At 36.1% G+C, this 144179-nt stretch overlaps 6 protein-coding genes across 8 annotated transcripts; 3 read left to right on the forward strand and 3 right to left on the reverse strand.

Annotated features, from left to right (window-relative positions):
• The first annotated feature begins 7601 nt into the window (after window positions 1-7601).
• Window positions 7602-24549, forward strand: LOC121731504 (troponin C, isoallergen Bla g 6.0301-like). 2 transcript variants are annotated; one of them, XM_042120937.1, is made up of 6 exons: window positions 7602-7705; window positions 9974-10004; window positions 19887-20030; window positions 20500-20619; window positions 21973-22104; window positions 24374-24549. In XM_042120937.1, exons 1-6 carry the CDS (start codon window positions 7682-7684, stop codon window positions 24400-24402), a joined length of 480 nt encoding a protein of 159 aa, XP_041976871.1. In that variant the 5' UTR covers window positions 7602-7681; the 3' UTR covers window positions 24403-24549. The 2 variants fall into 2 exon arrangements, with proteins under 2 accessions (XP_041976871.1, XP_041976872.1); XM_042120938.1 differs by lacking the exons at window positions 7602-7705; window positions 9974-10004 and adding an exon at window positions 19658-19748.
• A 3569-nt stretch (window positions 24550-28118) lies between these two features.
• LOC121731499 (BMP-binding endothelial regulator protein) lies at window positions 28119-116808 on the reverse strand. 2 transcript variants are annotated; one of them, XM_042120932.1, is made up of 8 exons: window positions 116410-116808; window positions 74260-74437; window positions 61235-61320; window positions 42164-42440; window positions 31526-31735; window positions 30827-31056; window positions 29503-30656; window positions 28119-29167 (listed from the first exon to the last, which is right to left on the reverse strand). In XM_042120932.1, exons 2-7 carry the CDS (start codon window positions 74354-74356, stop codon window positions 29559-29561), a joined length of 1998 nt encoding a protein of 665 aa, XP_041976866.1. In that variant the 5' UTR covers window positions 74357-74437; window positions 116410-116808; the 3' UTR covers window positions 28119-29167; window positions 29503-29558. The 2 variants fall into 2 exon arrangements, with proteins under 2 accessions (XP_041976866.1, XP_041976865.1); XM_042120931.1 differs by having other exon boundaries at window positions 28120-29167; window positions 30806-31056; window positions 116410-116807.
• On the forward strand, window positions 85851-87980 carry LOC121731502. Its single transcript, XM_042120935.1, has 2 exons — window positions 85851-86056; window positions 87209-87980. Exons 1-2 carry the CDS (start codon window positions 85879-85881, stop codon window positions 87910-87912), a joined length of 882 nt encoding a protein of 293 aa, XP_041976869.1. The 5' UTR covers window positions 85851-85878; the 3' UTR covers window positions 87913-87980.
• LOC121731501 (protein ALP1-like) lies at window positions 86058-88463 on the reverse strand. The gene is made up of 2 exons (XM_042120934.1): window positions 88031-88463; window positions 86058-87063 (listed from the first exon to the last, which is right to left on the reverse strand). Exons 1-2 carry the CDS (start codon window positions 88336-88338, stop codon window positions 86157-86159), a joined length of 1215 nt encoding a protein of 404 aa, XP_041976868.1. The 5' UTR covers window positions 88339-88463; the 3' UTR covers window positions 86058-86156.
• LOC121731500 (protein ALP1-like) lies at window positions 88467-90974 on the forward strand. The gene is made up of 2 exons (XM_042120933.1): window positions 88467-89001; window positions 89969-90974. Exons 1-2 carry the CDS (start codon window positions 88694-88696, stop codon window positions 90873-90875), a joined length of 1215 nt encoding a protein of 404 aa, XP_041976867.1. The 5' UTR covers window positions 88467-88693; the 3' UTR covers window positions 90876-90974.
• On the reverse strand, window positions 89052-91181 carry LOC121731503. Its single transcript, XM_042120936.1, has 2 exons — window positions 90976-91181; window positions 89052-89823 (listed from the first exon to the last, which is right to left on the reverse strand). Exons 1-2 carry the CDS (start codon window positions 91151-91153, stop codon window positions 89120-89122), a joined length of 882 nt encoding a protein of 293 aa, XP_041976870.1. The 5' UTR covers window positions 91154-91181; the 3' UTR covers window positions 89052-89119.
• Window positions 116809-144179: the final 27371 nt, after the last annotated feature.

Raw genomic sequence — 144179 nt, forward strand, 5'->3', positions numbered from 1 at the left:
CGATAAAAGTTGCAAAATTTGACTCCGAGTTTTATAGTAAGATATTGGAAAATTCGTCAAGACCGATCGAATCTTTGACGTTGTTACTATATGAAAACTCGTTTGTGCCTCAAAAAATTTTGATCGAATATGAAGTAAATAGTATCTTCTTTAATAAGTTTTCAGTTTTGGCGAGGTACAAACGATAACAGTTGCAAAATTTAACTCCGAGTTTTATAGTTAGATGTAAGAAATTTCGTCAAGACCGATAGAATCTCTGACGTTGTTACTATATGAAAAATCGTATGTACCTCAATTTTTTTTATTTAAATATGAAGTGAATAGTATCTTCTTTTATAATCTTTCAATTTTGGCAAGGTACAAACGATAAAAGTTGCAAAATTTAACTCAATGTTTTATAGTAAGTTATAGGAAAATTCGTCAAGACCGATCGAATTTCTGACGTTGTTACTATATGAAAAATCGTTAGTACCTCAAAAAGTTTGTGTGAATTTAAAGTGAATAGTATCTTCTTTTATAATCTTTCTGTTTTGGCGAGGTACAAACGACAAAAGCTGCAAAATATAACTCCGACTTTTATAGTAAGATATTGGAAAATTCGTCAAGACCGAACGAATCTACCTCAAAAAATAACTTCTTTTACACATTTGAACTGCTTTATATACTTTCTTTCCTTCTACTCCATACAAAGCCTTATTTTTAGGGAAAAAATTTTTTTTGTTTTTTTTTTCGTAAAATAAAAAAAAAAATTAACTTTAAAAACGGGTACAATCCGGTACAAACGATACTCTTCCAGATGGCATCATTGAAATTCCGGTATCTTTATGTCGGTTGCTAAGCAAATTTTACCACCCCCCCATTTCTACCCTATTGAGGTACAAACGATTTTAATTGCGGTACAATCGGGTACACTCCGGGTACAATCGAATGACATATATAAAAATCATTTACCTTGAACTCGGTTGCTAACTTCACATAGGTACTCCTGGGTCCTGACATATTTTACACTAGCGCGCTATCGTGCTGTGAGTGGTGACTTAGATGACTCAATTTGTATAATATTTTGGTTAACGCGATTTTGATTTGATAATAATTAATGGGTATCTACGGACATAAACTTATCGTGTATCGTAATCAAAATATCTCAAACCTAGCAGCAAGCAGATCAAAAAGCTTTTGTGTGCGTGCGCTCGATTGAGACGGTCTATCATAAAAGTGTTCTACTGTATTCTATTTACACTGTGTCTTAATTGAGTCATCCATTAGGCCGCAGCCGGTCAGGAGTCGATACTGTTATCGATAAAAAGAGGCCAAGTGCGTGTTGGCCACTTATAAACTTGGGTTCCTTAATCATCCATAGTGGCACGAAGACCTGTCTTTTAAGCGATATGTCTCATGTGTAAGAAGCTTAATATTATAATGCACGTCTATGTAGTTACACCCGTAGGAGTTTAATAGGACTTAGGGAATATTCTATTTCGATCGTAAGACATTTCAGGCAGGTATCATGAAACCCAAACATTCCCTTTTAGACTGGGTTGCACCAGAGGCGTGAGTAAAGTTAAAGTTGAATATGGCGTCCAAACACCCCATATTCTCATACATCTGTCAATTTTTCCGATTATAGTTAAGGTTAAAGTTAAAGTTAGTTGGTGCAATCCAGTCTTATTTGCTGTAAAACAGTGTTCCGGAAAAAGGTATGCCGGTACACTGTGGTACCGTGTCCAGTAGTTGGTGTGCCACAAAAAATGACATTTTACCATTTTATTTACTTATTTCTAGTTTGTAACAACCAAAAAAGGAAACACCACGGGACGATCGACGAAAGAAATAAGAAATGGGAACAGAGCACTCCAAAAAAATTCATTTTTTTAGCTGTTCATTGAACACAAAAAGTGTGCGTACTCGTAACACAAATTATTATAATGTATAAGACTGCCTCAATGTCGAAGTGTGGAAATTGGCAGTGCGAACTGCGAATCAATCTGGACTCTGGGGTAAAATTGCGATTTTGATCTTCTAAGCCCCATCTGCTTTGAAGACCTCAACTTTCTTAAATCTTAATATCCAGAAGTTTCTCTATAACGGGTATAACCTATAGAGATGAGTCCCATATAGCACCTATACAAATGATTTTCTACTTTGTATTGTTATGTTTTTAAACATTTAAGTAATTAATTATTATTATTTACCAAAAGATAATTACAATAACAAAAGTCAAGTATACGTCTTTATTTATTATCTTTAATTACTAAGGTCCTATACACAGAACTCTAAAACAAAATACAATCGCGCGTTAAAAACGCTAAGCATTAGTCTATTTATACTCTCACAAGCAGCTGTACGGTATAAAGCCGGAGTTCACAATAAAACTGGACTACACATTCGCCGAACATTTATTTTACGCTAAAACATATCCCACGGCCGGCTTCTCTAAACATACGCGGCGTATGTGTGCTGATAAAAGAATTCTACATCAGTCAAAGTCCGAGAGAGATTACTATTTCGTATGCATAAAGAACAGAGGGAAAGAACTGAAGTGATTGAGATAATTAAAAATAAAAACCGGCCAAGTGCGTGTCGGGCCACGCGCAATATAGGGTTCCGTAGTACCGCTAATTGATGTGTAGGTACGGGAGGTCCTATTATATAATATATAATATTTTTTCAAGATTTTATATACTATTTTGTCGGCACCATTAATATGTGCATTCATGACGAATTACCTACAGCTTCACACAGCTTTACAGCGTCCCATTGTCTCTGAGCAAAACCGCGGACAAACAGACAGACAGACAAACAAACAGACAGAAGGACAGATAGACGGACAGACGGACGGACAGACCGAAACTATAAGGGTTCCTTGTTGACTACGGAACCCTAAAAATACTTAATTGCTTTGCGAGTCGATCTAGTGTTTAACTTGAACTCTCTTACAGAAGTGATAAGAAGATATCAGTGTAGGCATAATAGGTATTATAATACGTCATTGGTAGACATAATATCGTTATTCATATTATTTTCTAATTTTAGAACTTCTGTATAATATAATTAAAATAAACCGTTAATTTTCTTACTCGGGCAGGTAACTTTTATGTCTATCTATTTACATTAGACGAAACCTAATATTAAACCTTTAATATGGATAACTTCTAGCTACAAGGACATAGTGATATATAATATTTTAAATTTATCCTAATTTATGCTTTTCCTGAGAAAAGTTAAAATTTTCTCAATCATCATTTCAAGCAGTGCAAAAAAACCTTGTGCAAAACGCTAATTAAATGCTCACATATTTTTAACTTTTCTGATACTGTCAACTCATTTGTAAGCTAAAAATATATTATTTTATAAAATTTCAAGAAACTCAAATATAATATCAAAATGATAATATTTTTGGAGAACGTCCAAGAAATATATGATAGCCGGCGTATGAAATTGTCTCAAAAATGTTGTCGATGTAAAACACACTCGTGTTCTCTTTTTAATATTTTATGTATATAGGTAAGTCTAGGGAAGGGAATTATATGACTTCTTTAGAAACAAAAAATGTTTCATTACGAAATTTGAAAGTATTTTTTTTAGTTTAGATACTACAAATTATTCATGAACAAAATAAAACATCATTTAGATTCAATAGCAGGCATAAAGCTCTACCTAAAAGTACCTAAAGCTATTTGATTACCTAGGTACCATCGAGGAAATTGATTCCTTGGCAATTGACGGACCTACGTCATTTGGTCGGCTTATGTCAATTTAATGTTAGCTGCATAAAGTTATTGGCATATTAACTTTATGATTAGCTCTGATCGGTTGGATGGGTTTGACTTAACGCGACCAAATTACTGAAGTCCGCCATCTGCCTAGGAATCAACTTCCTTGATAGTACATGTTCGACTAGATTCTAGACTCTAGATTCTAAAAAAAATATTTCAAAATCAAGGCGAGACACTACATTGGTGTATTCGGCAGAAAAATCTCAACAATATAAAAATTTACCAATACAAAAAAGATAAAACATTGTCCTCAAAATTATCCTTCAAATTGCCTCAAAAATACCAACATGGACCAATTTTGGTCACGCTCATGTCATGGCTATAATTACAATCTGAAGAGATTGATCGATCGCCTCAAAACAACTTGCCATATTATCGATATACTTAAGCTGACTCTTGGAAGATCCATAGAATAGATCCTATTTAAGTCACCGAAAGTTATGGCAGTATATATATATGTATTATCTATGGTTATGGCCTGCGTGGTCCTACTCTTTAATTACAACTGTGCGTCTTTGCGAGAATTGGTCATTCAACTCTCAAAACAAAAAGCAACATTCGAAGATAATATGACTTCATCTTTTTATTTTTGTGTCGTTATTTTTGGCTCTGTATATTTATATCACTTTCTTTTCAGAATATAATTTACTGCCCGTTAGGGTTTATTTATATTTTGTAATTAAATTAAGAAATTCAATGTAATCATCACAGATTTGCTGTCGTGAATATATCAGCTGACATACATTTCCTTAGTATCGTCTTGGAAAATGAAATGTAAATATTTGTTTCTAAATAATTAGTTAGAAACTAACACTGTTAGAAGTTTAGAACGTCTACCATGAGGTCTGTTTCAGAAACTAACCCTGAGAAAAATTCAGCGTCTATAATATGAGGCCTGTAAATATCTGATTCAAGAACTAACCCGGCGAGTAGAACCAACGTAATACACTTGCAAGGAGCCACCATAACTAAAAGATGGGAATATTGTTCTTTGAAAAAAGTACAATATTCCCATCTAAGATATAAATAATAAACTATTATTATTTTGTTTTATTACAACATTCTGTTTGTTGCTTTCAGGGCTATAATGGCCCTTCTAAGAACTTTGTTTCATTTTTGATACTCCAACGTGTGAATCAAATCCGCAGCACGACTTCAAAGATAAATTAATGATTTAATAAACTACTGGACTATAAGGTAGTCTTTGTCATATATCGGAACAATAACTCAGATTTTATGGTATGTCGTACAAGTACCTATATATTTAAAATAATGATACAATAAAACTATTTACATATAATAAAGATTATAAATGTGTCAGTTATAATACTCGTAATGCCGTGGACATTAATGAGTTGGAAATACGGGACGAGACGCGTCGACAGCTTCTTGTCAGCTCAGATGGCGTCTATTGAGATAAATGAAGTCAGGGTAGAATAAAGGAAAAGCTACACTAGGACAGAAACGCGACGCTACATTACACTTGATGTGACAGTGCGGCGCATACGTAGATGTCGCACAGTCACAAGACACGACAGGAACTAACTAGGCCTTTATATCCGTTATGGATGATTTATACAGTATTTTTCAGAGCGAAGTAACCACTCCTCAAATACTGTAGTGCCTGGGACAAGATTTTTAAAAGTCCGTATGGTTGCCCAAGCGCATACGGCATTCTCGCATCATAGTCAGCCTAGTCCAGAGAAAAGAACTAGTCAATACGTCTGGGACCAACTATGTGCGGGTTTGCTCACGATATTTTCCTTCAACGAGCGTCCGTATTATGTACCTACTTGAGATCAGAAAACGACACAACGAAACAACGACAGGAATACTGCGCGATAAAACAGCACAGTAATTATCTAAGGATAGGTGTAGGTCATCAAAATAACGAGGCATAGAATTTCATGATAAAAAAAACAATTTATATGAAGTTTTCCGAACTTAACATAAGGCCAATATCATAAAACATAAAGCATTTTGAAGTTAACGTAAGGCCAGGTTCATACGGCACAATCCTGCACGTTTCCTGCACGGTTTGGTGCAGTTATACAATCGGCGCGCGGCGTATGAATGTTTAGACGTATACTGCAAAAAAAACGTGCAGGATTGTGCCGTGCGAACCTACTCTAGTGGTTAACTTCAAATGATTAGTGCTAAATTGTGGTGCTAATGACGTTATAAATTGACGCCATACGTTTATTCAAACTTAAACCTATAAATTCATACAAACTTTAAATTTTGGCTGCCTTGTGTTGACGACCTCAGTGGGTCAGTTGGTGGGCCTTTGGTAGCTCATGCCGGGGGACGCGGGTTCGAATCCCGCCGACGGAACAAAAAGTTTTCAAAGTTCCTGGGTCATGGATGTGCATTAAATAATATGTGTATCATATAATAAAAATCTTAAATATATAGATATACAGTATAATATAAAAGTATTCTTACTTTCTTTCGGAACATTGATATTAATCTTCAGAATATGTAATACCATTGGAATCAGATTGGAATGTACTCATCTTACTTCTAAAAATTTCGTACAGAGACGTAAACTGATAACTTGTACTACGTCATTAAACCTACGTGGTTTTTCTGTTAGTACTAAATTATATTTTTTTCATCTTGTTGTATTAATAAATAAATAAATAAATATATATTAAATATAATATTTCCGTTGTCTGGTACCCGTAACACAAGTCCTTCAGGTACTTACCACGGGGCCAGGCTGACGTGGTCTGAAGCGTCCATAGATATTATTATATTATTATGTACACTATGTCACTCCCCTATATACATTTCATACAACAATACATTTCAGCGGATTGACAATATACTCTACATGTACACGTCACTCCGCTGAAATGTATTTACGATTAGGCTCACTTGTGTGGTCTGACCTTAAGCTGATCATGTACAGTGCTGTGGCTAATGATCATAATGGTAAAAAATATTTTAACGATTTGGGAACACGAGACGAGACGCCTCGACAGCATCTTGTCTGTTTTCTATTAAGACAAATGAAACTAGTAAAAGTTTTCATTACATTAGCAGTTTTCTTCTAAATAAATCGTTATCGGAATTTGTAAAATGTTTGTACATTTTAAAAATGTCGATAACAATCATTATAGCCACTATACACAGTAAGTATCAAAACTGTTGAAGCATATTATATGAGAACATGATAAACTATATTCGCTACTGAAACACTCTATCAATTTCGTAGAATTACTCAATCCAAGACTCTATAATACACAAATCCGCCAAATATCGATAAATTTACTGTGTTTATACACGTCATATTCGTGTCTAATATTTCAAGAATATGAAACGACTACACGGCAAACAGGCAAACCGCTCGAAATATGTTAAATGATGCAAACATCGCTCTGAAGGACAGGGTGGGTGGATTTGCTTACAGGAAAATCCAGTACAGGGCTGTCCACTTCGCGGAAAACTCATTGAAATACCATCAGAGAAGTTGATTCACTAGCAGATGGCGGATCAATATAATTTGGTCGCGTAATGTCAACTCAATCACGACATATTGAATTGACATAGTCCGACCAAAATATGACGTGATCGTCGACTATGAATCAATTTCTTTGATGGTACATAATATCATGTGAAAGGATAAAAGTGCCGAAATCGGCAGCCCTGGTGTACCGCTTGTTTACGTTTTTACAGACCACGTTTCCAACTAAAAATACCTTAGCATCCTACCGTTTGGGCCTCGTGCGATTGGCCGGCGCGCGGGCAGGAACTGGAACTGCCCCCCGCACCCCGCGCCTCGCCTCCAATTTTATGTGAAAGTATACGAAAGACCGAAATCGTAAAGCAGAAAATAACCCTGGACGCTGGAACTGCGGTCAGTCGTGTTGTGCGTCTCATAGTGCTAACTAGTGATCATCATGGTTCTCGACACAGAAGACTGGGTAGGTGTTGCCTGGACCCGATAATTGTTTAACACCAACAAGTTGAAAAAACCGCTTACTAATGGAAATTTTTAGTCACATATTTTTAATAACGCTGCAGTCAGCAAGTTTTTTCGGCGTACCATATGTATCAGACAAAAGCACAGGATCAGGATATCGTTGAATCCATTGGATACTTTTTTGTCGGTATTTCTAAAGCAGATCTCTCTCAAAAATCTTTTTTAGCGAATTCATGTTGTAATTAATACACACCCTGTTTATTTCAAATAACGATGGTAGGCATCATTGACTTTCCAGAAAGAGTTACTTCGTATCCTATTCGGAAATAAATCATTTTTTTAAGATCTAAGTGCAAGGTATATATAAGTACAATAGTTATTACTTCAGTGATGTCCACGTAATTTACGTAGGAGTCATATTAGTTGATCGAACAGTTTGATTGACTGGAAAATTACTACTTTTAATTAAACATAATGGACGTGGAACAATTAACGTATCTATTAAAGTACTATTTAATTACATGATTGACATTATAATGGCAACAAATGCACAATGCTTTTTACTTGTAGTAGAAGTATGACAGCATCTTATCTAAACTAAAAATAATGGACATTTCATGGAAATAAACGTCGCATAAGCTCGAGTAAAAAATAATTTATTGGCCAGAGAAAAAAGAAAATGATATAAATAATAATTGAAATAAGGATTGAATACAAAAACCTCCATTTGCTTCTGTTAGTAACTATACTCTTAGAATATTATTTCTTATTCAGATTTTTTTTTTAATGCTAATTATTGAGTTACTAATTATTACCAATTTGCATGTAAAAATCCTTAGTATCGACGTGAGCTTTATAGAGTTGACGCAAGTGTCTATTTCAGTTGGGATTGCAGTTAAATTTTATTGCGTGCCTCCACGGTCTACGGGAATATGACCTACATACGCGAAATAAACTTTATAATTGGGGGAAGGCCACAGATACAGTTACACTCTGGATTCGCGACAATTATATTTCAAAGTCAATTAATTTTATCGTCCAAGCGTTGGTGTTGAGAAGTCCCAAATTTTATTACATGATGCGCTTCGGATTCGCACAGATGCAATACATATTGTAGTCTCTCTCTTCCTAATCGTATCCTCATGGCTGAGGGACGTGATCACCAAAATTTGATCACATATTGTTGTAAACTTTCTTATAATATATTGTGTGTATGCGCACAGAGTGGTATGCGTGTATAATATAATACACGTTTATTATTATGAAGTGAACACTGCATAAGAATCTGCTAAGTATTTAGAAGATGTAAGAAGCGAATTTATGCTGTACCTACTTTGTTAACCGTACTATTAATGAGTTAGATACCTTCGAACTGAAACGTCACTGAAATGAAAACAGATATAATAAAGTACTATGCAGTTTAAATTTTACCTTATTTGATAACTTAAATTATCAGCTATTTTATCACATCTCTAAACTTCTAGGCAATTGGTACTATTATCTACATATAGAGGACCATCTAGATTCTAGATATTTAAACATCTGTGTCTCAGTACTAAACTAAATATTTAAACAAGCCGCGGTTCAAAAGGTAAGGCTCTCGTATAAACAGCTGTATAACGTTTCACGATACGAAAATAAAGTCGAATTCGTTCTCCAGATTGTATAAGCTAAAAATACCGAAGAAATTATAAGAATGTTTCTTTCATTCGCCTCTATTTCGGGAGCACTTTGGCGTTTTTATTCATTCGTATAGGTGGAAGATTTATTTCATATTATATTGGACGATAAATAACTTTCGTCTGCGAGTAAATAACCCATCATTTTGTAAACAGACATAAAATGAGATAAACTTTCATAGATTTTTCGTACTCCTCGCCAACTTATGTTTTGGACTTATCCAATCTGTTTGCAGTTTACAATGCAGAATCTTTATACCAAAGCACAACCGAAAATAGCTTTGTTCTTCTCCTTAGTCTATTCTGACCCCTTCATGGAAAAAAATTAGCGAATAAGTTATGCATAGTTGCCTCGCACAACATTGGCCGTTATAATGCTTTATTTACAATGTAAAGTTGTAATGTCATTTAAAAATAAGTATTCATTGTAAAATCCAACCTTACTATAATTTAGTTTATACCTTACTATAATTTACAATAATTTAGTTTACATTTGGATCAAAATGAATTGAACGGGAACAAGAATAAAATCTAATATCGCATGTCTAATCATAAAGGACAATTCTAATTGATATGTTTTTCAATTTCAGGCTGACGAGCTTCCCCCAGAACAGATCGCCGGTAAGTGTTCCGTCGCTATTTTATAAATATCAAATTCTCGTGTTGTGGTGTTTATTGCAAAATTCATCTAAAACGACTTAACTGATTTTGAAGAAAATCGGTGCCGTTAATCGGTAGTTATAAGTTAAGAGTCAACTAACATATTATTATTATCTTTCATAGTAACGTTTATGGCAAAACAATATTCGCCGGTTCAGCTATATTATATTTCATAAGTACCGTTATATTTAATTAAAAATGTGCTTATGATAAATATCTCATAAAAATTTAAGAAGCGGTTTTTGTACGAATGTGAAATTCAACACAGATAAAGTTAATGTCCTTTCAGGGCTTGATAAGGCCCAATTTTTTTTTTAATTATGTCCGAAATTTTGACTACTAGGTGAGACCCCCCAGGGGTCGCGATCCACAGGTTGAAAAACACTGCAATAGGGTATAGTATAGGATTTTGAAAATGCGAATTTTAGCGTAGCATGAGTTAAGAGGATACACCAGGGGCGAGAGAAATTGAAAATAGGTATTTGAAAATGTATTGCTGTCTCACCAATATCAAGTCTCCCACCGCAGAGCGCGATAGAGACAACACGACAAAAGTTCTAATATAAGAACAGAAAATCTTCGATTCGTTGTCCGCTGATTCCTTCTCCAAAACTTAACTGATTTAAGTACTTTTTTCATTAAAAATTAAAAAAAGGCTTGAGCTGTGTTCTGTTTTACTTTTTTTGTATATTTTAGCCAGTTTTGTTTTCTACGTGTTTGAATACAAAGGAAAATCTTGCCTTTTTTTGGGTTTTTGGACGTTCTTATCTTTTTTAATAATAAAATTATTAAAAAAAAGAAAACATAGGGACATGCTAATACTGGCCATAGATATTCAGGGAAAAAATCATAACTCTACCGGCATTATCCAGGGAGGAAACAGGGGACAGCGTTTGTATGGAAAAACGGCGGTGTGGAATACTCTTAAGCGCTACGCGCTACGGGCTACGGGCTACGCGCTACCCCCGCGTAGCAGGCCGCGTAGACACTCGTAGCACCTACGACATGTCCAAAATGCAAAACATGTTTTCTACTTTTGTTGTACCATTTTAAATAAACACTATTTTAATAAAGTTGTAAAGAAATAAAAGATAATCAATGTCAAATTAACGTTAGTTTATGAAAGCATATTGTATATATTTGTTTAAATGTAAACAAATAGATAGTAAACTTTATGTAAATCCAATTTGCTGTGTCTATAAATAAATTTTGTGACAAACTTTACATTTCGAATATATTAAATAACATGTTATAATTATATTATTTCAAGGCAAAGTGCATAACTGATATAAATCTGCCAAAATCGAGTGATTTAATTATAAGCGAGATGTTGTGTTATATTTGTTTTTATGTGAGATGCTGGATAAAGTTTTGGCGACCTCCCAACAACACAATAACCGTCATTTTTAAGAACATCCATGCGTTATCTTTAATGCCGCGAATCGCTATTTTTCCTCGTGAAAGCACGCGCCACGCTAGAATTTCATTTCAAAAAGTTTTATAATGCGTAACAGAAACAGTTTTTTTGTATAAAATCTGAGTTCTTTTCGATAACACAATAATATTTAGAGCTGAACTAGACTGCAGTGAAATTTATCATAATATTTTAAATAACATCGGTTATAACTAAACCTTTATAAATTATAATTTATAAGTAGTCAATGGTAGTGGTAGCATACAACATTATGGTATATATAATATTCTAGAAGCAAAACTGTATCTATTCTTTGATTACCTTTTCACGCGGTTTTACATGACTTTTATAAATTTTTACAGTCTTGTGTCTTTTCAGTTCAATATTATTTAACTAATACGTATTTTCTTAGTCTATACTAATACTTAACCTTTGGTATCCCGGAAAATGTGCGGTTCCCCGCGATAAATTAATTTTGGTGCAACAGGTGATCAGGCGCAGACGCATCATCTAGTCTAGTATATTATATAAAAGTCCCTTAGATGCACTAGAATCTAGAAAGCTAGATTTATAGATATAGATATAGACTAGACTAGTGAGGTGTTGGCACGTCTGTCCCGCCGTGTCCCGCTATCGGTGTCACGCGAGCACGCCTAGTGACCGCGAGACGGACGTGATTAATTGTTGTTGCAACATTATTGCTGACTAAATATTGAGATTACAATAATGGTTGTGGACCAAGTAACGCCATAGATTGCGCTATCGAAGTTTACCACGTTTGTGATTAGTTGATTACAAATAATTAATTTATCGCCTTAACTGACAAGTTATGGCCTTACACCGGTTCGGGAACTACCCCACCGAGAAGAACCGGCGTAAGAAACTCGCACGGGGCCACCTTTTACCAAAAAGGCGGAAAATAACAATGATATTTATATATTATAATCCATCAAGCCCCATAAGCTCACCGGCGAGCGAGACACAATAGAATAACAATAGATTTCCAAGAATCCACGATCGAAGGATTAATTATATAAACATGAGCTTGAGAGAAAATGTGAATGTTGGTTTCGGTCTAGCCACCAATATCCGTTTAGCTACCAAGAATACTGAAGAAGACACCAATAAGACTTCTAAGCATTTATTCACAATATTGTAATATTTTAATAATTACGTTGTAGGATAGGCGGTAGTTTAATACCAATATGGCACCGAGACAAACCCTTGTCGGGCTTAATGGTGCTGCCATTAGATTTAAATAAAATGTTTGTGTATCTTATGCTTAATAAATAGAAATAAAAAATAATACACAGCTCTACATCACATTCTTACATAAGTCACAATTTATATACGTTCAACCATAAAGTTAATATACCTAGCGGAATAGAGCAACAATCTCGAGCTGTCAAATGAAACAGAATTGGTTTCATCTGTGTGTAAAAATATGTGTACGTATACACTTACACAAGCATGATTGAACATGATTTCAATGAGATTAAATTGTCAACGTGCGGCACGTGCCGACTGGACGTCAAAAAAAGAGTGCTGCTGTCATGTATCACACGTCTCTTTTTAGCACGCAGTGTTACTGATAGTGACATCTCTCTTGCTCAGGCCTTTGTTTCTCTATTCCGCTAGAACGTTATATTAACATTATGCGTTCAACCTACCGTTCAACACATTCGATCTCCCTTGCTGGAAGATCCCCCTTTGAGTCCACTCTTATTCCCATGACAGTAATTATTTATTTGATAATTTGCAAGCAAACTTCAGGATTCTTTCGAATGACCTCTTCAATATTTTTACGCAAATAAAAAACAGGCAAGTACCGAAAAACTTTTTTAGACTTTTTATAGCTATTATTTAAATTACAAGATATTGTAACTTAAGTCATAAACAAAATCTCAAAAATATAATATGATAAAATTGCTTTTATTGTTTTTCACCTATATAAACAGAAACTTAACACTCTCGTCGACAGTCAGACAGACGGAAACAACGATTAACAGCTGTCGAGGTGACGGAGTGACGTGTCGACATATTGAGATATAGATGTCTTTAACACCCAGTGGACAAATTGACTATTGAGACAACTTGTATTTCCAGACAAAAATTGTACAATTTTTTATTTATTTATTTATTGTTAATGAGCTAGCAGCATTTAGCTGATAATGACCATATCACACAGTGTTGTAATTCACACCCTCGTTATTAATTTCTTTTGCAGGACCATTTTACATTCAATTGGGCAATTTTATATTATAAAATGAAACAATTTTATATTAGATATTTAAGCTAAATCCTTGACTAAAATTAAATTATTTCTTTAACTATGTAATATTATAAACGCGAAAGAATGTATGTTACTTTTTCATACTTAAACCGCTAATCTGACTCAGATGTCAAAAGTTGCGGAAATCATAATAATATAATAATTATTTATCAAACCTAAAATTAAGCTATACATCATACAGACACCTTGACCATGACCGTATCAGACACCTTGTGGATAGTTAATTTATATAATAAAATTAGGCACTTGATTTGAATGAAATGAATCATGGACATAAGTAAATTACTATGCGGGCGGCGCGCCACCCCTCCCACGCGCGGTGTTTTTTTTTATGAAAATAAGGGGGCAAACGAGCAAACGGGTCACCTGATGGAAAGCAACTTTCGTCGCCCATGGACACTCGCAGCATGTGAAGAGCTGCAGGTGCGTTGCCGGCCTTTTAAGAGGGAATAGGGTAATAGGGGAGGGTAGGGAAGGGAAGGGAATAGGGGAGGGTAGGGAAAGGAATAGGGTAGGGGATTGGGCTAACTAACTCACTCGGCGAAACATGGCTCTCCCACGTATGGGTGTCCATGCGTTGGGTAAATAATTATTTAACTTTAAGCTACATTTACTCAGTGATCAATTGATATTATTTTTTTATATATTTTTTTCATCTATATATATAAAAATGTATTTTCAAATGTGTTAGTCGCGCTAAAACTCGAAAACGGCTGAATGGATTGGGCTGATTTTAGTCTTAAAATATTCGTAGAAGTCCAGGGAAGGTTTTAAAGTGACACGAAGTTCACCGGGACAGCTAGTTTAATATAATACCCAAATATCACGTCCTCGAGTATTGAACATGTCTCACCAGTCATGTTGTATATATCTTTTCTGCAGACTGTATTTATCTAAATAAAAGTATTTTAACCAAAAACAGCAAACATCAACATTGGCACTCATCCATAAGTGACAACAACAAAAATACTCGTAAATCTTTATTTAATTAAAAGCGTTCTTTCATTCGAAATGCACTTTCGAGTATTGAGTGAAATTAGAGTTCAAATAGTATATTTTATTAGTTTAAATAATTTAAACGACACAACACTTGATAAACATTTATCATAACAATAATACACTGTAATGACTACTTTTTTAGGGTTCCGTAGTCAAGACTTCTATCAGCCCTTCTACCAGCTAAACTGTTGCTTCTGGAAATGTGAAAAAATTGACGGAAGTAGGAAATATACTGAATTTAAAAGGAAAACTATCACGTCTAAGAAGACTTCTTAAGTTATTGAGTAATAGTCGATCAACCAAAACAAATGTATTTGGAGAAGTATAAAGGAACTTTTCATTCAAATTTCTTTAAACGTAACTGAGGTGATGTTGTTAGTAGTATAAAACACGTTATACATTCATTGACCATTAAAATAAACTCACAAAAGACTAAATTCATACATATTCATTCTGCTCATAATTTGCCTCTCACCTCCCCCACGATTATAGCACATACTCATGATTGTTTCCATTCAAATGTAGTTTATAATGCATGTAATTGTCCAGCATTGGAAAAAGTAAATCAACATACATACCTCGGTCTCATAATTGACAACCGACTGAGTTGGAAGCCACACATAGACCATGTATGCTCGAAATTAAGATCTGTACTCAGTAAAATCTATATTCTTAAATACAAGTTACCCTATAGAACCTTAAGATTATTTTATTTATCGTTGGCCCAGTCGGTTGTTAACTATGGTCTGAGTAGTTATGGAAGATCGTTTGAAAGTCACTTACTTAATATACATTCATTAACGTTACGCATATTAAAAGTGATTGTACCTAAAACGGTTAAAAATAAATTTAAAACAAATGAGGAAGGCTTATTTGAGTATTGTAATGTCATGCACATTTTTGATCTTGTTAAATTTGCAGTTTTAAATGAAGTTAATGACCCTACACTTTTAATAGAAAAAATAAGACCCAGCATTTTAAGACAAACCTGTAAAACAAAATTTGTTAAGCCAAACTGTAATAATTATTATGGAAGCAGAATGCTTAAGACATTAATACCTTCATTTGTAGAAGAGCTGCCAGAAGACCTACAAAAGCTGTATCGGGACAAGTGTAAATATAGACGGCAACTTAAAAAACATCTATTGAGTAAACTCAACTAATGCGACCACATCTTGTCCAGATAAACTCTTTGTAGTTTTTGAGGCAAGATTTCTTGTATTCTGTAGTATCATTGTATACAATATTGAACAAAATAAATAAATAAATATAAAACGCGTGGCCCGACACGCACTTGGTCTGTTTTTATTTTTGTAGTTAAAGCGTTTTGTACAACAAAATATAAGCGGATTTTTGTTATATAATATATTTCCAAACCAAATCATTTCTATTTATTTATTTATTTAAAACTCTTGCACGTTTCTGTACAAAGGCGGGCTTAACGCCTTGTGGCATTATCTTCTAGCTAGGTGTTGCAGAGAAAGTGAGGTAGATGCAAACACTTAAAGGACAAGTGATTAAAACACCTTAAAATTAATAATACAATTATAGATATTTATTTATTTAAATCAGGCTTCGTAGGCCCATACAATATATACCTTAATGACTAACATACATAAAAATTATATAAACTTAACAACTACACATTATCACGAATTAACGGCGACGTGACGCGCGCTTCATTCCGGAGTCTCCCCCGGAACCTTCGGTAAACCACATCAGTCGGCCAGAATTCCTCCGCCCGACGTCTTCCACCTCCATGGACCAGTGCAGGCGGGATATGTACAGAGGCGTCGCGGGGACCTCGCTCCGCAGACGCAGCTCAGGTACATATGGCGCGGTGCCGCGATGGTTGCGGACGGCGGGCTTCTTCTTCCTTCTCTCCACCAGTACGAAGCCCTCCTCATCGCACCTCCTGCTCTCGTCCTTGCCAGGTCGAGAAGACTTAGCCTTGCGGCTCTTCGTAGCCTTGCGGCTCTTCGTAGCCTTGCGGCTCTCCGTAGTCTTGCGACTCCGAAGCCTTACGGCTCTCATTTTCCCAATTTTTATGCGCCCGCGGGGGAGGCGCAGGGCGACCAGCAACAGTTGCGTAGTTTTGCTGAGTCGCCTGTGGACTCGGCGCGGCGCAACCGGGAGGGGAGCGCGGGCGGGGGCGGCAGCGGCGGTGTTCATTGACCCGCCCGATAATGCTGACGGGCTAAACGTGATCGCTTGTGTGCCTCGGCGATGAGTGACGAATGCGGCGTCAGGTGACCTACATAATGAATTATTACTTTTTAGTTGTTATAATTCATTACGTAGATCACTAATGATAGCTTCTGACGCCTGAAATCTACCCCGAACTCCGGTCAGCTCCTCCTTCAGGAACCTGATGTCCTTCAGTAGGCTGACGACGTCGACGTGGTCCAACGTGACGGGCGGCGGCTCTTTAGCAACAAAAGCCGGTACCTCATCTGGATCAGTCTGTTTCAGCAGGGAGATGATGTCCTGCACGCTCAATATATATTCATTATATAATATACATTCATATTTCTACTCTAAGAAAAGCTACTACTGAGTACTGACTAAGCTAAATATTTCCTAATATTTAGCCTAGTTCAATTTAATCACAGCACTAATTAATCTCAAGGCATATTTTCAAGAAGAAATCGCGTATAAAAGCTATTCTTAGATAAAAGTGAACGATGAAAAAGTTTGAGCAGCACGGTTGGATTACTGCCAATTCAGCGGAAACCAAATAACGCCGATCATCTCCCTCCATCTAACGAAACTTCCTTCCATTAACCGATAGCGAGTTCAAATATTCTATAAATAACTTCATTCATAAGTCAAGATTACAAGAGATTTGATAATAAAGTCTGCTCCTGAGAATTATGAACAGTTATTTGGTTAAAGCTACAGCATATCCTATACATATTATGTTATACACAAATTCGAAATAGTTTCAGCAGTTTAAGCTTGTCTCTTCACAATAGGCATGATGACTATTTTTTTTCTTATCGGTAATTGAAATACACTTAAAAAATAGAAACATCGTTGAAAGAATGACTCTGTTAGCTTAAAAATTCACCAAGATATGACAATTCAAATATCTCATAAAAAAAGACCTGTCCGAAACGCTCCATACAAAGTGCTACGAAAGTATGACGGCAGTCTTTCGTAGTTTGTACGCATCGGGAGACAACTTTGTTCGACAGGTATATTGAATATTGCGTTTATGAAAGTGGTTTCATAACAAAAGTTGCTTTTAATTGCTTAAGTTATCGAATTGTATACAAATATTAAGAAATTTAATTGAAAAAAAATTCGACTTGAATATCCAACTTTGAAGGCGCATAACAAAAAAAAATACAAATGCTATCAAGCTGAAATTTTGGGAACACTTATTTTTACGGTGATTTCTTTATTTTATTAACAAAATTCGCTAATCTTTGACCTTGTCATCATCCCTATTAAATTGCTAAAACGATTTCGATGTACGAGTACAAAGTATTTGAGTCCCGGAAAAAGCAACTTGTGATGAAAATAAATATCATAAATTGGTACAAAGATCATATTTTTCATCGTCAAAGACCATTTTACGAAAATGAGCTTTTTAACATTATTTAATAAGATATAATATTTCTTACAAACAATTTTATAGGCAGCAGGAAGCTTTACATAAGTACTGCCTAAGTGCCTACTTTGGCATATACTGCAAACACTGTACTGCGTACAAAATAATAGGACAAGGTATTTTTTGCAAAAAAATACCAAAATGTAAAAACTATAAACTGAATCGGGTCCGTTATGACATGTGTTGATCTATTGTCAGCATTAAGGTCGTTTTGTGGTGGTTTTATTTATAATTTGAACGTTTTTACAAACATTTTTTTATAATTTATGGGTGTTTGTTTTATGCGCAACAGCTGTTTAATTATGATTCTGGCAAAGAAAGCTTTATCATAAAATTAAGTCACTTTTTTATTACTTGTATATTTTTAGCAGTTTTCTTCGGTTTGTATTTTCTATTTTTGAAAGTTATTCTGAAATTGGGTTAGGGCACGTTCTATGTTTATGTCTAGCAATAAAAGTTTATTATAATTTCGGGTGTCGCATAGTCGTCGAGAATAGTGCTAGGTCATGTTTCTCTTTAGTAGACGCCATTAAACCGACTTACGCAAAACGTGAATTATTTTCGGTACATTTCGATGTTGTCGACTTTGAATAGGAATAATAAATCTTGTTATGTACTGATTTCTATGGAAATTTATTTACTAATAAACATGAGAGGATACTACTTGACGACAGTAATAAATAGCTTTTGGAATCTCTCCCATCAACTTTATTTATGTCTAACTAGTGTCACCCGCAACTCCGTTGCGCCAAAACTCGGTTTACCTACATTTTTCCGGGATAAGCAGTATCCTATGTCCTTTCCCGGGACTCAAAGTATCTCCATGCCAAATTTCAGCAAAATCGGTTTAGCGGCTTAGGCGTGAAGAGGTAACAGACAGACAGACACACTTTCGCATTTATAATATTTCACATTCATCCATAGTTCATTATAATATGTAGTATGTGTGTATACGTTGCAAAGTTGTCTCTAATAACATTTAGTGACTTCCAAAAGAGGAAGATAATCTATTTTTTTATTTTCCTTTGACGTTGGTATTCCCTATACCTAATATAATTATGATGTAAACTACACAAAATTTTCTATCATTTCATGTAAACTTTATTTCAGTCGCTAAAGACTTTATTCAAATGCAATCACATATTTTAATAACTAAGGCAAACGAAACAGGGTTACTAACCTCATTATAGTCGTTTTCGAATATAATCGGCCTATATAGCGCGTTACGCACGGTGCAGCGCCCAAAATAGCACGTTGCACAATATTCGCACTGCATAGAGCATTGAACTGCTGTCCTAATCCCAACCCGCCTCTCGACGGTGCAGTCTAAAGTGTATTCCGATAGTATCAAGTGTTAATCCGGGATGAGTCTTAACGTAGAAGGTAATACAGAGAGTTTCTACCAAAATTTCGGACGAAGGAGAGTTTCTGCCAATATTTTGGGCGAAGGAGAGCTTCTGCCGATTTTGGACTGAGAAATTGATTTTTTTTGGGTTGCGTAACAGTGGTCGTTTCTTACAGTTCTACGTAAGGCGTTCGATGGCTTCGACCACAACCGCTCGGGCAGCATCCCGTGTGACTTCGTAGCTGACATTCTGCGGATGATGGGGCAGCCCTTCAACAAGAAGATCCTGGAAGAGCTCATCGAGGAAGTTGATGCCGACAGTGAGTATCCATACAAATATTTAAAGGGGTCTGTTTTTTTCTGGCTGTATGATTTAGCGTCTAAACGGTAAGGTTTAATGTCTAAATATAATGTACGGTGAACCATATTATATACCGATAAAATTAAATATGGAGGTACATTTAAGTCCCGTAAAAGGCCATGGGATGTTTTTATTTCAGAAAAATTAAGATTTCCACATGATAAAACATTTACCTACTGTAAAACGAAATTACGAGTAAAATCTAGTTTTTTCTATGTATTATAATATATAAAGTAAGGTAAAGCGCAATAAATGCAGGTTATTAGAAGTCGGCCTGTGTAATTTTTTCACGGTCCTATATTTATATGTGCTGAAAATCATTAGGTCATCTTAAAGTTTTTGTTGTTAGTCCCTATGTAAAGTTTTAAGTATTAAGTATCCCTTTATTTATTAGTAAAAATACTTTAGTACCTAACGTATTCTTCTAGAATCCGGTCGCCTGGAGTTCCCAGAGTTCGTGACGTTGGCCGCCAAGTTCATCGTGGAGGAGGATGCCGAGGCCATGCAGAAGGAGCTGAGGGAAGCCTTCAGATTATACGACAAAGAAGGTAAGAGAATAATACTTTTTCAGGCGTGAGACGAAGGATCGCTAGTTCATAGCTGCTGTTCAGGCATTTTCGCAACATAATTTACAATGGATGTGGAATACATAATAACTCCCATACCGCTTTCGGTGACGGTGGTCGGTTTTATTGAAAACTGGCCAGGTACGCAGGAGTGACTGTATAGTACCCAGGTGTGTGCGCACTGCGCAGTACACAAGAGTCTATCTTTACTTGTAACCCAGTGGGACGACCGACATGTCTGGCGAGAGATCAGGCGCAGACGCATCATATTATATGTTGTGAATAAACAGGTCTGCTCAGCCCTCCATTTGTGATCAAATCTGTAATGAGTACAAAATGTCATGTAGGTACTGTGTGTGTGAGTGGGTGAAAGTAAACTTAAACTCAAACTCAAATATTTTTATTCAAAATATTTTTTTTCAAATATTCTCTGAACGTCGGGACTACACTGGTGCCTACCACCGGTTCGGGAACTAACCCGGCGAGAAGAACCAGCTAATAAATAACGAAACGCTCATTTGTAACAATGTAATTTAATTTCGTTTATTTCAAAAAGTTGGGTACAGAAAATTTAAAAAATTAATGATGCTCTTAATTCACAATTTTATTATTATTATGATGATGATGATAGATTCGTTTAACGAATTACTTAGTTGCAGTTACAAAGATTCTCAAAACAAATAAAGTAACCCTAATTAATGTAATTATAGTACAATTAGCAGAACTAAATAATTAAATTGTTGGCAAGTTCGATAAACTCTTGAAGGTTGATGAACTCTCGCTTAAAGAGAGTAAAAATAAATGAAGGCTAAAATTTTTCTTGCGCATTGTGTAAAGTACTAACTGTTTGGTTTTTAGCTGATAATTTTCATTCAAAAAGGTTCAATTACAAACCTTTTATCAGGCGTAGCACAGTGACGGATTTACCTTTAATGAAATAATCAAGCAATTGCCTAGGCCCTAGGGCATCACGTCAGAGAGGGCACTAAAAGTCTGACCACAAGTAAAGGTTCAGAGATGGATTCTAGTTGACATACGGATAGGGGGCCCACAGGCATGGATTGCTTATGGCATCAAGTACTTAGTCTTTATCCGTCACTGACGTAGCTGCAATATAACTGAATAAACAAACCAAAAATATTCTACACCCTGCTATTTTATCTTAACTGCTACTTTACCCTGCTACTGCTACGATAATATGGTTTCGACGAAGTTTCGTAATAAGACTACAAAAAGGTATTATTGAATGTCAAATCATTAATCAACGTCCACTGAGTGGTCCAAAAAGGAGTATACTTAGCTTCGGCCTCAATTACACGCTGCCATTACTTCCAGGCAATGGTTACATTCCCACGTCGAGCCTGCGCGAGATCCTGCGCGAGTTGGACGAGCAGCTGACGGACGACGAGCTCGACGGCCTCATACAGGAGATCGACACCGACGGCAGCGGCACCGTCGACTTCGATGGTGAGTCACAAAACACCATTATAACTATATAAGATTAATGTCAGTAGAAAATGGTACCTATAGTGTATGTCATAGAGTAGCATATTATTTGAATTTTTATCGGTCGCGGACGCTCGCGGCAAAGATCCGAAAGCCACCGCGTGTGACCATTTTAGCCCCGCGCGCACTAGCGGCCCGCGGGGCTAAAATGGTCACATTTAGCAATTCCTCTCAATCAATTCAGCAAATGAATTGTCAAAACTGTCAAACTGACAAATGTCAAATCAGTACAAAAATACATAAATGAATTGCAAGCAGAGTTGCATTTTGCGATTTTAGAAAAATTAATCATATTATGATTCATATCATGATTCTTCAAAGCGACCATTTTAGCCCCGCAGGTCGCGGCAGCCATCGAATGTATGGTGTGGCCGCTGGTCGCGTTGCGGCCAGGTGCGCGTGGTCTATGGCGGTTTCATACTAAGCTATCTATCTCGATGGCCACCGCGGCCTGGTTGCCGCGGCTTGGCCGCTACTGCTCGCCCGGGCAAAGGGTCAATTCAGACCGCAACGCGACGCGTAGATGTATTTCTGTATTGAATTGACAGACTTCAATTGCGTGAGTCGGTCAATTCAATTCAAATTTGGAAATGCATCTACGCGTCGCGTTGCGGTCTGATTTGGCCCTAAGACTTCTCACTGCCAATATTTTACAGACCAACAAAGCATAATAGTCCCACAATTTATATTTTTGATGATTGCATTGCTTTAAACATCGCGTTGTAGAGTCTTTAATAGTTCAGACAAGGCACATAAGTTTGACACACAACATTTCTGTGAAGTCCCAAGTATTTGGCTGCAGAAAATGTAAATGTTTATCAAGTTGCAAGGGCGTCGCCATGCCCCCCCGCCTTAGAGATTCTAAAAAAGTTGCCAAATATAATGCAAACAACGACCACTATAATATTAAAATCTGCATAGCTGGGCACCATTAATCAAATAGTTAACTTCGTTAATCGTTAATCCGTTAAGAAAAAAGTTAGCTTCGTTAAACGTTAAAGCGTTGCATTGCGAATTAACGCAAGTTAACGTTAATCGTTAATCCGTTAATATGTGTAATATGGCCTTTATCTTTATATTTATTTATTATCTTTACCTTTATATTTATTATGACTTATATCATTGCGTTAGTGTACATACAAAACTTGTTGGTTTAGGTTCTGGAAGTTAACAGGTTAGGGACAAAACAAAAACTTTTACAATTATTGTATTCTACCTAACTAAATTACACTGCACTCTTCTTTGTCAACATGAAAATGATTTATAAGAACAATAAACAAATCACTCTTCACCCTATAACAGTGGTCCCCAACCTTTTTTTCATACGGGCCACAAACATGTTTTGGTCTTGGTGTCGCGGGCTGCAACAAAAAAATTTTGGGGTCAAAAAATAACATTTTTGAAAATTAACGGTTTAAAAGTGGACAAAAATTACGACTTTCACGACGAATTCACATTATTTTGCCGGTGGCTGGGTGTAAATTTCAAAATGGTTTAACAGCACGGCACTTGTTGTTTCATACTAACCTGTTTTCGCGCCGCGCCGCAGTGCCGTGCGGTAAATAGTAGGCATTGGATTAACGATTAACGGACTTCTGCTTTTTAACTTTTAATATTTTTAAAAGTTAACTTAAAAGTTAATCCGTTAATCAAAATGTTAACTTCGTTAATTAACGATTAAGGGATTAACGAGTTAATGCCCAGCTATGAAAATCTGGTAATTTAAAAAAAATACGCTGTACGCTGGTCGCTGAACACTTATTCAACTTCAAACTCCTTTTTATTCTATTTTTCTAATAAATGTTATTATAACTTATATTTACAAGTTTTTTATTGCATAGTCAAGAGCTCGTGCTCGTGTAGCTTTACACATTGGACTCTGTACTGTCACAGAATATATTATATATGTTACATATAGTACTAAGATACTGTTGTTATTACAATTGCTGTAGAGTAGATGTAAGGCTCGTAGTACAAGTGAAAAGCTTCATGTGCTGTCGACTCTACCCACAATTCATGTACTTTTCTCATTTATAGATAATGAGAAAAGTATGAATTGTAGTAGGTAAAGTCAACTTGCCCCCCCTTGCGCCATCGGCTGGCGACGCCCTTGTAAAGTTGTATAGTCAAAAATTTACAACTGTATCGTTATACAATTGTAAATTTTTGACTACAGTTGTAAGTTTGTAAAGCTTTACAGTGTTTAAAATGAATTATATTTTTGTTTCAGAATTCATGGAGATGATGACCGGAGAATAAACTTTTTCCTATCTTATTATTATTTTATACTTTTTTATGCTTTAATTTAAGATTTATCATTTATATTCTTACACATCTTGTACAGACTACATCTTCTGTTGACCTAAAAAGAAGTTACATTACTGTAATATTAAAACACTTAATTTATGACATTCTTTTACTGAAATTCCCAATATTCAAAATGCCATTTTATTAGATAACAATTTAATTAATATAATTATATTATCTAACTTATTTTGATTTGTATTTTTAGCAGAAATTATTTAGCAGCATTATTTAGCACCTTGGTAATGGTCTGACCTAATTTACATTAACAATAAGTGCCTAATGCTATATGCATACCTAGAGGCTGTAAGTTGTAAGAATATAATAAAAATTTTGATGTTTTCATAAATACAAAATTACGAGAAGATAATATCCAAACAGTCGGAAAATCCAATAAATTATAAAGAAAAATCTCGAAATAACAGCAGGCAAAATATTATTTTAGAGATTTTATGATAAAAATAATAGTTTGTCTCCGTTTGAAATAGGTGCCAAATTGTCCTAGATAATTCTGACGTCACTGCACTGGCCGGCAGCCAGCCTCGAATAATCTAATAAATGCTACACATTTATAAGTGACACAATATATAATAAAAAATAAAAATGATATTCAGTTATATTGTTATACTTTCGTATGAGTAATCTTAGTTATTTTAAACGATTCTTTCCATGACAACAAGTTTTCAGCGTTCTATTTCGTTTGATAATGATCTCGTTGACAAGGTGCCCTTGTGAGCTTTAGGTATTAATATTAATAGAATTTGTTAAGTTCCTTGTGTTCTGCATTAAACATGCCACTCCTGAAAGCATACACTTTTTAGGAAGAGTGGTGAAGAGTATAATGTAATCACTCATAATTCTTCGTGTTATACCTACATGTATGTATTGACGACCTCTGTAGCTCAATTGGTTGAGTGTGTGGCGCTCAAGCCGGGGGTCGCGAATTCGAATCCCGCCGACGGAACAAAAAGTTTTCAATGTTCCCGGGTCTGGATGTGTATTAAATATGTGTATGATATAATAAAAAAAATAAATATACATATGTATAGTATAAAAGTATTAAATATATTTCCGTTGTCTGGTACCCGTAACACAAGTCCTTCAGGTACTTAGCACGGTTCCAGACCGACGTGGTGTGAAGCGTCCATAGATATTATTATTATTAAAACCTATCCTACCTACCTACTCTAGGCATATAATATGCTTTGTTATAAACTGTTTAGGACGTCCCGCGACACGATGGACGGACGATTTGAAGGAAGTGGCAGCGGATGGATGAGGGCTGCCCAAGATCGGGATGGTTGGCGCTCATTGAGGGAGGCCTACGGGCAGCAGCGAACGGCAATAGGCTGATGATGATGATGATGAAACCGTTTTTACCTGTCCTACAATAGCTATGTCCACCGTGTGCACTTTCATCTTCAATTTTCGTCATCAACTTTCATATTTGCGCATTCAATAATTGAATGCGTTAAAGAACGCAATATTGTCCTTTTTGAAGTTTTGGATACGGTCAGAGGGCATACGTCGCGGACATGCCTCACGTTTGCTGTTGACTGCGCTATAACGCATGCCCTTGATGAACAGAAAAAGGCACAGTGTAGACAAAGCTATTGATTACTCCATTCTGAGGTGATACATACATAAATATGCAAAGGTATCTATATATTATGTCTGTCTATCCGTTACAACTTTACGACTGAACCGCTGAGCGGACTTTTATTAAAATTTATTTATTTTCTTTTACACTTTTTGCACAATGAACAATGGCGAACTTAATGCTATAAGACATTTAATCTGCCATTCAATAGAATAATATAATTTGATCCCTCGAAAAGGACAAGTGAAGTCCCGGGGAAGGTAAGTTTCTTCTTGGAAAAATATAAATATTTGTCCCAAATTAGAAAACGAAAATAGTATCATAATAAGTAATGACTTAATAAGAAAACAAAAGACAGTGAACATTATTTATTTATTGTTAATTATTATTTTCATCGTAATACAAATATTTTACATAAGCATTCATTTGACAACAATTATAGGATATACAAGTTCCATCGATCATCTTACTAAATGGTAGAATCACGGTAGAATAGAATAATTTATAGTTTTGTACATAATGACATAAGTGTGATGACGTACATGACGCCGAAAGTGAGCGTTACGCAGTTTATGGTACATATTTCCACAAATATTCCCAGCAGTCTGACAGCATAGGCCGAAGGCTAATAATATTTTTAAAAAAACATTCACAGCTAACCGACAATACGTAAAACACTTATCACCTTTAATCGAGATTAGATTAAACTTACAGTCAGCGGCTGAATTATATTATATCAGTTTAATGTAAACGGAGCCTATAAGGAGTGGGCACACTGAAACGGGCCGTGCCGGGGCTCAGCGTGCCGGTTTTCATCGCAAAAATCCGCCTCCATACAATTTGTATGGAAGCGGATGCGCGTATCGCACACTGTGTCGGGGCGCAGCGGATTTCCGCTTCCATACAAATTGCATGGAAACGGATTTTTGCGATGAGCCCCGGCACGCTGAGCCCCGGCACGGCCCGTCTCAGTGTGCTCACTCCTTTAACCTCCTTTTTGGAAGTCGAAAAAATTATGGGCGCGTAGCTTGTTTCGCTGAACTAAAAGGAGAAAATTAAATACACAATGCTTTAGAAGTAAGCAAGATACAATCCTTATTTAATAATTAAATATAATACATCAGTAATATGGCGACACTTTAAAATCTAAAAATAAAATAATATTTCCAAATAATTTACAAGTCTACCTAAAACGTAGACCCGACTTAAAACAAACGTTACAAAAATAAAAATTATACGTAAAAACATACAGTAAGGTAATAGATCTGTTATAAAACGTTTAAAATTAACTATTACAACAAAGTGTTTCCGAAATATTTTTTTAACTTGCAGCAAAACATGTTTAGAATGTTACAATTTAACATCAAAGAAATTATTGGATTATACGGTGGCAGACCTTCCTTATTTGGTTGGGTTATGGTCAAGTTAGTTCTAGACATCATAATATAAGGGCCTGGCTCGGCAAAATCCGTCCATTTATGTAGGTCTGCCATCAGCAGTCCATGAATCAATTTTATAGTACCTCAAGAGATTGATTGCATTATAGAGGCAGTAAACATCAGACTTTAATAGGCACATAAAAATAAGAAAATAAAACCTTTGAAACTTGAGTTCATCTGGGATGTAATGTAAGTATTGGAATGTTAACTCAATTTAAAGGATTAAGTATAAATAAAGCAAAAAATTTTTAAAATACTATCAGCTATTATTGTCTTGATGCATTATTTTGCTAACTATAATAGCGTTTTATCATAATGAAGCTATAGAATATGTTACTGAAGTTATATTTTAATAACTATAGTTAGGTATAGTTTGAGAAGCAGATTTTTAAATGTAATAATGTATTAACTTTATTTTGTTTTAAAGATACAGCAAAGTACATAATATACTTGAATAATATACTAGTATTTGCTTTATAGTACAAAACCTTCTTATTCAGATGTAGTTTATGGTAAGCTAGAGTAATAAATAGATATTTTGATCAAAGGCTTTCTTTAAGCTTATGGTAAAGAGATTGGCATGTTTTTCGTTTTACCTTATTATTATTATATAATTTTATATTTTTTTTGCGAAAGTAAGATCGAAAAGTATATAAAATTATAGTTACTTTTCTAAAAAGATGTCTACTTTTGTTAATTGCAGACAGAAAGGACTCTACAAAAAATTATATCAATAAAATTTAAGAACCACACGTCAATTTAAATTCATTGGTAACGCTTTCATACTTAAAGTACAAATAATTCTAATATTAACTTAAAGTGTAACTTAAAATAAAAGTAAAATAAGTGGAATAGATCAAATTATGTACAGATGATACACTTGTCAAAATATTACTACAAGTTTGTGTAGTTCTATTCTGAAACTAAATGTCCGTTGTACCATAAGGTGGGACAGAAAACCTAATGCACATTTCTGTAATTTTTAATTCATTAGAATATTATATTATGTAGTTATTTTTACGTTACAAGTCTCATCAAAAGGAGCTATTTGGTTGTTCTGCAAAGTTCTCAATAAAGCTCGATCTTTGTCATACTTCTCTCAATACAATTATACATTTTTTTAAATTTATTAAGTTACATTATATTACTTAGTTAAGTAAAAACACATTCAGTTTCAGAATAAACTTAACGTAAGACGTAAAGAGAACTCATTCTAGAAAACAAACTTTTTACATTAGAATCTTATTAGCATCTATGCTTCGGATGTTTCGTATAAGATTTCATAAACTAACTAAATGAGATCTCACTTTGAACTATTAACCGATCTGAAGTCAAATGCAAAAACTAATTATCACAATTTTTGATAAATAGCCGAGTCGCATCTACGCGTAACATACTCATGTAAAAGCTAGAATCTTACAAGATTAATATAACTGTATACTAGGTTTTACGTTATATACCTTTAACATCCACGATACGTTGAAATAAATTAATCTAAAATATATAACATTGTCTATTTTACATTGTCTATTGCCGCATTTGAAAAAATATCTGCGAGGCAATAAATTGTAATATTTAAAGTAAAATTATAAGTAGATTACGAATACTGCTCAAGTAAAAGATCTTGATTCCTCACGCACGTCAACTGCTCGCACACGCTTCACTATCCTTCCGATACACTCTGAAAATACATACAATTCTGTTAGTTGTTATGCCGAAATCACACAACACAGTTTTTATAAAGATCGCTAACAGGTGTTTAAATCTTTTGATTAGAGAAAAATTCATAACAAAAATGATCTCAAAACAACTGTTCAACAGATGTTTAGTTTTTTGTGGTAAGACCCAAGGGGTTTAAGTTTTAGGGGTACGCTGATTAAATTCAATATTGGTATATTCAGCAATTACGGCTCTCATAAGTTACATCGATTAAAATTTTGTAACTAGTTCGTGGTTTGGGGTATAGTAGAGTTTAATTTGTAAATGTAGTTTGATGGATAGGCAGTAAACGCTCACCTTGTTATGCCACGATGGCACAATGACTAGTAGGTATGTCGGTTGCCCTTATCTAACTATTGTAATATAGGCGGTGGGGGCCGAGAGCGACTGGAGTTCCGCTTGGGGATAGAGCCCAACTCCAACAGACTCTGGTTTGGATCTTTGGATTTGTTAGCCCGGTTCATCCCTTTTCTTCCTCGACTGAGCCAGGGCGGCGGTGGGCCTTCGCACCACACGGCCTGCAGCCAGTTGCGAGGCTCCGCGCCGACTCGAGTGCACTCCCTGGCGTAGGCTCTGTACGCTGCGCAGTGGCACCTTACCCCGGTGCAGCCGCACGCGTCCAGAAGACACGCCTCCTTGTAGTTGTGCGGGTTCACTTTGGTACCGCACTCCGTGAACACCTCATGCCGCTCGAACTCCCGACACAGTCGTCGAACCTTCGTCAGCTTCGACTGGCGACACCGTATGTTAGCGCCGGGCCGCTCCTGGCGTCTCGTGCAGGCGTGACGGCCGCCGATTCTCCAGGAGGACCCGAACCGCCACGTGTCGTTCACCAGCCTGCCGTCTCGAGTCCGCATGTCGTCCCTGGCCACCGAGTTGAAGTTGCCGCAGAGCCCGCATAGTTTACCCTTGTAAGATCTGGAGACGGTCACCTCCAGGAACCCGTCGCCGTCCCATAGGATCTGCACACCGATGTCGGAGGTCAGGGTAACCGCTCCGTTGCTGCGGGTTATCTCCGCGACACCGTCTATCTTGTGAGGGATCGATATTCTTTGGCCGTTAACTTTTATCCGCATCTTCTTGCCCATGTTGATTTTGGTGGAGCCTATCCGGAGCGTCGCGGTGCGGGTCCACGAGGAGTGTGTGGTGTTGCGGGCGTCGTTGGATATTCTTATCGAGAACGTGTGGTTCTTGCAGTCCGATACCAGCTGATACTTGCACGATCCCTGGAAGCTGTAGAATTTGCCATCGAATGTCTTGTAGTGTGGGTCTCCGAAGACGGTGCAGATGCCATCCCTGTCCTCGCATTTGGGGCAGCATTGTCCGGGTAACAGCTTTAGGACCTGATCCGGGGCACAAGTTAAGGTTGGACACTGCTCCATGGCACACCGCGGCTCTCCTCCATGACACTCGCAGGACTTGCACGCGTCCAACTGCCAAGTTTCGCCATCCTGAAAAAATAAATTTTAATGTAAGTACACTTGTACGAAAATACATTTTTCGACAGTTGCCAATAAAGTTTAAGTGGTTTCTGGATCTGTGCAGTGTCCTTATCGTGCTTTTGTCATGCTTCTAACTACTTCTATCATCAAGAACAAACCTGATAAGTTTTTCCACCTACAACGCAAGCGGCTTTCGCCTCTTCAATGTTGGGGCATTCCGGGCAGCATTTATCCGGGGGTGGGGGGAGGGCTCGGGCTCCGCAGGTGAGGACTGGGCAGGTCTGTCTCGTGCACACTGATGTGCCGTTCATACAGGTGCAGTCCGTACAGGGGTCCACTCGGAACGCGCTGAGATGGCTGTGGTACTCCTTGCCCATTACGCATGGTTTCAAGTCGGAGATGCCTGAAACTGAGATAGACATATTATTTGATTTAATTATTTTGGTGTTTACCACTGATGATAATTTTGAAAGTAAAGACTATAGGATATTTTGAGATCACTACTGGAATTGTATATGGAGTCTTACTAGACTAGATAAGGGCTAACTACCAAAACTTTTGAAAAAAATGTTTTGAGAATTTTAAATTTGCTAATTCAAACTCTTTACAACGGAATAATTATTTCGTTAGCATTACTAATGAAACAATTTGTAGTTTTTCGCATTTCTACTATAAGTTATAACCATACTAAACAGCCACGGCTTTGTAAATAGGCCGTATAGGCCTAAGTGCGGCAGCGTCCAAGCCGGGAGGCGGCAGCGTTCATCGGGTGCCATATTTCGTACAAATATTTCGGCGGCGGAAATAAAATGGCCTATCATAAGAAAAACGGCTCTGATTCATTAAAAATTCGACACTGACTGATCAAAAATACGTACTCGGTAAGATCTTATCAGCGATCGGGTGCAAGCACCGCGGGCAGCACTCCCCCGGCTTCTTGTACTGCTGGCTGGCGACGCAGGGCAGAACGGGACAGGCGCGCTTAGCGCACGACAGCGCACCGTGCACACAGCGACACGACAGGCACGGTTCCTCGGGGATCACCACGTCGCGACCCTCCGACACGCGCTGACCGTTGATGACGCATTCTGGAAAATACGTGTGTAAATTAAGTAATTAAATTAAAGGCACAACACAAGAGATACGCAGTACAGATATTTTGTTTTGAAGAAACACTTAGGGCCTGTTTCACCACTTCCTGATAACTACGAATAGGCTATCCAAATTAACTTGACAGATCAAGTATGGAGAATCTGTCAAAAAAGTTGTGAATAGCCTATTCGCCACTTTATCAGAAAGTGGTGAAACAAGCCTTTAGAAAAGGGAATATTATATTCGCTACCGTAATTGCAACCTTAATTGATAAATTGAGAGATGCGGTACTGAACTATGCTATAGCTTATCATTCTAACTTTACAATCGTGAATAGGCGGGAGCGAGCAGCCTCGAGAGGCATTCTTCTCGCGCGGCTACCTCGCGAGGCTACTCCCTCTGTGTGGACGCGCCTCACGACGAAGCGCGGCAGCCTCGGAGTTATTGCGATGCTACCTGCAAAGTGCAAACGACTGAGCAAATCAAAAGACGCGCGCGCTTGCCTCGAGCGAGGCACCACACTAAGTACTAACCGAGCTGCTTCGCGCGGCAATGCCTCACGAGGCTGCTCGCTCTATTATGTGGACGCGCCTAATCGTGTATTATTCTTGACTAATGAACAAAGTTAAAATTTTATTATGTATCATGATTTGTTTCATCTCAATGCTATGTTAACTGAAATTCACAATGATTATTATTTTAAAAAACTGTGAAAATATGGATGAATATTTCGGTGACAAAAAATATTTAAATAGAATTGGTCAATTTGGTGACTAATTGACCATTTACGTAATGACTCGATATGAAGATTAAGTAGATGATAAGGGTATAAGTTCCCAGGAGCGTGTTAGAGGGGTTTCAACCCTGTTTGTTTACATTACTGACGCTTAGTCACGCTAACGGCTAAGATAACGGCTACAAAAACTGACATATTTTTAAACAATATAGTTACAAAAAAAATGTTATTTATACTTAAAACAAAAATATTTTAGGAGAATGTAAATCAATTACAGCCATCAGAAAAACAGTTTTAAGTAACAACTCAAAACACAATAAATATCTTAGTCATCCTTTATCTTACAATGTTTTAGCAGGAACATAATAAACATTATCACACAATTTCCAATTTAATTTAAATCCTCCGATAATTATCTTCGGCTGGTTGTAAAAACGACAACAATGGCCATTGTCCGGCGAGCCTAAAAAAATGGAATTCCTTCACAATCGTGAGCCAGCGCACCATAAAGACTAGCGATGAATCAATCAGTGGCTTAATGAATGAGAAGCCTGGCCTCACACAGAGCTCCAGGGCTGCCACCCGACACAGGTTCACGATCACATATTTTAAGGATACGGTAAAGTTGTAAGATGCATGATAGTTTTGATAGCGAGCTTACTGCCATGCGTTACATTCACATCCCATAAAGTGATATAAGATATCACTCATTTGAGTGTCATTATTGAATGCTATTTGACTGTCCGTCGCGAACGTAGAAATGAAGTCAGTTTTTTCAGAGCAAAGCAGAGCTGCATAACACTGGCTGTAATACGATAGTTTGAAGAGCAATGTTAGAAGCCAAAGATTACCTACGGAATTTGACTTAACGTGGGAGGACCACGCTTCGGCACGAATGGGCTGGCTCGACTGAAGAAATACCACGTTCTCACAGAAAACCAGCGTGAAACAGCGCTTGCGCTGTGTTTCGCCGAGTGAGTGAGTTTACCGGAGGCCCAATTCCCTACCCTATTTCCTTCCCTACCCTCCCCTATTCCCTTCCCTTCCCATCCCTACCCTCCCCTATTCCCTCTTAAAAGGCCGGCAACGTACCTGCAGCTATTCTGATGCTGCGAGTGTCTATGGGCGACGGAAGTTGCTTTCCATCAGGTGACCAGTTGGCTCGTTTGCCCCCTTATTTCATAAAAAAATGCGACATGGCACTTGTGTTTAATCTCTATCATTTTATTTCTAGCTTCACTATCAGTATTATCCTATCCCAGTTATCTAATTACCCGTAAAAACCTCCGATCGACAGCCCTAACGCACCTACCACTGCGTTTATAAAAACTATATTGTCGTTCTTCTAGCGTTACTTTATAGTCTAGTCATTCACCAGTCAACATTTCCTATATCTAATTGTATCCTGATTATTATGACGGCTCGATTGTGTATGGTCGACAAATCACGGCTTAAACACAAAGGATCGGGGGCATAATCTGTTGCATTCATGCTTGGTATTAATGTGTTTTAAATGTTTATCATGAGTTTTTTTCATTAGAAGCTGGTGAAAAAAAACCGAGCATTCGACTAACAAAGTTTTAGAAACATGTGCGTTTTAGGTAACTTAATAAACAAATTTTATGCAATTTTAAAAGGTTAACTACAAAGATACAAAATTAAACTAAAGGCACAGAATATATATTAGTAGTACCAACTAAAGGTAAATCAAATACAAAAGTACTGTAATTAAATAAATTGTAGTTAAATTAAGCTTAGGTAACTACATTCGAAATAAAAAAGTTGCTAAGGTACTTGATATTGTATTCTTACCTTGTACTATTGAACGTTATATACTACTCAACAAACAAAGATTAAGACGATCCTCAACTTTAACTACCCAAAATTAGGTCGAAGCACAGATTAATAGATAATACTCAAAGTATTTTAACGCATTCTGTCTGAGAGGTGCTTACACATTAGAGGACCAACAAAAAGTGTAAAAAGATTTAAAAGTAAACAAATAATTTAGCTTCCGACAGTACGTCGCAGTCAACACGAGCAACATGTTATATCAACAAGCAACATGTAACGTCAACTTAAGTAACAACTGTTTAATGCACTCCAATAAGCTTTTATGGTAGTGCTGAAGTACTGACGAGTGGTCGAATATAATGGAACTTGACGAGAGCAATACAAAGTAAATGTAAATCGTTAATGGGTAAACATGTTTAAGATTATTATTATAACTTTTGTTGTGTAGCTAGAACTTAGTTTTTCAAATTCTAGAGAAGTAAATAGTAATAAACACACCTAAGAAACATGAATAGTAATTCATGTAAGTAATTATAAGCTTTTCCGCAAATAGTATTTACTATTTGCGGTAAAGCTTATATTACTAAGCTGCGCATTTAGTATTTACTATTTTTATTATTGAAGTTTTTAAGCTTGTGATTATTCATTTTTGGACACACACACACTTATTTTTAACAGAGACTGGCGCAATAAGCATCCTAATATTCGTTTACTTAGAATTACCCAATAAACCAATATCAGGGTGCTTTTGGCACCACTCTATTTCTTGCGAATTACGATCCGTAATCTGGGAAATTACGGTCGTAAGCGAAAAATTTATCAAAAAGTACACTATAACAAAGTAGCTAATACAGACAAGAATGTCCCGTCCTGCCGAACGCTAGTTTGTCTGTTCGTTACATAACACATACCTAATATATTCTCACCACGCGGCCGTATGTCACCGGCTAATTATTTTAATTCTCGGGTCGTTGTCGCGACACGGCCAATAATAACGATAGCTACACGCAGGTGGAATTCAGATGAGCCAGCCGAGAATTTCCGAGACCTTTTAAACACCGCTACCGTTCGCGGAGCGCACCGATGAGTAATTGTTACCTGTTTACGCCAAGGCGACTTTCCAAATTCCAGACATTTCTCAAAATGAGCGAGCAGGAGCTAGAGCCACTTCAAACTTCGTAAGGCACTCCAAACAAAGTCGCAAAGGAGGCGAGTTTTTGCCGGCACCCAAAATAAAAAGGTACTGATAAGTCAGAAGAATAAGACGTAAAAGAAACAAAAAGCCTAATGCACCGTTGGGATCATAAAACAAACAAGCCGGGCTCGCCCGCCGCCGCAGCCGCAGCGACGCGGCCGCTTTGAACCGCTAACAAAAACCAACCCGACTCAACCTTTTAAGTAGGTTGTTAACTTTTTGATTTATGATCAATAATAGAGACACGACGCCGTGGGAGACTCCTCGGCCGCAGATATATAATTTTAAAACCCCACGAGCTTTTGTACGAGAGACGCTCGGAATCGCTCCTTTTGTCTTTGGCGTTTAGTGTTTCGACATATTCGACCACACAATAAACTCGCCGGGAATTGGGTGGTCCGCGCCCGCCGATTGCACCCCGCTGGCAGCTTGAATATGACAAAGGGGTGCGTCGTTCTAACGATTTGTGGCGAATAGTTGCAAAACATTATCGACTAGGATTGTAATTAAGTTTCCATCATTGTCCATCATTCGTAATGATAATTTAAGCGTATATAATAAAATAACAAAGAGCGTAAAACGTGGCGCCGTAGACGACGCCATAGCGCAAAGGTTAATAGATTCCTCGAACGTAACAAGGTGAAGTCGGCACGAACGATTACTCTTGACTTTTCATTAATGACAGACAGATCAATGAGTTACTTTGTTGTTTGATAATAATCGTATAAATATTATGTGCGCAACGAGTTATGGTCGAGGATCATTGTCATAGTATAAATAAAATAAATAATAATTTAAATTATAAACCATCAGACCTTCGACATCAGACCGTCCGATCGGGTGCACGCACACATAAGCGTGATTTCAGGCAACTTTAGAGAACAGTTAAAACAGGGATGAACATGAGTTCCTGTTGACAACTAGGCAATCGCAAAGCTGACAAATATTTTTAAAAATTATCTAGCTATCTACAGAAATCATCTACGTTGAGCGCACCTAAAACTTGTCTCTATATTGCACAAATTAGATTTCAAGAACACGACTGAGTTATAATCGTATAAATATTATGCAGTACGCAACGAGTTGTGGCCGAGGACCATTGTCGTAGTATAAATAAAATAAAAAAAGAATATAAACGATCAACTGTCCGATCGGGTGCACGCACACATAAGCGTGATTTCAGGCAACTTAAGAGAACAGTTACACAGGGATAAACATGAGTTCCTATTGACAACTAGGCAATCGCAAAGCTGACAAAAATTTTGAAAAATTATCTAGCTATCTACAGGAATCATCTACGTTGAGCGCACCTAAAACTTGTCACTATATTGCACAAATTAGATTTCAAGAACACGACTGAGTTATACTGTTGTAAATATTTGTATTGTGCCATTGTGGCTACTGCGCAACGCCCAGTGCCATTGTCAATCGCCGCATGTGGGCGAACACAACAAAGGTTCTTCTTTGAGACACAATTTATTCAGAAACATAATGCAACTTGTAAGAAATGAGATTGCAAATCTCATACATTTTAAACAGCTTGATTTTTAGAAGCTAAGGATGTCACTTACTAGTTACTACTCAACTAGAATTTTTTGCCAAAAAAAGCTAAGGAATTTATATGCATTACTAACCAACCAACAAATACCCATTGAGTTAATTTTAATTCTAAGTGTTAACTGGGTTTAACATCGTAAAGCTTACTGTTGCATGTTTAATGTTTATATTAATCAGACATAATAACAGCTCACAAAACCTTTAAGTTATTACATGTATTAAGATGACGATTTCTTCATCTCGATAGCATCAAAGCATTCTTTAAAACCATTACAATCATAATTGGCTGCTGTTAAGCATTGGTGTTTCATCCCACATAAAATCGGGTTTTGAGTTAATAATGCAGTTTTGTTCTTTATAACATAAGGTTTACGACAGTGAAATCCATTTTTTTGAGAACCCACTGTAGCATATTCTAGTGTACAAAAATGGTTAATGCTTATTCCTCTTAGTGAGGTTTTGTATACAGCATTTATGTACTATGTTTCTAAAATGATTTGCGCTTAAACCGCTGAACCGATTTTGATAAAATTTTGTATGCGGATACTTTGAATCAATTAAAATGACATTAGATAATTTTTGTCCCGGAAAATGTACGGTTCCCGCGCAGTCAACAACAATGAATTTGGCATAAGATATCGATATTGAGTACATGTAGATATTACGTAAGGTTTTGGAGAAGGACATAGGATAATATTTTTTATCATGGAAAATGTTCGGTTTTCACGCAATAAACTTTATTAATTTGCGTTTAAGCTGCTGAACCGATTTTGATTAAATTTAGTTAATGTAGAAATAATTAGTTTATCACGTGCAGAGTTGGGCAAAAAGTAATTAGTAATTTTAATCAGATTACAAATTAATCAGATTGAAGTAATTGTGCATCTGAAATTACCCGTAAGTTGATTAACAATAATATGTATAAAATGTATTCTAATTATTTTAGTTTGCAATTAGATTAATAATTTAATTAGACTAACGAGTATTTCAATATTTATGCCCAATATCCAATGCTGGTAATTATAATAAATAAAAAAACATCCACACCGATTTCGGGGCGGTGGCCAGTTTCAATAAAACCAGGCCAGTTACGCAGGAGTAATATCATTGCCCAAGTGCCCAAGTGTGTGCGCAATACACAAGAGCACTCTGGTTTCAATGAAACCAGACCAGTTACGCAGGAGTAATTTAATAGTGCCCAAGTGTGTGCGCAATACACAAGAGCACTCTCGTTTCAATGAAACCAGACCAGTTACGTAGAAGTATTTTTTATAGTACCCAAGTGTATGCGCAATACACAAGAGCACTCTGGTTTCAATGAAACCAGGCCAGTTACGCAGGAGTAATTTTATAGTGCCCAAATGTGTGCGCGATACATAAGAGCACTCTGCGGGAAGCGCAGGAAGGGAAGAAGAAGCGGGAACTCTCTGTCCTTTTCCGATACATAACGTATCTGCATACCAAATATCATCAAAATCCATGTAGCGGATATAAGCAGAAATCATTTAACGAGTCGGGAACCGTACATTTTTCCGAGACAAAATGGATCCTATGGCCTTTTCCGGGACTCAAAGTATCTCCATACCAAGTTTCATCAAAATCTGTTCAGCCGTTTAGGCGCAAAATAGGAAATTTTATAAAGCGGTAACCGTACATTTTTCAAGACACTAATTATCTTATGTCCTTTCACGAGAGTCAAAGTATGTTCACACCAATTTTCATCAAAATCGGTTCAGTGGTTTAGGCGCAAATCATTTTTGTTTATCATACGGGTACCGTACCTTTTTCCCGGATGTAAAGTATCCTATGTTCTTTCCCGAGACATAACGTATCTGTATACCAAATATCATCGAAATCCACGTAGCCGATAGCGGTATAAGCTGAAATCATTTTTATTTAATGTCTGGGAACCGCACATTTTTTTAATAAAAAGGACCCTATGTCCTTTCCCGGGACTCAAAATATCTCCATACCAAATTTCAGAAGAATCGGTTCAGCGGTTTGGGCGTGAGCGTGACAAGGTAATTTTATAACATTTTCTTAAAATTAAAGCACTTAAATTTGTATTGAAAGAACAAATCAGAATTTTGCATTTATGTGAAATAGCACAAAGGACATTAATGCTATGTAATAAGCCCTATAGCAATATTGCATTAATCATTTTTATACGTTTTCTCTTAAAACTGAATGTAAAATTAAAATGTTTTTTCATAATCATAATCTACGCATTTCAACAAAAAAAAAAAGATACCGCACAATAACATTTTTTTGCTTAAAATAAGCAGAAAATAAAGATTATTCCAAAAAAACTTAAAACACCGATTACTCAAAACTAGTCCGATGTGGGATGACAGACCAATGCTTAACAGCACCCATTATTATCCCATACTCTTATTCACTTTTATTACGGAGGATTGAATAATTCAAAAGTTAAGGGCTTCTCTTAGAAGCGGATCATGAATAAAATATACAGTCAATAAAACTTCATCCAGGAATGCGTCGGCCGTTTTCAAAAGCAATTTCATGCCATCATCATCTAAATTACTATTATTTGTTTTTGAATTAATAAACTTGTTAAAGTTTCGGGCTGACGTAAATCGATCGGTCGTGCTTTTATTGTGGCGTGTTTTATATTTGCTTTTGAATGAGATTACGATGGTTTTTTTGGTGGAGTCTGGGTGGCCGGTCCTTCGAGACAAGCGAGCGCCGCTCAGCAATTACATACTGAGGGTAGGGCTGCCTCGCCAGGTTACCCCATTACAAAACATAAAGGCTCTGGATTACTTTGGTTAAGTTACAAAGGCTTATTTGTAGTATTTATATATCTATATATATAAAAATGGATTTTCAATTGTGTTAGTAACGCTAAAACTTGAAAACGGCTGAACGGATTGGGCTAATTTTAGGCTTAAACTATTCGTAGAAGTCCAGGGAAGGTTTTAAAGTGACACAAAGTTCACCTGGACAGCTAGTTATATTATATAATTAAAATCAGCCCAATCCGTTCAGCCATTTTCGAGTTTTAGCGCGACTAACACATTTGAAAATCCATTTTTATATATATAAGATAAATCTTACTTATAATAGTAAATCGTTGCTTATCTTACCTTAGTACGTACTTTGTTATATTTTTCCTGCCATTCTTTGGTTAAGTATATTTATAATAAATAAATTATGTAACGATAACGAAAGGTGGGAAGATGACCTGAAGAAAGTAGCTGGACCAGGATGGCTACGCATAGCAAAGGACAGAGATAAATGGAAAGCCTTAGAGGAGGCCTTTGTCGAAAGACAAGCTGTTGGGAGAAAGAAAAATATTAATTTATAATACAATTTGTGGATTTTTATTCTATTTATCTTAAGTTTGTTTTGACAGCCCTGCCTGGCAGTACATTAGTAATATTATGTGCTTGGTGGGAAAGCGCAGCGTGAAACAAAGAAGTGCATTCTTTCGAGTCATTAAATTCGTTATAATTTAATTTCTTTTATGTTTGTGCTATAAAATCATCCATAAAAATAGTTTGTAAGAAAAAATTATTACAACAAAATATTAGCTCCATACATTGTTGGAATACCGATTTCTGTACTTACATTATGTTTTGTGTAGCTAAGTTGATAATATGTAATCTAACTAGTATAATATTATGTATTAAGTACTTATTATTTAGTCATAAAACCAAAATATACGTAAAAAATAAAAAGTAGAGAAATATCCGTGTTAGACTAGCTATTAAAATTTTGTTTTTTTACTATTCTTTTTTAAGTGTTTTGTTTTATTCAATTAAGAGGTCATAAAATATTATAATTACAAAAAATTAGCAACACTAATAAAAAGTTAATTGAATATTTATTAATAAATTATATACTCGTATCTAATTAACAGATAATATAATATCAAGTATATTATATTACAAAATACAAAATGTGCATGACGAAAAATAATTTTTATTTATATATACATATACTTATTATCTATACTAATATTATAAATGCGAAAGTATCTCTGTCTGTCTGTCTGTCTCGCTTTCACGCCAAAACTACCGAACCGATTGTAATGAAATTTTGTATACAGATAGTTTAAAGCCTGAGAAAGGACATAGGCTACTTTTTTACTGGAAAAAAGGGTTGTAAGGGGGTGAAAATACGAAAATTTGTTCAAATTAAGTTAGTTCCAAAAATTCGTACTAGATGGCGCCGTGCGTCTCTTACATCGCGCTAACGCTTGCCCAACATCTTTCTATAAGAGGTGGTATCATCATATATTCGGGTTTTTATTTTTTCGATTTTTTTCGATTGTTATTTCTTTTTTACGTTATTTAATAAGTCAATACTTTATATTATAATATATAACAGTGACGTAACCTTAAACCCATAGATAATACATATATATCTTAAACCTATCAATTATAAATAAATAGTTTATGGGTAAAGTTGTGTAATTGGGGGGCTAAATAAGCTTTAAAATTTGGCATAAAATAAAGTTTAATTTAAAAAAATGAAATATTATGTGCACACTGCACAGCTGTTTTGATTTAAGGGTTTTTTTTTATAAAAGCTTTTGACACCAATTTTGCTGACATCGCGCGCTATAAACTGAAGTCCACGCGGACGAAGTCGCGGGCAACAGCTAGTATATAATATAGATAACTTACCTAATCCTGTGTTTCGAAGTTAGAGTTTTCAGTTACAAACTTGTTTCCAATTCAAGTTTCAGTTGTAGTAAAGATCCAAGTATTAATATACAAATGCAGAGCTTAAGTACCTATATACAAGTTATGACGCTTTCACTATTAGTAATTTTTATATTATAATATATGTATAATATGGGAGCCTTTACCAACGACGACGATACGACGATGAAATTAAAAAAAAAAACACAAAAGTGTACTGGGATTTGACATGAGCTTTACTATGTATGAAAGCTCATATTCCGTACATCTTAAAATATTATGGAGATGAGCTTAAAATTTCCGCCACGTGACAAAGGTAAAGCTCAGGTCAACTTCTCTAAAGTTCCTTCTATGAACTGAACCTTTAATCCTTCGATCGTGGATTCTATGAATCTATTGTCTCGCCACTGACCTCTATAATACACGAGGTCAGTGGGCTTGATGGGGTAAAATACCCCAATCCTCAACTTACCGTCACATATCGGGCAGTTGTAATGCGTGTGCCGCTGATGCTTCGGTCTGTCGCACGGCGCGTAGCACTCCGGCCGGCTGACGGTCACCACGCCGGCCTCGCAGCGAAGCAGCCTCCCCCCTTCCCCCCACTCAGTGTGCGAAGCGTGCTCCGTGCCGTTGTACCAGCAGCCTTTGCAGCGGAGGCAGCAGCCCTCGCGCGGCATCACCACAGCGCAGTCCTCCATCAAGCTGCACTCCGAGGAGGAGTGCGGCTTCCAGCACTCCACGAAGCCGTTCTGGAAAGGTCATTGACGCGTGAATTGGTGATACAAAACTATGGTCTAAGCAACGAAACTAGATACAATACTTTCAAGTTTAAAGTCACAATGCTATGAAATTTTCTGTCTCTTATTAATTATCGTTCAGTTCTAGGTGTTTTTATGGTCATTTGTAACTTTAAACATTTGTAGTTACGATGTTCTTATGCTTTTAACGTAACTTTCGGAATTAGGATTTAAGGTAAGATAATTTTAGGGAATAAACTTAAAACAGTTTTTCCATACCTCATGAAACATGTTATAGGCACATTACATTAATATCATGAACTCTACTCACATAACCTAAATACGCATTTTAGATTAATCTTAAATGCATTGAGGTGTAATCGAAGAAGTAAACAGATCATTTATCCACTTAATTAGGTTAGCTCAATAATTTGATATTCGCGCATAGAACTATGGTCCTTAAGTAGACTACATGTCGCAGTTTCTAGGTCATACTGATCTGCGAAGTCATTCAGCAATAGTTCGAAGTTATTTCACCTATTTTTCTCTGAGACTGATCCTTATGTCCTTGGCATAGGCGTCGTTTTAGAGGTAAAATAATAATAAACAGTACGGTTCCTAAGTGGATGTGACGTCATAGCCATTTAGCTCTTGACATAATACAGTTTTCGATTTTCAAAATGATTCATTTAAGTGGATCAATGATGCAGAATCACTACCTAAATCACTTTATTGCGAGCCATTTAAGGATTTTGATGTTGTACATTATTTATGAGGACTTTTATATTTTTTTAATTGCCATGATATAGTGTTTTGAAATTCTATGTCGTAAAATAAGCATTAAATCCATTTGCGAAATGAGTTTTTGTTTTGCAAAAACGTCAAATATAAATTTTGTTTAAGCTACAGTCCTAGGTAGGAAATTAATAAAAACCACAGTCGGATATAATACTATAACCTCCTCCTTTTTGGAAGTTGGTTAAAGTCGGTTTCACTCTTGATATTTAATTTTGCGCGTGGAGGTATTTTCAAAAAATCAGCATAAAAAAATCATAAAAGTATAAGGTTATTGTAATTTTTATTGGCATAAATTCTTAGTGCTTATTATATATTATTTTTTTTATGAAATAAGGGGGCAAACGAGCAAACGGGTCACCTTATGGAAAGCAACATCCGTCGCCCATGGACACTCGCAGCATCAGAAGAGCTGCAGGTGCGTTGCCGGCCTTTTAAGAGGGAATAGGGTAATAGGGGAAGGTAGGGAAGGAAAAAGGGGAGGGTAGGGTAGGGTAGGGGAATGGGCCTCCGGTAAACTCACTCACTCAGCGAAACACAGCGCAAACGCTGTTTCAAGCCGGTTTTCTGTGAGAACGTGATATTTATTCGGTCGAGCCGGCCCATTCGTGCCGAAGCATGGCTCTCCCACGTATAAATTTGGTACGGAGTTACTTTGTGTCTAGGATACTTTTCATCCCGGAAAAATGTACGGTTCCCGCGCGATAAACTAATTTTGGAGCAACGGAGTTTCGGGCGTAATAAGTGGGAATTCCACACCGAATCGCGGAACTTATTGAAAAGTGACGAAATTCCAGCGAATCTATTAGCGTGTGCCCACACGTCGTGTTTACCCAGACCGACGTTTTCACACCAAACACCGTCCCGGTGTCCGTGGCCTCAAAAGAGGACACAGCCTTGGTTGCGGTTGGCAACAGACGTGTGGTCACTGTGACACTATATGAGTTTACAAATTACAGAAAAACCGGTCGGCTGTGGTATTATGTATCTATTAGCCTAGTTAGTACGTACTTATATCCTTTAAAAGGTTTTAACTTATATTTACCATAAACTAAACTTATTACAATATAATTTGACAATCTCTGTGGCTCAATAATTGGTGGGCTGTTGGTAGCCAATCCTTCAAGTTCCTGGGTCATGAGTGTGTATTAAATATGTGTATCATATAATAAAAAAACTAAAATATATGTATAGTATAAAAGTGTTAAATATATTTCCGTTGTCTGGTACCCGTAACACAAGTCCTTCAAGAACTTACCACGGGGCCAGACTGACGTGGTGTGAAGCGTCCATAGATATTAAATTATTATTATTATTAATAAACTAATGTGCTACAGCAAAACTTCAAGAAAAAGTTTTTTCTTTTTCAAACCGTATCACTTTTTTGACCTTTGAGCATCATGCAATGCAAAATGTAAAAGTAAGTGATTTCTAGAAGTATTGTGCACAAAAGAGTAACCAATATAAATATTAATCTGACGAATGTTAAATTAATCAAATCTTCAAACAGATAACAAAGTGCAATAAACTCCATTAAATAATAAAACACTCCATTAGTTAAATCGGAATTCGAAACATTTTGTACCCTTTTAAAAGCTTCGATGCATTAAAACAATTATTTAATTTTGTTTTACAAGATAACGATATGCATGATTCAAAGCGTATTGCGATCAGTTGGCCACTTTAGATTTTGAGAAAGTATACTGTATAGGCATTTCCTTCGAATGAAATACGATTACCGGGGTGTATAGTATGCAGTTTTTTGCTATGAATTACGTAGAGTCAAGATAAACAATATATTTTATAGTAGTTGATGTAACAAAGTTTTAAATTTTAGGTGCTCCCACACCGGGAGCATTCGCTTGTAATGTAACGTTACAGAGTCGAGCATTACATCAGTGAGGGAGGAGAGCCGAGCATTACAATCCGCACCTTGTAATGATACAGTGTGTAATATATTGATACAACTTGTAACATCAATCTGACATTATGTAACCAAATAGCTATGAAATGCTCAAAGTCGAATGTTACATTACATGTTACAATATCACATGTTATTCGTTAGGTTCGATTTGAATTAGCAAAGCTTAATTGCCTTTTTTTGCATTTAATTGCCTTATTCAATAATGATTAATGTGTTTTTAATTGGCAGTCTATTTTTGTTTCTTTTTTCTTGGAACTGTAAAACGATATGTTTACAAATCAGATAAATTAACATTTAATGAGAAGCTCAGGTGAGTCGGCGAAGTATTATTTATTTTTATAGGCACGGGTAGGGTTGCTAGGTCGCAGCCGGCTTAGCCGAACGTTTGTACAAAAAAGCCGGAAACCTTGTCAATGAAAATATACTAGAATCTAAACTCGCAGTATATGTAGCAAATAGCAATACTATCACATATGTATTTTGTATATGTATATCACGCATGTTTTTATATATATAGTATGTGAAGATCGCAACTGGCAGCTTAGCTAGGCTACAGTATAACCTGTGTTAAAGCTACTGGTCCCTTTCCCTATTATATTCTAATGGCATATAACATCGCTGAATGAATAAGGTAAATACAATAATTAAACATCTACTTAATAGATAAAATTTAACATCTTAAAGTTGATTCAGACCGCAACGCGACGCGTAGATGCATTTCTAAATTAGTATGGATTTGACAGATTCGCAAGACGTCTGACGCAATTGAAATCAGTCAAATCCATACAAATTTAGAAATGCATCTACGCGTCGTGTTGCGGTCTGAATGAACCCTTTTTAAGCGTAATTTCAACCAAAATTAGTAGGACATTCATCTCATTTCAAAGCCTTTTTGGCCGGACACGCAATCAAAAAGCCTGACTATGTCCGGCTTTATCTGGCAACCCTAAGCACCGGTGAATCAGCAATTTCCAATATACTTGTAAAGCTAACGTTTCTAATCATTCTTCAATATTTTCACGCGAGCGAGGTTACGCGTGTTTGTTTGTGAGATAAATCCGAGATCAGACGCCGCGCTTACAAGTATTCCCAAGGGAGTGAAATATTTATTTTAATACACTTTAACCTGTCGACTGATCATCATTTACCCACGGTCTCAGTAGGCCAGACCCAGATTTCTTTTGTGTTATAATACGTACTCTTACAATTCTTGTTTATTTTCAATTTAGATTTAGGACTTTTCTTGAAGCTGAACGGTGGACTTTTCTGAATTCTTATATACAGTATGAAAGTACTAAGAATTACACAAATGAATATTGAGTACATTATTCGCATCTTACATTTGACGTTGTGCGCATCTTCGGACACCAATTTGTGTATAGCGCAGTCCGCGGCATCTGCACATACATTTTTCCGTCATACTTTCCTAGACTGACTTTATCCTAAGATAAAAAGCTTTTAAGTAAAGAGAAAATCGCCATTTTTCTTATGGTATCTAAATAGTTTAGTTTTAAGTTTCAACCGTTAGTCTAAATTAGTCTAAAAAGTGTAAAGTAGTAGCAGATAGACACAATAATTTATTTAAATAATATTATGTTAGAGATTGATAATTAGTAATCACGTAGAATTAATTAGACACGAGAGACAAAGGCCGGCGAGTGGCGAGTCATTACAAGTATAATAATTAATTACAATATCTGTGTCATATTGCGAATTATCACGCAGGTTATTGAACTTTTATCGAAACTTTTCTCGAATCACTTATTGAATCTTGTGTTGTTAGTATCAATTTCTTATTGCTAGCGCAGTATAAGTATTATAGAGTATAGTAACTTAGCTGTGTGAAATGTGAATCAAATTCACTCAACACAGAGAAAGGTTTTAAGCAGACACGATGTCATACTGCGTTGTGACTTGTGCAGTTATATTAACTACTTCAAGTTGTCAAAAATGGAACGAATGAGTGCAGCGTCTGATTTGGGCAGTTTTATATTATGAAGATGATCTACTGTATATTATTTTTATTGTGGTGATAGTATTGCAACTTGTGTACTTAGTAACACGTGTTACTAATTCGAATCATTCATAATTATTTTCATTGACAACGTAAAGAAACAATAATATTTTTGTCGCACAAAGACAATGATAAAAGGAGGATATTAAACATAGTTATAATCGTGTTGTTTACTTTCGTTGTTTTTTTATCCTCTTGGCAACTAAGGCAAGTAAGTTAACAAATTTGGGCTTTCCTACACATAGATTTGATTTGTGCAGCGGCTATTTATTCTATGTGTGCTCTTTGCGTAAATTGTTCAGGGCCTTATACCTATTTTATAAGAAACAGCTGATTTTATAATCAAATTAAGCTACTTAATTAGATTTTTTTATGTTATTTATTTATGAAATATAGATATTCTATGGACCCATACTACACCATTTTATCTCAACGGTATGCTCGTATGCAAATGCGTAGAGCTAAAACTCTATTTAATATTGTTACACAATATTGTATAATATTGATTAAGCGCTAATCGCATATAGATTAGTTGTTCAGATCGCAGCTGGCCGCTTCCTGCCTGATAACACAACATCCTTGTCACTTCCAGGATTTTGCGCAACATATACCTTTGACGTGGGTATTTCCCGCTAAAACATGAAAACATATAATATAAATAACCCAAGAGCCTGCGATAGCCAGGCTTTAGTAATTTTATATAAGCTTTCCCTCTTAGAGAACCCCGTAGAGGTTACAACCAGCAACTATGGAGTTTCGGTCGCGGTTACTTTAGGAGATATTCAGTTCTAGAGTTCTACCAAACTTTCGATAACTTACTTACTTACTGCGGCGCAGCGACCCAAATTGAGTCTTGGCCTCTGACACAAGCACACGCCTTTGGGATCAGATCGTTTTGCTTCTTGTGTTAGTTCCGTAACTTTTAGATTTTTTACGTGGGAGGGGTGTTAACCCGCCGCTCAACCCCCAAAATGCCAGAGGACCACATCCTACGTTGGTCGGTGAATCCATCGGATTTAGCCGTGTAGCTATAGGCTGTTCTACCGACCTTCCCCCCATCCGCCACCCGGGGGACGTGGACCCTACGCTGTGTAGGTCCAGCTCGGGCCTACACAGCGTAATAATTTATCTTTTTCTTTGGGATAAAAGTAGGAATCACATCTGCCAGTTCCGGACATTTTTGATTGCCATCGCAGTTTAATACTTTAAGGAAGTTTAAGGGTGTCTGGCATTGGGAAGCAACTGTTAAAAATGTCCGGCAGCGAAAGATCCTTACAGTTATTCAGAAGATAATAAGAAAAAAAAATTGAACTTAATTCTTTACGGAAAGTTACATAGACCTTCAAAACTGGATTCCTCCTCAACTAACCGCGATCAAAACTCCATAGTTGCTTCTCACCTCTATAGAGGTCACGTACATGGAAACTTTCAGCTTTATAAAATGATGAAAGTCTGGCTGTTGATGGCTCTTAGGTTATAATGTAATAACAAAGGAAACGAACCAAAACAAACCATTGACACACATACAGTGGGTCAAGTCACAAATGGGACACGCGGACGACGCGTGTCTTATTAATGGTCAATTATATATGCAGCGAAGATGGACGTGTCAATTTTCAGGCCCTTCAAGGATTGTCTATGCCAAGCCTCAATTGAGTCTTTGCCACAGAATGCACATTAGTAAATGTACCTTAGCTTTGCCATAAAAGTAGCAGTGCCGTAAATAGGGCGGTGCCACCGGTGCCCAGGCACAGGGCGTAGACTCTGGGAGGCGCAAGAATGGCCAGACCAGAGAGATCCTTATTTTTCGAATTGCTCCCGATAAGTTCCCGCTGCGCTCCCGGTCCCAGAGATGTTTCCCAATGTAGTAAAATAATATCTACAGACGAAAATATTATAACCTCCTCCTTTTTGGAAGTCGGTTAAAAACAAAGGTGCAGTTATATAGAAGCTTGCACAGGGCGCAAAAAAGGCTATTTACGGCACTGAAAAGTAGAGTAAATTTTTAGGTCTTTTGTTATTCTATACCAAGCCAACGTTTAGGTTTCTCTAATTCCCATTATATAATATTTTAGACGAATTTTGCATCGGGATTTTGACCTCGAGATTTTGCATCGGGAAAGAAATAATATTTGTAATAGTTGTAGATATCGCATTTAGAGATTTCAAATAAACCACCCAACTTCTCGTTCAGGATTGTATTCCAAAAAAGGTTGGTCAAAAGTCATCAAGAAATACTGCAGGGTTTACCTGTTAGTATCCTAGAGTAAAATTAGAACAATAGGTCAACTACAAAAAGGACGATATCGACACAATACGTGCTTGCTTTATTGTAGTGGTCGAAAGACAAATTACGCTTATCTATGCATCTAGCATTGGTTGGAGTAACGTGATCGTCCATATAGCTTTTCCATCCATATATTGAGTGCCTACAGGCTACATTTGGCCACCCACTACGTTGGACCATGATGGACTATAAAGATTGCCACCATGGCTGCAAAGCTGGCTTCCCTGACACCGCTAGGGAGACGAAAAAAAATTGCGAAGCTGTCACGTCGATGATGGGCAACTATACCATCAAGAACCAATCAAATTAATTCTTCTATGACTTAGAGTTAGAAGTTGTAGCACTGCTTTATAAGATAAAGCTTAAATACACTCTATAGGATCCTGTGTGCACTGTGAATTTTCACCGCGCGATTTTTATTTTCGCGAATTTATTCATAAACATTTTTCAGCGGCAGTACGGATACTCTCAAAAGATTCAATGTGTTACAGAACTGCGAAAAATCAACGCGGTTAAAATTCGCAGTACGGATAGGCCCTAATGTGTACGTAGCAAAACTTAAAGTTGTTTATATGTATAATTTCAGCCTAGATTCTAATATTATTTAAAACTTTTGTGGTTTCTTCTAGTGCATCAGTCGTTGACCTTCTAAATGTAGAGTTTATTAGGTAAGTAATAAAATAAAAAATAATGTAAATGAAGTCTGGTGGTCCCGTCTCCCTTATCGTGGCGGTCGTAAACGCAGCGTGTGATCAACTACTTATCTAATTCTTTGATTCTACTGTTTGTGTCTGTTCTATGTCTATTGGTCACATAAAGTGACAGTAATGTGCTCGAGAGATTATGAATAAAACGAAATAGCAGCAGAAGGGTGATCATAATGATAATCGCAAGAGGCGTGAGAATAATAGGCGTGTTTTTATGTTAAAAAGGCAGATAGAGTTTGAAAATTAAAATATAAAACAAACCACGAAACTATACACAAAATTTTATTAGCGTCATGGTATTTATATTCCAATTTGTTATTTTATGCATCGTAAAGTCACGCTTCATCTCAGTGTGACCTGACCATAAGACTACTACGTACTTTCCTGTTGGAATAGTTTACGTAAATAATAAAAAACCACAGACTGACCGCTACTGATTGTGGTGTTACATAACATTTTATCTATGTCTGTATTGTTATCAGCTACATAGAACAAACAAAATTCATTTTAAATAATAAAAAATACTTTAATTATTCTGAATAAATTTCAAACAAATGTTTTCTTGTTGATCCACCATGGATTCGAGAACTAACCCAGTGAGAAAAACATAATAATCAGAAACGCTTAGGATTTTTGAAAAGCCGTTCTGAATTCGAATGTTTCCAAAGCAATGAATATAATAATATTTTAAACTTCCAATTATACGGCACTTGCAGTTTACTACAAATAATATTTTTGGGCACAATAAAGTTAAGAGTTAATTCTCTACCACTTGGTAGAAAATTAATTACAACTGAAAAGTATGTTGATTTTATCAAAATGGTGATAGCAATATCAAAAATGTATGGAATTGGGCACAACGCATCACAAGGGCCATATAATATGGATACAATTATTAGCAAAGCATTAGGTACATCCCATACATTTTTGACATCTTTACTAATGAAACTAGCGAATGTAATATTTACCTAGCTCTCAAGCGGGCCTTATTAAAGTCAATTTTAAGTTTCGATCGTCCAGTGCAGCTAGTATATTGAACTCCGTCGTGTAACTGAATCTAGACGAGTAAATGATCCTGGAAGGCGACAGCGCAAGGTCGACTGTGGGCATTCAAGCTACTGTAGGGCTATCACATTGCCGTAATTGAAATTGTTTTATTTTATTAACAACTCTAAGTTGCGCGCAGTTGTGCCTACGTATAAACTTTTTACTCATACATACTAACGGTAATCATACATTTTTCCGTTGTAAACGTAATATGTCCTTCCTTGTGCTCTACTCGATGTCTAAGCCAAATTTCATCAAGATCGGATCAGTAGTTTCAGGGCAGATTATTTCATGCAGACAAACAAACTTTTCCTCTTTATAACTGCAGTCTCGCCACAAAATTAACTTTAGTTCCTTTGTGGTGAGAGTACCGACGACACGTGACAAAGTGTAGTTTTTAAGTGTATTATAATAATATGTATGTTAGTCGTTAAGGTATATTATATTATAATATGAATATAATATGAATGTTAGTCTGTAAGGACTAAGGTATTTGTATTATGGGCCTAGATGCCTGAAATAAATGGTAAAATAAAATAAAAATAAATAAATACCATAACTACAGCGTATTGGTTACGTATAATATTTACCAAACTTTTCCAATGCACCAAACAAATACAAGTAGATAGACGATGACGATTAGATTAGTAATTAGTTATAGTGTGTAAGTATTCATTATTTGTAAAGGTACTAACACTATACAGTTTAATCCCCTCATCACTTCCCCGTATCTACATAGTTTTTGCTAAACACGCATGTCCTTATTAAGTTTTTCTAATAACAGGTAGCCCTAGGCGTGGCTTGGCGCCGTGTAGGTAACATTTTTTGCTGCGAGTTTCTAAGTAAATCGCCAATAACAATATCTACGTAATTATAATTGTATGTAATGTTGAGTATGTTTGTTAATATGTCATGCTTTACATACTTCCAGTGTTTGCTGGTTAGCATTGCTTTAATTTAGAACTGAAACTTGTAGTTTTCTAGACGTCTATAACACAATTTTTGCCGAGTGCTTGGTCAAACTAGCTCTAACGTGGTTTAACGTAGCTTTAACGTGGTTTCGACTGCGTATTTATAGAAAATTTGAGCCTTTTAAAACCACTTGCGGGTGGAATTTTTCGCTGGCTTTTTCCCGCATATAATATGTCCGTATAGTTATCATAGCACAGAACATTTGAAACACTTTTAACCCCTTTGGGGGTGGAATTTTTATAAAAATAATTATCAGTAGATCCGTTAATCCCGTGCAATCTACGAATAATAAAAACTACGTGCAATTGTATTTCACAAAGAACTCTATCTTTGATTTTATTTCACACGCTTGTTATTTATTTTCAAAGACACAATATAATACGTGTGCGATTCTTTAGTTTGTTACACTCGATCGTATGTTATGACTTATGAGTCATGATAAGTAATAGAAGATATTTTTTTTTAATACGCATTGCATAATATTACAGAAGAATGTTAAAGCGTTAATCCTTAAATTAAAAGTAAACAAACGCGTGGATTACATAAAGAATCAAAAGGACGCGCCACGACCTTCGTATCGAACAAGATCTTGTAACTGGAAGTTTTTTGCCCGATAGTAAAATAACAATGTGTGGTATGGACTACGGTGTATTCAAATTGCAAAAAAAGATATAGTTTTTTGTTTGGGATTAAAATACCAATTGTAAATACCAAAGATTTCTACTGGTATTTTAAAACGCAAGCTTTTTTTAACCGACTTCCAAAAAATGAGGAGGTTATATATTCGGCTGTGGATTTATCTTTTTTTATCGTATTTTAATTCAAATCAAATCTGACTCAAAAAACTTCACATTAAAATTCTTTTGGTTTCATATTATAGTTACTAGCTATTTGACCGAGCTTTGCTCGGTATTCGATGAAAATGACATTTTCTAAAAATGATTCCTAGCTAGATCGCTTTATTGCCCCCGAAACCCCCTATATACTAAATTTCACGAAAATCGTTGGAGCCGATTCCGAGATTATATTTATATATACTTATACAAGAATTGCTCGTTTAAAGATATAACATTATTTAAGTGTATCTCAATCTCAAACTCTCTTATCAAAGCTCATTTAAGTATGCATCGCATTAATACCTCGTCTAGTTACAATGGATTAAAGTTTGAACTAGCTAGCCGTAGAAAATAAAAGTTTCGCACATTTCTTCTAACGATAGACCCCCACTAAGAAAGGATTTTTCGAAATTCCACCTTTAAATGGGTTTATATGGTTCCTATAATGTACAGGTTTCCAGTTTAATTAGCCTAAACTTTTAGAGCTAGAAATGTAGAATATCAGTAATTCCTCCTTAATTAAAAAATTATGTAGTGCATCAACTGAGGAAGAATTTTTTGAAATTCCAGTCCATGGTGGGCCTTAAAGGCTCAAAGTTTTTATGAATCAGGCGAAGCCGCGAGAAAAAAGCTAGCTTCATTGTGGTAATGTAGCAGTGTTGTAACATGTGCTGCATTTTTAAGGCTAGAAACTTGAAAGTTTTCAAATTTCTTTTTACAAAATAGACATCAACTACGAAAATATTGTTTTAAATTCCACCCCTATCCATAAAATACTATTAATAATTATATGAACATATACGGGGAAAAGAGCTAGCTATATTGTGGTAGTGGTGTTGCACACGTCACATCACCAGTGTAACCGGTGGGACCGCATGCCGCGAGCCTCCTATACCACCTGCGAGCCCCACTTTCACGTGCACATTTTCAGTTTTACGTCATTTTCTTTTTTGTTTCGATATCTGCTCTATGGTAGCTAACTCTTAGGCATAGAAACGATAGGGTATTACTGCAATGTTTTGACGCTAGAGTGCAGCACAAGCATGGACAGTGAACACAACGTTTTTTTTTATGAAATAAGGGGGCAAACGAACAAACGGGTCACCTGATGGAAAGCAACTTCCGTCGCCCATGGACACTCGCAGCATCAGACCAGCTGCAGGTGCGTTGCCGGCCTTTTAAGAGGGAATAAGGTAGGGGAGGGTAGGGACAGGAAGAGAAGGGAATAGGGGAGGGTAGGGAAGGGAATAGGGTAGGGGATTGGGCCTCCGGTAAACTCACTCACTCGGCGAAACACAGCGCAAGCGCTGTTTCACGCCGGTTTTCTGTGAGAACGTGGTATTTCTCCGGTCGAGCCGGCCCATTTGTGCCGAAGCATGGCTCTCCCACGTATAAATAATACGTTTCTGTCATTAATATTATTCTGATATGACTTGTGCACATGGACTATTAATGTATGTATACAGTGCTATTAGCGCCCTATGCTTTTTATTTATTATTTTACCTTTATCTTAGAGCACACGCCAAAAACTAAATCTTGAGGATCCACAAGAGAGATAGAAAATTGAAATGTCAATGACATATTTTGAGGTTCGCGTCGCGTTCCGTCTCATTACGTCTGTTTTCAGTGTGAACGGACCCTTAGCTTTATAAGTAAATAAATTCAGTCGCGATTTATGTGGATAACCAAAAAATATAATTCCTGAAAATTCCATTCATATTTTTCAACTTGTTATGAACTCATTTCTCCTACTCGTAAGGCTCAAATCTCACCGGCGAGCATTTTCATATGATTTGCCACCGCCCGCGAGACTTTCCAAGTCTCTCAAGCGATATTATGCATTACAATAATGAGGATAAAGTTTAAAATCATATGACACTGAAAATGCTAGCCACTGCGCTGCCATTTCTGTGTGATTTGAGCACTTTAGAGATTAGTCGTTACGCAAGATAACTATGATGGGAAAATTATCAATTTTTTTCTTAAGATTAGGTACATTAAATATACCAAATAGTAGGCAAATCAATATGGGATTTAAACCAAATTTATTTAAGTGATGGCTATGAATATTTCTTAGCATTTGTTTGATCATGACTTAGCAGAACGTGAAAATATGTTACTCAAACATTAGTCTCTGGTTTTTCGTGCAATTTGTAATATGTATGTGTATTTATTTTCTTATAATAGACTTTTCAATTTTTTTTAAAACCGAGCGGGAGGTGGTGATTAGTGCAAAAACAAATTCTTGCAAATATTTGAAAAAGAGCTTTGTCCAACTACGGCTAAGAAAAAAGGGGGGGGTTATGATTTTATATTTAGCAATTCAAATTGCCATCCATATTTTGCTGTAAAACTGTTTTTTTTTTTATTACTGAATCGACCTTATATGTATAAAGAAAGATATTTAAATGAAAAAAAGTGTTTCTTTGTGAGGCTATCAACGAGAGCCTGCGAGCGATTATAGTCCAAGAGCCAGCAATCTACTTGTTACTATAAGCGATTTATGGGATATTAATAGACGACCACAACAAAAATAGCACTCATTTATATGCCAACCACTGGATTATGTGCTTATTTTAAATTCCACACTTTATACGCATATTTATGCGAATTTATTATGTTTTGGCAGCTCTGTCGTAAAATTGCATTTGCGCTGTATCACCAACATCAGAATTTAACATTTTTTTTTTTCTTTTGTGTGTACATTGACAAACACAAGTTTTGAACATATATTTTTTCAATTCATTAAAAAATTCATAAAAGTTGCGACAGGATTGTATACTCCTTTACTTGAAGTAATTTGTCGTAATTCGTATGTATTACCTACATGCTATAATATGTACCAATTTTATTTATTTTTTTATTGAGATAACAACAACCTTATAGTTTAAAATTATATATAAATAACACTGTACTTATACATAACTAATAGGTCAATAAAAGTTATCTACATGATTGATAAATGATTAACCTTACCAACGTACAAAATACCATTAACTAAACCATAAACGTCATACAAGCTGTTAACTTTTAAGATTAAAATAAAAAAGAATATACAATATTTGTGTTTTTAAGTTCATTACTAATAGTAAATTATAACAACTCGAGACTGACGGTGACCATTGTTTGTGCGACGGGATAGCGATGGACGTTGCCATGGTGCCATACTTATTTAGTCACTTCAATAAAATAATATGGGCGAAATACTTCAAAGAAACATTTACCGTTTTTACCGTATTATTATAATATCATTAACTTTAAATATTGCCTCTATTGAAAAATTTAAATGATTTGAAAATCTTTTAATTAGCCGTATGAGTATCGTGTATCTATTCCGAATGATCATCAGACAACATAATATTATTGTTATGAATATTATATCAAGCTTTAAAAAACTAAGCACGTTATGACTTACGAATAAGTAAACTTTTTTGCTTTTTGCATAAAATGAAGCACATGATACTTTGTACAAAAAACTCCAGTTTTGTCTACAAATCAAAGATTAATTATTCAATATCAATGTTAACTAAAAATTAAAGTTGTTTACTACTTTCTCCAGCAATAAATCTTGATAGAGGTATAAAATTCTTTGGAGAATTGAATTACTAAAGTTTACTGTAATTGTAAGCTGCGCGCGCGCAGTAAATGACGTGTTTTTTATGGGCCCTGTACACACTTAGTAAATTGATACCAAAATTATCATGTAAATTGTCATATCACCAGATTTTTTGCAATACATAATTAATATTGACAAGATGCAACACAAAATATAGAGCTATTTCAAAAATAAAGTCAAATCTGTATCTCATGTCCCCTAGTGCGTACACACATAAAGCGAGCGGCGTACAGTAGCCAAGATGCTATCTTGTATAAAGGCTAATGGTGCCCTGAGGACATCCTTACGAGTCACGTGGTACTTTAATTATATAATACCAGCCCTCACAACTTTTGCTAGTGACTGTACGTGCCGTAAACTTTGACTCTACTTTCATTATTTTCTTCACATTCATAGTACTTAGCCTCCTTATATTTAATCTCAAATGATGCTTAATACTGTAAACCAGCCTTTCCCAAAGTGGGCGATAACACCCCTTGTATTTGCTGAAGGTCTACAGGGGGGCGGTGCGGGAGCCAGGAAAAAATGAGGGCGTTGTGTAGAGGTTTGGGGCGTGATTTATTTCATCTGGATGCATTTTAAATTGAAACAAAGGGGGCTCTAAAACATAATTTGTTCTCAAAGTGGGCAGTAGACGAAATAAGTTTGGGAACCCCTGCTGTAAATGACATTCTATATTGTGTCAGGTTACTTAATTCTCTTAACAATAGATGTTAAGAGGATTCCACACCGCCATTTTTCCCATACAAACGCTGTCCCCTGTTTCCTCCCTGGATAATGCTAGTAGAGTTATAATTTTTTTCCTGAATATCTACGGCCACTAATACAATGTCCCTATGTTTTCCTTTTTTTCATAATTTAATTATTAAATAAGATATGAACGTTCAAAAACCCAAAAAAATGGCCAGATTTTCCACTGTGTTCAAACGTCCAGAAAACAGATTTGGATAGATTATACAAAAAAAGCAAAACATAGGAACACAGCTCAAGCCTTTTTTTAATCTTTAATGAAAAAAGTACTTAAATCGGTTAAGTTTTGGAGAAGGAATCAGGGGACAACGAATCGTTGATTTTCTGGATTTTCTGCAGTTGTCTCTATCGCGTTCTGCGGTATAGGCTTGAGGTAAGGGAGACAGCTATAGATATTACACGTACTTTTTTTTCATTTCTCTAGCTGCTGTGGTATCCTCTTAAGTATCAGGATATGCTTGAAGCACACGCACATTTGAATAGCACGCGACAAAAAACGCCGTTTGGCAAGCAAATGTGTTTTAATGTGGAGTTAACGATAAATGCGATGGGCTTTCGAATTCCATACAAGTCATCCAGCAAGGTGAGATCTACTGGGAAATGCCGCGCAACCTGACGTACCGTACATACTTTTTTTTATTTTTACCAGGTATTAGCCTATGGCATTACCGCAGACAGCCGGGGAATCTAGCCAATTATTTTAGCCATTGTTCATGCTTAGCTATGCTCATACAATCTAATATGCATTTTCTTAATTAAATCTTGCGAGATTAATTGCATTTAAAAGAAATAATAGACGCAGTAAAATTAATTTATAGCATGCAAATCAAAATAAATAAAAACCAAGGTGGCGCCAATGGCTCTTAAATATTTTTATAGTTTGGTAATTAAAAGTCAGAATTTGCTAATCGCAGTGAAGTCAATTTTCCTCGTAGATTAGGAAATTCCTTAAGTATCACAAATCGTCCTTTAAGTTCTAACACCGCGTAAGTGAAAAATAACAACTTTTCCGGAGAGGGAAAACAATTGAATAATTTTGTATATATACCATACTAAAGCAGGTTTACTAATATAACTAATATATACGTGTTCCTGATTTTCTATTTTCTAGCGATTAGCGAATGGCATCAACGTTTCAAAATAGCCAAAAAGTGACTTACGCAGTGTTAGAACTTATTAAATTACGAAATTCAGTTAAACATTTTTACAAGCTAGGCGGTTTTCTTTGAATAGTAAACTAGCTCTTTCATTAGTGATATTATCTACTTTTAAAGGGCTTTTACACTGATGCGGTGGGAACATATTTTGCGCCACGCCAATAATAATTATATAATGATTGCCACGTATTCGCTGCGTGTTCGCCGTAGCCAAACCGCCTATGATCGAGTAACCGCCGCGAAATCGCATCGCTCGCTAATCGCCAGTGTGTAAAAGCTCTTAAGCTCTCTTGAAGCACAAGCTACAAATAACACTCGCCAAACCTATTGAAATGGGAGCCGATAAGCTATTTAAGTATGTATGCTATTCCATCAGATATTCCGCAACCGACCAAGTAATATACATTCCGATCAATGCGCCGATAAATTTTTAATATATCGGAATAAAAAGTATCAAGAAAATCACGTCTATAATAAAGGGACATTAGAAGCAGTCAGCAGGTGCAGCGGATTCCAGGGATGGCAATTATAGAGCACTGGTTCCGCATTGATACTTTTTGCTACCCAGTATAATTAAACCAGCACGCGCGGAACCTGTATCTTATTACTGCTCTAACAAAAAGCATTACTCGTAAAGGCGGCACCACATGGACCAATTGCAAAAAAATAAAGGTTATATTTATTTATAACAATTATAACTAAATATTTAAATAGAGATTCCGAGGATAAAATTCATCGTTGCTTTACTACTCAAGTCGGTCACTAAAATAGTTTTTGGTATAATCACACTTGCCTAAAGCTATTAAAATATTTCAAATTCTATTAAATATTTTTATAATAATTCTTAAATCTTCTTACCTATTTGCGATTTGAATGTATAATGATGTATTTTATGTGTCGTTTTCAGAGTTGCTAATTAAATAAACAGGTAAGATGTTATTTATTATCACAACTTATAAGACTAAATTTTTGCCCACTTCGAACGTTAGCTTTTTAGGGATCCGCAGCAAACCTTTACAGTTTTTTTTTTTTCACAAGGAAAGTTTAATCTGCTGTACCGTAGTCCGTAGAGCTATAGTAACCAACGTACAACTTGAGGAGGATACACCAAGGGCTAGAGAAATGAAAAACAAGTATTTGTAAAATCTATTACTGTCTCCGTAACCTCAAGCCTCACGACAAAAATTCTAATAAAAGAACAGAAAATCAACGATTCGTTGTCCCCTGATTTCTTCTCCAAAACTTCACCGATTTAAGTACTTTTTTTAAAGCTTTTCATTAGAAATTTAAGCAAGGCTTGAGCTGTGTCCCTATGTTTTATTTTTTTTGTATAATCTAGCCAAATTTGTTGTTTGGATGATGAGAAAATCTGGCCATTTTTTTGGTTTTTTTGAACATTCATACCTTTTTAATAATTAAATTATGTAAAGAAAGAAAACATAGCGACATGCTTATAGTGGCCATAGATATTCAGGAAAAAAATTATTACTCTACCAGCATTATCCAGGGAGGAAACAGACGACAGCGTTTGTATGGAAAAACGGCCCTAGTGTATCCTCTTAATATTTATCTCGGAGTATAAGCATGAGAAGCGATAGTCATTTTGGACTACAAAAGTAGGAAAATCTTAGATATTAAAATTACCAAGGTGTTTTTATATCTTCTGTCATCGATGTTTTTATGTTTTGCTCAAGGGTTTAGTTTTGAAAATAACTTGCACGTTCTTTCGTGTCTAAACAAATATTTTTTAAAACACTTTTACAGGGATGAAAAATTCGAAAATTGTAGTTTCAGGGTTTAATTTCTTATGTTTGTGAAACGGAACCCTTCGTATTCAATTCCTCTCGCACCTGGCCAGTTTTTTATTCCCCGAAGTAGAAGGTCACTTATTATATTAAGCACTTAAGGCGGCATTGTCTAGGAGTGAGCACGTTGCGTGCGTGTCTTTAAATTATTCTTTTGGTACGTGATGAATATATTTAGTAACAGGTGTCGTCAGGAGGCATACTAATTTTAATAAATCTTAAGTGCTCGTACTAGGTACGGTTAGCAAAAAAGTCTAAGTTGAAATTGAGTTTATAGGGACAACTGTAATGACGATTAAGTTATAGAAAATAAATTTGGTATTTTTTAATGTATTTTGTTATTTTGCTGTTTGTGTCACGTCGTTTTTTTTTAATTTTGCTTCTATTAAAACTCTTAGGGCCTATTTTACCACTTCCTAATAAGTGCCAGATAGGCTATCCACAACTTGACAGATAGAGTATAGAGTATCTGTCAAGTTAAGTTTTGGATTGCCTATCCGTCAGTTATCAGGAAGTGGTGAAACAGGCCCTTAATCTTTTGGAAATTTAAATATGACATTTAGCTGCGCGGATATTCGGAATATTTTTGTTCCACTCGGAATCAAAAGCGCTTATTGGTCAGCCCTAGTTGCGACGCGCGTTTATTGGCAGATGGCAGGCCTAAGTAATTTGGTCACGTTACTTCAAACCCATCCGACCGATCACAGCTAACATTGAATTGACATAAGCCGACCAAATGACGTAGGTCCGTCAACTGCCCACGAATCAATTTCGTTGACGGTACATAAGTTGGCGAATCCATGAATAGCCCCTAAAAGATATTTTACCAACTATAAAAACTAAATTCAATTTGATATACAGCCTACTGTAATACAGCTATAAGAAAATCATTTACCTTACAGATACAACGGAAGCAAGTGCTGAAGTCTTGTTCCAGCCGGACCGCTTCGCCCTCGTTCGAGCAAGATGCACGTTGACCTTCTGCAAAAAAACGAACAGTTTAAAAAAGTAACCCAAATTTTGTAGGCCCACTTGGGCTTTTATTACAAATCTATAATTGGTTCATTAAAACCAAGATCAGTAGCAATGGCGTAACGTAACAAATGCGCAGTACGTCGCGCGCCGTATTTGGAAAAATCCATACTAATATTATAAATGCGAATGTCTGTCTGTCTGTCTGTCTCTTACCTCTTCACGCTCGAACCGCTGAACCGATTTTGCTGAAATCTTTGAGTCCCGAGAAAGGACATAGGATAGTTTTCATCCCGGAAAAATGTACGGTTCCTGCGCGATAAACGAATTTTGGCGCAACGGAGTTGCGGGCGTCATCTAGTGATAAATAATATTAAAAATTTAGGCAGAGTTGTAAAACTTAGTATCTACTAAATGGTATTAGGAAGAAAAGACGTTCAAAAGTTCACATTCAAATGGAAAGGGGTGGGACAAACATGACGATCGTGATGCTAACTTTAGTAGAGTCAGCAAACTGACTAGGAAGGAGCTTTATTGCTAAGTACTCAAATACAGTTTTGCTCGATCGAGCAATAACGTCGAGCAAAATCCGCGTCCACACATTCAGCATTGCTCGATAGTTTTATTCTAAATCGATATATTTATTATTTAATTCCATCAAGCCGGCTCGATGCAAGCCTTCGAGCGGCTCGATGCGAGCTTTCGAGCTGTTAGTTTTGCGGTCTGCAGTAATTATTACTCGACTTGGAGTAAAACTATCGAGCAAAACCGCATTTGAGTACTTAGCATAACAACAGCTGTAATCGACTATGTTTCTAACATCGCATTATCGATGAGGCCCGAAACTCCGTTGTGCCAAAATTGGTTTATCGCACAGGAACCATACATATTTATTATTTATGGAATAAAAAGTATCATGTTATGTCCTTTCCCAGGACATCAAGTACATACATATTATATCCAAACAAAATTTCTGCAAAATTTATTCAGCGCTTTGGACAAGAAGAGGTAGGCTATATATTATATAGGTAGAAAGACAGACAGATAGACAGTCACACACTTTGGCATTTATAATAATATAGTATTGATTGTACGAGCTATAACTTCTTCTCGTACGTGTAAGAAAACTTGTTTATAACTTTATAAATATATACGTGGGCCGCTAACGGACCTTATAAATTATAACGTAATTAATAAAAAGTAAGTTTTGCGAATGAAAAAAAATCAAAGAATAACAACGGAAGAAATTATATAACCAGTCTTATAATAATAATTTATGGTTTGTTTAGTGGAGAGCGTTGGCGTCGAAGCGTCTGTAGGACAATGTTAGTGTCCTTATATGGGCACATGAGCTCGTTAAATCTTGTTGTGTGTTTTTGGCAAAAAGTTGCAAGCTCATTTCATACAAATGATTTACATTCGCAATAATACGAACTTTTTTTTGAAGATTGGGAGTAATATTATATTTTTATATAGGCAGATGCCGTGTTTATTTTGGTCGGGTGATGTCAAGCCCAGACGAGGGATCACGACTAACATTGACTTGACATAAAGCGACCAAGTAACGTAGCTCGTAGGTTGGCTACGAGCCACGTTATTGATTCTTTTTTTTTATGAAATAAGGGGGCAAACGAGCAAACGGGTCACCTGCTGGAAAGCAACTTCCGTCGCCCATGGACACTCGCAGCATCAGAAGAGCTGCAAGTGCGTTGCCGGCCTTTTAAGAGGGAATAGGGTAATAGGGGAGGGTAGGGAAGGGAAGGGAAGGGAATAGTTGAGGGTAGGGAAGGGAATAGGGTAGGGGTTAGGGGATTGGGCCTCCGGTAAACTCACTCACTCGGCGAAACACAGCGCAAGCGCTGTTTCACGCCGGTTTTCTGTGAGAACGTGGTATTTATCCGGTCGAGCCGGCCCATTCGTGCCGAAGCATGGCTCTCCCACGTATAACACCACGGTTCTGTCTATAAATCAATTTTACTGACAGTACTTTACGAAAATGTGTAAAAATAAATGTACCTAAAGTGTACGTTGTCCTAACTAACATTTTTATACTACGACACCGAACTTTTAAACTATGAGCTTAATTTCATTGTAAAGTTGGACATAAAACCTCACTAGTCTCTATTATCTAAGGAAAAAACCTAGTAAACAATAAATATTATATTTTACCATAACGTGTGCCTTTGAGTTGATATTGACATAATGTTAATTAATTTCAATTTTCCTGGACATTTTCCGCATTTATGTCAATGGGAATTAAAAGTACTCAATGCAGGTATTGTCCACTACTTTTTTTGTTCAATTATGATCGAATGTAGTCTTGTTTTAAATGATCTTATTATTTGATTAAGCTCAATACGTATTTTTTTGTGGGATGATACACAAAATATGCTTAACTGCTTCCATAATATAATACTTGTATTCGATGACAACAAGATATTTTGGGGACTTTGTACCCATAAAAATATGTTTTTTTTTTAATATACTCATAAGTTAGACTTAAGATAGGGTAAAACTCTCGCATATAACCATTAAAAATTGTAACAAATTGTAATACCGTATACAATGTTTTATCCTTGTCTATCAAGCTTGGTAAAAGTAACAGGCAAGAACAAAAAATGCCAAATATTTGTATACTTATAGTATGTCAAAAAAGTGAAGAAATTAAAAAGTGGCAACATCGTAGTGTCATCCCTTTCATATCAATCTAAGAAAAAAAGGGATGACACTACGATGTTGCCACTTTTTAATTTCTTCACTTTTTTGACAGACTATACCTTGGTAAGGGCGTATTTCAGAACAATAAGTATGAACGCCGCTTAAATCACAAACAAGTATAGACTATAGAGTAATATAAATTGACTCGAGCGTTGTTTTATTTCTTTAGAGATTTCGCAAGATGGCACCAACGATTTTATGCTTGTCGTAGCCGGTTGGAACTTACCTTGATTAAAAGACTTAGATCCGCATTCTTTCGTACAAAATGTTTTCGGACGCGCCCGCCGCCAACAGTAAATGAATTAGTAATTAATGTGTGCCCATACATTACACGAACATCCAACAAACTTAGAGTCTTCAATATTTGCTGATTAATGCTTGTAAAACAAACTTTACGATTTTTTTTTCCGACGACTCTGCATAAATAAAGATTTAGCATATTCAATTTAAGGAACTGTTTTCGCTCGAGAAACAGTAAAATTTTACGATACTCGCTTAGCAACGAGATCTCAAGGCTGCCGAATAAATTACCGAATAAGGTTGTGTTTATTTAAATCAATAAAATTACATATTTGTAATTCTGCGTTCAGAAACTGACAAGTATGCGGAAGCAATTAAGAGAATACTAAAAAAAACTACCAAAACGTAAACAACGGTAAGAATTTTAATATATTTCTAATAATTATAATCTAAAAGGATATTTCATTTCGCTAGCGATTAGCACCTGTTGAAAACAAATAATGGAAATTTTATACCGACTTTTGCTGCAAATTAAATATTTATTATTTTCTACTAGATGACGCCCGCAACTCCGTTGCGCCAAAATTCGTTTATCGCGTGGGAACCGTACATTTTTTCGGAATAAAAAGTATCCTATGTCCTTTCCCGGGACTCAAAGTATCTCCATGCCAAATTTCAGCAAAATCGGTCCAGCGGTTTGGGCGTGAAGAGGTAACAGACAGACAGGCAGACAGACAGACAGACACGCTTTCGCATTTTATTTCTAATAATAATTAATCTAATATACATATATATGTATAGTTATTATAAATAAAATATAAATATTATGCGATTATGATTGCGCATTATTAACATCGATTGTGCAATGTAGATGCTGGAGGTAGCTTTGCAAACGCGGTAACAATCGTTGTTATCCGATGGGACGTAATAAACATTATGCTCCGATGAGCATAATGTTTATTACTATCGTCCGTCAAGAAAGTGATGAAATTAAAAAGTGGCAACATCGTTGTGTCCCTTCAAATCAATCTAAGAAAAAGGGACACTACGATGTTGCCACTTTTTAATTTCTTCACTTTCTTGACGGACTACAGTTTATTACGCCAAATTTCGTAACTCGCGCAGGGACCGTACATTTTTCCGGGTTATCCTATGTCCTTTCCCGGGACTCGAAGTATTTGCATACCAAACAGCAAAAGCGGTTAAGCGGTTTGGGCGTGAAGAGGTAACAGACAGACAGGAAGACACCCTTTATATAATCTAGGTATGGATGACTTAGTTTACTAATGCAAAGATGCGATTTTTGACTTAAGTTTTTAATGGATTTGATAGCATTGCCGATTGGCCAACGTTTACGTAAGCCAATCTGATACGCTCCATACATAAACTCCTGTTTTAAAGTCTCAGAGACTAGACATTAGGGCCTGTATTCATTTTGATTAGTGCGATTGCAGGTGATTAGTAATAAGAAGAAAATAGAGGACTTGCACTAATCAGTCGCTGTCCACACTAACCTTCTCCTGATTACTAATCATCGGCAATAATCACTAATCATTAATCAATTAATCAAAAATTTACGTGTGAGAGCCATGCTTCGGCACTGGGCCGGCTCGACCGGAGAAATACCACGTTCTCACAGAAAACCGGCGTGAAACAGCGCTTGCGCTGTGTTTCGCCGAGTGAGTGAGTTTACCGGAGGCCCAATCCCCTACCCTATTCCCTTCCCTACCCTGCAATGCACCTGCAGCTCTTCTGATGTTGCGAGTGTCCATGGGCGACGGTAGTTGCTTTCCATCAGGTGACCCATTTTTTTTTAATTATTAAATAAGGGGGCAAACGAGCAAACGGGTCACCTGATGGTAAGCAACTACCGTCGCCCATGGACACTCGCAACATCAGAAGAGCTGCAGGTGCGTTGCCGGCCTTTTAAGAGGGAATACGCTCTTTTCTTGAAGGTTTGCAGGTCGTATCGGTCCAGAAATACTGCTGGTGACAGTTCATTCCAGAGTTTTACAGTGCGCGGCAGAAAGTTACGCGAAAAACGCACTGTGGAAGACTGCCACTCATCAAGGTGATGAGGATGGTATGTTTTTCGCGTGGGACGATAGCGAAAAGTTGCAGGTGGTATGATTCCGAACAATTCCTCAGAGCACTCCCCGTGATACAACCGATAGAGGATGCAGAGTGAAGCAACATCTCGGCGTAATTCCAGGGGGTCCAAGCTGTTTGAAACACTATGGCAGTCAACAATTCGAGCAGCCCTTCGTTGGATACGATCCAAAGGGAGCAGTTGGTATTTTGGCGCCCCTGCCCAGAGATGAGAACAATATTCCATATGAGGCCGAACCTGCGCCTTGTAGAGTTGTAGGCGTTGGTCCGGACCGAAGTACTGTCTCGCTCTGTTAAGAACACCAAGCTTCTTCGAGGCTAATTTGGCCTTACCCTCAAGATGATATCGGAACTGGACTTCGCTCGATATGTTGACGCCAAGTATCTCAATGCTAGGGGAGATGGTTAAAGATGTGCCCTCGAAACGAGGATAAACGACCATTGGTGACTTTTTAGTGGTGAACGCGCAGACTTGTGTCTTGGTGGGGTTGAATTGGACTAAGTTACGTCTACCCCATTCAGAGACCTTCTCCAATGAATTCTCCACCTTAGACACAAGTTCGTTTCGACTCTCAGTGACATTTTGCCGAGAAATATTAGGGGAGCCGGTATATACAGCATCACCTGTACTATCATCCGCATAGCAATGAATGTTTGCTCGTTTGCCCCCTTATTTCATTAAAAAAAAAACAATGTTAATACAGTCCACACTGTGAACACTTTGAGACAAACAAACTTTGGAACTGGTACTTCCCCGACTGCGTGACCGATTTGTCACCAGTAATAGAACCCACTGTCTGCCATTATAGGTCATAATAGGTCAAGGATTATTAACTAACTTGTAAAGTTACGGTAAATATTTAAAACCTGTTTCACCACTTCCTGATAAGTGACGAATAGGCTATCCACCAATTAACTTGACAGATCAAGTATGGAGAATCTGTCAAAAAGTTGTGAATAGCCTATTCGGCGCTTTATCAGAAAGTGGTGAAACAGGCCCTTAATTATTTATTAGATGTTTATTGTTTATGCAAGCAATGAGTAAAAGGCTCTATATTATGTATATTAAAAGTATCATAGAAAAAGTTGATTCATATGCACAATGTGGCCATTAAGCCTTCTGGTCGGGTTATATGGTGTGAATATTAGCCTAACCTATTAATTAAAATCAAGTCCAATCAATTTTATTATTGGACTTGACATAAATGATGACCATTGACCACCTATGAATCAATTTCACTGATAGTACAATTAAAATCTAACCAAATATATTGACTGAAATTGGCGGCCCCACTACACTACAACAAAAATATCTAGATAATCTGTTTGAGCTAAATACTTATATAATATACATAAATATAAAATGAAAAATCTAGATTTTTGGTTACTTACATTATAAATGTAGATAATTATATACTTAACATAAACATTGATATTATAATTATGATCATCATCTTCACGAATTCAAAGACATAAATCGTGTCTCGTTTTCTTTTGCAAAAATGCATCCGCGTGCATGGTTTTCTAGATACCTATGCGGGCAGCTGTCGATTCTGCGAAATAATTTTGCAATAATACAGTTTCTATAAGATTTCAATGCAATCTCGGTATAATAAAATTACGACGTGGTATTCTCGTATCCTAAAATCCGACCAAACTGACGCGTGACGTCAAAACTCCTTTTTGATCAAAACTCAAAATAAGATAATTATCACAGAACAATAAAAACAATTTTTATTGTTCTGTGTCAATTATAATGTGCGCTTTTATAATTCTGGGCGTCACGTTATCGCTGAAGCCGACTTCCACGATAAAAGTTGGGTACGTTAAATGCCCTTTTGGTTTTACGCACCGCGGACGTTTTTTGCGGTACAGAAGAGTGTAAACGTCGTGATGTCCTCTAACGTGCACGTAAAGTTATCGTCGATGGAAATTTAAACGCGTCTTCATATATTTTCATACATTTTACTTCCCTATGTTATCGTTTTACCGCGGACGTCCACGATATTACCGTACGTCCAAAATTATAAAAGCGCACATTGTTTCATGTATTTCCTATTAATATGATTTGGACTTGATCAAAGCTGTTATATAATGGAATAAAATAACATAATTCCTCGATAAGCATTCTTACGAGTAGAAAACACAAAGGATATTTAATTGTAATGGGAAATAACATGATATATCTGAGTCATTTGCGTCATTTGAAAAAATGTTTCCAGGACAAACTACCCAATCGTTGGGTTTCCTATGCCATCATAGATTTTTGTTTGAAAATATATAATAATAGGACTTTCTGTAGTGTGATTTGTGAACCCTTAATAGGACACACTAGAGCCGTTTTTCCATACAAACGTTGTCCCCTGTTTCCTCCCTGGATAATGACGGTAGAGTTATAATTTTTTTCCTGAATATCTATGGCTACTATTAGCATATGTCCCTATGTTTTCTTTTTTTTCATAATTTAATTATTGAAAAAGACATAAACATTCAAAAACCCAAAAAAATGGCCAGATTTTCCACTGCGTTCAAACATACAGAAAACAAATTTAGCTATATTATGCAAAAAAAATAAAACAAAAACACAGCTCAAGCCTTGCTTTAATTTTTAAATGAAAAAGTACTTAAATCGGTTAAGTTTTGGAGAAGAAATCAGGGGACAACTAATCGTTGACTTTCTGCAGTTGTCTCTATCGCGCTCTGCGGGGGGAGGCTGGAGGTAAGGTAGAAAGCAATAGATATTACAAGTACTTTTATTTTCATTTCTCTATCCCTTGGTATATCCTCTTAAAGTGGCAATTATTGGGTTTTACATTATTTAGATTTGTCCGAATGTTAGAGCAAAGTCTTTTACCTCGCCACGCTTTAACCGATTTGGATTCGTAGGGACATTCAGTCCCGGGCAAGTACAAACTATATTATAATATAAATTTTGTCTTAAAAAATGTAAGCTTCCAGTGAGAAAACGAATTTGTGGGCAACTTCGTTCTATACTACTGTAATCTATACTTCTATAGTACGGGAGTAGTCGAAAACAGATAAGAATATAAAAAGAAACTTTTTTGATGCACTTTTTCGATTACTACTTGGCAATTAGTTCAAATTCAAGGGGATGAATTTGACTCAATTTTTTTTCTGATCTCGCAGAGGAAAACCTTTATGGGTGCCCCCAGAGTGTTGGAGATGTTCTTCAGTTAAGCCGTAGCACCCTGGGGGTATGTGGACTGACTGCGAACCTACCCACTAAAACCACCTGTGATTTAAATTCTATCTGTACTTTACGCCTGCTAAAGGTGTCTAATCTTACATTCGCGTCGTGTGTTCTTGGCTACTTAAAAAAAACCGGCCGGATTAGCATTAAATGTGGTCGACGATGGACTTTTTAATTTCAAGGAACCATTTTGTTCTTCTATTTAGAAACTATTTATATGCCATCAATAAATCCAGGTATTATGGAGTGTTTAGGTACTACGACACTATTATTATAGGTTTTAAAGTTTTGTATTACAATATCAAATTGTTATTCATTCATATTATAGACGACACCCGCAACTCTTTTGCGCCAAAATTTGTTTATCGCCCCGGATATACATGTTTCCGGGATAAAAAATATCCTGTGTCCTTTCGCGGGACTCAAGGCATCTTCATGTCAAATTTCAGCTAAATCGGTTCAGCGGTTAAAGCGTGAAGAGGTAACAGACAGATAGATAGAAAGACTGACATACAGACAGACAACAGACACATATAAATGCGATTTATAATATTAAATATGAATTCTCTCAACCTTCATTAAAATCAGTCCATATGGTTGTGAGTGTTTTTGTATATTGCACAATGCACACACATACATAAAATTATGCATGTGTGTGCATTGTGCAATATACAAAAACACTCACAACCCTGGAAGAGTCAAAAACTTTAAGTGCCTATACCACGTAAGCGTTCGATTTGGAAGAGTATCTGGGGAAAGCATTACTTTCATTTCTGAAAGATATACTATCTTATTGTGAAAGATATACTACTAATCTTATTTTTCCTGCAAGCTGTTGTATCTTATGCGACCGCTGTACATTGGCAGATGATGGACCAACACAAGCAATAGCCAATAATTACGAACGTGTCGATTGATGCACAATCGACAAGTTCATAATTATTGGCTATTGGCAATTTGGCACACAACTTCACAATCATGGTACCAATCAAGGATACGTGGCCCAACGTACCCTTTGGGCACAGTACAACATGCCTATACGTTATACTATTCAGTTATTCTATATTTGTAAGCCAATAGTAACAGGCATTCTGTTAGCCGTGTGTCGAAACTGAGTTGTATCTTATGAAACCTGACTAGTTAATCGAAACAAACTATTCGAAATGTAAATTTTTATCACCGAATGTAAAGTTATGGTAATTCTAAGCTGTAGTTGTTTCATATTTATCAAGTGTACAAATCAATACACAGCTATACCACAACACCTGTCTATCGGGGTCACTATCCGAACTCCTATGTGCTTTTAAGTTAAACGTGATTTAATGTGTTTTTTTTTAATTCCTTAATCGCGCGGTAATTGTGATTTGATGGTTTGCACGTACACATTGACGCCCGCAAATCTATTGCGTCGAAATTCGTTAATCGCGCGGTAACAGAAACTGCATACCTAATTTCAACGTTCAAGTTCAGCGTGTTAATCGTGAACAGACAGACAAAAACTATTTCGAGTTTATAATATTGTTAATAACAGCTCCCACACCGGTTTCAGTGACGGTGGCCGGTTTCATTGAAACGAGGCCAGCTACGCAGGAATAATTTTATAGTGCCCAAGTGTGTGTGCAGTACTCAAGAGCACTCTCTATTCCTTTACTCTGATAACCCAGTGGGACGGAAGACCGATACGACGAGCGAGAGATCAGGCGCAGGACCGACTTTTTATATGCCCATCCGACGCATGGATCATCTTATTTGTCAGACAATCAGATGATCAGCCAGCATTGTCCTAACCAAGCTTGGAAATAACATGTTTCCAACGCGGGAATCGAACCCACGACCTCCGAGTTAAGAGCCGCGCTCTATAACACTAGACCACGGAGGCGTTTAAATAGGCATTATAATATTATTAAGTATGGAAACCAAAGAGTAATGAAGACAGAACAATAATTATACCTAACAGCATACGGCGTCCGTGATTATATCAAGGTTTTCGTGGTTGGTTACCACTGTCGATCCTGGCGACATAGGTATTGGAGTGATGGAAATGTGTGGTGTACCGAATATCCATGTAAATAATAATAATATCGATGGACGCTTCACACCACGTCAGTCTGGCCCCGTGGTAATTACCTGAAGGACTTGTGTTACAGCCTACAGGTATCTGACAACGGAAATATATTTAATACTTTTATACTATACATATATTTAAGATTTTTAAATAGACTAGCCGGTCCGGTGAACTTCGTGTCACTTTAAAACCTTCCCTGGATTTCCACGAATATTTTGAGACTAAAATCAGCCCAATCCGTTCAGCCGTTTTCGAGTTTAAGCGTTACTAACACAATTGGAAATCCATTTTTATATATAGATACACATATTTATTACACATCCATGACCTAGGAACTTTTGAAAACTTTTTGTTCCGTCGGCAGGATTCGAACCCGCGATCCCCGGCTTGAGCTGCCAACAGCCCACCAACTGAGTCACAGAGGTCGTCATATCATAATAGCATATTATTTTTTTAGTTATTTATTAGGCATTGTTAGATTGTTATATGAAAGCTTTATAGCATGAGCTTTTTGGCAAGGATCACAAATTGTGAAAAATATGATAAATGCTTACTCTTTATAACCCAAACAAGCAATTTGGCGTTTGCTAACGTTGCACAAAATGCCAAATGGCTTATAAGAAAACTTTTGTTTACTATAGAGCTATTAAAAGATCAAACACCGTAGTCTGTAGTATTACAAAGGGGAAAATTATTTTAGCTAAATGCTAATATTAATTAATAATATAAACTAGGCCTTTACATCCGTTGTGGATTTAACCACTTCACACCATTCAATGTACAGCATTGACTTTCCTACGATTTTATTATTATAAGTATATAGATGTTCCGCGCGGCTTCGCTTGCGTAATTTAGGAATTTCACGCGACCGTACATTTTTCCGCGAAAAAATAGCCTATGTTCCTTAACGTGGTCTATTTTTCATGTTTGCCAAATAACATAAAAATTGCTCCAGTAGTTCTTAAGAATCTTAAGATAATAAGCAATTTCATATAATTTCCCCCGTTTTTCCCACATTTTCCTCTATTTCTTCGTTCCTATTAGTTGTAGAATAATAAAATATAGCCTATGGCCTTCCTTGATAAATAGGCTATCTAACACTGAAAGAATTTTTCAAATCGGACCAGTAGTTCCTGAGATTAGCGCGTTCAAATAAGCCCTTTCAAATAATTTCCCCCGTTTTTTCCACATTTTCCTCTATTTCTTCGTTCCTATTAGTTTTAGTGTGATAAAATATAGCCTATAGTTTTTGTCGATAAATGGGCTATCTAATACTGAAAGAATTTTTCAAATCGGACCAGTAGTTCCTGAGATTAGCGCGTTCAAACAAACAAACAAACAAACTCTGCATAATTATAATATTAGTATAGATTATAATATTAGTATATATATTATTACCTGCGTAATGCAGTTTTAATTAAATGTTTTGTTTCCGAAGTACATATAAACAAACGGACAGACTCGGTAATTTTCCGCCGATAAGAAACGGGAGTAAACATTGACCGGTGAAAACAAGATGTAAATATATATGCACCTAAACGATCAACTTAATACTTATTTAAATACCAAGATATTTTAATCGCGGAAGCCATATTCGAATATCTTTAATTTCGGAGATTTGCTAATTTTGTTTGTATCTCTCTAATAAACTAATCGTAAAAACGGTTTGCGGTTCGTGGATTTACGGGATTTGTTGTCGTATAACCGTGCCAGTTTTAACTACGTCATCATTATGAGGCTCAATGGTGCAAACCACGAGACGTGACTCGTCAAAACCTGAATTTTGACATTTAGTTAAAACTAGATGACTCGTTGAACTTCGTATCACTTCTTTGGTTATATTTTCTCATCGTACAAACCTTCCCTGGCCTTTACGGATATTTCGAGACTAGAATTAGTGAAAAAAAACTCCTCTGTGAAACTTTAAAGTAATCATTACAAGTTCTGTTATTGCGGCCGTAAGACTACGAAGTACCCAAAAAACAAAATATTACACCAAGTAGCCTTTTCGTGATGCACGCTCTACGGAAATCTCTGTCATTATTTACGAGTTTTTCTGTCAATATATCACGTTGTGAAATTACAAAACGTTTAAATATCAATAGTAGCTTGCTATTTTACTGCGGCCTTGGCATTATTTAATAACCAATTAGAATCTTTTAAACTATACCCAATCACGAAGTTTGCAATGCTGTCAATAATAATAGGATTAAAAATACTAAACACGTATGCAAAATTTCAGCTCAATCGGTTAAATATATCTACTTCAAAATTGAGTTCCAAAATTCCACCGCAACATACATACTTACATACATACAGAGCAAGTTAAATAAAAGCTTTAAATAAACACAAACAAATAAACACCTTATAATGCATTAACAATAATATGCATTTAGTAATAAAAAAAAAATGTGGGGCAATTGAACCCGCTTATAATAAAATTATTTGTTAAGAATACTATGCAAAGGCGAAGCACAGACGTAGCAAGCGTACATAATAAGGGCTAACCCCCATGGCTGTCATTTACTATAATAGACACTTTAAAATTTGTATAAATGTAATTAATTCCTTGGTAAAAATCGATAATTAATAGAAATTTACTTACTGATGACTGGGCTGAAGGCGGAGGATGCGGTGTAGTGTGTGAGCAGGACGGCGAGAGTGAGCAGGTGGGCGGCGTGTGCGGTGCGCGGGCCCCGCATGGTCGCGGCTACTCGCGGCGCCTGCGCACGCCGCTGCGCGCGACGCGCATCACCCCCCCGCACGAGCCCCGGCCGTAACACCTGCAACGATGAAAAAGTTACGTCAGCCACGTTGGTTACAGCAACGTAGTGCAACTGCTACGACAGTTACAGCAACGTAGTGTATCTGCTACGACAGTTATAGCAACGTAGTGAAACTACTACGACGGTTGCTACAAACGCAGCGTAGCTGCTACGACGGTTGCCGCAAGCATAGCGTAGCTGCTACGACAGTTACAGTAACGTAGTGCAACTGCTATGACAGTTAGAGCAACGGAGCGCAGCTACTACGACGGTTACAGTAACGCAGTGCAACAGCTACGCAGGGCCCCCGCTACCATATGTGGCGCCATCCTCTAGGGGCGCCAAATCGCCATCATTAGGGGCGCCAAACCAAGGGCCCAAAAAATTTGCCTAAAAGGGCGCCAAAATCCTTTTTTTACACACGGGCGCCAGAAGCCCTTACGGGGGCCCTGCAGCTACGATAATTACAGTAATGTAGCCCAACTGCTACGATAGCTACAGTGACGAAGCGTAGTAGCTACGGTGGTTACAGTAACGAAGTGCAGCAGCTACGCAGGTTCAGTGACGCGCCGCAACAACTACGACGGTTGCAGCAACGTAGCGCAAGTGCTACGATAGTTACAGTAACGTAGCAAAACTGCTACGACGGTTGCAGCAACATATGTGGCGTAACTGCTACGACGTTTGCAGTAACGTAGCTCTTCAACGACCTCAGTTACAGCTATGTAGTGGAAAAGCTACGACAGTATAATCTCTGATAGCATAGAACTTCTCTAGACAGCATCTTTATATTTTTCGAAAGCTACATTACCTTGATAGTTACATTGGAGTGTCTCTCGAAAATGCCTTCAAACTTAAATTAAAACATAAAAGTCGAAAGCTCAGTGTCCTCTTTTAGTTACAGTAACGTATCGTGCCAACCTTTAGTTGAGTGAAACGCGACATATTAGAAAACAAAAGGCTATGATGGGTCTTCACACATTTGGTTTTTCACTATAATGTTATTGGAAAGTTTCGTTGAGTAACGTTAGATAAATATAAGGAGGTACATGACTAGCTTCGTGCAGCATAATTTTAACGTTAGATTCATACTTCATATTTTAGCCGAAGATGTATGATGTAAACCTTCAGAGAAATTGATACATAGGCAGACCTACACAAGTTGGTCGAGTAAATGATCTGAAGACTTAGTCTACTTTAATTTAGTGATTAGTTGGATTTGTTGGCTAGGCTTGACATAACCCGAACGAATTATGTAGTTCCCATCTGGCTTTGAATAAATTGATGTACCATCGAGGAAGTTGATTCCTATGCAATTGACAGACCAACGTTATTTGGTCGAATATGTCAATTCAATGTTAATTGTGATCTGTCAGCTGGATTTGACGTAACGCGACCAAACTACTTAGGTCCCCGATTTGCATAGGAATCAACTTCTCTGATAGTACTATCAGAGAAGTTGATTTGAATTTGAATTGACATATTCGACCAAATAACGTTGATCTGTCAATTGCATAGGAAACAACTTCCTCGATGGTACATTACTGATTATTACTAGATCGAAAAGATTATTAACTATAATAATTATTACCTATAATATATATAAGATCTAGTTACCCAAGTTACCACACCCCCGCGCGTAGATCTCTACGTCACTGTCTGTGACGTCAGACCGCGTATACGCAAATAGCACATGACCAGACTCACTCTACGCATAAGTCTGGAATGCATGCTATTTTATAAAAAACACTGTCTGGTACATTTATAAATATATTAATGCTGCTAAAGTAAACAATATTTAGATTAAGGCGACGCCTTGGTAATTTGGTTGTAGCGATATCGATTTTTCTCAGCAATGACTAAAGCTAAGAAATTATAGTTCATTGTCAGTATTCATTATGTCTTTGTCTTTGAATTAGCCATAGCATAACACGATTGGTCAACTTTTATATAACAGAATAATCAATCAAAAAGACCTCTGTAAAAAAGGGATTCCTATTTTGCCAACAGAGGAGAGTGATTTAAGCTCCCAAAATTTGTACATAAATTGGTTCAAGCATACTCTTTAATTTGCCCATAGCCCATTTTGTCGCTACGCCCTTACGCCCCATTTTTTTTTTGCTGTTCCATTGGTTGTTTTGTATGAGAGGCCGGGCCGGCCTCTCATAGAGAAGAAGCAATCTAAAACATATCCAACACGGTTTTTTTACTTTAACGCGGCGTCATCTTAAGTGTACTATCTAGTCATGTGGTCTACCAAAAGATCACGTGGGCATGGAGTTGAAATAGCTTAACCGATGGTTTATTTTAGTAGCTGTGTGTTTATTGCAATTTATATTATAGTACTATAATTATAATACTATTGAGAGAGTCTCAAAATAAGCAACAGAACGCGCCGAGTATATAAATTATTTGCATACTATTTTTAAATGGGAATTATTACTTATACGAATTTTAATAGCGTATAAACACGTTTGTGGAATTATTTATTCAAACATTTAAATATTGTGACTTATATAGAGCACTTTAAAAACAACACCTTTTAATTTTTATATAACAAGAGATCAGACAAAAATAATCGACAACAAAAAACCTATGTACGAAAAGTGTTCATGTATGTAAAAATATTTTTATTGGTGTAATTTGGAGCCAAAGTGACTTGTTTGGAAACGGACAAAAACATATTTATTGTTGTAGTGACATAAAAACTCCCAAAGAGCTGGACAAAACTAGCTTAGGGAACTCGTACGGTTTATTTATAAATTATTATGTAATATGAGTATAGTGCTCTTAAATATAATTACTTAATCCATAACTAATATTATTTTTTACAGCAAAAAGACTCCCCAATATTGCCTGATTAGAGTGTCACACGTGTGACTTTAGGGGAGGGCGCCAGGCCCCCTCATTCTTTATCTACAAACCAACTAGCAACAGAATAGTTAAAGCTACGATAAAACTACCATGGTCTTAGCTTAGACCCTTTCGAAAAAAAGACACAAGACACAAACAGCAAAAAGAGCAGCCAGAATGCTTTAAAAGCAAACTTTTCTTTAACTCTGTTGCTGCGAATCCCAATGCATTTAATCAAATTGATATGCATCATTTAAAATTGGATGTGTATCAAGATTATGCTCATATTTCGTATATTAATCTCTACTCAGATCGAGCTAGATAAACCTCTATCAAGTGGTCGTCCTTAGAGCATTTTTACAGCATTCCGATAGTACGTTGACCCGCAATTCGACATAGCAATTCATTAACTGATGTACAAAAAGTGGTCGACATTACAGAACATAATATAATATTCAAATGTATTTGCATAAACAATTTGAGTATCGTTGTTGATATGGTTCCGCTTTTACATCCGCGATGCGCTTTTTTGGTGGCGTACAAAAACTTTAAATTGAAATATTTGAGTATTCAATAATGTACCTCTATTATTAAAAGGTTGTAATAAAAAAATATTAAAATATATTTTTATCTGAACGTTGAGGTGAGTTACATTCGATAATAACGAAGTTAAGTAACTTCGTATCAGATGAAGTTTTTTTTTTAATGAAATAAGGGGGCAAAGTGAGCAAACGGGTCACCTGATGGAAAGCAAATTCCGTCGCCCATGGACACACGCAACATCAGAAGAGTTGCAAGCAAGCAAGCAATCAAGTGCGTTGCCGGCCTTTTAAGAGGGAATGGGAAGGAGGGAACAGGGTAGGGGAGGTAAGGAAGGGAATAGGGAACGAAAGGGTAGGGAATTGGGCCTCCGGTAAACTCACTCACTCGATGAAACACAGTGCAAGCGCTGTTTTACCCCGGTTTTCTGTGAGCCCGTGGTATTTCTCCAATCGAGCCGGCCCATTCGTGTCAAAGCATGGCTCTATCACGTAAAAAGTGACAGAAGTTACCGAATGCAACTTTATGATGTCCAAAGATCCTTGGGATGATTACTTTTTCTTCAATTCTACTTAATATTTTCCCATATCTTCATAGTATCCCAAACCATAATCACACTCAAATCGAAAGATAACACAGGACTTGGTGCCCTCTAATCACTAATCAGTTGTTATTGAGCATGGAGAGCAAACAGACTGTAATTGTACAGTAACGACTAACGACGCACCTGAATATTACGATGAGGTAGTAAATATAGGCATCTTTATCATGCTTCGCGAAACAATACATATAAATTATTATAATATACAATTTAAATAAACAAGTGAATTAACAAGCTGTTTGACAACCACCGATAGTTATTGGACATTTTGCTAACTTAAGATTGTAATTTCTACGATTCCTTTAAATACCTGAGTGCATTATTTGTTTATCTATAAATATTGACGATAAACACTTTAAAGCAAATTTTTAAATAAAAACGAGTTTTATATCCTTAATTCTATATTTAATAAAGAAATCCGTTTAATAACAAAATCTTAGAAATCTCTAAAATATAACCAACAAATCAATTGAATTAATTAATATTAAAAACCCGTTCGTGCGACTACTGTGTTACATCATGAATATTTAAAGAGGGATCATCATCATCACTCTACATAAAATATAAGTTAGTGACCATTTTGATTGCACCCACTGACAACTATGCGATTAAATAAAAATTCGTCCCAATATTAGCAATTCAATGCAATGTCATCTTAATCAATTTTTTGCAAGCAGCCTATATATTATTATGCATGGGCAATAGTTGCTCTTATATTGCTTGAATAGGAGACTATCAATGATAGAATATTAGAACGAAGTTCCTTTTCGCGCGTTCGGCGTAAAGGAGGCTAAACAGAACGATATTTGACCTTGACACTTTTTTGTTAGTACCTGCATGGCATGGTAGGGGCAGAGGGCGTTGATAGTATTCCTGTGTGTCAACTAGATGGCGTTTTTTGAGAATAAACAGCGACGCGTTGTTTTTTTTTTTTTTTTTTTTTTATTAAAAAAATTGTGGCCGTCTATGGACTGTTCGTCCATATCCTTTTTTTGTTATTTTATTATTTAGATTTTTTGCATCAAGGATAATTGAAATAATATTATGAATTTTAATTAATTGTGGTCCATCACGCCATGGACACTTTTTCTTTTTTTTTTTTTTTTAACATAAGTAATATATATATATATATATATATATATATATATATATATATATATATATATATATATATATATAAAATAAATATATATTTATTGTTTTATAAATTACATAATAATAATGTTTTGAACGGTGAGGTCCCAGTCGGTGTGGCGGCCAGTAGGTCCGACATTTTCCGATTTCCTTAGATTTTATGCTGCTCCACCCTTTGCCTTTAGATGTTGTGACATTGGCTTGGTGGAGAGGGGTCACTCAAGCTGGGTGGAGTTTCTAGGGTGTTAAAGAGATATCGTTCTGTGTCGAATCTACCCGCCATGTGGCTTAGGACTTTATCGTTCCTGTCTTTTATAGCCATTTTTATGTTATAATCTCTTATGTGTTCGGTTGACACCTCCGTGGCTCTTTTTATGAAGCTTGCCACAGCGTCTCCATCAGTGTCAGTGTAATAGACACAGGTGTTAGTGTGCCGGGATATGGCTACAACTGCATGAGGAACGCTGTCATGGATTGCCAGCTTTCGGGACTTGGTCTGTATGATGATCACCGAGGGACTCGTTAATCCCTGAGCTTCATGGATTGTGAGGACGCGAGAGTCCGTTCCCGATCCATAGCCTGTATTAGTGAGGGCTGCTTTCTCCTCTTGTGTGTGGACAAGATACAGGGTATTTAGATTGGCTTTAGGTATTCTCGCTCCTGTATACTTCATTAGCTTTAGGGACCGCACAATTTCCTTCGATGAATAGATGTTATTATAGACCATGCTTAAGGCGTATGCCACATCCATAGGGCTCCTGTGTGTGCAAGACAACTCCTGGGTGATGCTGGTTACCAGGTTTGGACGAGTGTAATTAAGTTTAAAGAGGTTTTCACGCTCTATAAACGGGAGTTGGTTAATATCTCCAATGAGGATGACATCGTTGGCGCCTGTTAACTGATTCGCCATGACGATTGAGCCGAAATGGTTCATGAGGGCCTCGTCAACTATCAACCTTTTGTAGGTTTCTTTTGTCCCATTTACCAGCAAAGAGGCCAAGGTACGAACTTTATCTTTAACTTTGTTGCCAGTTCGTAGCGATAGCCTTTGCTTTAGATCCTCGGCTGCTTCGATTGTCGTTGTTATTATAACGTCTGTTTCCTCATTGAAGTTATTAATGATCCAAGTTGTCTTCCCACATCCAGGAACCCCATTGACCCACGAGTAGTTGATAGGTTTCGCGAATATATCCCAGTCCATGCTGGATTCGGGGTCCCCAGATAGGACTTCTGCCATTTCTAGTATCCTGTCTTCCAGCATTATTCTGGTACATTCCGCTATTACCACTATTGGATCCTCAGATTTTGTGATAAATTTGAGAGTTCCCGTGCGTTTTGTCTCATCCTCGTCCAGAACCACGAATCCGCAGTCGGCACTTAACGCCGCCATATACTGCCCTGTCATCGCCCCGGCAATTATTGTGGAGGTGACATTGTCGTATATGGCAGCTTTTGCATCCTCGAGTCTCACTTCTAACAGCTTTTGATTTTTCCGCTGATAGGCCTGCATGATCTTATTGCAGGTCAAGAGCTTTATGGTCTTATTTGCTCTTATTATCGCCTGGAACTCGAGGAAGGCATTTATTATATGATCTTCGGGGCTCTGGGCCAGTCTGAGTTTTGGCGGGAGCACTTGCCCGAGATCGGCCCTATATCTTTTGTTTTTATTTGCTGGTGTTTGTGTAGATGGTTCCCTCAAAAAAGCCTCCATTGCTAAAGCCTGCCGATTTGTTTGTGACGAAGCCTTGATCCGAGAAAGGGTGTTTTTATCCTCGATCATTCTTTCACGATGAAGTACTTTTTTGATGGAGCCCACAAACGCTTTTAATTTGGCCGTTGAGTTTAGAGACTTCTTAATTTCATTTTTATTTCTCTCTTTCTCATCCTCTTTTTTGGTCTCCCGTGATGCTTGGAGTCGTTCACTTGCGGAGGATGAGTTCGCCTTATTGCTGGGTTGGGACGTTGCTGGCTGATCATCACGATTCTTTTTGAGGAAGCTTAGGTCATCCCCTCTGTTCTCGTAGCGTAGCGACGCGTTGTTAGTATTCATGGGCATCAATAGATGGCGTTTCTTAAAATATTTTTGAGTGTAACCCCCTTACTAATAAACGTTGTATAAGCTTTGAATAGTAATACAGTGTTTCGTTCCTGTCACACAAGTGACATTTTTAATTGGATTGAAGAAGACAAAACACTGTATAACTATTCAAAGCTTATACAGCATTTATTAGTAAGGGGGTATATGTATAAAGGTTTTTTGAACATAAGAAATAACTTCGTTGCATTCGGGTGTCCCTTGACACCTCTCAAGTTTTTTTAATATTTACTACGGTCTACGAATAATAAATACTACATGGCGTGAATCGCGAGGAATGAGATACACACTAGTGGTTGGCCCACGGTGGCGTAATTAGATCGAGAGAAAAAAAAATGAGGAAGGCTTTTGCCCAGTAGTGGGCCAGCATATGCTCTTAAAAAATACTAGTCAATTTGTATGTGTATTACTGTACTCTATTCCTATGATATTATTTGCCTACTCATTCAGAAGGCAAACTATAAAAGACAATATAATTTTACAAGCAAGATTATGTGATAAATTAATTTAATCACAATGACACAAAATTACATATTTAGGCAATTTTCATGTGCGATAGACACAGTCGATTTATTATCATAATATTTTATCTGTAAAGTGAAAAAACCAGTGAAATTCTGATTCGCATCACTTGGAACTTGATAAAGTATAAGTAATGGACAAACATAATATTTTTAACGACTACCAAAAAGGAGGAGGTTATACGTTCGGCTGTATGTATCTTTTTTTTTGTATGTTCAACGATAACTCAGCCGTTTGTGATCCGATTTTCAAAATTCTTTTTGGGTTGTATAGGGTTTAACTCGAATTTGATACCATGTTTACAAAAGTGGTGATCTGATGATGGGATCCTGGAGGAATCGAGGGGACTCCTTGAAATTTGTATGGAAACATATAGTGATTTCAATTTTTTCTGAAGCATTCGAGGTAAATGCTACCATAAAGTAAGATTTCGCACCAAGTTATACCCTGGATTCGAAGGTACCCAACAGAACTTTTGAATCCTAATAGATACAGGTTCGGGGATTTCGGCGTTGTTTAAACAACTGAAAGCATAAGCCAACACATCAATTTATTTGATCATCATCATCAAAATCATAATTATGCCATGGGTCATCACATTATGACCCAATTATTGATGCTTTTCGTGATATTTTGCATCGAAGCAGATGTTTTTGATGATTATTTCGCTGTTTGTGGACCGATTTTCAAAATTCTTGTGTTGTTGTATAGGGTATAACCTTGATTTTGTATAATAATTACGAAAGTGGTGAGCTGATGATGGGGTCTATGAGCAATCGAGGGAAATCCTTGAAATTTATCAAAAGATTCATAGTGGTTAAAATGTTGTTTCTAGTAACTTAAACATATGTTACGAATAAGAGAAAGTTCATACGAAGGTGTCTTTTGGTCCAAAGGCACTGAACAGAACTCCTGAACCTTTAAAGATAAAAGTTTTTAAATTGCAGCATCGCTTAGATAACTGCAAGCATTTACCACAATTTCGCTTACAGTAACATAATGTGAATAGTTAACATTCGTATTGGTTATTTACGCATAAAGCCTTATCTTGTAGATAACTAAAAAGAGTGAAATTATTATTTTTAACAAAAAATTAAAACCGACTTCCAAGGTAAAAACAATAATAATATTCAAAAGGTATTAAATAACTCTTACTCTATAATAGTGCCTTTTTAAGAATTCGTCTAAATCTCAACTATTTCTGTACATACTACAGTCTTCATTACTTTGAAGTCCGATATGTAAGAAGGAATGACCGATAGCAAATAATAACAAAATACAGTAGGCCATAAAAGTAATAATAAAAAATATTGTATACTGGATGTATAATGAAAAATTACGTTAGGTCCAGTTATTTAAATTATTATTATAGTACTGGATGTGCCCAACAACTCCTTTGCAACATATTTTTATTTTTCTGGGGGCCCATGGCAGCGTAGACAGAATTGTCTATTGTGCCCATGGTATCCCTTTAATCATTATTATCTAATTCAGATAGACTGTAAAAATTACACACTTTTCGGTAAGGTTTTTAAAAAAATCAAATACGCTCAGCAACAATAATTTATGTTTGATACTTTATGCCACTGTGCTAATTTTTGCTCAAAATTTTAAATTTTACCGTGCACTTAATCTTTAATTGAAAATTTCAATTATTCAAGTTCTAGTGTAATAGTTGACAGGACAACAGTCACCCGCCTATAATCTTGTAAGCAGTAATTAAATGGCGATAGACACGATTGACATTACAGGTCCTAAAATTAGCATTTAATACCTAGGCCTAGGGCCTAGTGCGCTTTGACAGGCTAACATAACACCTAAAACTATAATCAACAAACTAATTATCAATTCATTTATAAGCGAGTAAATAGAATACCGACGTGCGAAATTAATACCTTATCTACCTTGGACAATCATTGGACGGGCGGGGTTATATTATTGTCAGTGATTGGAATTATAGTGTATTAAAAAATCGGACTGTCGGAGTGAAGTGTACAAAATAGCAATGTTAAAAGTAGGACTTTTATATACCATACCGTATATCACTATCTTCATCTAAGTATTTAGTATATTAAGTAAAAACGTATTGTTTATTGTCGTATGGAATTTCATGTTATATACCTATATCATAAAATTTCAAAACGATTGTACCAACTAACTTCCATTTGTATTTCCTTCATGCACTTCGAAAAAAAATTAAGAAAACTTTATTTAAAAAAGTAAAAAATATACATACGGTACACTTAAAACACATCACAAGTCAAACCGGGACAGGTACGGAAGAAAGACTGAAAACGTGTTAGGTTTCGCGAAGAAAAGCAATGGACCACCTTGGAAGTATCCAGGAAGACCGCGCTAAGCAAAATGAAAGCCTTTTGTTACTCATATGAGAATATCGCGACAATGTTACAGTACTTGGAAAAACATTAAATTATTGATTAGTTTACTTCACAGAGCGAGGCGTGTAGAGACATGGCATATATGTAAAGTAGAAATGTTTTGGTTATTGATACGAGATAATTTCATGATTCTCTATGGAAGCTTAACTTAATTCTCTAAGGAAACTTAACTTTTATCTTAGCTTATTACCTACTCTTACTCTTTACTTTACCTTAGCTTTATAAATTATTCGAATATTAAAACTGTTTCAGGTAAACTCTTAGGCCCTCGTTTATATATATATACCCTTTCCGCAACTCTACCTTTTCCGGGATAAAACTATCCTTAGATATATTTTTTCGAAAGGTATTTTCTTTTTGTTTGTTTTGCCAAATCAAACTCGGTTGAGCAGTTGACCTACAGAATACAGATGCGGCAGACAGAAAGAGATATTTTTAAATTTATAATATTATAATAAACAGAATCGTCATCCAACTCGCAAGCTACACAGTAATAACTAATTGACCCAAAACTATCGCACGCAAAAAAATAATCTTACTGGACACAGGATACATTTTCACAGGAATCCTACTTTACAACCTACTTAAAATAACAATAAAAACAATAAAATAACAAAACCTATTTTACATACATACTTGGCAAACTAAAAAGTTGAATAATTATATACCCTGTATTACCTTAACATACATCTATGGTCCGGAACAATAACTGTAAAATATGTATGGAATGTAAACACATTTTTTTAACTGCATTATTTGTTTGGTAATTTGAATATTAAGAATGTTATGTAGGTAATCGTGGCCTACTTGTGGACAAAGCTTTCCCAGGGCATTTTCCAAATCAAATAAAACCGATTTTGGTAAAACTTGTAGGTGTTGATTATTATCTAAGACAATGATTATATTCTACAAAATATTGTTATTTCTTGAACATTGTATTATTTTTCTTAATGGGAAATGGCACTAGAATTATTGGGATAAATTTGAATACAGGATATAGAGCGAACGAAAAAATGTACGATTTCAGCATTTCGACCTTTTATCAATCTAGGGCCCATAGCACACGGCGTATTTTAAACGCGCTGACGACGCGCGTTTCAGGAACGCGCTTCTTCGGCGCCGTAAACGCTGATAGTTGCGTTTGCACTGATAATAGAAACGCGCGCATGAAGCGCGTATACGTGCATTTGAAGCGGTACAAACGCGCGTACAAAGGAGCGGAGTACGGGCAGAGGGGGTGGGGGTGCTCACGCCACCACTGCGCCCGCGCCTCAGTTGCGGTTTTATTGTGTGCTGCGCGTGTATTTCGTTTAAAATGGAACCCTTCGACACCGACCGCTTTATAACAGAAATAAACAATCGTCCAGCTACATGGAATTCACTACTGCCCGAATATTCAAACAAAGTGTTAAAAAGAAATGCTTGGGATGAATTGTGCCACATTTTTTATGACAATTTCAATGAAAAAACCAGTAAGGAAAAAAACCTGGCAGGTAAGATTTCTTATATTTATTTAAAAATAATGTATTATAGTTTATAGTTCGACGGTACATAGAACAGTAAAACAGTAGAAAATGTAATTAGGTAGGTACCCTAAATTTTAGAATCTTGCCATGGTACTGCACCTTCATCACTAATAAAATAGTCAGCGTACATATTTCGTATCATAGTTCCGCTTAGTTGTCCCTGTGACAGTCTTGCACCAATCGAAATCAAACTTGCATCTTCAGGAGGATCTTCAAAACCAGCTACACTCAAAGAATTATGAAAATTATAACCGTCACGTTCACGTATGAAATTATGCAGTACACAACAGGCTTTCACAATAGCCACACTGAAGTCCACGCTAACGTTCAGTGGCCGATTAAAGATTTTAAATTTGTTGCTTAATATACCAAATGTACATTCAATGTATCGTCTGGCACGTGTCAAGCGGTAATTATATATTCTTTTCTGCCGTGGCAAGATTTTTCCAGCATATGGTCTCTGTAAATGTTGAGATAATGCAAAGCCTTCATCTCCAACAAACGTAAATGGTATTGGTACCCCATTATTAGATATTGGTCTCGCATTTGGTATATTATAATTTCCTTGCCTTATCTTTTTGGTCCATTCACTAAATTCATGTATTGTTGAGTCTGCAGCTTTTCCATAGCATCCAACATCTATATCGATAAATCTGTAATTTGCGTCACATATTGCAAGCAATACGATGGAAAAATATTTTTTATAATTAAAATACTCTGATCCACTATGTTGAGGTTTTATAACTCTAATATGTTTCCCATCGATAGCCCCAAGTAGGTTGGGAAAATTTGCGTATTTCATAAATCCTTCAGCAGTTTTTAGATGTGATTCTTCGGTTGGTTCTGGCATACAGATGTTTTTTAATTTATCCCATATTATTTTCACTGTTTCACGGACTATAATGCCTGCCGTCGTTTGTCCACACTTAAAGTCATAGTGAATATCTGAGAAATAGCAACCCGTAGCTAAATACCTGAAAAGAATAACATTATTAAAAATCACTTATTATCGTAAATTTTACATATTTTAATTAAAATAAACCTACAACTACTTATTTCAAATGAATTAAAATTAACCTAAAAAACAACTAAACTATTAACATTATTTATCGTTTTCAGTCATTGAACTTCAAAGAAAATGGAAGAGTATTAAGGACGCTTATAAAAGAGACAAAGCGAAGAACAATAACTGTTCCAGTGGATCTGGAGCTAAACCTAGAAGACCCTACATATATTCCAATTTGCTAACTTTTTTAGACCCGCTTTACGAAATAAGATCTCCAAGTCAAAATGATGATGCAGCTCTGCGGAATAACCAAGACTGTGATTTTCAAAAACCACATTCACCAAAGAAGTCTAAAAAGACTCCAAAACATGAAGACCCACAAGACAAATTGTATGAAGCACTGACAGCAAATCTCAAACAGTCTAAGGAAGCAAATAATACAATTTTATCTGAAAATCCCGACAAACTGTTCTTAGTTTCGTTGGCTAAAGATTTTTCTGCTATCAAAGAGGAATTTAAGTTAGAGGCCAAAGCTGATATGATAAATTTAATTCGTAAATATAAAAATATGGGACAGTCATCGAGGACATTAAATGAAAATAGATACCAAGGTGCATTTCAATATGAACATCAGTATGGATACCAGTCTGGATATCAGTCTGGATCTGGATATCAGTCTGAATTTCAGCCACAATATCCAAGTAATCAATCAGCGCCAAGAAATGAATCTGTCAGTTCACTCCAAAATTTGGATAGCAATGAATCGGTTACAAATGACTCCGACATCATATCTGACATGTATGATGATATTGAATAAATCTTTTTCTCTTATTCATAATCTAAGTGCACTTATAACAATTTACGGTTGATTTTAAAATGTAACAGGTCAATAAATAAATAAATACATAATAAATAAATACTAGTTGTTTTCTTACCTCAATGTGATGAGCAAACGTTCTTCTGCCGATATACATGATCTCATTGCTGTATTTTGACGAGTTAACTCAGGTTTTAGAATCGAAAGAAGTTCTTGGAATGACGAATATGACATTCGATAACAATTATAAAATTTCTTCCATCTTCTATGTACTAACAATTTTTTAAAAGTTGTATGATAATGACCACCCAATCTTTTTTCACTCGTAAATGGGTCTATCCAATAAATTCGCTTTTTTTTACGTTTTTTACTTTTTAAAAGAAGTACTAAAGCCAACGTAAGCAGTGTTGTCTCAACCGACGCCATTGTACAACTGAAGAAGAGGAGTCTCTGATCAAAACGCAAAAGCTACGAGCGACTACAGCGCGTCTGTACTGCTGTATCTGCGCGTATACGCGCAGTAGAGGAACGTTTTACAATCGCCCCGTGTGCTTAAGGCCCATAGCACACGGCGTATTTTAAACGCGCTGACGACGCGCAGAGAACGCGCCTATACGCGATTCAAACGAGATTGGATCGCAACCAAGGTAATTAAGCACACGGGGCGATTGTAAAACGTTCCTCTACTGCGCGTATACGCGCAGATACAGCAGTACAGACGCGCTGTAGTCGCTCGTAGCTTTTGCGTTTTGATCAGAGACTCCTCTTCTTCAGTTGTACAATGGCGTCGGTTGAGACAACACTGCTTACGTTGGCTTTAGTACTTCTTTTAAAAAGTAAAAAACGTAAAAAAAAGCGAATTTATTGGATAGACCCATTTACGAGTGAAAAAAGATTGGGTGGTCATTATCATACAACTTTTAAAAAATTGTTAGTACATAGAAGATGGAAGAAATTTTATAATTGTTATCGAATGTCATATTCGTCATTCCAAGAACTTCTTTCGATTCTAAAACCTGAGTTAACTCGTCAAAATACAGCAATGAGATCATGTATATCGGCAGAAGAACGTTTGCTCATCACATTGAGGTAAGAAAACAACTAGTATTTATTTATTATGTATTTATTTATTTATTGACCTGTTACATTTTAAAATCAACCGTAAATTGTTATAAGTGCACTTAGATTATGAATAAGAGAAAAAGATTTATTCAATATCATCATACATGTCAGATATGATGTCGGAGTCATTTGTAACCGATTCATTGCTATCCAAATTTTGGAGTGAACTGACAGATTCATTTCTTGGCGCTGATTGATTACTTGGATATTGTGGCTGAAATTCAGACTGATATCCAGATCCAGACTGATATCCAGACTGGTATCCATACTGATGTTCATATTGAAATGCACCTTGGTATCTATTTTCATTTAATGTCCTCGATGACTGTCCCATATTTTTATATTTACGAATTAAATTTATCATATCAGCTTTGGCCTCTAACTTAAATTCCTCTTTGATAGCAGAAAAATCTTTAGCCAACGAAACTAAGAACAGTTTGTCGGGATTTTCAGATAAAATTGTATTATTTGCTTCCTTAGACTGTTTGAGATTTGCTGTCAGTGCTTCATACAATTTGTCTTGTGGGTCTTCATGTTTTGGAGTCTTTTTAGACTTCTTTGGTGAATGTGGTTTTTGAAAATCACAGTCTTGGTTATTCCGCAGAGCTGCATCATCATTTTGACTTGGAGATCTTATTTCGTAAAGCGGGTCTAAAAAAGTTAGCAAATTGGAATATATGTAGGGTCTTCTAGGTTTAGCTCCAGATCCACTGGAACAGTTATTGTTCTTCGCTTTGTCTCTTTTATAAGCGTCCTTAATACTCTTCCATTTTCTTTGAAGTTCAATGACTGAAAACGATAAATAATGTTAATAGTTTAGTTGTTTTTTAGGTTAATTTTAATTCATTTGAAATAAGTAGTTGTAGGTTTATTTTAATTAAAATATGTAAAATTTACGATAATAAGTGATTTTTAATAATGTTATTCTTTTCAGGTATTTAGCTACGGGTTGCTATTTCTCAGATATTCACTATGACTTTAAGTGTGGACAAACGACGGCAGGCATTATAGTCCGTGAAACAGTGAAAATAATATGGGATAAATTAAAAAACATCTGTATGCCAGAACCAACCGAAGAATCACATCTAAAAACTGCTGAAGGATTTATGAAATACGCAAATTTTCCCAACCTACTTGGGGCTATCGATGGGAAACATATTAGAGTTATAAAACCTCAACATAGTGGATCAGAGTATTTTAATTATAAAAAATATTTTTCCATCGTATTGCTTGCAATATGTGACGCAAATTACAGATTTATCGATATAGATGTTGGATGCTATGGAAAAGCTGCAGACTCAACAATACATGAATTTAGTGAATGGACCAAAAAGATAAGGCAAGGAAATTATAATATACCAAATGCGAGACCAATATCTAATAATGGGGTACCAATACCATTTACGTTTGTTGGAGATGAAGGCTTTGCATTATCTCAACATTTACAGAGACCATATGCTGGAAAAATCTTGCCACGGCAGAAAAGAATATATAATTACCGCTTGACACGTGCCAGACGATACATTGAATGTACATTTGGTATATTAAGCAACAAATTTAAAATCTTTAATCGGCCACTGAACGTTAGCGTGGACTTCAGTGTGGCTATTGTGAAAGCCTGTTGTGTACTGCATAATTTCATACGTGAACGTGACGGTTATAATTTTCATAATTCTTTGAGTGTAGCTGGTTTTGAAGATCCTCCTGAAGATGCAAGTTTGATTTCGATTGGTGCAAGACTGTCACAGGGACAACTAAGCGGAACTATGATACGAAATATGTACGCTGACTATTTTATTAGTGATGAAGGTGCAGTACCATGGCAAGATTCTAAAATTTAGGGTACCTACCTAATTACATTTTCTACTGTTTTACTGTTCTATGTACCGTCGAACTATAAACTATAATACATTATTTTTAAATAAATATAAGAAATCTTACCTGCCAGGTTTTTTTCCTTACTGGTTTTTTCATTGAAATTGTCATAAAAAATGTGGCACAATTCATCCCAAGCATTTCTTTTTAACACTTTGTTTGAATATTCGGGCAGTAGTGAATTCCATGTAGCTGGACGATTGTTTATTTCTGTTATAAAGCGGTCGGTGTCGAAGGGTTCCATTTTAAACGAAATACACGCGCAGCACACAATAAAACCGCAACTGAGGCGCGGGCGCAGTGGTGGCGTGAGCACCCCCACCCCCTCTGCCCGTACTCCGCTCCTTTGTACGCGCGTTTGTACCGCTTCAAATGCACGTATACGCGCTTCATGCGCGCGTTTCTATTATCAGTGCAAACGCAACTATCAGCGTTTACGGCGCCGAAGAAGCGCGTTCCTGAAACGCGCGTCGTCAGCGCGTTTAAAATACGCCGTGTGCTATGGGCCTAATTACCTTGGTTGCGATCCAATCTCGTTTGAATCGCGTATAGGCGCGTTCTCTGCGCGTCGTCAGCGCGTTTAAAATACGCCGTGTGCTATGGGCCTAGGTGACTTGATAGATGGGTGATCAATATTCGAAATCAAATTTTAAATATGCCCGAAATTTGACATAAGAGATCGTTAAGGTACATGTGAATTGCGATTCCTTTTTTTAAATCCCGTATTTTTTACTTCGACAGTACAACTCACGAAAGTTTCTTAGCTAAAGACGTACGAATTCGCGGGCAACTATTGAGTAATATAATCTAAGCCGGGACTTTGTGTCCCTTTTCTCCAAATATAAACTATAAACCTTCCCTGGACTTCCACGATTATTTCAAGACCGAAATTAGCCAAATCAGTTCAGCCGTTCTCGAATTTTAGCGAGACTAACAAAATTCAATTTTATTTAAAAATATAATTTAACGATAACCTCATTTTAATAGAACGCGAATGGAACTAATAAGACCTCCAATCGCTTTAAGGTCTCATTTGAACCAATCAAGTGTTTATTACTCTAATAACTGTACCGTATACATTCGCTTGTAATGTGCTAACGGCTACTGGTATTACTTGTATGGTCCACAAAATAAGTCAAGTAGAATCTGCAAAAAAAGTTACCAGCTGTATTACACACTAGCTGTACATATAATACGGCTGGCCTTCTTTTGCAAAAATTCTGCGTATATCGCCAGCAACTGTGTTGCGCAAAAATTTATTTATCGCGCGGGAATTGTTCATTTTTCCGGAATTAAAAGTATCCTTTGTCCTTTCCCCGGACTCAAAGTATCTAATACCTTAAGGGGGGACTAACCCTAAAGTGTCGATTTTAAAATTTATTTTTATACTTGAAAATAAGCCCTGAATTGTTTCATTTTCTAAAATTAGATCCTACATTATATTTCCAAGAATTCAATCTGAGCAAAAACACGGTATCTTAAAATTTTCTCGATAGAAAAAAAACACAAAGATGCATCAAATTTTCACGAAGTTTTCATTTATTGCCATAACCGTGCATTGAACTAAGTTAATATTTTAACACATTGTATAAAATTTTATCATTGAGAGATTGACCTAGCGGATTTTTAAAATGTTGTATATTTATCGAGTTATTGAGAAAAAACTAATTTGGCGATGAATCCGCGTCGTTCTTTTTCACCTGGCATATGATAACGGGCGTGAGTGTGAAGAGAGGAGGACGATGTTTGATTTTTGGGGTTAGTCGCCCTCTTAAATAGAAAAATCAGTTCCGCGGTTGGGCGGATGGCAAAAGCCTTTAAAATCAAACAAAACTAAAAAAGACTACAGATATTGTAAAGTATAAGGTGGCACTAAGCACTTTATTTCTAAAAAAAGTAGTTGTAGTAGTTGGAATGATAAAACTTGTAGAGACACCTCCATCGTGGGTATCGCAGACACAAAAGATTTTCAATTGTTATGCGGCAGCCGGCTGCCGCTTGGGGATTACCATAGCAAATTTCAGCAAAATCGGTTCAGCGGTTGGGGCGTGAAGAGGTAACAGACAGACAGACTGACACACTTACGCATTTATAATATTAGTATGGATTGACTTTAAAAAATTCAAACGTCCAGTATGTAGTTAATGAAACTAGAGAACGCCCAATGGTCGAAATTCGACCTTAGTTTCAACGACATAAGGACTACTTACTAGGTACCTATATTTTGTAAAAAATATTGATTTTTTTTTTCAACTCTTGTCTCTGGGACTTAGCTGATCTCAGACTGGCCGTGTAAGCATTATCTAATAGTATCTTAGATTCAATAAAAAAAACTATAATCCATTTTCTATTTGTCAACAGATTTCAACCATAAATAAGGCTTGTCACTAAAAAATCTGTCATTTCTCATGTGTGTGTGTAATGCTTTATTTGTTAAAAAAATGTATGATAAAAGCATAATTTCAAAATAATATTTGTTCGATGCACTCCTTCACCATATAAACTATAACTGTGCAAAATTACATGCACCTACGTTTCCCCATTTTTCGTAAAAAGGGCTACAAAGTTTTTCGTTCGCGTATTAATATTATGATTGTCGATTGTGGCGTGTGTTTCAAGTAACGTAATTTGTAAATTACTAGGGATATACTGAATGTATGCTTGAATTGAAATAAATTGGTATAACTTTGGAAGCCGATATCATGAGTATAAAAACAAAAATAGGAAATTAATAACTATGAAAGGAACGTTCATATACTGAAGATTATTACTGTACTTTTATTATAATTTTGTATCTTTCAAATTATGAGTTAATAAGGCTCTAAAAACGGTAAATTACGGCATCTCCGTAGGCCTTAAACGTAAAGAAGGAGACAGGCAGTAGTCACTTAAACGTATAAGTTTAGTCAATTATTAAATTTTTAATTTGTAACATCTATACATCTTCTATACATTTATACATCTATACATATAAATAAAATTGGAGTGTCTGTTTGTAATATTGAAAAAACCGTTTTTTACTAAATGCATATGAATGTACCCTATGTACAGACACCAAAACAAAATTTTTTACGATTTTTGTCTGTATGTCGGTCTGTCTGTTTGTTCCGGCTAATCTCTGAAATGGCTGGATCGATTTTGACGGGACTTTTTTAGGCACATAGCTGAGCTGATGTAGTAAGGACTTAGGCTACTTTTTAACCGACTTCCGCAAAGAAGGAGGATAATATATTTTACTTTTTTATAAAGGAACCTTAAAAAGGGGATATTTTCTTTCTTTTTTATTATATTTGTTATCACATTTTGCTGACGCGGACGAAGTCGCGGGGAACAGCTAGTTAATAATAAGATTGCCATACCAACAACAAAGATCTTAAAAATTTTACTACTACTTTACTATTTTGTTGTTATTGTGTAATTTTTATTTTCAGGTTTAAATAACATACGATTAAATTTTACTATATACTTCAGCATTCGTTGCCTAGACCTTTTGGTTGTTGTATTCAATTTGTATTAAATCCAGAAATAGCTGAAAATACGTATTTTTTCAAAGCTGTAAAATAACATACTGGACCTACTACTACTACTTTTTTTCCCGACTGCCCCGAAAAGGAGTATTGTTAGCGCAAAAAGACATCCATAAATATGCACGTAATTTGAAAGCTTCTTAATATCATGGGAATTTCCAAAACCAAAAATAATTCACCCAATCATTTATACCAATTACTCCGGCACAGTGAAACTCGATATGCATAATAAAACGCCATCTATCATATTCATTTCGTGGCTTACGAGAGAATTTAGAAAGCTGATTTTTAATCTGTAGGGCTACGTAAGATTGTGACAATGGCGTCACCTACTTTCACAGAAGCACCGATAGAGGCTGCAGCAAGGTCGCCGTAAGGCTAACCACTCGAATTCGACATACCAGACGAACGGAACGCGCCACAAAAACTCGACACGTGCGCTTCTCGATACTCGGATTACTTAACTCTAACTGTAAACGAGATCGTGTTTTTTCTCGGCAGGTTCGACGATCGGCAAGGGCGAGGGTTGAGTTCCGGGTCGTGTGTTTCCCATAAAGTTAATATACCTAGCGGAATAGAGCAACAATCTCGAGCTGTCAGACGTAACCAAAATTGGTTTTCATCTGTGTGCAAAAATATGTGTACGTATACACTTACGCAAGCATGATTGAACATGAATTCTATGAAATTAAATTGTCACTGTGCGACACGTGCCGACTGAACGTCAAAAAAAGTGTGCTGCTGTCATGTATCACACGTCTCTTTTTACCACGCAGCTTACCTGATAGTGACATCTCTCTTGCTCAGGCCTTTGTTTCTCTATTCCGCTAGGTATATTAACTTTATGGTGTTTCCTCGTTTGTGACGAAGCGGGTCGCATTTTAACCGACTTCCAAAAATGAGGTTATAAAGTTCCGAAAATGAGGAGTTTCTATATTCGGCTATTTATTATTCCTTACAAGTTTTTGGTGCGCGATGGGACATAACTTATGAAGCACACTAGATGAAGCCCGCAACTCCGTTGCGCCAAAATTCGTTTATCGAGCGGGAACCGTATATTTTCCAGGATAAAAAGCATCATATCCCTTCCCGGGAATCAAAGTATGTCCATTGTCCATACTAATTGTCAGCAAAATCGGTTCAGTGGTTTGGGCGTGAAGAGGTAACAGATAGACTGCAGACAGACAGACACAGTTTCGCATTTATACTATTTATTATTACTCTGGGCTCTGTGGCTTAGTTGGTGGGCTGTTGGTAGCTCAAGCTGGGGGTCGCGGGTTCGAATACCGCCGACGGAACAAAAAGTTTTTCAAAGTTCCTGGGTCATGGATGTGTATCATATATAATAAAAAATTTCAATATATTATGTATAGTATAAAAACTATTAAATACTAGATGTCCCGCGCGGCTTCGCCCGCGTAAATTAGGAATTTTACGAACCGTACATTTTTTCATAAAAAATATTTCCCCCGTTTTTCCCACATTTTCCTGAGTTTCTTCGGTCGTACTAGTCTTACCGTGATAATATAATATAGCCTATAGTCTTACTCGATAAATGATCTATCTAACACTGAGACAAGTTTTTAAATCGGACCTGTAGTTCCTGAGATTGACGCGTTCAAGCAAATATACTCTTCAGGTTTATAATATTAGGTAGGTATAGATTTTTTAATTATCGCTTGACAAACTCGAGTCTCGATCTAAAAGACTATGAAATGGTATAATATGGTAGTGATGATGATGATGATGAATGTAATTTGCATAGTAGCATATGCTTTCTGTTCTTAAAACAACCCCGAAACTCCCAAACTTGTTTCTATAAAGAATCAGGAGTTCTCTCAGCACCTTCCGAACCACGGTATATCTCGGTGCAAAATCTTACTTGTTGGTAGCATATGCTTAGAATACTTCTCACGAAACCGAAGTCACCACATGTTTTCCTATAAGTTTTGAGGAGTTCCCTCGATTACTTATGGATCCTTCATCAGATCACCACTTTTGTGAATATAATACCAAATTGGGATGATACCCTATATACCAAAAGAAAAATTTTGAAAATCGGTTAAAATTGTAGCCTATATGTTATTCTGATGTATAAGCTATATTATTGTAAAGTTTCATTAAAATCCGTTCAGTAGTTTTTGCGTGAAAGAGTAACAAACATCCATACATCCACACATCCATACATCCAAACAAACTTTCGCCTTTATAATATTAGTAGGATAATATATCCGTTGTCTGGACTCTGGTACCCGTAACACAGGACCTTCAGGTACTTAGCACGGGGCCAGACTGACGTGGTGTGAAGCGTCCATAGATATTATCATTATTATTATAGATTTTTATGAAAAATACGACCCGCCTCGCTGAGCTCACTCACAATATCAATATTCGCTTAATTCTCGATCGTCATGCGTGCGACGTGCGATATCATGCTTTTTGCGAGTCATTTGCCGACGTCACAAAGAGATGCGTTATTGGATCGGATTAAACGGATAACTAATGTAAGCTTTATTATAAAGATTAGGTATCCAACTAGGTCACATTAGAGCAGCCTTGATTTACTTTATTATATCTATTAGTACCGACAGATTTAGGGTCAGTGCACGTGGAAACGAGGCGCGACTTGGCGATGCATAAAGCAATCAAAAAATATCAAACAACATATATAATTTTAGGGTTCCGTACCCAAAGAGTAAAAACGGGCCCTATTACGAAGACTTCGTTGTCTGTCCGTCTGTCCATCTGTCTGTCTGTCTGTCGCCAGGCTGTATCTCAAGAACCGCTATAGCTATACTTCTGAAATTTTCACAGATTAAGTATCTGTTTCCGCTATAACAACAAATACTGAAAACAAAATAAGTAATATTAATATTTAAGGGGGGCTCCTATACAACAAACCTATTTTTTTTTTGCCTATTTTGCTCGCTATCAAAAATGATAAGAGATAGGCACTTGAAATTTTCACAAAGTCCTTAAATATATATTGTGTACTTTAATAATTAATAACAATATTTAAATAAAATAAATAACTAAGGGGGGCGCTCCCATACAAAAAACACAATTTTTGGCCTATTTTTTCTCTTTAACGGTACGGAACCCTTCGTGCGCGAGTCCGACTCGCACTTGGCCGATTATTACTTGACATTTCAAGTTTGTATCTCGCTTTAATGCTACGTCACACCACATTTCGGTTCGTATAAACTGACATTTGTTTAAGACGAAACAAAGTTGTAAGTAACTCTTTTTAGGTGTAATTGATACAGTTGTTAAGTAAATGTAGCCTACATTTACTTAACAACTGTATCAAATATCAAACAGCAATATTTTTTGACATTTCAAGTTTAATGCTACGTCACACCACATTTCGTTTCGTATAAACTGACACTTGTTTAAGACGAAACAAAGTTCTAAGTAACTCCTTTTAGGTGTAATTGATACAGTTATTAAGTAAATATAGGCTCGCCTGTAATCTCTTAAACACAACAATTATCCTACCGTTGCAACCATTTATCTCTAACAAATATTGACAGAAATCTGTAATAATAACCGTCTTTATCTATGCTAATTTTGGACTGTGTCTTGCGCTGATAAGGAATTGGATATTCAATATACATACTTGTGTGGTTCTGTGACTTATAGATTTGTGGATTTCTTAATGAAATTATTCTTTAATAATTATGTCGCATACCATATTTACTGTAAAATAAAAATAAAAATTATTTTAGGCAAATTAATGGTTATCCAAAGACAAAACAGCGAAGTAATGGAGATAGGTCATTGTTAAGTCCAGACGATAGATATTTGTAACATGTAATATAAAATCTATGGACGCTTCACACCACGTCAGTCTGGCCCCGTGCTAAGTACCTAAAGGACTTGTGTTACAGGTACCAGACAACGGAAATATATTTAATACTTTTATACTATACATATATTTAAGATTTTTATTATATCATACACATATTTAATACACATCCAGACCCGGGAACATTAAAAACATTTTGTTCCGTCGGTGGGATTCGAACCCACGACCCCCGGCTAGAGGTACCAACGCGCTCACCATTGAGCCACAGAAGTCGTAAAAATAAAAAATTATTTAACTTCATCGTGCAGACTGCAGTTTTTTTTTTTTGGTATGACTATGAGTAAAAATTTTAAACTCGCGTCAGGATACGCGATCTTATATCAAAATATATTCGTTAGACGGAAGTAGAGTATAGAACCCCGCCAGACGTAAGAGAGAAGTTAGTATTTCCTCCCCTCCTTTTCGGGATTCCGTACCCAAAGGGTCAAAATGGGACCCTATTACTAAGACTTCGTTGTCTGTCTGTCTCCTGGCTGTATCTCAAGAACCGCTATAGCTAGACTTCTAAAATTTTCACAGATTGTTTGATTGATTTCTGTTGCCGCCATAACAACAAATACTAAAAACAAAATAAAATTAATATATTATAATATTTTAACCTCCCGTAAACAAACGTGATTTTTTTAGCCTTTTTTGCTCGATGTCATTAACACGGAGGCAATTTATTTTTCAAAAAGTCCTTAATTATATTATGTGTACTTTAAATTAAGGGGGCATACAAAAACACAATTATTGGCCTATTTTCGCTCTATGACGGTACGGAATCCTTCGTGCACGAGTTCGACTCATACTTGGCCAATTTTATTGCGCGTCTCCTGAAGTTAAAAAACGTTATTTTTTACAAGTATGTAACAGTAGTTAAAAACTAAAATGTAGCTTATCTGGCGACAATCACTGTTTATAGCGCATTCAGCTCGCCAGCTAATTAAATTAACAACTCTAACACTGAAACTCCATTACGGTAGGTGGTAGATCATTGACCAAGGATTTTGCTTTGCACATTTTTGCTAAATAATAAGCGAAATTTGAGTTTTTGAACAGGAATTACACATATTTGTACAACAAAACGCACTCTACTTGTAGCATACGTGTTATACGTTTGGAATTCAATTGGCTTTCTTCTTACACTACTTCACAAATGAAATTATTAAATCTACAATGTGAATTTGGCACCACAATACTTATTTGATGAATTCAAAAAAGATGATGATGATGGTATTTAAGCTGAAGAAGTACTTAAAAAATGAATCCGAGCATTACAAGCGGAATTTCGCGAACGAAGCTGAGGGCGCAGCTTGTTAATATAATTGGTAACTGTTAAAGGTGTGGCACAGGATGTGTCAAATAAGGGAGTGGCTGCTAGAATACCGCTAAGCGAACATTCGGACCCGAGTGCAACGGACATATACACAAATTGCATTTCATCCGCAATGAACCATGGGAGTGAAGAGGACGGAGGATGTTTATACAAAATATTATAGTATGAACAAAAAGAGGCCTTTTTGCACACGAATGTATCTTTATCTGAGTTTGTTTGGTTAGGATAAGTTACACTTAGATGAACATATAAATATTAGATGAAGTTGAATGGACAAAGAAATGGTCAAATAATAACAGAGCAAACTTTCTCAAATCAATGTTATAATCGTACTCTACAAATTACGTACAATACGTAGTTACAAAACCGGAATCCGATAGTAGAAATACGTAAAGTACCTTTTAATTCCAGCATCAAAAACAAAGTAGCAATAATAAAGCCCGAAGCATGCGATTACATGCAATATTAATGTAAGTACTCACGCGTTTAATTTGCGACTCTTTGAAACAAATAAAGACTAAAAACGGCGTTTATAAATATAAAGGTCATTGGAATCAGCGAGATGAACTGCGAGTCAACGTCCTCAGCGCGAAGGTGAGATATGCAGCGGAAAGTAATAAGAACAATGGTACCAGAGTGCAACGGAAAATGGTACCAAAGAACAATGGGGTAAGAAGTACCAGATGAATTATTAATAGATTTAATGAGCACGATAGCGGGGTGAGCGGCTCGACCTCGGCCGATAGAGCCCACGCAGCCTGATTGTCGCCAGCCGCAATTTTTTACATTCACCGCGACGATATAGTCCGAAACTCTAGGGTTTAAAGCTGAGAATCGCGTGCTCGATACGTTGCAACCTGTGTTGCAGCGTTTAACACGGTGAAAAGGATTGTCAATATACAGTCATGCAGCATGCTTTCGAGTTCTTTCCATAATAAATGCGAGCCGTACCAATTCATAGATCATTAATTTAAGCCGCTGTCGCGACAATAGCTCATTATAATATTTCAGTTAGTCACCCTATTGCACAACAATAAAAATGGTTAACTTTAACCCATTACATCATCCTAACGTGGCTATCGTGTAATGATAATGGGAACTCTTTATCGTCCCATAAGTGTGTCGGTATAACAATTATAGCTTTATCACTGCTCAGTTATTTCATTAGCTGGTCTGGGGCTGCTGATGATGATAAGGCTGCTGACACGAAACTGACTGTCGGCAGACGGTGAGCAAGCATTACGTAGTTCTATTTCCATACATACATTCACTTTTTCGTTCACACCTAAGCGACAATTGAAGACATGAGTGGACGAAGTGGATAACTAATAATTCGAAAACTTTAAAACGATTTGAAATGAAAAAATGTGGATTTTGGACTACGTAAAGCCAGATATATTAGCTAGATTATAGAAGTAGTAAGATACAAGGTTTGTTCAAATTATAAAGGAAGGAAATGAGTAATTGCTCTTATATTAGTGGATCAAGTCCACTCATGTCTTCAGTTATTTTAACGCTACTCTACTGAACTAGTGATTTTTTATGGACGCAGCCTAAGTACCGCGACCAGCCGCAAGCTCTTTTATTATAACCATTACCTATTTAATTCGCTTCGAAGTTTATTATTGTATAGAGTCTGCGCAGTGTTTCACAAGTTCGTAAACACAGATTGCAGCCAATCCCACTTCTGATTATGATAACAGGGTCGAGGTTTATTAAATAAAATGAATGAGCGTAATTTCTGATTCTTGCGCATTTTATGATTGGGAGCCATTCAGTGTGCTACTCTTCCATAACGAAAGTCTATTTTGATCTGGTTTTTGTGCAAAACATAACAGCAATTAAATTAAATAAAAGTAAATTAATTCGCTTTACGGTAGAGAACTATAATATAATACTTACTTACCTTAAGCATTTAAATATTATGACCGAGCTTTGCTCGGTATTCGATAAAACACGAATAAAATGACATTTTCTAAAAATGATTCCTAGCTAGATCGATTTATCGCCCCGAAACCCCATAAATACTAAATTTCATGAAAATTGTTGGAGCCGATTCCGAGATTCCTATTATATATATAGCTCTTTAAAGATATAAGATATTATTACTAGATGACGCTTGCAACTCAACAATCACACATTTTTCCGGCACAAAATGTTTCCCCTGTACTTTCGCAGTGCTCAAAGTATCTTCATACCAAATTTTTGCAAAATTAGTTCAGTGGTTTTAGCGAGAAGAGATAACAGTCAACAGACAGATAGATACACTTTCGCATTTATAATTATATTAAGTTACATGGATAATATTATTATGCAATAAATGAAAAACTCCCAAGTACGAGTACTACTCATGTGCCTGGTGCCTACAGTACCAACAGGAACACGCTGTCAATGTCCTCAAATGTCCTGGGACCAAAAAAGACATGTCAACAGGCAATTAATCGTCATTTTGCCGGTCTGCCTAATTATTTCACCATAATAAACGTTTAACTGTAGGTTGTGGCCTCTCATTAACCTCCTGACTCGCGGCCCGAGATAGCGATCGACTCATAATAGACCTATTGATAAAACGTAATTGTGACTTCGATTGTCAACGCTCTACGCCCTGCAGTATCCATACAAATATTATTTATGTATGCGAAAGTTTGTAATTTTGTATGTTTGTTAATTCTTCCCGTCTAAAAGGTTAAAGTTATTTTTTTTTTATGAAATAAGGTGGCAAACGAGCAAACGGGTCACCTGATGGAAAGCAACTTCCGTCGCCCATGGACACTCGCAGCATCAGAAGAGCTGCAAGTACGTTGCCGGCCTTTTAAGAGGGAATAGGGTAATAGAGGAGGGTAGGGAAGGGAAGGGAAGGGAATAGTTGAGGGTAGGGAAGGGAATAGGGTAGGGGTTAGGGGATTGGGCCTCTGGTAAACTCACTCACTCGGCAAAACACAGCGCAAGCGCTGTTTCACGCCGGTTTTCTGTGAGAACGTGGTATTTATCCGGTCGAGCCGGCCCATTCGTGCCGAAGCATGGCTCTCCCACGTATAAAATTTTATTATTTGGTTGTTTGGTATGGAGTTAGCTGACATTCTGGATTCACACAATATGTGCTAAAACATCTTATCGGAAATAATGCAGCACCGCGGTAGTCCCGCGGTGCTACATTCATAATATTATATTGTATATTCTAGTAGGTACTATCAGAGAAGTTGATTCCTATGCAAATCGGGGACCTAAGTAGTTTGGTTGCGTTACGTTAAACCCAGCTGACAGATCACAATTAACATTGAATTGACATATTCGACCAAATAACGTTGGTCTGTCAATTGCATAGGAATCAACTTCCTCGATGGTACATAATATGTAGAGACTTATCTTGAGAAAAGTAATTAAGTGACCGGGCGTAAATGTAGCTTTATGCCCAATTTTTTTATTGTATCTTACTACTGTATCATCTCATTTTACTCAATTCTATTTTATAAGAGAGGCAGAATAACTGATAAGTAATCAATTTCTAAAAAGCTATTAAAAACTGTAAAGTTTTGAGAAATAAAAGTAAAGTTAAGAAAAGTCATAAATAGTAAGAATTTTTGAGAAATAACTAGAAGCTTAGCTATCTATTTTAGAATAGAAACCGCGATAGAGACTTAAGCCAATGAACTGGTTCCAGCTTCCAAAGTCTTCTACTTATCTTCACTGTGATAAGTATTTAAGAGTATTACCGACAATTACATACACATTACACACAACTGCACTTCATACAACGTCAATTATGTGCGGTAATATGTAATTAAGGTAGAAATCTAATAATCACAAGTCTAAGAAACAATGCACAAGCTGTCGTATGTAGAGTACTACAAGGCTTTTTTGCTACGTGGCCAAAATAGAAAATATTCCATGTGATACATCATAATATAAAGATGAATTCGTAAAATATAAGGTTTTTTTTAAAGGACGCTTCACACCACGTCAGTCTGGCCCCGTGCTAAGTACCTGAAGGACTTGTGTTACACATCCATGACGCAGGAACTTTGAAAACTTTTTGTTCCGTCGGCGGGATTCGAACCCACGGCCCTCGGCTTGAGCTTCCAACAGCCCACCAACTGAGCCACAGAGGTAGTAAAATTTTGCCACTAAAAGGAAAACCTTAAATCTAATTTTAATCCTCAAAACCACTAGAAAGAAAATTCCATAAAATTATTTTCCTTCCTTCAAAATGTTCAAGGTATATCAATGTACATAACAGTATATTCCTAAAGGAAAACCACAAAAAATACAATCAATTCATTCATATAAGTTTCCTTGTTACACTGAAAAACGTTAATTTCCTTATTATCCTACTTAATATTATAAAGTCGAAAGTTTGTTTGGATGTATGGATGTGTGGATGTGTGGATGTGTGGATGTATGGATGTTTGTTACTCTTTCACGCAAAAACTACTGAACGGATTTTAATGAAACTTTACAATAATATAGCTTATACATCAGAATAACACATAGGCTACAATTTTAACCGACTTTCAAAATGGGGGAGGTGTTATGTTCGTTTTCTTATATTCAACGATTACTCAGCTGTTTGTTAACCGATTTTCAAAATTTTTCTTTTGGTATATAGGGTATCATCCCAATTTGGTATTATATTCACAAAAGTGGTGATCTGATGAAGGATCCATAAGTAATCGAGGAACCTCCTCAAACTTATAGGGAAACATGTGGTGACTTCGGTTTCGTGAGAAGTATTCTAAGCATATGCTACCAACAAGTAAGATTTTGCACCGAGATATACCTGGTATACCGTGGTTCGGAAGGTGCTGAGAGAACTCCTGATTCTTTATAGATACAAGTTTGGGAGTTTCGGCGTTGTTTTAAGAACAGAAAGCATATGCTACTATGCAAATTACATTCATCATCATCATCATCATCATCATCATCATCACTACCATATTATACCATTTCATAGTCTTTTAGATCGAGACTCGAGTTTGTCAAGCGATAATTAAAAAAATCTATACCTACCTAATATTATAAACCTGAAGAGTATGTTTGCCTGAACGCGTCAATCTCAGGAACTACAGGTCCGATTTAAAAACGTATCTCAGTGTTAGATAGATCATTTATCGAGTAAGACTATAGGCTACATTATATTATCACGCTAAGACTAATACGACCGAAGAAACTCAGGAAAATGTGGGAAAAACGGGGGAAATATTTTTATGAGAAAATGTACGGTTTCTGTAAAATTCCTAATTTACGCGGGCGAAGCCGCGCGGGACATCTAGTAACAATATAGTTTCATACCTTCACAAAGAAAAACTTCAGAAATACGTACATTCTTTAAATTCTATACTTGTAGAGAAATTACTAGAATAGCTAGCACCTATATTATATATACATATTATAAAACAAAGTCGCTTTTTTTCCCTCATGTCCCTTTGTTCCCTTTAGCGTGATAAAATATAGCCTATAGCCTTCCTCAATAAATGGGCTATCTAACACTGAAAGAATTTTTCAAATCGGACCAGTAGTTCCTGAGATTAGCGAGTTCAAGTTAGCCCTTTCAAATGATTTTCCCCGTTTTTTTCACATTTTCCTCTATTTCTTCGCTCCTATTAGTCTTAGCCTGATAAAATATAGCCTATAGCCTCCCTCGATAAATGGGCTATCTAATACTGAAAGAATCATCAAAATCCGTTGCGTAGTTTTAAAGATAAAATTCAATATAATTTAACACTTAGAAGGGCTATTTTAGGTCATGAATCATGATGAAAAACGGTGAATGCCTTATGCCACTATGACTGAAAAGCCTATAGCATGCCCAATCGACGGTCATGGGCAGCCATAGACGAATCATATTACTGCAATGTCCTCCCACCAGACGCAGCACCAGCATAGACGCAGCACCAGCAAATAAAAAGTTTTATTCGACGGTTGCCAACGTTTCTGTCAATATTCTGATTTTGGTCGGATTTTTAACGGTATGTGCCTGTAGCGCCCTCTGCTCAGACCTTTGCGTAACATTCAAGATAGTAATCGCTTGTAAATTGGTACTTCATTGGCATTTAATATGAAAATTATTCAATAAAAACCTACATAAAACGTATAAAAGACAATTATTAGATAAGCGTCATACGAATGGAATGATCGGAATTCGATACTGAAGAAGCAATCAAGATAGAAACAATCGATTGTATAGCTTAGATAATATAGAAATTCCTTCAGTTATTACCTAAGCGCATGTAGATAAGTCAATACACAGTGTAAATAACATATAGTAGATCCTCTTTATACCAAACTACTCGAATACCGTCCGCACTCCGCTTACAACGTTATTCCAAACTTTTGTTGTAACAGTGAGTAATGAGTAAGTAGCTGTTCCAAATGCTCGCTTAGATTGATATTGCTTCACATCAGATAAAATAACAACTTTGTCAGTTTTCTATAAAGTAACATATTGTATAACATGCTGCTTTCAGCTTTCAAGTTATTTCTAATCATTGATATTTCATCAGGACTGGCAATGTCATGTTGAAATATCAATGATTAGAAATCACTTTAAAGCGACATCTTTGAAAACATACATACTAGTATATTGAACAATAATTAAGATTAAAAATAAGACTTGCTGTGTTACACAAAATATACTACTGTGTACATATTTTGAATTGTGGCAATACGTCATAGACCGTCAATACCAACCAACCTACCAATCGATCCATTATTATCGGTCGACTCCTAAAACAATTACACAATTGAATGCCTAAATACTAAAAGGGCACATGTCCATTAAAATCAGCAAAACTTTTTTTTTTCTTTGTTGTGTTGTCAGCACTGAATTACATCTTAAATGTTAAATGGGCACTTGTTTGAGTTCATTTAGTACCACAGAAACGCCATCAACTTTTTTGTTAAGTACTAAAAGGGCACTTGTCCCGTGACATGTGCCGTTTTTACAAATATTTCTGAACGAATTGGTAGAAGTCAGTTCGTAGCAATCAATGTCATTCACACGTCATTCATTTAACGGTTTCTTTTGGCAGCGGATATTAGTACGAGGATTTAAATTTGATTGCACAGAAATGGATTTAGTCACAACAAGTGAATACATTAATGGTGTAGTAAAATACAAATTTAAGCTGCGTAAAACAAATGTGCATGAAAAGGTTGCTTTTCCTGACAAGCGAATATACAAAGATGTAGTACCAATTAATAAAAATAAAATGATTGACTTGAAAAAACTAGAACAGTACATACCACAAGAATTTTTGGAGTTTTGGACAAGAATTTACAATTGGCGTACAGTAGATTAGTTCATTTAAACATGTTTATGAGTGCAATTTAATTTTAATAAAGTTCGCAATATAATTAATGTAAAAAACCTGTTTTTTATTTAAAATTAAATTTTCAAAAAATGTTAAAAGGGCATATGTCCACCCATATTTACTAAAAGGGCACACGTCCATATTTTTTTGTGTTTTTTTCTGGGAAATCTGCTGTAACAAATAATAAGATTCTCTACCAAATGATAGCTAAATATACATATATACACATATAAAATAACTAGATTGTAAAACCTTATCAGTTACGAAATATTTAGTTTTTACCTTCTCCTGTAAAATTTTCACCAGCAAATTCATGTGTGACAAGTGCCCTTTTAGTATTTAGGCATTCAATTATACTATATTAGACGATTTAAAGTGTTTTTGTCATAATATTATATCTACGTAATTAATGATAATATTATGCCGTAATCCGGACATATACAGTATTGCAAATTACAATATTAAAACAAAGGAATTTCCAAAGCTTGGTACTTAAAGGCTTATCCGTTGGGCCAGCGCTCCCCCTACGAAGATGCCGTAATTTACCGTTTTTAGAGCCTTAAACATAATTTGAAAGCAGCAAAATTATAATAAAAATACAACAATAATCTTCAGTATAATATGAACATTCCTTTCCCCGTTATTAATTTCCTATTTTTGTTTATACTCATGCAGCTTCCAAAGTAATACCAATTTATTAAAATTCAAGCAAAGGTACTTTCAGTATCCCCCTTGTAATTTACAAATTACTTTTATTTGAAACACACGACCGCACTACCTCGTTCTATAGACCTGATCGTTTTACAAACGTGAATCTGACGTTTCACAAACGTGAATCTAACGTTTTACAAACGTCAGTTCTATGGAAAATGAAGTGTCGCGTCGTGTCGTCTCGCTTTAGTTCGGTCTTGTCGTTATAGGTAACAATCGTTGCCACCATGATTGTGAAGCTGGTAATAGCGTAACGAATAAGCTTATAAGAAATAACGTTACTAATTGCTTGTATTTGTCAATCATTGACCAAGGTAGAGGCCGCCTATAATATTATTAACTTTGAGATTTTAGTATAAGTACTATGATCACGAGTAAAGATGCAAAATGAAAGACGAAAATAAACAAAAAATATACCGGTCCTATATCACCGTTAAATTTATTAATTAAGCATATTATAATATTTTTCAAAATAATATTTACGAAAATTAATATACACTGTGGTAAGTTAGATTTTCTGCATTTTTAGTAAAAAGCTTAAGGCCTGTTTACATAAGCCACTATTGCAGTAAAAAGTTCTATCTCTTGTGGTAGGTACTTGATAAGGTTTATTACACAATTATTTATTATGCTGCAAAATGATAGCAAAGCATGATATTCACGTAGACATCAGGAATCAACATGTTTTGACGTGTTACAGTTCATTATCACCACTTATGGCACACTTTAGTTATGTAAATAGTATAAGCGCCCGCGCGTACATATGGCCGGCTTACATTATTTCAATCCAGTGATCTAAAGGCCTGTCCACATCCCCAGGTCACGACGTCATCAACGTGGAAAGTTGCGGTAGCATGGCACGGTACGTTGAAATTTACGTCAACGTAACGTGAAAATGCACGTCACGGTGCAGCAATTTTGTAATAAATATCTCACGTAATTTTTTTGTCATTGTTACAAAAAATACTACTTATATTGGTCCATTTCATTCATAATCGTAATCGTAATACGATTAAGATCATTTACTAATTCGTTCGAAAGAAAATAATTTCATTCATACTTTGACGTTATAGGTATTAGGTACTAGGTACATCTACTGACTGCCAAACAATCCAACGCCTTCAACGAAACAATTCAGTACATTCCAGTACCCTTTTCCATTTTTCTAGTTAATTATTCTAGTAGCAACCAGTGCTGGATTGGGATATTGTAAACCCGCTATTTTTATGTGGAATGATCCATAACTGCTGCTATCATATTTATGCCCCTATTAAACACTTGACCGTTATTTGAAGCATAATAATTGAGATAGGCACTTCTGTTTCCGCAGATCCTCCTTTTCTTTCCTGAATGTTGGTAGCTCTGTCATACTTGGCGCCATCATCGAGCAGGTAGTGGGAGAATTCCCGCTCGACTATGATCATTGGCAATTTGTTTTCCGCACCGCACAGTCGTGCTCAGAAGTCATTACGTATTATACCTCCTTATTATATAACTTTTTTAGTAAACTTAACTACTTCATTATCTGGCTAATATAAGTATCTATAGGCTATACTTACATAAAATACACATTTTTTTTCAAATCATTCTCGGCCCTAGAGCCTTTATTTATGCAAAAAAAACGCCCATTTTTTAACAATTACTTACCTGCTTCTTCCACTCATGTCTTCAATTATTTCTTCTAACGATTTCGCTATCGTACAATTACTTATTTTTCCAAAAATCAAAATTAGTCATGGGCTACGCCGAGCTACATTTTTTATCATAACTTTAAAATTGTATTATATTTGAATGAACTATACCGGCTCATTTATGCAATAAATTTCTAAAAACCACTCATACGTCATAAATCATAAGTTATTGTAAAACTATTGTTTATTCGATTGTTTAATATACAAAGAAGTTGTTACAATAAAACGTCATAAAGTTTAACGGTTAACAAAAACAATATTACAATGTTTACTTCACTATCCCTTACTATTACCAAAATTCCAAAAATACTTACTTTAAAGGATGAAAAACTCCAATAATTTTGCCACTTTAAGTCTTATTGTATTGGCAATTGTAGTACCTTGAATAAAAAATCTAAAGTGCCAATAAATAATGGAACTATCAACGATGAGGAAGTTTGGTCTATGTAGTTGCTAATTTATATCATTCACTAATTTGTTCGAAAGAAAATAATTTTATTCATACGTTGACGTTATAGATACATCGCTGACTGTCAAACAATCCAACGAGTTTAGAAACCCACATTCAGAAAATGTAATTATTATATCTTATTATTACGAACAACCATAGTCAACATTCTAAATGTAAACAAATAATCCACTTAAAATGCAAATGTAATAATTGTTTTGAAATAATACCCGTAGAACCTGGCATTACAAATTTTATTTCCTGTACCAAGACATTTACACAGTAAGTAAATGAATATTCATCGCATCGCAGACAGATTCGATAGATATCCTTATTCCTTACTAATAATATAAATGCGAAAGTGTGTTTGTCTGGTCTGCGCGTTCGAACGGCCAAACTGCCCTGTTACAAAAAAACGCTGCCATGTAACACGTTAACTTGCAAATAATGAGTTTAAAACTTTTTAGCTCAAAGCACGTCTTAAGGGAACGCGAAATGTAATATGGAATATTTTGGTCGAAAACTTGTCCTGAATTTTGTGGTTCCGTTTTAGGGTTCCGTTTTAAGGTTCCGTTTTAGGGTTCCATTGTCAACCAAGTTTTGTTGATTACAGAACCCTAAAACGGAACCCTAACCAGCTGATTTTTTTGCATATTGATAGGTTATTAGCTGTTATATAATTTAAGAGTAACATTGTCCTGCAAATTATAGAACAATCCATATTTTAGGACCATCAAATCAAAGTATGAAATCCTTTATATCTCTGTTAGCTACCACTTGCAAGATTTTAGCAGATAAAAATGGTTTTCGTGTTATCAAAATGAAGTAACTCACAAAAAATTAGCTTGATGGTAATAAAAAAAAATTGTTCTAGCGCTCCCTGACTATATTCCACTCGGGCTAACTTGTCGCTAGCGGTCATTGACTTCCTGTCAAAAACTTGTCATTTTCCATATAAACCGCGATTGACAATGAAGTGTCAGATATTGTTTATTGTGGTTTTATATGGAAAATGACAAGTTTTTGACAGGGAGTCAACGACCGCTAGCGACAAGCTAGCCCGAGTGGAGTATAGTACGGATTATGTGCGATAAACCAATTTCTGCGCAACGGATTTGCAAGCATCATCAAGTTTATCTTTAAAGAGGTTATAGTATCTTTGACTAATCATAGATTATGGATCACTGTCAAGAATCTGTTATCGTCAAAGGGTTTTCCAATTCAGGAGGAAATAATTATGTTCTGAGTCACGAGTCACGACTCATGATTCATAGAGTAATGTATTTTGAGTATTTTAAACGAGGTGTTTTAAAAAATATAGAATACGAGCTTTTAAGTAATATTATTATATACAAACTTTCATCCCGTATTTGAACCCCTTGGGGTTGGAATTTATCAAAATCCTTTCTTAGCGGATGCCTACGTCATAACATCTACCTGCATGCCAAATTTCAGCCCGATCCGTCCAGTGGTTTGGGCTGTGCGTTGATAGATCACTATGTCAATCAGTCAGTCACCTTTGAGTTTTATACATATAGATTATTGTCCGCAACTTCTTTCGGGCCAAAATTACGCGGATTATGACGCGTAATCGTACATTTTCTATGTGATAATAACTTTCCCTTAACTTTCCCTTGTCCTTCCTTGGTACCCTTCGAGCCTTCGATCAAATATGTCTTGATCGAAGTTGGTACCTATTTAAGTTAATCCTGCAGATATAACTGTCGAAAGTGCAATATTTGTATGTATACGTTTTTGTTAGCAAAAAATATAAAAAATTTACTACTATCCAGTATCCAGGTCTGAAAATAGACAGCGGAAGCGAGACGAATCATTAGTAATATTATGAGTAAGGGTGCGCCTAATAATTACTAAGCACGTGAGTCACCATTCGCTGAAACGGTGAAGCACCCGTCTCTTCTGAAAAATACTATCTATGAGTGATACTTCGAATTGATCCAATTCTGGTACTTGAGACCAACGTTAATGCTGCAATATGGTTTCGTTGCAGTCGGCATAATAAAACTCCAAAATCCATACTAATATTATAAATGCGAAAGTGTGTCTGTTTGTCTGTTGCCTCTTCACGCCCAAACCGATTTCGCTGAAATTCAGTATCTCTCAACTAAATTGAGTCCCGAAAACGGACATAGAATATTTTGTGTGTGTGTGTTTGTGTCATAAAGTTAATATACCTAGCGGAATAGAGAAACAAAGGCCTGAGCAAAAGAGATGTCACTATCAGTAACACTGAGACGTGTGATACATGACAGCAGCACTCTTTTTTTGACGTCCAGTCGGCACGTGCCGCACGTTGACAATTTATTCTCATAGAATTCATGTTCAATCATGCTTGCATAAGTGTATACGTACACATATTTTTACACACAGATGTATACCAATTTTGGTTTCGTTTGACAGCTCGAGATTGTTGCTCTATTCCGCTAGGTATATTAACTTTATGGTTTGTGTGGACATAGAATACGGAAAAATGTACGGTTCCCGTGCGATAAAAACATTTTGGCACAAGGAAGTTGAGGGTCATGAAGTATTCCCATAAAGTTAGAAACGTATGTTAAACGCCTTGGTTGGAACTTGGAAAGAACTCCATAAACTATGTAATAGTTTTACGTTCATAAAAAATGCATAATATTTACTGTACAGTCAGACTACTAGGTTAGTTAGATTCCACGATTGTACTCAACAGTGGTGATTTAAAATATGAACTAAGTAATATTATATTATTGTATAAATTACTGTACAATCAGACTACTGGGTTATTTAGATTGCACGATTGGACCATCGAGGAAGTTGATTCCTATGCAATTGACAGACCAACGTTATTTCGTCGAATATGTCAATTCAATGTTAATTGTGATCTGTCAGCTGGGTTTGACGTAACGCAACCAAACTACTTAGGTCCCCGATTTGCATAGGAATCAACTTCTCTGATAGTTCTAACTTACAGTGGTGGTTGAAAATATGAACCAAGAAACCTCACGACCCAAAATAGGATTTCGTTGTATCGGTATGCAATAATCTCGTTAAATATGATGCAAATGGCTTTCTTATCGCGGAAACGTCATGTATTTGTATCAGTTTGTGAAAATTATGCCCCTTATCTGTTTTAGAATGTTATCGGGCCTTAATACGAAAATTATTAAGCAATAAAATGCCAGGCCAGCATCAATAAAGACATGAATCAGTTATCGCTCACAAGTAAATCAGAAGTGTCAAAATAATATTGTTATTGTATCGGATTAGAGAATAATTTCATATTTACTGAAAGCTTTCTGAAGTGCTATTTCTACTTAACTATTTACACACAAACAATATAAAAACAGTAAGGGTGGGTTGCACCAGAAGCGTAGTTATAGTTAAGGTTATCGTCAAATATGGTGTCCATTATGGATTTTTACTAGGGATTTGACAGTTCATTTGACATTTTGTTATGATTAAAGTTATAGTTAAAGTAAGTTGGTGCAACCCACCCTAAGATTTATTGCAATAGTCTTGGATCTAAATAAATTTGAACGATAATTCTGTAATTCCTTACTATCTTTTATATAATATTTTATATATCAGTGCAACATTTATAAGTATCGGTCTAATATTTTCGTTGATTGTTTTGTACAAACAAACACTATCTGGTGTAGACGTAGCTAAAGCTAAAGTTATAATGAAACCTTAAGTATATTTTTTAAAACAGTAACATAATCCTTACACACTTACATTTTGTGACAACATACATAATACATATACGCTGCATACATATTTCATACATTTAGGTATATTCAAACACAAACACAGAACCATCTTTTTGTAGTCGGTTACAAAGGGATCGGTTACAGAGCATTCCACGTTCACCGAAGCCTCTGAGGCTCTGCTCAGGCGCAGACTCAGAGTTACTCAACGCTTTGACAGCTGAAAGTCATTGACACTAATATACATTAGCATTTGCTTGTCCCTTCTAATTTGCTAACACCATTCGTACACTCGAATAATCCAATTCGAGCGAAACGGGGAAATGTTTCATAAATAACCTCTTTTTTAAGTCGGTTAAAAAGCAGCTTAAAATAGTTTATCCCAACGAGTTTAGGTCTCACCAGAAAAATGTACCTATTCCTATATTCCTGCAGATAAAGAACCTACATAATTTGGCCAAGTTATGATAATTGATAAGGCAATGTCAGTCATGTCATACACGTGGGAGAGCCATGCTTCGGCACGAATGGGCCGGCTCGACCGGATAAATACCACGAGCTCACAGAAAACCGGCGTGAAACAGCGCTTGCGCTGTGTTTCGCCGAGTGAGTGAGTTTACCGGAGGCCCAATGCCCTACCCTATTCCCTTCCCTTCCCATCCCTACCCTCCCCTATTACCCTATTCCCTCTTAAAAGGCCGGCAACGCACCTGCAGCTCTTCTAATGCTGCGAGTGTCCAAGGAAGTTGCTTTCCATCAGGTGACCCGTTTGCTCGTTTGCCCCCTTATTTCATTTTAAAAAAATTGAGTTGACATAATCCGAACAAAAAATTACGGTCATCCACCTTTGGGATCGGAATTGGGATTTGATGAGTAACATAATTGGTTTCCAATGTAGGGTACATTTCTAAAAGAATTTGTTTCTAGCCTATTTCCAAAAACAACAATATGGACAGTGTCAATTTTGGCCAAACTGCTTAGAAACAGTTTTGGTTTCTTAATGCAAGCATCTTAATTCTTATTCCATTATGCAAATTGCACTTTTTACCAGCATCATTAACCCGATTTCGGTAAAATTGAAAATTCATCGGTTAACAAATTAATGTTGATATAATAAATTATTTCGGAATAATTTAATAATATATCACCGCAAATAACAGTACATACTTAAATGATTTTCCCGGACATGTTTGCACAAAAGTTTTATCCTCAAAACGCTATTCGAAAATGATTTGCCGAAATCTTGTATTATTATCTATTCTGTGCCGAAATCTCAAACGTTCTAAGGTTGAGAGCTACCTAAAGCCCAATTAAGTCCCTTCATATTTACAACATGACAGAAACTTAATTTTAAGAGCACTAATTAAAGATTACTTAATATTTTTATAAGTTTTAAAATTTTATAATATTCCGAATTCACTACATCATACTTCTACTGCAGGTAAAACTATTTCCAGAATCCTTTAGAATTTTATTTAACTACTTTTAAATATTTCAGTTATTCAATATAATATTATAACAATATTTTAATTCACATTCACCACAGCAACAACATAATTCTCAGTACGAATACAATCCTCATCCAACATGCAATTAAGGACACTTAACTAACCAGGCTAATAAGTTTATTTGTAATGAACATTAGCCCTTCGGTGATCTGAATTCTGCGTAATGATTTTTGATGGTGCCAAATGTGGGTCATGGAGACCTTGCAGCAACGCGACCGTTACAGTACCCTGTTGTGTGCCTTGTTAGACACTTGTGATCTTTCAACAGGTTATACTGGCACTTGGCAGCAAATAAAATAGACAAAATAATTGTTGAAACTAAAGCGTAGGTTGGGAATAAATAAATAATACTCCCCACACCGATTTCAGTGACGGTGGCTAGTTTCATTGAAACCAGGCCAGGTACGCAGGAGTAATTTTATAGTGCTCAAGTGTGTGCGCAGTACACAGGGGAAGGTTGGGAAGCTAATGATCTAAGTGATCTACTTCATTAATTTAGAATATAAAAGCATTCCACATCTCACATCGAGTATTAAAATCTAGATTTCTAGATGAACGACTAACACTGATAATAATAATTAGGACTTTTAATGAACAAATAAACTAATAACAAGCATGTAAAATATGGTTTAACGTGAATATAACATTACACACTTTTAAAGGAATAACCAATTCTTGTTAGCTTGATCTAGTTTATGGTACTTCAAATAATTTCCCTTTTAACTTAAGAAGAAAATAGTTGAGTAACAAGAACAAAAGCTTTACGCTTTAAGTTAAAAAGCACTCGCAAAATTGCAACAATAATAATTATTAAAAAGTCGAAAGCTGACTTTGAATGCTGAAAAGTTATCTTTTTCTGTGATATAAGAATACTTAAAAAGCTTGTTAAAAACTTTTTAAAGACTTCTTATTTCAGTATCAAGATGAATTAATTTAAAATCAAGTTCTTTTCAAAATTTCTAAGGCCTGAGTTTCATGAGATTGGTATTCACGTACAAATAGAATTTATTTTTGTTCCTTGGTTATAAAACTATTACAACATAATAATATTATATTACATAGTATGTAAGTAAACTTGTACTTACTGCTTCCTCAATTTTCGCAGTTTATATATCAAGGAAATATTCATTCGCGAGTTACAGAGACGTTGCGCTAGCGTCCTCGAGTGTATGTAATAATTTATCACTTACGTTTTAAGCTCATCGGTATGTTAATATTCAATATTTGTAGTATCGGTCGTTATTTAACTTGCTCCATCGAACATTAACGTTACATCAACTCCGGCGAGTATAGGTACCCTCGTAAGCGCGTACGTGTAGTTTCAACTCGTATGCAAGGAACTTTCTAATAAAATTATAGACATCTCGATCGGGACCTACGAGAGCTAAGTACGAAATAAAATTGCCATAGTTTACCTTAATTATAGATCAAAGTTTCCGTATTCCGTTAACTGATCGTTCATTAGAAACTGCACAGTAACACTCGGAAAAGCGGGAGAAAACACTCGGCGGACCGGGGATCGGAATCACACGCGAGTATTTCAATATTCGAACTTATTCGGAGCGATGTGGTTAGCGAGAGACGAGACGCGTGCACGTGTGACGGCAGCGCGGCGTCGCGGGCACTGAGCGGCCATGTCCGCCGGCCGCCGACCGTCGGCCGACTCCCCGCGCGTGCGCCGGACCCTGATAGCGGTCCGACAGCCTCTCGACAGCCTCCCGACAGACTCCCGACAGACTCCCGACAGCCTCCGGACAGACTCCCGACAGTCCACACTCCGCTGCACCGATTGCACCGAACACCACCCGGACCACACGCACTCCTCGCAATCGCTATCGAGAACGTTTGACACCGGTAAATCAATGCATCCTAGATAAGGTTGCTTGACAACTTTACGACTTCGAGTGAATGACGACTAGCAATTTCGCAAACTTTGTCAACAAGACAACGCATGGTACCGGTGACGTTGAAGGTTTTAATATTGATAACTGATAATGAAGAAGCAGACGGCGTATCGGAAATGTAAAATTTTCTATTGATAAGTTAACAGAAGCATGTAAACAAAACAATATGTAATTAAGTATGCGAAATATTTAAACAACTTGGAAAGCTAACTCTGTTCTTTTTTTTTATAAAATAAGAGGGCAAACGAGCAAACGGGTCACCTGATGGAAAGCAACTTCCGTCGCCCATGGACACTCGCAGCATCAGAGGGAATAGGGTAGGGTAGGGAAGGGAAGGGAATAGGATAGGGGATTGGGCCTCCGGTAAACTCACTCACTAGGCGAAACACAGCGCAGGCGCTGTTTCACGCCGGTTTTCTGTGAGAACGTGGTATTTCTCCGGTCGAGCCGGCCCATTCATAAAAAGTTCTCGGAAACTTAATTAAAAACTTCGAAGAATCTTTCAAAAGTAGATGTTTTCTAGCCAGTTTACATACACGTAGCTCTCGCGAAATTGTAGTTCGGAGAAATAGCGCGAGCTAACTTTTTGCGCAACTTTAGTTCCGTGACTCGCGAGTACAGTAACCGATCAAAAATATCAAAAGGTCAATCAGTAGCTTGTACATTTACAATCACGTATTATATCTACGGTTATTACTCACTGAAGTCGGACAGTGTCCATAAAAATCGACGTAAAAAACGTAAACCTTCTGCATTTTGTTGAGTCACTTCTATTTCTATGAATCACATAATATGTCACATTGTTAAAGACAAAAACTGAAGTCCGTTTAAAATTATTGCACCTCTGATAAGGGCTTTATTTTGACGACATACCGATCCCTCAGAAATTGTGGGGTAAAGAATGTAAGTACTACCATAGAAATGAATTCATAGGCAGATTAGAACTAACGCATTTTGGTCAGGTTATGACTTAATATGTTTAAAATTACTAAAGGCTAATCTGCTTGAATCAAGTTCTCTGATGGTACAAGCCGATTCTTCATTCCTCGAGTAATGTTTTTGACAAGTTAACACCTTATCAGGATTGGAATTCTCAAAGATTAGGATCGATACCATAGAGTTACATACAATATAGATCATAGCTATTTTGGGACTATGTATTAGCCAATTTGTGCAACATTTTGTAATTATTATTTTTAGTTCTTTTACACTTTTCGACTTTTTTTCTTTTTGGTTCTTACCCTTATTTTGATTTAAATGCATGCTAGATTATCTTACGTTCTCCTTATCTGCGAAGCAGATTTATTCAATACTGACTGCTGCCGCGATGTCGTCTAATACATGAACTATGAACAGTGTTGCCAGACGGCCAACTCGGTTTCTCCCCAAGTGTTCCCCGAAATCCCCCCAAAATTCGGGATTTCAAGAAAAATCCCCCCACAAATTATAAAAGAAAATTTTTGTTCATCATGAATGGGAACTTCACAAATGGATACGATGAATGTACACTATTTCTGCAATAGCGTCCAATGTTTATAGAATCAGCATCTTCGCGAGCTGCTTGATCATTTTTATGGTTCCGTAAGTCGTAACCAAAGGGTAAAAACGGGCCCATAGTACTTAGATTTCGCCGTCTGTTCCCAGATTTTTTCCTCCAACAATCCCCCCAAAAAATTGTTCCCCCCAATTTTCCCCCCATCACCTAAAAAAACCCCCAAATTTGGGGGGATTCCCCCCAATCTGGCATCACTGACTATGAAGCACCAAAAGTAGGTGACAGCTTAATAATAATATTATGTATAATGTAGCCTATGTTGACCCGACCTCTTAGTAATATTCATGCTAAATTTGAAGTAAATCCATGCAGTACCTTTTGAGTTTAGACCGGACATGTACATACAGACAAATAGACAAAAATTCTAAAAACCATATTTTTCATATATTTTTGGCCTCGATATCGATTGTAGATCTTATTTTTTTTAAATAGGTATTCAATGTACAGTTTTAATTTTCCTACGATTTTATTAAAATAATTTATGTATCGATATTGTGCATATGTTACAAAATAATTAAATATACTGAGAGATACTGAGAGTATTTTTACTTCTATTTAAATTTATAACAACATTTTTTTTATCTATGGACGCTTCACACCACGTCAGTCTGGCCCCGTGCTAAGTACCTAAAGGACTTGTGTTACAGGTACCAGACAACGGAAATATATTTCATACTTTTATACTATACATATATTTAAGATTTTTATTATATCATACACATATTTAATTCACATCCAGACCCGGGAACATTGAAAACTTTTTGTTCCGTCGGCGGGATTCGAACCCGCGACCCCCGGCTTGAGCTAACAACGCGCTCACCACTGAGCCACAGAGGTCGTCAAATTCAAATTTCAGACGCTGCCTGCCGTTTGAATTTCATTCTACCAGATAAAGGTTTTAATTAGTGACGCCATCTCTTGGAAATTTCATAAAACAACCTTTGGTATACTTTGTAAATATTAAATTATTTACAATAAAATACTCAATACAAATTTATCTCTGCCCTTGAAGAATTCCATTGTTTGTATTCAAGTTATCGTATTAAGCACATCTTTGATACTTTAGTATTATTTACACATTTACACTTACTTGGCACTTTGTTGCTCCATTGTTTTTATGGTGAAATGAAATGGTGCTTATACAGTTTGTCAGCGGTATTCCGACGATAAGTCAACTTTATTTGTTAGATCCTATCCACTATAAATATCAATTGAAGTTAATATATGATGGGCCTTTTCTGTTATATTTTCATTCAGCTGGATATGGGCACGCTTGGCGGATTTCCAGAAAAGTTTTCATCCAAATAATTTGAACGTTAGCTGCAATACATTTGAAATGTAGGAGGAATACAAGATTATCTGCTTCAACAAATAGAAAGGCAACAATGGGACTAAAATATAAATTGAATTTCCATTCAATTTCATTTCTAGCACTGACATTATTTTCAAGAAAGTGTCCTATCTTTTCTAGTCAATATTTCCTTCAAAATTTATTATTTACATAGTACATAGATTGTATATAGAAGCTTGTTTATGTTTCTTGCCGTCAAGAAGATAACATATTTTTTAAGGCTGGCAAAACACGAGCATCTCGTCTGATGTTTCGAGCGTCTCTAAGCTTACGGCTGTCACTTTCCAGTATCCAAAACCCCTTTCTTTAATTTATATTTCACCAGAATTTCATCAGCAAAGTTACAGTGGATCGAACAAGTTTGTCTTCCCCTATTTATAAACAGCTACTGCATCGGTAATTGAGTGTCTAGACAAGGATCGTTATTTCATCCACTTATAATACCTACGGCAATAACAATTATTATACATGTAATGCAGCCACGAGAACAAAGGTTGCGGCTCAACTAATCGCAGGTAGATCACAATCTGACAGTGCAGATGGATTGATTTACAGTACAAAAGCGATAATGGCACTGCAATGTGGCACTATACCTAAGAGTATCTAATAGAGGATAAACTTCAAGCTAGCCAATTAATCCCCCTTAAGTAGTTTTGGTAAGGCACTTTGAAACTTTGCTTAACTTATAAGGAACTTAATACCTAAGACTTTAGGGATGTGTGGGAGTTGGCTTCTCTCCATTATGGGGCGAAAAGAAATTAGATTGCTATCTGACCCAGCCATCTACGATGTCACGTATATTATCGAGAATTAGCCAGGATTTATTTGAAGTCTACTCTTTGTTCGTTTACTTTAATGGTTATGTTCTTAATAGTATTGCAAAGTTGATGTAGGTTACGCCATCAGTAGTAAAATATATCCTGGTTTTTGCTAATTTGTTATCTGAAATGTTTTCAACATTATCGGCAAGAATACCAAGTGAAGGTAAAGTTTATCATAATTATAGGGCTTATACCACCTTACTTTTAGTCGTCCTAATTAGGATTCTAAAAAGATGACCAATTATTAGAAGATTCTGATTCCACCAATCAGAAGCCACACTTCTTCTGATTTAGTAGGTACGCAATACGCTAGTTAGTTAGTTTTTAAATGCTATTACACTTGACTAGTTACTGAATCAATTTAGACGTCTTACGGCCATTCCCAATATTTGATCTATCTCTGATTTTGCCCTACTAGAGATAGGAATAACTCACATTAGACATTAGAGACATAATGTCAATTGTGAGCTATTCCTATCTCTAGTAGGGCAAAACCAGAGATAGATCAAATATTGGGAACGGGCGTAAGTTTAGTAAGTGGAAACCCTTATTCGAAAAGAGTTTCTTGACAGCTCTCAGATTTCTCATGCATTCTTTTTTTATTATTCTCGCTCTCACGTGTGCACTCGTAGCTAAAGAATCTAGAAAATTGTAGCAGCTATTCCAACAAAGCAATTAGTTGCAAATAATTGTTTATTTGCAAGTATCTGCGAGGCATGTAATTTTCTAACGTCGACGCGACACGGCGCCAGTGGCGAAGGGCATACATCACAGGCTGCATTTCTCAACCAAACAATTTATATAAGAATTGATCTAATTACATTCTATAAATCATCGTTGAATCATTAACCGCAAATTACGAAACGTGGCTTCGACGCATAAGCCGATGGCGCCAGGAAAATTACTCCGGTATGAAAAATTAATAACTAATAAGTTATGCGGGTATATCTTTGAAGTTTTTGCACATTTTGAAAATGTGTAATTCTTTTTTTCACGTAGCAGACCCTTAAATAGAAATAGCAGTAAATATTTGTTATTGTGGTGCCACGGGAAAACTGTAAGTACTTTATTTAATAAAATCGTAACTTACGTGTAAAAGACTAAAATACTACTATGACAGTTTAACGTTGTCCGTGGCGGCCGAAAAGGAAGATCTTCCGACCGAGCGAGATAGCATGCTCTGTCAGGCCGAAGCCCACTGACGTTATTTCAGACGTTATACATATATATCTTGCCGTTCTACGAAACTTCGATAGCGCGATGCAGGAATGTTTGGCGAATTGTGGGTACCGCCACAACAGATATTACCAAAATCCCTTCTCTAGTATTTACGTGAATAAGTCACAAACATACACACAAACTTTTAGCCTGATAATATAGGTGATGATAATGTGGAACATTTAAGTTCCTGAAGTCTTTCAGGACTGTTTCTGTCGCTGTAAATTATTGTAGATCTTTCCGATAGATATGAAGGAAGAATGTAATACTTAATGAAATATCGAATGCATGCAATCCCTCCCATGAAAATATTGTCTTATTCGATGTAAATGGAAATACATTCTTCTGCCAATTTTCTGTCTGTGCCACTGAAATAATAGGCTCATACAAAGTCATGCTGTGAATTTCAATTATAGAATTTCTCTACTGCATGAGAATCGTGCCCCAGTGACTTATAATTTTACAAATGGCTGAAGTCCTACTTAACCAGGCTAAACACGATACGATGTAACAGTGCTGTTACAGTTTGGTCATAAACATAATATTATACTAAACTAGATGTTGCTACTTGCCGACAATCTTACCGCGCTGAATTTTGTTTATCGAATAACTATCCAATATCCTTTTCCTTCCATTTCTGGGATTCAAAAGTATCTACATCAGTGACGGATTAACCCTTAACCAAATTAAGCAATTGCCTAGGGCATCACGTCTGAGGGGGCACCAGAGGAAGCACAAAAAAAATATGTCCTTAGGGCACGTTCACGCCTCACTCTCACCCTCACGTCTCCAAAAACCACATAAAAAATGTTTCTAGGAAAAAACGGTTTTAAGCGGCAAAGGTTTAAAGACCGACTCTAGTTGACATAGTACAGATAGCCCACACAGGCGTGGATTGCTTAGGGCATTAAGTAGCCTTAATCCGTCACTGATCTACATACCAAATTCACCTAAGTTTAGAACTTAAACAGGACAGAAAGTCAGACAGAGGAATATACACTTTCGCATTTTCATATTGGCCTATGGATTAATATTAAAGCCTAGTACGGCCCGGAAGTACACAGCGAGTAATTCCACAGTGAAGTTATTTAGATACCCCGTTTTAAACCTTACCATATTTTTTTGTGTAAAAGACGTCATAAGCATCTAACATAATACCTCAAACACCGCTGCAGGTGCGGCAAGTAGGCGAATAAGACAGATCGTCTGCCTGCCATAATCCAACATTTGTAGGCGGCGTGCGCTAAACTGTGTACAGCATGTGTCTCACATACGAAGCGCCTAATAACAGTGACTAGTGAGTAACATTAACCAGAGTCCTCAGACGCGATGACGGCACGGCCCATTAGGACTGCACCGAATGAATATAAAAGGCATTTTGATTCACAATCTCGCATAATATTGTCATAAACAACTCCACTTAAGGCACACTCGTTTTGCTTATGTTTTCGCTGCAATTGTCTAAGACCCCGTTCTGATAGTGCGTTAAATCGTAATGCCTACGCACTAGTTACAATTTAAACCCTATACAATTGTTTTCAAAAGCTAACATAAACTTATTGTTTTCCTTTTTCGCGTAAGGTATAACTAGACTGCCATGTTTTTCACGCCATGCGTTAGCTTGTAAACGTAGCCTAAAATTATTGTCCATTAAAAACAAGGTACCAGACTGTAGGGGCTAAAATGGTCGCTTTGAAGAATCATATTATGAATCATATTGTTATGATTCATTCTTTTAAAAATCGCAAAATGCAAGTCTTCTTGCAATTTATATTTAGTAATTCGCACTAATTTGACTTTGTCAGTTTGACAGTTTTGACAATTCATTTGCTGAATTGATTGAGAGGAATTGCAAAATGTGACCATTTTAGCCCCGCTGAACTCTGACTACTGAGCTGAGATATGCTATTACGTAAATATTTACGTAAATCTTCTTTAAAAGTGACACATTTCGTGAAACATCCATGAAACATCCTGTCCCTATCCAAAAAAAAGATTCTGTACACAACATTTATCTATTGTCTTTCTGTACATTGAGTATTTTATTTCATTTGTTTGTAGGTACGATTATATTTTCGATACACTTCTGGACTCGGAGCAGCGAAGATAAAGGCTGTCAATCACAAACGGAAAATGCCGTCAGCAGTCACCAGGTTAAGTAGCAAAATACCGAGGTTATCGTCAGAACTAGGTTTGCCTGTACCTGACCTTAATATTTGATTTATATGACACTATATGACGTTAGCGACTACTTTGCGCCTAAATTCGTTTATAGTGTGGTAACCTCACATTTTTCCGCATGAAAAACCCATCCTAACTATTCAAACTTACCAAGTTTCATCTAAATCGGTTCAGCCGTTTAACCCATCAATCCCCAAGCGGCAGCCGGCTGCCGCTTGGGGATTGAAAATCTATTGTGTCTGCGATACCCACGATGGAGGCGCTACAGTGCGGGAACTGCACATTTTTCCGCATTAATAACCAATCCTAATTGTTTTTTCCCTGCTCTCTAATATCCATACTATTACTAACCATTCATCTAAATCTGAGATAATAGACAGACAGAAACAATATTGCATTCAAAATATTAGTTGCAATTACTTGCTGATCCAGCGAACCTTATTTGCATTATTCGGTGTGAAATGTCACTGTGAAGATTGAGAGCTTCTAAGGAAGCGAGAAGTTGTAATTCCTGACTTTGACACGCGGATCTCAGAAAATTCCAGAAAATTCAATAGATTTTGAATTGCGCTGTTTGGTATGCTACAAGCGTAGGCTACAACGCCTACAACCAAGCGCCCCAGAAATTTCCGAAAAGTCTGGCAACACCGCGACGGAACTTCTCGCTGCTACAGCTTCGCGCTTGACCGATTTTTGTTTTCGAAGTCGGGCGTCGATCAGCACATTATGTGCAATTAATCACATCCGATAGCAGGATGTCCAGTAACTGCCGAACAAATATTCCCGGTATGTCCTGTCGACTACTTGTGATGTGGGAAGTGAGATTCAATCTTCAACACCAACTAGCTAACCCGGCAAACGTTGTTTCGGCACTTTCATTATACTGTATTATACTGTAATCTGTATCATCATATCATGTATATGCATATTATACTTACTGTATATTTTACGACGACGTAAATTAGGTATTTCACAGACAAATTAGTCCATAAAAAATCGCATATGATAATTCACGTGGTCTACTTCTTATCTGTGACAAATAACAGACAAATTGCTCCAGTAGTTCATAAGGTTAAGCCCTTTCAAATAATTTCCCCCATTTCTTCCACATTTTCCTCTATTTCATCGCTCCTTCCTTGATAAATGGGCTATCTTATACTGAAAGAATGTTTCAATTCGGACCAGTAGTTCCTGAGATTAGCGCGGCGCGCGTTCAAATAAGCCCTTTCAAATAATTATTTCCCCCGTTTTTTCCACATTTTCCTCTATTTCTTCGCTCCTATTAGTATGAGCGTGATAAAACATAGCCCCTTTATCGAGGAAGTCTATGAAATAATTTTTCAAATCGGACCAGTAGTTCCTGAGATTAGGGCGTTCAAACAAACAAACAAACTCTTCCGCTTTATAATATTAGTATAGATTACTTACTAGTTGACCCGGTGAAATTAGTATAACTTTCCTTCTATATAGGTATAAACTATAAACCTTACCCTGGACTTTCAGTTTTAGTTCAAGACTTAAATTAGTCAAATCAGTTCAGTGTTTTTCAAGTTTTAGGGGGACTGCAAATTTTATTTATTTATTTATAACTACTATTATACTATTATTGCAAATAGATAATATATTTGCAATAATAGTATTAGGCGCAAGTGTGGCAAATAAAATAATCTTATACTTAGTAGTTTCTTACATTTTGAGAGGGTCATGTCGGTCGCCCTGCCTCTTATTTATGAAGTTATCATAATATGTAAAGCAAACAAATCAACAATTTACTACTACCAGATAAGAATTACGTTTAATACGTTTGTTTGTATATTATATCCAGTATATTGAGTCATTAACTAAACCCTACAATTACATTTGATGGCCTATAAACTGTCTCAGTGAGTACAATAAAATAATATTACTTATTTATGTTAATATTTTACTACGTGTTTACTCACTTCCGTATATATGACACTGTTTATCTTTTGTACTACTTGATTTTACCTTTTTCCTGTAATTTTCTGCTCCCAATATCACCACAATGCTGTTTTATGATACCAGGTTATAAGTAATTATTAATATTTTTATAAGTACGCAGTAAATGTTATTGTGACTTGTAAATAACTAAAAATAATTTATTTTCAGACCAGAGATCCATATTATTATTGTATTGGTAACAAAGATAACATTTTGTAAGAATATTAAAAGTAGATAAGTATGTACTTAGTAGAAATGAAAATCCAGGTGGAAATTGTGATCGTCCTTGTAAAGTTAAAACTAAGTATATGAAATTATTATTATTATCGTGGTAATATTACTTTTTAAAATAGTATGTTTTGTTAAACGTACACGGCAGATAAATTGAGGTTTTCATAATATTCATTTCGCTAAGTCCAAAATAACTATGCGAACAAGATTGTAATAACATTAAGTATGTTAGATAATAATATTATGTACATAATTACAAAATAAATATATCAGCTGACCTTCCCGATATGCATAAAACAAAATATGTTTAAATAAAAACTATTTATGTACACAATATTGTAGAGTTAAGGCGGACATATATTTTAACCTAAAAATATTATTTTCTTTGACGTCAGCACTAATATTTTTGGGATAAGGTTTCAGCATAAGTACTACTTGTTTCAAAATTCTTAACCTCTATTACAGTCTACAGAATAGAAAGCCTTTTCTGTAATAAAATTAACAGGGCCCCCGCTACCATATGTGCAATGTGTGCAATGCACACGGGTGCCATCCTCTAGGGGCGCCAAATTGCCATCTTTAGGCGCGCCAAAACCAAGGTCCCAAAAATGTTACCTAAAGGGGCGCCAAAATCCTTTTTTGTACACAGGCGCCAGTAGCCCTTACGGGGGCCCTGATAAAATATATTTAGGTTTTTGGCATATTTCGGTAAAATCTTCCTAAAATAATAATATTATTATGTCCTCATTATAAAAGTACGACATCCTTGACTGTTCTATTTTTGGATTTTTATACATTATCCTGTAAATATAAAAAGAAACGCCTGAATTATTCATATTTATTCGTAGCCTACTTCACTGATTGAAACATGAAGTTTGAGCCACAAAGTGGTGCGCAAATGAATGGAAAAATCAGGCAAGTGCGAGCCGGACATACGGACGAAGAGTTCCGTACCGTTTGACTTTATGAATATTCATGTGCCGTGTAAAGCGTTTGATGTATGCTAAATGTCTAAAATATTTATTTCAAGTGCACGTTGTTTTAAATATCTATTTGCTGCGTAAAACGGAAGTAGAAATACATAATTATTTAAAATTTTAATTGGCTAATTATCGCAATTTTTGAGATAGCCTGCAGGTGACAGACGACGAAGTCTAACTTTAATAAAAATGTGTTTATCATAAAAAATTTAAAGTTTATTTCAAGCCCTTCATGAAATAATAGTACTTATTAAAGTAACTAGAGATCGCCCAATGGTCGAAATTCGACCTTAGTTTCAACGACATTAGGACTACAGTAGTCCTAATGTCATTGAAACTAAGGTTTTACAAAATATATTTTTTTACAAAATATATACTTACTTAGTAACTACCTATATTTTGTAAAAAAATATTGACTATCATAATTATTTTTTTCCTGGGACTCAGCTGATCTGAGACTGGCCGTGTAAGCATTGTCTAATAGTATCTAAGATTCAATAAAAAAAAAAAACTAAAATCAATTTTCAATTTGTCACCTTGTTGTCAACAGACTTCAACCATAAATAAAAGAGTATAATTCGTATGTATAGGCTTGTCACAAAAAAATCTGTCATTTTTCCTAGTATGTGTGTTGTAGTGTGTGTAATGTTTTATTTGTTAAAAAAATGTATGATGAAAGCATAATTTCAAAATGATATTAGCTCGATGCACTCCTTCACCATATAAACTATAACTGTGCCAAATTTCATTCACCTACGTCTCCCCATTTTTCGTCAAAAGGGATGCAAAGTTTTTGGCTCACGTATTAATATATAGATAATTATTATCAAATATCTCTTAGCACAGCCGAAAGTAAGTGGACCCCTTTACTATCAATTTTATTGTGCAACATCATTGAACAATAGATTTGAACAATTTATTTGACAATAAGATTAAATGGCGGGCGCGTTCAATATCAACCCTAGACAGTCAATTTGACAATACATGATATTTCACAATAAAATTGATCATCTAGGCGCCCGTAATAGAGTGCCGTTTTACTCTTCGACTACGCGGAACCCTAAAAATGGAATAAATTGTGGTTTTGCCTTTGTTATCTATGTAGCGTGGGCGTCCCTCAGCTTTATTAATTTATTTTGTCTATATTTTCTTTTACGATGAATCTCCGACACACTGGCGTCGCGTCGTCGGTGATCTGGCGTCTTACCTATTTTTTGTAATTATGCTAATACAGCTTTTACTTTTTAGCATTTTTAATGGGAAAAACTGAGGGAAAATTTCGCTAATACAGCTGAAGATCATGAAAAAACTCTAATAAAGCTACATCTATAAATATAATATTATAATATGAATCAATTGCATTTGTTTGAAATCTAGTAACAAGTTGAGGCTTGGCCCTTGGGCTATGAACGTGTGAATAAAAATATGGTTTCTCTCCTTTGGGAGGATGTATACTTTGTCACATCCCCTTGTAAATTTCGGTGTGACAAAGTTGACAAGAACAGAATAAAGCGGTTTTCATATTCTTACTTTGCATATTTTCAATCAAATATCTAATAGGAATATGTATTTGAATTTTCTGCTGAACTTTCCTAACCTTTTTTCATCATATTTTTTCTCTTACTAAAAGTGGCTGTATACGCGTGTTGCTAGAAAAGATATGGGGGATAAATAAAACGAAAAGGGTTGAATCTCTGCCAGTTTATAAATATGTATGAGGATGTACTCAAGCCCTGTATTCTCCCAAGGGTTGAGAAGAGGGAAGCCCTTAATTCTTGTGAGTAAACATAATCATATTTTTTACTAAATACATAAAATATATCATCGACTACTATAATGGCTCAATAAAGGAAGTTACTTGCGAACATACCTTATAAAAACACGGTCTTATGAAATAAAGTTAGTTGAGGCATAAAAGTCGATAAAATTATGTAATTACAACAAAAAAAAAATACATTAAAAAATAACAATCATTTCTTACCTCATTTCATCTCATCTCATTCTCATCTCATTCTCATCACTAATTTCTTTGTCGCCTATTACATGCTGTATTTCACCTGTCATTGGAAGTCATTTAACCTATAAGTTACTATTGTTTGTATTTTATTGAATGTGTGAGATGATATTCTGTTGGTGAATCGAAATAAATAAATAAATAAATTGTTCTAAGCTGAACTTAATTTATATAGACACATTCATTAGATTTGCTGCCCGTTTGGGCTGTCTATTCTATTTCAACTCTTGGCTTGATGACAATGCATCGCAATATTTTAACCCATGAGAATGCTCACATTGCAACGTGACGAGGCGATGCATTCATTCTCATGGGTTTTTTTTTTTTTAAACCCATGAGAATGAATGCATCGCCTCGTCACGTTGCAATATGTACCGACCCTAAATCTCAATACATAAACGTAATCACAATCGAGCTGAAGGGCTGATTGGTCTCATTAACCCCGGGAACCCTGTCAGTTGGAATATAATTGAGGATCCTTGATACATTTCAATTGTCTGAGATCTGTTCAAGGCACTCGATTATCAGCCACTAAACGGTTGGTACAAAATTGTTGTCTTCTAGCAATCGTCGCAAGTGTGTTTTAGAGCCATGAAAAGTGACTATAGCCCATCTTTGTTATATTATGAATACTTTGTGCAAGTTAGAGCGGTAAAGATATAGTTTACGATATAGGTACTGTGGTTAAAATAAAACACGAAGGTGATAATCGGACTCTAGCGGGGCTGAAATGGTCACATTTAGCAATTCCTCTCAATCAATTCAGCAAATGAATTGCCAAAACTGTCAAACTGACAAATGTCAAAGCAGTACAAAAATACAGAAATGAATTGCAAGCAGAGTTGCATTTTGCGATTTTAGAAGAATGAATCATATTATGATTCATATCATGATTTTTATCATGATTCTTCAAAGCGCTTTTAGCCCCGCAGGAGAGTAAGATACTAGCTGAGTTTCCGACGACGTTATATTGCAAAAGAAACTAAATTTTCATGCACTGAAACATAAAATGCATTACTTCCATACTAATATTATAAATGCGAATGTGTGTCCGTCTGTTACCTCTTCACGCTTAAACTGCTGAACTGATTTTGCTGAAATTTGGTATGGAGATACTTTAAGTCCCGGGAAAGGACATAGGATAGTTTTTATCCCGGAAAAATGTACGGTTACCGCGCAATAAACTAATTTTGCATCAACGGAGTTGCGGGCGTTATCTAGCATAATATTATGAATAATAATTTTATGTCCAAACTTAAAAGTTTAGAGGGACATGTCACATGAGGCAGAAACTGTTTGTAGGGAGTGCCACCATTTAGACAGCACACATTGGCATATTTTTAAAGATTTTCTGGCAGTTTTTGCCGTTTTCCATACCTTTCTGTTATTTCTTTACAAATACCTACTTTTACATCTCATCTGAAAATATCAGCTAAATTTAGTAAATTTATACAGGTTACCTACCTAATGTCTATCAAGTCTTTCATACAATCATAGGTACAACTGAAACAAACAAATTTTTTTTTTCATCTAACCTATGCGTATCTATGAGTAGGTCTTTAAAAATCATATTGAGGTTTCTAACATCACTTTTTTCTAACCTAGATAGTTTGCGAGAGAGACTCTTCCAAAGTGGTAAAATGTGTCCCCCCCCCCCCCATGATAAATGTAAAAAAATATATGATGTATATTACTATAAAAACTATCAACGAAAATTGGTTTGAACGAGATCTAGCAAGAAGTTTTTTTTATACGCCATAAATAGTAAACCTTAATTTAACTTTAATTAAATCAACTGAAATATAAAAATAAATCAAAAATCTTTTAATTTCAAACAGATAAACCTTATTGCTGCTGCGGAACCCTCCATGGACGAATCCAACTCGCACTTGGCCGCTTTTTTATTATACGTTCAGGCGGTGTGCGCATTGAACAAGATTAACTTTAATTAAAAGCACGTAAACCAGGATTAACTTTACCCCATATATTATTTTGTTCAAGTAGGCCTGAAATAATATGTTATTCTCATATATCTTATTTGGAGTCGCTGATATATTTGAAGTCACAGGCGTTTCCAAAAGCTACTATATTTTCCTCCCACGCGGCTTTCCCGATGTCAACATATATCAGGGCCCTGGAACAAATATATTATGTACTGTCAATTGTTATTTACTATCTGATAAACAACATTATTTCGGAATGGTTTATTAATTTTCCTGAAGTATAAACAATTTTGTATGGGCAATAACTTATTTATACGATGACCGATGTAGAGTAAAGCTCATGCTGCTCAACCGATTTACATAATATACAATACTGTATATTATGTAAAAAATGCGTAACTAAATAATTTGAATCCCACATAATATGTGTATGATTTCCGGTTTTCACGCTATGTTTAAATTTTTAAGCAATAGGTATAAAGAATATTTCGTTTTCGCGTTGTTTCGCACAACACTTTGGACGACCTATTTTCATGTTAAATATATTTTAATTCATAACGAACTGAAACATAGTGTTACTCACATCTGAATCATAGAGTATAATGTAACATCTGTTAACGTGGTAACCACGACTTAACCGCATCTAAAAATAATACAAAGGAGGAAGAAAATGGTGGCAAAAAAATATGTCGTCCAGCATGAGTCATGACATGACGACATAGGAGCCTGATTCACTGCGTAGGCGATTGTCTGGGATGCCTTATACCCTGGACTTCCAAATTTCCAGAATTAAGCATCCAAATTTTATTTAAAAAGTATATTATGTGTTGTCAAACTCCTTGGAAGCGGCTGGACCGATTTTGATGTGTATGTTTATCGGGTGTGAGAATTGTCCAAATCGAAAAGGTTTTACACATCTCACCATTGACCGTATTGTTAACTTAAAATTTGGCATATTATAAATCCTTCAAAATATTCTCACGAATGAAGCAGTAAAAAATTACTCGTTAATTACGTGCTCAGCTAAGAGAATGGATAAAGCGTTGGGCCTGTCCACATCTCCAAGTCACGACGTCATCAACGTGGAACGGTGCGGTAACGTGGCACGGTATGTTGACGTGACGTGCATATTTACGTTAACGTAACGTAAAATGCCCATCACGATCGCGATATAGCAACATTGCCATGCCTTGAAAATTCACTACTGATCTGGACCGTACAATACGTATTCTGCTTTTGCTATTGTTGAAAACGGAGAAAGAGAAGAAAAAAGACGTGCATTTTTACGTTACGTTGACGTAAATTCAACGGACCGTGCCACGTTACCGCACCGTTCCACATTGACGACGTCGTGACGTGGAGATGTGAATAGGGTCCTATCGGCTATCCAACTGTAAATATGGACAGAAAAGTGCTTACACTTTCCAAAGAGATGAGCGTGTTAATACCTCTGTCGTGTGTCTGTCTTTGTCTTTGTCTAGAAATCTGCCTGACTAGCATACGCCAACGAGATATCTCACTCTACATGTTTTCTCGATGTTTGATGGTTTGTCTCTTCCTCTCTATTGACCCTAGCATGACAAACATTTTTTCTCGCGTAGATCTATCATCGAAATAACACATTTTATAGAGTTTTGTCGAGATAATGTCGAGATTTTGACATTATGAGACGAATAGTTTTTAATTATCTCGAGAGTGCGATATCTCTTTGGCGTATGCTATTCAGGCTGATTAGTCCACGTGAGAAGAAGCTCTTTGCAAAAGTTTTTATTGCTACGGACCTGGAAGACAGAGACATTAAATATTTTTTGTCGCTTTCTAGCGAATAGTCAATTTCTGGCGGGTATTACTCAGTTCCGAACATATCAATCAGCTATTCAGAGCAACTGGTGACACAATGTTCCGATGAATGTGGAAAGCTCCTACTAGAGTCGGTGGCATTTAGTGAATTCATATTTCATCAGCTCATTATCATCTGTCCGGCTTCTGGTAAGCATTAAAATGTTATCAGAGTAAGAGCGACATATTTTCTTTGCAAGTTGAAAGAATTAGGTATACTTTGTGAAGTAAAAACAGTGTAAACTTCTTTAACGCCGTGGTGCACTTTCCTTGGCAGGACTCGTGACTTGATCGAAAACTCGTAAGACGAGTGTAAGTATTGTTCTCGTCAGACTTTCGACGATTATTATTTCCTTCGAAATTGTTAAAAACCTTTAAAAGATAGTACAAATCGGGAAATTCGTCATACCATTCATTCATTTGGAATTGCTGCGCGGCAAGCAATCTTATGAAACCATTTTTCATACCATTCTCGGGATGATTCGAGCCAGCAAACTTGCTTTTTGGAATGACATAAAACGTGATTAAAAAATCAAAAGGCAAGAAGAGGAACCTGTACCCAGCACCAATAACTGTCAGGTAGATAACGAGATCGTTAGAAAGCTCTTTTCTTGGCTATCATTTGTTATTATGGGACCAGCTTATAATATCACTGTGGAAAAAAGTTATAGCTAAAAGAAATAAATAAAAATCATTTTTTATTCCAGATATAAAATAGAGCTATATTTATTTCTTTGTCATTTAGAATAATTGCTAAAACCACGATGTAGGTAAATGCGTACGCATACTGTTGCCATTCCGTAAATCCGTACTCAACAGTGACGCGGTGCACGGACTGTTAGAAGGCTAACCTAACCTAACCCAAGAGGCTAACCTAACTTATTTACGACATACGTCTCAGCGTTATTGGTCGTGGGTACATTTGCCCGTCGGCCGTCCTCCTTCTCGCTAAAACTCGAGAACAGCTGAACCGATTTTTCTAATTTTGGTCTTGAAATATTTATGAAAGTCCAGGGAAGATTTATGTAGAGAGAAAATTTAGAAGTGTGCTACGAAGTTCACGAGTTCTAGTTTCCTATATCAGTAACTGAATATATCCTCGACTGTACGCAAAGTCCATTTAATCCGAAAGCCCTGTTAACATTTAACGCAGAAGTGAATGGGAATTATGACGTCATCGGTTAGGGAGACGATAGCTGAGCAAATTGACGCACGCGGCCCACGCCCGGTCATTATCGCTTATCTCACTACAAACAGCTCCTATTGTCATTATCTGATACACAAAATTCTAATTTTAACTGAGAATCAACTTGTCCTTTTTTGAAAATCGGTGAAAAAGGTTCGCGCGGTACGTCGTGTTGTACAATCGAAGAAATTAATTCATAAGCAGATGACGGACCTACGTAATTTGGTAATGTTTTGACAAACCCAGTCTGAATTGACATTTGACATAAGAATGCCTTCTTTTGGTACTTGAAACAAATTCTGTCAAAGCAGAGAATTCCCTCCTGAGGCCCTATCATGAGCTCTTAAATCCATTCTTTTTACGTCCTTATCTGACTGTATAAGGAAGTAAAGTGAATGGATTTAAGAGCTCATAATAGGGCCCCTGAAAGCCTGTAGTTTTGCAAATAAAGAGGTTTTGTCTCTTGTCTGCCTATTATGTTTTTATTTCTACAATAGGCCTGCCTTTGTCACTATCTGATAACGATATTCACCACTCTGTTTTCAACTTATTCTCACGGCAACTTAGTTCTACAAGGAAATGTTCTGTACCTTATTATTTTTTGTTACTCTACTTTTTAAGCTATGAAGAGTTTTAAGCGTTTATAATTTCTTCGCAGTAAGCACTCCCATGACAACCATACCCCAAAATCAAAAAGTAATTAAAAATTGACAATACGATTTATTGCAAATAACACGGTTGACTCCGCCTTGAGTTTTAACTTTTACAAATTAATTAATCCAAAAGAATTGATCATCTCCCATCCACGCCTTTGTATTTCAATTAATTCTGATTTCGTGCCTTTGTTAAAGCGAAATCATTTATTTACAGTTTAAATATTTACTTACAGTATTTTAGTACGTTCTGTTTGGAGTCTTATTGTCTTTCTACCGTAATTTAATAAAATAATAAAAAGTAACCTCTTAGGGATCAGAGGTTAAATTTTGAAATATATTTTCGCAGTAAAATTTGAGATTGAGGCGATATGGAAAATAATTATCTAGACTTATGTAAAAGCAGTTTTTTAGACAAAATAATTTATGTAACCGTAACCGAGTACTGATAAGACGGTTTCAGTACAAAGGTATCAGATGTTACGTCTCCTAGATCCTATCGGCTCCAGCCCAGGTATATCCACGAATCTGGTCGTAAACTCTACTCATTTTGTATGCAGTTTGTTGCGCCGTTGATAAAACTGTAACCAGTTTTTTTAAACTTTGTTTTGTATTACGATTTGAAATAATATAAAATACATAATATTTTGCTTTATACATACTAGTAGACCTCTACTTAATTCATCTGATATTAGATGATTAGCAGCAATGATGATGACATTGATGAGTTATAGAGAAGAAGGCTGGTGAAGCTGGGAAAAGCTAGTGAAAATTAAACTACATATATTTTAAATAAGGTAAAACCCCTCAATATTGGCATTGATGAAGAGTTGATGACTGCTAGCTTCAAGCTAGGGTAGTTCCTCTTCTTCTTGTATATTAAACAAACCACGTTATGCTTTCAGCTATTCGAGTTTATTAATAAAATAATTACTTTATTTGTTATACGATACGAAGGCCAGAGTTGACTAGATACAGAGTTTTTGTCACTACACGACGATAACAGCCATTCATGCGGCCAACACTTCCTTAGATCCGCCTGCGCTAAGGCCACGGGGTCGCTGAACCCAGTCATTTGTAAAAACTCACGTTTTATTAATTACTACAGACACCCAAAACTCCGTTGTGCCAATTTTCGTTTATCGCGCGGGAACCGGACATTTGTCCGGGATTAAAAATATCTTATGTCTTTTCCCCGGAATCAAAGTATCCCCATACGAAATTTTAGCAAAATCTGTTTAGCGGTTTAAGCGTGAAGAGGCCACAGCCAGACAGACACACTTTCGCATTTACAACATTAGTATGTACATAAAGGCTATGAAATGGACCTGCGGATTGCCTGATGGAACCCGACTTCATAAACACATGCTAATGCTACAAAAAGAAATAGATCAGTCCATTGCAATCGAGAGCAGTGGCTGTACTAGATCATCGTACGAACTAAATACCAGGCAGAGGTCAAGTCAGATATCTTCTGTAATTTGCCGGGTATTATTCCAATTTGTGTCTTCATTCATGTCCATTCATTAATCGACTGATAATATTTTTATAACACTACATTACAATATAGGTTATCTTGTTCATTTGATGTTTTACATTGTAGACTTAGTAATAACATGTTATTTCAAGTTAAGACCTTTCATTGTTATTTAAGAATAATAATATCATAAGTTTCAAGTAGCTGCGATAGTTACTGCATTTTTGGTGTAATTTGTTCAGTGTTTTAGGTGTAGCAATAATTATTATTATTATAGGTACCTCCCACACCGGTTGCGGTGACGATGGCCGGTTTCATTGAAAGCAACCAGGTACTTATTTTTTTAAACGGGCTTTGGCCCACCACACGTAATTCCCACCGCTGTATCTCCTGTGTCGCCAGGATCGACAGCGGCATCCAACCACGAAAACCCTTTGATATGATCCAAGGCCAGGCAGGTACGTAGTAGTAATTTGATAGTGCCTTAGTATCTGCGTAGTATACAAGAGCATTCTCTATTCCTCCTCTCTCATAACCCTCCTCACGAGTCACAACTCACGAGCCAAGCTCAAAACCACTGGACCACGGCTGTAGCAATGATAATATTATAATTAAAAGAAGGACGGTCAAACATTACAACATTACATTAATTTGCGTGCCTTAGCAACATCTTAACCTGAGAAGAGTGAACCTAAGTTATCGTTGTGATAATGGTATATAAATAGCATTTAATTAAATTATTTATGCCAAACATCATTATCTTATTTTACTTATATAATAATATTATAGTCGTCCATGGTCCGGATGTCTCTACCTAATAGTCTTAAGAATTTAAGAAACTGCATTTAGTTTGCTTTTTACTGATACTATACTTTAAGGGTTAATATTATAAAAGCTATTGTTTGTTCCTCCTCGCCTCCGTGGTCTAGTGGTATGGAGCGCGGCTCTTTTTTTTTTATTAAATAAGGGGGCAAACGAGGTAAGCAACTACCGTCGCCCATGGACACTCGCAACATCAGAAGAGCTCTTGACTCGGAGGTCGTGGGTTCGATTCCCGCGTTGGAAACATATTATTTCCAAGTTTGGTTAGGACAATGCAGGCTGATCACCTGATTGTCTGACAAGTAAGATGATCCATGCGTCCCACTGGGTTATATTATGGTTATGAGAGTAAAGGAATAGAGAGTGCTCTTGTGTACTGCGCGCACGCTTGGGCACTATAAAATTACTCCTGCGTAGCTGGCCTGGTTTCAATGAAACCGGCCACCTTCACCGAAACCGGTGTGGGAGCTATTCTTATATTGTTTGTGTTATTACTTTAAACTTGTGGTCTGTATAAAAAGTTAGATGTCAATTATAACATAAAGATTACGTTTATAAAAGAATAGATGTTGCATCCCTGCAGGGATGGGTTTTGAAGACAGAAGATAATAAGAAGTTCCGGTGTTGCTAGCATTCCTTTGTTGCCAGATGACGCGACCGGAAGACGTCTTGATACTTGCGTTTTGCCCTTTAAAAAAGTAACAACCGTGTATGGTTATTCTAAATCGCGGAATCGCGTACAACTATCTGCTATATATTAGCAAATAGCTTACTGAAACTCAGTGATTAATTCCAATAAAATGGGTACCTTACGCTATGCTAAATAACAATACTAGTTGTTGTACCAGCTGTACGTGTGTACAGACTACAGTGTAGAGAGGCAAGACCGTGCAAACCGACAGTATATTATAAGTTTATGGTGCAAACAGACAATTTGATTCGCCGAGAGCACTGTCTCACTCGATAGGTGTAACAAGGGCCCATTGCCTTGATTACACGCACCGAGTACCGAGTAGATTGGCACACACAAGCGTACAACAAATGTTTAAAGCGTATCTACACACAGTACCGAGACAGTGCATTCGGTCTAGGGTTGCCACCCGTACTTATATAAAGTATTGTACGTTATTTCAGGCAATTGTACTTTGTACTTTACGAAAATAATAAACTACGCAAAAATACTTTATTTCAAACTAGATGACCCGATGAACCTCTTATCACCCTACATAAACCCTTCCTGGGCTCCCACGAATGTTTTAAGACCAAAATAAGCCAAAGCGGTTCAGCCGTTCTCGAGTTTTAAAGAAACTAACAAACTACAGATAATTGTATAAATTCTACTTTATTTTTATACATACTGTGTACGGTTTTTACTCACCTAAAGTAGCCGATGATGAGACTTTATTTGCAAAAAAAAAAAGGTGGCAACCCTAACTCGTTCGAGCACATCTATAATAAATATACCGAGTGCTTGGCCGAGTGCACTGTCTCACTATTGTGTCTCGATTACAAACACGAATATCCCTATGTCTCTGCAATTTAAGTTCGGTTGTTTGATTCATAATAATAATTATTATTAGTTTCAATTCAACAGTTTACACTTTACAGTGTCACTAGATTGTTTCCTCCGTGTCACGTTATCTTGTGGAATATAAAATTCATAGAATTCTTACCGCCATACTCAGAGACATTTAATTATGATTAACCTTTAATTTCATGAAGAGTTTAACAGATAATGTTTGAGGCTTATGTCAACATTTTAAATTTTCAATTATTTACATTTAAGGGCTCTCTTTCCCTAAGCTAGCAGGTCGATTGTCACACAGTGCGAATATCGACGTAAACGACATTAAAATAACATTCATAACAGCGCGCCTTGTACGGTGGCGGTTACGACGCTCGCCGCGCCCATGATAGGGCGAAATAGGAGAAAAAACCTTTTTAAGGCTTAATATAATACATATTTCAAAAAAGTAAATAAACCAAATTATTAACTTATGTATTGCAAAGCAGTAGATACTTTTTACATATTCTTTTGATAAATAATGAAGGATTAAAGTGGTTTCATTCAACGATTTGGAGGTGATTTGGTTTTTTATTTCTTTATTATGTGATACCGATAGAAAAATACGGCAAAACCAAATTACGTATCATATCATGTAGATTACTAATTATTTTTTTCAGGTATAATTTCTCTGTTAATGCCGATGAAAACTTGTTTCATCTGCACGCTTTTTTCGAAAGAGCAGCCTTAAGTCAAATTAATGTTCCACTCAGAGTGCGGCAGTTAGTAAAGAGTAAAGACCCAATCACACTAGACACTAGCGCACCATATGCGGAGTTACGCAGAAAACAATCCATTGTATACAGCTGTAATAATAGCTTGTTTATGTCTCGTAATGGACATCGAGTGCTAGATTAATTTTATAGTGGACAATATAGGAAATTAATAAAACAATAACCGTGTACTACGCAATATATTTTGTAAAAAGCCTGCGTAGCACCTGCTACGAAGCAACTTTTGTCTGAAACATTTTATTTAGTATTAAATAAAATGTTTCACACAGAAAATCCATTAGGTACATATTTGTAATTTTACATAGTATTTAATCAGATCAGTTAGTGCGACAAGTTTTCTGCTAATGAAGGAAGTAAAGTTGTACTAAGTCGTTTTGCGTCACATTTTTCCTGGTATAACCGCCTATCTCCATATTATGATGCATCTACGATCAGCACATGTACGACTAATGAGCTAAATCAAAGTAATTTCAAATGGCGCCAGAGCATATTTTGCATATTGATGCAACGGCCCGTATCTAATCGAATGATTTAATTAAAACTGTCAGCTATGAATAAATACTCGAAGAACGAAGAATTTGCGTAAAAATCTATAGTAAGTAGTTAGGTCTACTATTTCCTATATTATCTAGTAAAACGCTTAAATCGCACAACGGATTTTGATACATTTTGGTGTAATCTCGGTTTATGTCGGTAAAATGGTTTAAACAATGCGATAATCAAAATTATTGCAGTTATAATACAATAAGTAAGTATACCTCTATAGTCTCAACATTTTCAGTGTTACCTAGGAAACACTGAAAATGTTGAGAAAATGAAAAACGGCTTAATGTAGAAAGTTGCCAATACTTTTATTGTTTTTAGAAGTAATCTCCGCTCCTCTCTACACAACGTCACATTCGATGGAATCACCGAGAAAAGCAGTGGGCCCAGTCTTCCTTAGGGGTCTCTTCTGTGGCATTTTCGTACGCTTTCATCGCATCTTCAGGGCTCGTAAAGCGAGTACCTCGAATTTTATCTTTATTTCTTGGGAACAAATTAAAGCCGCAGGGCGCCAGGCCAGGACTATATGGCGTATGACTCAATATCTCAACACGTGCCATAGTCAAATATACAACAGTCCGTCTCGCGGAGTGCGCTGAAGCATTGTTGTGGTGAAGGAGTGTCCTGTTTCGAGCGCGCTGCTGTCGAAATATTTCCTAGACGACAGGCACACAGCGATTGACATACCATTTTGCAGTAACTATCCTTTCATCTTCTAGCACAACTGTCGCAAAATTACATTTCCGACCAAATAATGAGGCAATCATCCTTTTCTTCTTCCTTTCTTTACCTTAGTTGGCCAAACCTCGAAAGGAAACACCCCTTGAGCTGATTGTCTTTTGGTTTCGAGTTCGAAGCAATAAATCCAGCTTTCATCACCTGTGAGGTTGTCAAATACAGCATTTGAGTCACCGCCGTTGAACTTATCTAACATTTGGCGACACCAGTCCATGCGAAGGCGTTTCTGGTTGTCGATTGAAGTATGGGGAATGCATCTGGTACAAAGCTTCCTGACGCCTAAATGTTTATGTAATATTTGTTGAACTTGACTCATAGCAATGCCTAGGCTTGCCCGTATCTGCTGGTAGGTCACTCTTTTATCTCCCTCTATCATGCGTCGCACAACACTAATGTTAACTTCAGTAGTCGCTGTTAAAGGACGTCCCTCACGCGGATCATCAGTGAGATTGCTACGTCCACGTTTAAACTCGTTAAACCAATTGTAAATAGTGACACGAGATGGGGCTTCATTATGAAATAGTAATAGCAGTCTATCAAAGCTTCGTTATTGAGTAAGCCCACAACGAAAGTCATAAAAAATCATTAACTGAAAATTTTCTCGCGTTAAAAGTTCATTTTCACGTGTAACAAGGGTTTTAGATTTGCCGCCAATTCACCAAAACAAATGACAAATAAATGTAATATACCAAATTATGTTACCAAAGAGTTCTAAAATTGTAATTTAAAAAAAAGTTTTCATTAGTAATGTTTCTAAATAGCTAGTTCTGAACACTTTCAGTGTGACCCACGTATTATTAATGATACTTACAAAAATGATAAACTTTAGTTGCTTGAAAATGTTTCGTTTTTATTTAGTTTACTAAAATATAATTTTAAGCTAATATGCGAATTATTATTAACTTTATATCCATAATTAACAAAAATGCAATGCAATACCTAGCTTTACCGCGACAGTCTCCGAGCACTACACGTTACATTTTGTGTAAATGTAGGTACGGTAATTAAAGCTAGTTTATTGACAGAACTATTACATTTTCTTTAATAGATATTATTAGATATCACGTCTTTAAGATTTAACTATTAAAATATGTCGATGACGTGCCACAGTTATTCGAAAACAATCGAATCTTTTGTTAACTTGTGAGGCAAGTGACTATACCCATCGCGTTCGGATACATTCCGTAGATAAGATAGTATGCACATTACAATATCTACGTCATATCCTGTCAACTACTCAGGTGGTATTTATCACCCACTCCAGATGCTTTCTGCGAGCTTCGCGTTTTTGATCCGTTGATAAGTTCAACGGATTTTCGATTTGTGAATAACACAATGATTTAAATGCAATGATTAATGAATAAGTGAATGGTATTCTTATGTTCCTCCTCGTGTATCAAAAGATTTTTGAAGGGGAAGCTTCTTTAGCGGTGCACTTTTTAGCATTGGTTCAAAATATGAGCCCGCCCGCGCCGAAAAGGTGTTGGAGAGAATCATATCAGAAATTATAGTAAATGGCAACACGATAACAGAACCAAAGCAAATTTCAAACGCATTTAATAATTACTTCGTAGACAAAATTGACCCCATCCCTGGACACGGCAAAAATATTACAAACAATATTCCATCTACAATGAATTCATTTTTTATCGCCCCCAGCACACCTAAAGACATACACCTAAAGAAAATTATTCAAGGTCTAAGAAACTCAAATAGTGTTGATTGGGATGAAGTATCAACTCCTGTGATCAAAAACGTTAGTGAAATCGTGTCTGGTCCCTTAAGCTATGTCCTAACACAAACCAATGACACTCTTTGCGGATGATAGTACCTTAACAATAGCTTGTGACATAATAAGTAATTATGAAAATGACATTAATAAAACTTTGACATAAGTATATAATATCTTGGCTAAACAATAATAATTTAAAAATTAATTTAAACAAAACTAGCATCATACACTTCACACAAAGAAAATCTCCCCCCGAAATTAATGTGCACTCTTCGATCACTAATATACAATATACATTGATCGAAGTGTGCACTATAGTAATACAAAAGTTAATCGGGTAGATGACTGTAAATTTTTAGGAATTAATATTGATAGTAAGCTAAACTGGAAATCACACATAGAAAAACTTAGCAAAAAATTTGTAGCTGTTCTTATGCACTTGCTCAGCTAGCTCCTATCATGAACACTGATGGAATATTAACTGCTTATCACGGTATGGTTGGATCTCTCTTACGCTATGGTTTAATATTTTGGAGAAATTCACCCGAAAAAGACGTAATTTTTTAAATGCAAAAACGATGTATTCGGGCAATGTTTGGTTTGCAGGTAACGGATAGCTGCAAGGCATATTTTCTCAAGCACAAAATTCTATCACTTCCGTCCTTGTATATATTAGAAATAGTACTATTTGCTTATAAAAATCCTGAATTATTTCCTAAAAGTTCTGAGGTCGTAAAAAGAAACAGGCGTAACAATGATAAAATATACACAAACAATTATAAAACGTCACTTGTTTGTAAAAGTGTATTAGGTATGTCATCCAAAATTTTTAATAAATTGCCACTATCTATAAGAAAAAATAATGTCAGTATAAACTTGTTCAAAAAATCTGTCAAAGAACTTTTAATAAGCAAATGCTATTATAACCTTTCTGATTATTTCAATGATAACAACAAAATAATATAAAGAGTTTTAGTTATCATTAATTTTAACCTAGACATTAGAAATTATTGTTATTATAATGAAATTAATGACATCACATACTATTGTTAATGTAATCTCGACTAATTGACATTTTATTATTATTGTTATTTTATTAATCTTCGACATATTACTATTATTAGTATTATTTTTGACATTTTATTTTTCTTATTATTGAACTAATTTTGACACTATAAGTATATTATTATCATTATTATTTGTTTAATATATTTCTTTAACATTACTTATTAATATTTTACTAATCAATGACCAAATTTATACCCATATGACATCATTTTCACTAATTAATTCAATCGATTGACTTAAATCTGTATCTTATAACATTTTGGATGATGACCATCAAAACCATAAATAAAACATTTTATAAAGATGATTAATTACTCTTTAAATGACACTTAGCACTGTATTACTTATTTAAATTTGATTTTGTTATTTTGTCTGAATGTTTATATTTAATATTGTCTTACTCTTTATAAGAAATGAACATTTGCATGCTAACAATTTATTAGCGAAGTGTGCTGGTACTGTCTCACTTTTTGTCATCCTTTGTAACCACATTTCGAGCAAATAAAGATATTATGATTATTATTTTAAAAAAAAAGTGATAGAAATAACCCCCTACTTTTCACTGTACGCTGTACAGTACGCCCACAGAAATAGATCTTGATATATTATATCTGTGAGTACGCCGATATAATACACCTACCAGCCCTACCTATTTAGGTTTGCTGTTTT

This window comes from Aricia agestis, chromosome 11 (assembly GCF_905147365.1).
Source record: "Aricia agestis chromosome 11, ilAriAges1.1, whole genome shotgun sequence".
Lineage (NCBI taxonomy): Eukaryota > Metazoa > Arthropoda > Insecta > Lepidoptera > Lycaenidae > Aricia > Aricia agestis.

Bases quoted from the DNA above. Each gene is read 5' to 3' on its own strand.
- LOC121731504 (XM_042120937.1), top strand. From the start codon at position 7,682: ATGGTTCTCGACACAGAAGACTGG. The intron at 7,706-9,973 runs GTAGGTGTTGCC...TTTCAATTTCAG, and splicing joins TTCTCGACACAGAAGACTGG to GCTGACGAGCTTCCCCCAGA. The intron at 20,031-20,499 runs GTGAGTATCCAT...GTATTCTTCTAG, and splicing joins CGAGGAAGTTGATGCCGACA to AATCCGGTCGCCTGGAGTTC.
- LOC121731499 (XM_042120931.1), bottom strand. From the start codon at position 74,356: ATGCGGGGCCCGCGCACCGCACACGCCGCCCACCTGCTCACTCTCGCC. The intron at 31,057-31,525 runs GTACGTATTTTT...TGTCTATCTCAG, and splicing joins CGCTGATAAGATCTTACCGA to TTTCAGGCATCTCCGACTTG. The intron at 30,657-30,805 runs GTTTGTTCTTGA...TTATTTTTTCAG, and splicing joins TAGGTGGAAAAACTTATCAG to GATGGCGAAACTTGGCAGTT.
- LOC121731502 (XM_042120935.1), top strand. From the start codon at position 85,879: ATGGAACCCTTCGACACCGACCGCTTTATAACAGAAATAAACAATCGT. The intron at 86,057-87,208 runs GTAAGATTTCTT...TATCGTTTTCAG, and splicing joins TAAGGAAAAAAACCTGGCAG to TCATTGAACTTCAAAGAAAA.
- LOC121731501 (XM_042120934.1), bottom strand. From the start codon at position 88,338: ATGGCGTCGGTTGAGACAACACTGCTTACGTTGGCTTTAGTACTTCTT. The intron at 87,064-88,030 runs GTAAGAAAACAA...TATTCTTTTCAG, and splicing joins CGTTTGCTCATCACATTGAG to GTATTTAGCTACGGGTTGCT.
- LOC121731500 (XM_042120933.1), top strand. From the start codon at position 88,694: ATGGCGTCGGTTGAGACAACACTGCTTACGTTGGCTTTAGTACTTCTT. The intron at 89,002-89,968 runs GTAAGAAAACAA...TATTCTTTTCAG, and splicing joins CGTTTGCTCATCACATTGAG to GTATTTAGCTACGGGTTGCT.
- LOC121731503 (XM_042120936.1), bottom strand. From the start codon at position 91,153: ATGGAACCCTTCGACACCGACCGCTTTATAACAGAAATAAACAATCGT. The intron at 89,824-90,975 runs GTAAGATTTCTT...TATCGTTTTCAG, and splicing joins TAAGGAAAAAAACCTGGCAG to TCATTGAACTTCAAAGAAAA.